Genomic DNA, 143,688 nt, shown 5'->3' with positions numbered 1-143,688 from the left:
TTGAACTGGCCGGTTCATACATGTAATTTTAAATAACCCCACATAGCACATACCACATAGAATTAGAAGATAATGATGATGCACAACTAATAACTAATTTTTTTTATTATTTTTTTTCATACATGTAATATTTTTTATTGCATTATCAGTTTTGGTTCTAATAACTAATTTATTTTATTGTTAACTTGTACGAAAATTGATGTATGAAAAAATGATATTGTTGTAGATAAATTAAATTTAGAAGATGATGATTATGCAATGTGAACCTAGTTGAAGACAACATTAGTCAAGCTTTGGACTTAAATGGTGAAGAAATAGAACCTCAATATGAAACAACTTTGATTCTTTGGTGTTAAAGTTTTAAATATATAATATGTTTTGTGGGCTGAGTTATGAACTTGTACTTGTGGATTACTATTTGTATTTGTAATTTAGATTTTGGATTTATTGAAGTTGTTTGTTTATGAGAATTCTTTTTTTGACTATAAATATGAATTATAAATTTGAGTATCTACATATTAGATAATTTTTGTTACAGGTTTACACATATATATAAGCATGTATGTCCAGTTTAACCAGTTTAATCTCATACAGTTTAATTACTGAATCACTAATTGAACCACTAAACCACTAAACCAGTACCCTCACCGGTTTGATGACCGGTCTGGTTTTAATGACATTGTGTATTTCCCTTTTTAAAAAAACGCCTTACATAAAAAAAAATTGAAAGCTCAAAAGGAAACATGCTTTTCAATTGGAAAATTTGATAATATGGGAGATAATATAAGATATTTTCATTTTCTAGCCTAAAGTTGGTCCTTAAATATCTCTCAAAGATTTGTTTTAATAGTGTAATAATTATGTAGTGTTAGTATAAATATTTATACATTCATTACATTATTCACCATTTGTTTGTATAATTTTTACTTAAGAGACAATAATAATATATAATAAATGATACATGATGTAATGATAATGTAAAAATGTTACACTATCTTGTTTTAATGTATTTGTTACAATGAGTGAATGATATTTATAGTCATTCTAAATCCCATTTCAAATAAAATATCTTAAATACATAAAAAGGATTTGAATGCTAAATGGGACATGAATTGAAAAGGGAAGAAGTAATTAATATCTTAACTAGAAAGGCAAATGAAGATATGATTTCAATCTTTATTTAATTCTTAGTTTTCCCAAGATTATATATTTAAAATATTATTTACCTTGTTTAATTATTATTTGATTATTGTTAAAAACTATTCTACATTATTTTTATAGAATAAATAATTAAATACAAAAGTAAGAAATGTTAGGTATCAGTGACAGAATACACTTAGAATGGGGTTGAATAGGTGTGGCAGAGCTCAAATTCCACTTTTCTGGTTTTACACACTTGCTGAAAAATGCTCAGTTAATCGATTAACGACTGGTCTTAATTGATTAACAAGTAACAGAAACAGAATGACCAGATCAACTTCTTGCATAGTTATTAACCAATGCACAAACAAATATACAACATATATTTTTATGCAAGATTGACAAGAACATAGCAAGGAACAAGCATGCAAAAATATTAGTTTCAAACTCGCATTAAAACATCTTGAAATATAAAAGAGAAAATGATAGAAAAGATTGTGCAGGGATTTTATTTTGGTTCGTTTTGCTGTCCATTGCAAAACTACATCTAGTCCTCCCCTCTGATTTGAGAGATTTTCCTTCTTCACTATAGAACACAACGTACGTTACATACATGCTTCTAATTACAAGACTCAAACGCTCATTTCTTGGAACCCAAAAAACTTTGTCACCTTTGGTTTGACCTTTCCCAAAACCGCCTCCCAAGAAAACCTTTCTTATGTGATTCGACCCCAGCCAAGGTGTCGCCCTTTATCCCAAGACCTCCAAGTCTTTGTGAAGAACACCTTACCTAACCGCAGCTAGGATTTTCCCAATCCTTGAATAACAATGCTTTGAGTTATGAATGAGTACTTAATACTCGGATATTAAAATAAAGATCAAAGCCTAAAACGTAAGCAAGAACTCACAAGACGTCCTAGTCTAATATGAATGTTCATGCATGAGGTTTCTGAAAATATGCAATCATAAAAAATTATCTCTTTTTCTTTTCAAGAAAACACAAGAATGATGCAAGAAAGTTCTTTAAAGAATCATGCAATATGAATATGAAAACTAAAGCCTTAGCATGATCTAATCTTTCTACTAATTCAACATGCAATATTTTCTCCTAGATATAACAGTGAGAGACTCGAAAATATGCAAAGAGAATGATGTAAACGTGTATTGATTCTTGTGCCACATACTGAGATTTCAGTTTAAATAGAAAATTGTTTAAAGTCTCGGTTAATCGATTAAGTATCTATTTAATCGATTAACGGGTTGTTTGAAAATAAATGTTTTCAATTGTTTTCAGTTTTTCAGTTTTCTGTTGAAACTACAATTCTCTGCACTTCTGTTAATTGATTAACGGGTTACCTTAATCGATTAAACAGTGTAAAAATTAGTTTGTTAATGCATGGTAAACTACCTATATGATATATGCTCATGCAATACATGATTTCCAAATATAATACCTCTAATGCACAAAATCAATGTATTCAAATGCATGAACCTACTTATCATATATTTCTAGATGATGTCTCATTTTAGTGGATTAATTACTTTATTAAGTCTTGTGAGACTCACACGTAGGTTTACCTAACCTAGAGTACTCAATATCTATGGCAAGCAACTTAGACTTCTAAAAAGATAATAAAGAATTATGGCTTAAGTCTAATAAGTCACCACTTGAGCCATCGGCATGTTGATTGTTGAGTCATCTTCAAGCTTTAACTAATTCTTGTCTTCATCAAAATATAGGCAAAACATTGCTAATGCAATCATTGACCCTTTGCACTTTCAAGAAAAAGATTAAAATGATAATCAATTCAAGTATTTCACTATAAAAGAAAAGTAAATGGATATAATAATGCATGCATATATTATTTCTGTTGTGTTTATAGAGAAATACAAAGTTAACATATTAATTATTATTAAAATGGACAGTAGAATATAAAAAATGAAATTTAATAAATTATTTCATTATTTATTTAAAAGTAATTATTATTATTATTACAAAACTGGAATTAATAAATTAATTACTATTTAATTACATATAGATAAAAATAAAAATATATATCTAAAATGTCATCTCACAGTGTAGAAGCGATATGTAGTAGCGGCTTGATTGTTGTCGAAAAATATGCGAAAAATTTGAGATTATTGACTTTCTTTCATTGGTGTTTCTCTATATAATTGGTATAATTTATTCAATTAAAAGTTAAATTTTAATATTTTTTCACTTTGGGGTAGACAAAATTAGGTTTTCGTATATGCTATTTTATTTTTTTAATTATTTATTTATTTATTCTCTGAGAAGAATGTAAAATATTTATTTTAATAATAATCAAAAAATAATTAAATAATGACAATAGTGCTTTAAATATAAAATATTGGTGAGGCTAACAATTAAAAGAAATTAAGGCCATATCTTTCTTTGTCCTTCTAGTTAAGATGTTGATTACTTCTTCTCTTTTCAATTCACTTATTTCATTATAATAGAAGATAAAATTATATGATAAGACATGCATGTATTGATTTCTATTGTGTTTATAGAGAGATACAAAGTTAAATACTGACTATTATTATTAAGGTGTACCATAGAATATGAAATTTAATAAATTAATTTATTACTTATTTGAAACATACTTATTATTGTTATTAAAAAACTAAAATAAATAACTTAATTATTATTTAATTGAATATAAATAAAATATATATATCTAAAAAGTCATTTTACTTTCTATAAGTGATATGTGGCAGCAACTTGATGGCTATTAGGGAATAGGCAAAAAATTCAAATTAGTTAAATACATAAAAATCAATTGAAATAAGGTGCGATTATTCACAAAAATAAGTTTAATCACAAACTATCCAAAAGTGAAATTATTCACAAAATTTAGTAAGGTGTGATTTCACATTCTAGAATTGGAATATCATTGGAGGTGCATGAACAACACATTCGACATGTTCTTCTTTGCAATAATGAGTTAATCAATAATCAGTTTGTGAATGACGATAGTATAACTCTATCATCTAAAACCAACAAAATATCAATCCACTATCCGAATTTCTTTTTTTTTTTTGGTGTAAATCCATAGCTTAAATTTGCTCTTATAAACATTTTTTTTAATCTATTTTTCTCTTTTGTTCCCTCATTTTAATTGTTCTTCTCATTTTAACTCCATAACATCCAAAAATAATGATCATGATAATAATTATAATCGTAACTCATATTATAAAAAATTAATTATAAATGTATATACAACATATAGAAAAAAATACTAAGAATGATAAGTGGATAGTAAAAAGAGAGACCACGTTTTTAGGGTTTGGAAGCAAATGTAGCCACTTCAAATGTGTTTGGTAAAACATAACAAAATATTATAAGTATGTCAACGATTTTATTTAACTAGGAATAAGTTGCATGTAATCGTCTTGGTTAGAGAATATTTTTATGGAAGATATTTTTCATCTTCTTATAATTTTCTTTTTTAAGATGTTAGCTTATCAGCATTTGGCCTTTAACATTCTGCTCATATTTTTTTAACTTTTAACTAGCTTTTCAGCCTTCAACTATATATCTTTTCCACCAATTTCGTCAAACATGTTAGCTTTATCATTTTCTGGCTTTCAAACTTCGGCTAAATTCTTTTTATCCTTTTTAGGCTTTAGCCAATTTTTCTTCAATTAATTTTGATAAATATAACTCGAGATGATAATTAAATAAACTCAATGGGTAGCCAAGAAAATTATCCACAATGGATATTTACATTATAAATTGTGTATTTGGATATTCAATGTGACAAATGTAGTACTTCTTGTGTAACATAATGCAAGAAGATGTACAATTTGCAATCGTAGCAGGCCAAAGCTTATTTGAATATGTGTCTATCAATGCCTTTGAAGATATTAATGATTTTTTTACATGTACATGTACTAAAGAAAGATACTATATTACAAAAGAAATAACCAAATCTCAAATTATGATGCACTGGTATTTTAAAATTGATGATATAGTCATATCAATTAATACATGATCAATAATTTAATGGACCTTTCAAGAGTGAAGTATCTAAATTATTTCAACCACCTAATATATTTTATGTAGAGTTGATTATAACAAAGCACATTTGAATTGCTAAGTTCAGCGAACTACATAAACATAGTTTACCATATTATTTTTATTTCTTGTTTGGGACTTCATATTAGCATAATGAACTATAGTGGGGGATTTTTACAACGATATTTGCATATACAGGTGGAGTTGTTATCGCATCTTCCGATAGAATATCTATCTTTTGTAGAGCATTCATTATTGCACTGCTCCATCTTACAGTTGCTTATAGTGATCACAAATTGACATTCACGTTCCGGGATTGGATCCCCATAAGCTACCATTGAAAAATTTGGTTATCATCAATCAACTTTCACTATAATAAAGAAATAAAGGGATGATAATGCATGCATGTATTGATTCTATTGTGTTTATAAAGAATTCCAAAGTTAACATATTCATTATATCGTGATTACTAAAGAGAGAGTTAACATGTTGATTCTAATATATTTTTGTAGAGAGAAGAATATGTGATGTTGAAATAGTGATTGAAAATAGCAAAGTTGTAAAGAAAGATGTTTAATACCTAAGAAAATAAGCAATATGAGAATAAGGGAGATAATATAAGATGTTTTCATTTCTCAACTTCAATTTGATCCTTTAATTTGTCACAGATATTTGTTTCAGTAAGTGTTTTTACAAGAAGTGAATGGTATTTAAAGTTGATGTATTTCCCTTTTCATAAAAAATGTCTTAAAAAAAAATTTGAAAGCTCAAAGGGAAACATGCTTTTTAATTGGAAAAGGACGAAGTAGTACTAATAATCCGAATAATAATTCATCTAGAATATCGAGCAAAGGATCATAAGACCTTAATTACTACCTTATTGTTAACCTCCCAAAGATTAAATATCTAAAGCATTATTTTCATTGTTTAAATATTATTTGAAAATGATTAAAAAATTATTTTCTACGACTATATAAATAAAGAATTAAGGAAGTAAATAAATAAAATAAAGTAGATATATGAACACCCACTTTTTTCTATCTCAAAATGCAAGAAGATGAAAAGTTAATTTCTAAATGAATAAATTCATCTAATTATCGAGAGAAACATCCAATAAAAAGGTATCAAATCTTAATGTTTCATGTATTACCGAAAAATTATAAAGTCGTCATCACATATCACTTCTAGAATGCGACATGACAAATCAAACATATTATTTTATTTTATTTCTTTATATACAAATAAATAATAATAAATTTATTAATTTAAATTTTTAATAAATTTCCATATTTCATACTCTCTACATACATCTTAATAATAAGATGTATGTTACTGTTGACTTTATATTTCTCTAGGAATACAAGAGAATCAATACATGCATGTATTATCACATCTTTTATTTTTCTATTATAGTAAAATACATGAATTAAAAAGGGAAGAAGTAGTCAACATTATGACAACGGTAGATATGGCCTTAATTTGTACTTGGTTGTTAGTCTCGCCAAGATTTTATATTTAAAGCATTATTTTCATTATTTAATTATTATTTGATTAATTAGAACAATTATTTTACATTCTTCTCATAGAATAAATAAATAACGAATTAAGAAAATTAAAAATAAAATAGCATATACGAGCGACTAATTTTTTCTTACAAAGTGAAAGAAGACCAAAACATAACTTTTAATTGAATAAAATATACCAATTATAAAGAGAAACATCGGAAGAAGTCTCTAATCTCAATTTTTTGCCTATTCCCCGACAACCATCAAGTTCTTGCCACATACGGCTTCTAGAAAGTGAGATAACATTTTAGATATATTTTTATTTACATACAATTAAATAATAACTAATTTATAAATTTAGTTTTTTAATAATAATAAATATTTTTAAATAAATAATATATTAATTTATTAAATTTTAACTTTCATACTCTACAATACACCTTAATAATAATCAATTTGTTAACTTTATATTTCTCTAGAGGAAAAAAATAACTACATGCATTATCATATCCCTTTACTTTTCTATTATAGTGAAATACATGAATTGAAAAGTAGTCAATATCTTACAAGAATGACAAAAAAAGGCTATGGCCTTAATTTCTACTCAATTGTTAGCCTCACAAAGATTTTGTACTTATAGCATTATTTTCACTGTTTATTATTATTTTGTAATTATTAAAATAATTATTTTACATTCTTCTCACAAAATAAATAAATTAAGGATTAAGAAAAGAAAAACTAAAATCGGGCAACTAATTTTGTCTGACCCAAAGCGAAAGAAGACCAAAACTTACTTTAAATTAAATAAATTATACCATTATTTTTATTGTGTTTTATTATTTGATTATTACTAAAACAATTATTTTACATTCTTCTAAGAAAATAAATAAATAAAGAACTAAGAAAATAAAATAGCCATATACGAGCACCTAATCTTACGGGCCCAAATCGAAAAAAAAGATGAAAAGTTAACTTTTAATTGAATAAATTATACCAATTATATAGAGAAACACCCGAAAATAGAAATAAAAGTCTCTAATCTCATTTTTTCGTGTATTCCTCATCAACAATCAAGTTAATGTCATATATTGCTTCTAGAAAGTAAGATGACATTTCAGATATATTTTCTTATTTGTTTATTTATATACAATTAGATGATAATTAATTTATTAATTTTACATTTTTATAAATAATATTAATTAATTTTTAAATAAGCGTAAAAATTAATTTATTAAATTTCATATTCTACTATATACCTTAATAAAAATCAATATGTTAACTTTGTATTTTCTAGAAAGGGAACAAAATAATACATGCATGCATTATCATATCCTTTAATTTTCTATTATAGTGAAATACATGAATTAAAAAGGGAAGAAATCTCCAACATCATAAATAGAAGCATAAAGGAATATATAGCCTTAACTTCTATTTAGTTGTTAGCCCCACCAAGCTTTTATATTTAAGAAATTATTTTCATTGTTTAATTATTATTTTATTATTATTAAAACAATTATTTTACATTCTTCTCACACAATAAATAAAGAATTAAGAAAATATTAAAATACATATATGAGCACCTAATTTTGTCTTGCCCGAAGCAAAAGAAGATAAAAACTTAACTTTTAATTGAATAAATTATACCAATTACATATTGGAAAACATTAAAGTATAAAAAAATTCTCTAATTTCAATTTTTTTCCTATTCCCCCCAACAACCATCAACTCACTGCCATAAATAAAAATTAATTTTTTAAATTTCATATTTCATATTCTACTATACACCTCAATAATTATCATGATGTAAACTTTGCATTTTTCTAGAAAGACAACAAAATCAATACATGTATGCATTGTTATTTCCCTTTAATTTTCTATTACAGTAAAATACATGATTTTTTTTTGTACAAAGTGAAATACATGAATTGAAGAGGGAAGAAATAGTCAACATCTTAAATAGAAGGACAAAAGTAGGCATTGTCTTAATTTTTATTTAGTTTTAGTCTCACCAAGATTTTATATTTAAAGCATTGTTTTCATTGTTTAATTAATTTTTTATTATTATTAAAATAATTATTTTACATTCTTGGGAGAGAATAAAAATAACATATAAAGCAAATAAAAAATAAAATAGCATATACGAGCACATAATTTTGTCCCACCAAAAGTGAAAGAAAATTAAAACTTAAATTTTAATTGAATAAATTATCCCAACTACTTAGAGAAACACCTAAAAATAAAATGGAGGGGTCTACTTATTCTAAGAATAAGTTTTTTAAACTTACTCTACATAAAAATTATCAATGCTAGCAAAATCTAATAGTTTGAATAAGTGAATAAATCTAAATTATCATATGTCCCTAAAATTGATAGTTGGGATGAGAATAAGTTTAAAAAAATTTACTCTTAAAATAAATAGAACTTCGCTCAAAATAAAAAAGTCTCTGATATCAGTTTTTTGCTTATTCCCCAATAACAATCAAGTCACTATCCATTTATTATTTATTTTTATTTCTATACAATAAAATAAAAATTAATTTATTATTTTTTTTATCAATAATACATAATTTAAAAATAAATAAATATAAATCAGTCTATTAAATCTCATATTTCATAAGCTACTATACACCTAAATAGTAATCAATGAGAAAAACAATATGTGTTTCAACAGTATAGAAGTTTTTTTATACTGTCATTGTATCATACATCATTTATTTTCAATCATTAATAATTGATTCTTAAATAAAAATAATATAAATGAATAATGAATAATTCACTTGCTATATATAAATCTTTATATTAATAATGATTTGTATTTCTCTAGAAAACATTTTTAGTGAAGCCACGTGATTACAAGCTCTCTAATATGAGAGACCCTTGAAATTAAATAACTTATGTCGTGTTATCCTCTAGATCGATTATAATATACTTTTCATCTTATCATTTTCAATCAATTCGTCAACTAGTTTTAGCAAACATGTTAGCTTATTAACATTCCACCTTTGCTCATGCTTTTTATCTTTTATTTCGATTTTTAGCTTTACTTAACTTTGCAGCATTCAACTAGCTTTTCACCAAAAATTGTGGCACATGTTATCTTTATCACACTTGAGCCTAAACTTTGTGTTTTTTATATATTCTCTTGTTTGTGAGTGAATCTTCATTTTCTAGTATTGAAATCTGAATGTGAAGCAATATCGAAGCTTAACTATCATAAGCAGAAGCATTTCATCTACAGTTTAACCACTTTTTTAATGTTATGTGTTTAATGAGAGATGAGTAAAAAAAAAAGATAATTGGAAGGGGAAAATGATAAAAAAATAAAAATAAAATGTGTTCAATGGAGCTGCACATTTTTATTGCTATCACTGCTTACACTCTGTGATTTAGGTTGAAGTTTTCAAATCTTAAAGCAACCTCCACAATCGAGAACATACAGGGAATGCAACTCATGCTGAAGAATTGGAATCTTCTTGATAGGAGTAGGAATACGAATCATAACGAGTCTTTCTTGAAAAAAATTCAGAGAAGAAGAAAGATCAACTGTATATGAAATATCATGTTGAGTTTGACTTATCATACAACAAGATTTTCGAAGAGGTTCTTTTCTTGGGTTGATAACACTATATAGGCTTCTTGACAATTACCTTTTTAGCATAAGCTATCAAAAAAAAAAATTATGTTTTGATATAATTTAAAACATGACTTTCTATACTTGAAAAGAAATAACTTAAAAGAGGAAAAAGAATTAAACTCTTCGAAAAAAAGAATCAATATTTGAGTATTAAAGAATAACTCAGAATATTTTCATTGATTGTGAATGAATGTCAAAGAGAGAGATATATACAAAATAGAAGAGAAAAATCAACACTCAACAAAACTAATTACCCATACTATTTGTAAACTAAATTTATCCTAACCTACTAAAAGCTACATACAGAAACAGAAGTAAACAAACTAAACAAAGTATACAACTACTTTAACAAGTGATTTAATGTTCATAATTCTGTACATTCTCATATTAATTGCTTCCTATGTTGGTCATTTTTATTCAATTATTCAAGCTGAAATCTTATTTCGAATAAAAACCGCTTTACCCATCTTAACCCCACCACTAAAAAAATCCCATTCCATGCTAACAAATTATAACTATACTTGATCTAGTTATAAATGAAATGATTTCTTCCTTTCTCAATTAAAAAGCATGTGTTTTTAAGCATTCAAATCAAATATTTTTATTTAGAACATTTTATTTAAAAGGGAAATACAACCCCTCAACCCCTTTAAATAACGTTAACATTTAGTAACAAACACTGAAAGATGAAAACATCTTATATTGTCTCTCATATACTCCTATTGCTGCTTATTTTCTCAGGTATTAAACATGTTCCATTTCATTTTATCTTTTTTCTATCATTATATATCAACCTTACATAGTGAAAGATGATTGAATATAACCAAATTTTACTATTCTACTATAGTGAAAGATGATTGAATATAACCAAATTTTGCAATTGAAGCTGGTTTAGATTCTGATTTTGTGCGAGGCCGTGCTTATGGGAAGTTAATCCCAGAACATACATGTCACAAGGTGATTCCTACAAGCGAATGTGTGATACAATGCAATGAAGAATGCTCTAAAGAACCTAGTGGTTCAGGAATATGTCAACACTCCACTTGTTACTGCACATATTATTGTGAAACTCCCCCATAAGTATTATTCTCTTAACTTGTAAGTTCCTCTCGGGATACGTGATTATCTCTCCCGATAAGGATTATTTTCAGAATTCAAATCTTTTACCTCTTAGTCTTTCTGGAGATCGACTATGATCTTACCCCATTAGACCAATAATAATCATGCACGCTTTATGAAAGTTTCATTTTTTGAATACATCATTTAACAAACCCTACCAAGAAATAAAAAAATATATTTTGGTAGACTTTGTTTACTTAGTAGGAACTTAGCAATTCAAATATGCTTTGTGTATAATCAACCTTACATAAAATATATTAGGTCTCTATCTTAATGCATTGAATTAACTTAGAAAAGTAAATTCATGTCCCATGGTACATATTTTTGCATTATATTACACAAGTACCTTCTTCACATTGAATGTCCAGAAGCACCATTGCACAATATTTTATAATACAAAAAAATAGGAGAGAAAACTTTGAATTTAATCTGAGATCTAGTTTGATGAGCTTGGAACCTTGGTTTTTGAGAAAACAAACATAAGAAATTTGATCTACTACTAATCAGTGTTGTAATCTATGTTACGTTCATATGTTTATGTACAAGAAAAAGGAACTTCTGAAGGAAGTTATAAAGATAAATAATTACCAAATGCTACCCAAAATTAACCCTACATGTAAGGAAAGAAATTAAGCTTGGCCATCTTAAGTAAAATGGTGAAGCTTGTGTGCTGTCTATGAAGTGAATAATGAATTATGTTGGTAAAATATATGGATGAATTATAGAAGAGTGTAGTTAGCTTTATTCTTTTAAAACAATTTCTTATTATTTGTTATAATACTCTCATGCTTAATAGAAAATAATACATGACAAAATTTTATCTTTACTATCTTTTTAACATAATATTGGTACATGTTTAATAATAACTCTTCTGAATGCTCATAAGCTCGTGAATCACGTATTTTTAAATCTTAATACTATGTGATACAATTAGATTGACGACCTTGGATATTATAGGATTACTAAATTCAAATTTGATAATGGAATAAGATTTGTACTATTTATTCAATCCTAAAAACCTTCAATAAAATTTAGATTTGTATTATTTCACTTTTTTTAGGAGGGAAGATCCTTCCTCCATAATCCCATTGCTCCTCTGCCACAATGTTTATCCAGTGTTATTAAACTCGGATTAGTCAATGATTCGGGTAGAGCATTAAATCAAAAAGTTATTAATTGAATTAGTGGGTTAATAATTAAATCGATTGACTCGGTTTACATTAAAAAATCTAAAATTATTTTTATTTCTTGGCTCGGACTTGTTAAGTGATAAAATAAAAAATTAACTTTCATAAAACACTCATGATTATTCTTTTTCCTCGTGAGGATTTGGGATACAATATTAGCGTAATGAACTATAGTAGGGGATTTTTACAAAGATATGTGCATATACAAGTGGAATATTTTTTGTTAAGTGATATCTCACAATCGCTTGTAGGAATCCCAAATTGACATTCACCGCCTTGCACAAAATCAGAGTCTAAATCAGCTGCCATTGCAAAATTTGGTTATCATCAATCAACTTTCTGTTGGAGAATTTCTCCATCCAAAATCCATAGATTAAACGCGGAAGTCATTATCAAAAATTCTAACACTTTCAATATAATAAAGAAATAAAGGGATGATAATGCATGTATGTACTAATTTTGTTGTGTTTCTAGAGAATTACAAAGTTAACATATTGGTTATATCGTCATTACTAAAGAGAGAGTTAACATGCTGATTCTAATGTATTTTTGTAGTGACAGAGGAATATGTGATGTTGATATAGTGATAAAAAAAACTAAGGTAAAATGGAAGATGTTTAGTACCTAAGAAAATAAGCAATACTAGAATAAGAGAGATAATATAAGATGTTTTCATTTTCTAATGTTAATTTGATCCATCAATTTGTCTAGGATATTTGTCTCAATGTGTTTGTTACATGGAGTGAATGGTATTTAAAGTGGATTTATTTCCCTTTTCAAAAAAAATGTCATGAAAAAAATGAAAGCTCAAAGTGAAACTTGCTTTTTAATAGGAAAATGACAAAGTAGTAGCAATAACTGCAAGAATAATTCATCTCGAAGATGGAGCAAAAGGTCATAAGACCTTAATTACTAACTTATTGTTGTTAGAGTTTAAAATTTGTGCATATAAAATTTTTTATACTGTCAGCATATCATCTATTATTGATTTGTATTATTTTTATTTGAGAGTCAATGGTGGTTAATAAATCAATGGTGGATGATTGATTGAATCTTTAACCTCCCAAAGATTACATATTATTTTCATTGTTTAAATATTATTTGATTATCATTAAAAAATATTTTACATTATTTTCATAGAATAACTAGCTCAAAGTGAATTCATCTAGTCATCGTCACATACCAGTTCTAGAATGTGACATGACAAATTAAATCAGATACATTATTTCATTTTATTTATTTATATACAATTAGATGATAATTAATTTATTAATTTAAGCTTAATAAATTTATATAATTCATATTCTATTATACACCTTAATAATAATCAATATATTAACTTTATATTTCTCTAGAAATACAAGAGAATCAATACATGCATGCATTATCACATCCTTTACTTTTCTATTATAGTGAAAGACATGAATTAAAAAGGAAAGTATTCAACGTCTTAACTAGAATAACAAAGAAAGATATAGCCTTAATTTCTATTTAATTGTTAGTCTCGCCAAGACTTTATATTTAAAGCATTATTTTTATTTTTTAATTATTATTTTATTATTATTAACACAATTACTTTACATTCTTCTCAAAGGATAAATAAATAAAGAGTTAAGAAAAGAATAGCATATACGAGCATCTAATTTTGAAGGGCCAAAAGCGAAAGAATACCAAAACTTAACTTTTAATTGAATAAAGAATACCAATTATATAGAGAAATACATATAAATATAAATAAAAAAAGTCTCTAATCTCAATTTTTCAACTATTCCCCGATAATAATTATGTCGTTGCCACATATCGCTTCAAGAAAGTGAGATAAAAATTCAGATATATATTTTAATTTTTTTATTTATATACTATTAAATAATAATTAATTTATTGATTTTTAGTTTCTAAAATAATAAAATAAGTAATTTTTAAATAAACAAATCAAATTTAATTTATTAAATTTCATACTCTACTATACACCTTAATAATAATCAATATCTTAACTTTGTATTTCTCTATAAACACAACGGATAATTTATTAAACTGAATCGAACATCAAATTAGAAGATATCTTTATTAAGTTTAATCAATATAAATGGTTAAATCATTCAATCTGATCGGATAATTTTATATATAATTAATAATTTTTGTGTGATGATTATTGTTTTGCCAAATACCATCACTCATTATTTCTTTATTCATATATTTTTGGTCACAAACTAGGTGAGGATTTGGGATACAACCTTAGCATAATGAACTATATGTTGCAAGGATATGTGCATTTACAAACGGAGTCGAGCAAGCATTGTCCTCTAGCACCACGATATCTTGCAGCGCAATCATTATTGCATGTCTTTGCCTCACATCTAACTCTGATTGGCGCCGAACATTTACCATTTTCTTTCACAAATTCAGAGTCTAAACCACCTGCCATTGCAAATTTTGGTTATTATGAATCAACTTTCACTATGATAAAGAAATAAAGGGAAGATAATGCATGTATATATTGTTTCTCTTGTGTTTCTAGAGAATGATTTTAGAGAATGTGCAGTGGTGATCAAAGCTTTCAGGATGAAAGCTCTGATACTATATTACGAAAATGTAAAATAAATATTATGATAAATTTTCATTCATTTGATCAAGACATGAAAAGTCTTATTTAAATTGTATAACAATTCAACACGTGTTATTGAACAATTCAACACATATTAAATGCGTAAATTGTATAAATTAGGGTAGTTTTCTTCTCGGATAAACATATTGACTATATAGTGATTAGTAAAGAGAGATTAATATGCTGATTCTAATGTATGTTTGTAGTGAGAGAGGAAAATATGCATGTGATGTTGATATAGTGATTGAAAATAGATAAGATGAAATGAGAGATGTTTGGTACCAATGAAAGTAAGCAATAAGAGAATAAGGGAGATGATATAAGATGTTTTCATTTCTCAACGTCAATTTGATCCTTTAATTTGTCTGAGATATTTGTTTTAATGTGTTTGTTACAAGGGGTGAATTGTATTTAAAGTGGATGTATTTCTTTTTTTATAAAATGTCTTAAATAAGAAAATTGAAAGATGGAAACATGCATGCTTTTTAATTGGAAAAGGGACGAAATAATACTAATAAATAACTGGAAAATTGTTTAAATATTATTTGATAATGATTAAAAAATAATTTTGCAGTATTTTCTAAGAATAAACAAATAAAGAGAGACATCCAAAAATAAAAAAGTATCACTAATGCAATATTACCCAACAACCATCACATATCCCTTCTAGAATGCGACATGACAAATCATATCTATTATTTTATTTTATGTACAATTAACTATTATAGTGAAATACAGGGAAAAAGTAGTCAACATCTTAACTAAAAGCACAAATGAAGATATGGCCTTAATTTCTATTTAATTGATAGCCTAACCAAGATTTAATATTTAAAGCATTATTTACATTATTTTCATAGAATAAATAAATAAAGAATTAATAAAAATAGCATATACAAACATCTAATATTGTAGGGCCAAAATAAATTATTTTATTAGTTTTCATATTCTACTATATACCTTAATAATAATCAATATGATAACTTTGTATTTCACTATAAGCACAACAGAATCACTAATGCAATATTATATTCCTTTACTTTTATATTATAATGAAATACATGAATTGAAAGGGAAGAGGTAGTCAACACCTTTACTATAAGAACAAAGGAAGATATTTATTAAATATTAAATATTATTTAATTATTTTATTTTATTTTATTTAATAAATATTATTAAATGATAAATATTTATTAAACACAACAGAATCACTAAATATTATTTAATCACTGTACACAATATTTTATTTTATTATTTTTATACAATTAAATAATAATTCATTATTAATTTAAGTTTAATAAAATTCAATATTTCATACTTCTGTAAATCTAAATAATAATCAATATGTTAACTCTATATTTCTCCATAATCACAATAGAATCAATACATGCATGCATTATCATATTCCTTTATTTTTATGTACCAAAAAATATCCCTTTATTTTTCTACTATAGTGAATCGAGAAGGGGAGTAATCAACATTATTATCTGCCAACAAACTTGATTTATTGGAAGATGCTATAACACTTCAACAAAGAAATAGTTGATGAAAATGCACATAAAAACCTCCAAAATGTGTGTTACCACAATAATTTTTAGGTTCGGTTCGCTCCCACCATTTTAAGTATATTGGATGCAAACAGGATGAATAGTGAATCCTCTTTAGGATACTTTGTAAAATCTTATATGTTTTGTCCAAACACAACAAGCATATATTTCCCTAATAGTTTACAAACTTATATTTCCTATACTTCTCTCATGTATTATAGAAATGAAGGATGATTTCTTAGATGAAAAATCTGGATGATACATTATGCCTTCAAGTATCTCTATTCATAGAAAATTTTATATCACTTGAGGGAAAGAAGTACCTTTAAGATTTTATACGCGTTAACGAAATGTTTTGTAGTATAACAGTTCAATAAATGGTCAAACAGGTGTGATACCCTAGCAGCAGGTACACATATATTATCTCATAGTTTGTTCACTCATTGATCAGAAAAATATATTTAAGTTAAAATTTAATTATTAAATATTTTTCTGACGAATCACAAGGTGACACATGGAGTGGCACAAACTATGGACATCAGATGTGCTCCCCCTAGCAGCAGCTACAATACTTGCTAAGCACCGTGTCCTTAGTTCGAATACTCACATGTGTGATTCTTCATTTTTACTTATACGCATTGTAAATAAAAACATGAACAAAAAATCACCAAACTTGGGATCAAACCCACAATCACAAATCCATTACCCACACATACAACCACTATGCTAAATGACACCTTGTTTCATAAACCATCAAAAACTCATATATACTCATTTTTCAATTCAGATATTTCCATCTTTCACATTATCTTAGTGATATAAGTGGTAATAGTGTTAGTTAGAAAACATTTATACTCTAGCCACGAGATTACAAGCTCTCTAATATAAGAGACCCTTGAAAGAACTTATGCATTGTAATCTTCTAGATAGATTATAATACACTTTTCATCTTCTTATTATTTTCAATCAATTCATCAACTAGTTTTAACAAACATGTTAGTTTATTACCATTCCACCTTTGTTCATGCTTTTTAACTTTAAATTCCGATTTTTAGCGTTACTTAACTTTTCAGCCTTCAAACTAGCTTCTCAACAAAAATTGTCAAACATGTTAAGTTTTCACACTTGAGCATAAACTTTGGCTCGATGCTTTTGAAACTTTAAAAAAAAATGAGATTTTAATCAACTTCAAAGCCATAAGTTAATTTTACGAAATATAAGTAGGGATGAGAATTAGGCCTAAACTCAATATACAATAATTAGCCAATAAAACTGTCCGCAAATGATATTTATATACACACAATAAATGGTGCATCTGGGCATTCAATGTTACAAATGCGGTACTACTTATGTAACATAATGTAAAAAGATGTACCATGGGACATGATTTTTTTGCCAGGCCAAAGCGTATTTTTATGGTTTATTTGAGAGTCAATGATAATTAACATAAGAATGATTGATGATTTACTAATAGTGTAAAAAATACTTATACTGTCAGTATATACGTATTAAATTATATTTTTATACACTAAAAATATATAATATACATGTACTAACATAATGGTGCATCTGCACATGAATTATTTCATATACGTGTCAATGAATGCCCTTGCAATGATATTTTTTCACATATACATGTACTAAAAATATATAATATAGAACAAAAAACCAAGCCTCAAATTATGATGCTGTGAAATTGTAAAATTGTTAACATATTCATATCAATTAATTAATACATGATCTGCTAAGCTTTCCATCAACTTGATTAAGATAATTCTGTATTCAGCTAAGCTTTTCATCAATATAAATGGTCAAAATTCACACTCCTAGTTGATGATATCCTAATCTTTTACAAAAGTATTAAGAAGGAGCTTTTGGCCCTTAAGCTGCTTATATCTGATTATGCACAAACATCAAGACACAAAGTAATCCAAACAAGTGTAAGTTCTACACTTGTCATGCTTCAGCTAGGAAAATCTCAAATTCATTCTCTTATTTGAGTTTTTCTGTTGGTTGTCTCTAATTCAACTAGTTGGGTGTTCCTCTTTTTAAAAGGAAGCCTAGAAGGATTCACCCCGATCCAATTGCTACCAGAATTATTTAAAGCTTGCTAGCCGGAAATGATCCTCACTTTCAATCATGGGTAGAGTGGAGCTTATGAAATCAATCATTCAAAATATGTTGGTTACAACTTTCATATATATGCTTGGCCTTCTCAATTGCATAAATATATGGATAATAGCATCAAGAATTTTATTTGGTCTAGTGACACAAGTGTTAGGAAGTTCGTTACTATGGTTTGGCATCAAGTTTGCATAACAACAAAAGAATTTGTGCAAGATTCTAATATCTTCAATGGACATTCGAGTATCACACATATATAGGGAGGAAACAATTGGCAAATTTTGGAATCCTCTTATAAAGTTTACTCTCAGTGAAATTCAATTGCAAACTTCCTTTATGATGACTTCTCTAGAGTAGGTTAGGCTTATCTAACTATAGATTCTGATATAATATATTTGGGGTGCTGATGCACCTTTATGTCTTAATCCAATTAGAGTTATACAAAAAGCATATTTGAATTTCTAAATTCATGGAACTAAGTAAAACACAGTCTACCAAAATTTATTGTCATGTGAGGTTGATTATACACGCATATTTGAATTGCTAAGTTCACTAACTATGTAAAAAAACAGTAAGCCAAAACTTTGTTTTATTTCTTGGCTTGGGTTGTTAAGTAATGTATTAAAAATGTAGATTTTCATAAAGCGTGAACGATTCATATCAAAGTATATGTTATCACACTCAACCAAGTTTCAACACAGAACACTATATAAATCTACGAATAGATAAGATAGAATCGAATAACAAAACATATTCTTGAATTCAAATAAACTTCAAAACTTAAGTCTGACAAATTCAATAAAGTAAAAATATAACAAAAAGCAACTCAAACCAAAACCAAAATAACGAGAAACGAAACCTAAAAACATCGATCTAATAACCTCCCTTAAGATCATTAACAACATCATAAGGAATAGGAGTAACCGTTTCAAGAGAAGCACCTTCAACAATGAAACCAGGTTTAGGTCCTTCAGGCTTTCTCTTAGTACTAATAACTTCACCCTTAGCTTTAGCCTCAGCTTTCAATTGATCATTCTTAACCTTCCTCAAACGAAACTCTTCGTTGCATCTAGAAGGCATAACATGTTCGATACGAACATGAATTCTCTTCCTGATAATTCTGTTACCGACCTGTTTGTTGATTTCGACGCCGATGGCGCGTTTGGTGACGTTCCAGACGCGGCCGGTGCGGCCGTGGTAGAATTTGTGCGGCATACCTTTGTGAACGGCGCCGTTAACTCTGACGTCGACGTAATCGCCGATGTGATAGGTTCGGAGGTAGGTGGTGAGAGGGATTGTACCTTTCTTCCTGAAAGCGCGAGAGAACGAGTCTCTGGTGCGTGATCGTAAACCGTGACCAGCCGGCATTTTTGCTTTGTTTCTTAGGGTTTCAAGATTTCTCTCAAGATCTTATCAACGTTGCATTTTATAGGTGGTGTTTAGGGTTTTATGGGCTTTTCACTTAGTGGGCTTTGCTACCTAATAGATTTGTTTCATTACTTTCTCACTTCACACATATTTCTCTTTATTTTATTTTTCTTACTTTACAATTAATATTTAATAGAACTTTTTATTTTACATACCTTTGTAAAATAACATAAATTTTGTGATATATACTAACAACTAGGGGTGAGCATGGACCTATTTAGAACGGGTTAAGATTTGTCTCTTACTTAGTCCTAAATATTGGTTGGATCATTTTGTTGAACTCAGACTGAGACCTATATTCGAAGCTAACTCGACCCTGAATATCGATTACGCCAACCTTTAAACCTAACTCGACCATATGTCCGATTAAATATAATATATATGTATATATTATTAACCCGACCCTAAATATTGATTAGGTCTAAGTTTGAACTTGATCGTAGAATCGAAGAGACCCGACCCCATTTGGCTCTGATCATAATCGAGCTATACTGAGTAAACGAGTAGGGAGATTTAGACACCACCAAAGAAAATTATAGTATTGTTACTATCATATCATATATCACAATGATCAAAATACTGATATAGTGATTCAACCAATGGTTTATTAACTAAACGCATAGAGATAAAATCATATATTTATATCTATATCTACACTATATATAAAGTCAAAACTATAAATAACTACCATGGCAAAAAAATTCACATTCCAAAATTATCTTTTTGTAATTCCTCCAATAATAATCATCATAAACTTTCGAATATTAATTTTATTATTTCTCATAATAAATTATTATTCTTCAACACATTTTCTTATTTTTATATTTTCTCATTACAAGCTCCATGGCCATATACAACAAGCAAGTTGAATTGCTAATTATTATTACAAGGATCCGAAACTATCATGTTCCAAGGTAATGCCCAAAACCTACAACCTTAACATCACTAGTTGGATGCCCCTGCACAACAAAAAAATACAGTGAGAATTAGGACAGAATATACAATTAGCATAGTTTTTTGGAGTGGCAAATGGGTATTATAAATTATTTCACAATTTATATTTTTCAGATCCAATTCTTCACCACACCCACAAATACGATCAGTTATGTCTGTCTATTTTGTTTCAGAGGAGAATTTTAGCAAGTTAGCAAAATCATAAAGGCATATTCTTGATCAAAATTTTCAGAAAATTATGGTTGAACTTACTAACAAAGTTTCCAAAACAATAAAGCATGCACACCACAAAATGGCCTTTTTGTACCTAAAAGAGGCTAAACTATGAAGACATATGCATGCACTTCAACAGTATTCGATAAGGCAAATTTCATTTCCAAAGTCAGGCATGCATATTTGTTTTCCTATAAGCATTTCGGGTTAAGATTGATATCCAAATCTTGATTTGCTAACACAAGATACCTGATGTTTTAGAAGCAGATAAATCGTCTACAGCGCTGACAGAAGTCCCTGCCTTTGTTTGACCTTTATTTCCAAGCGACATTAACTTGGAAGATGATTTGATTGAAAATATAAAAGGAGAATCTTCATCTTCATCTTCCTCTTCTTGACTCCCCTCCTCCTCATCATGTACATCTTCGTATTCACTGAGGGAGTCCTCGTCGTCACTTGAGCTCTGGTCATCGAAAAGCTTCTTTCCTTCCATGTTTTGTGGCTTACGGGGGTGACCCTTGCGACTTACAGAAGCCCCTTCTATCTCTTCTGAAAAATGAAAAAGAATGTGTTTGTCGTCCTTAGGTTAAATATTCAGTTTTAACATGTTAAGTTCATATCGTGTAGCACACTAAGAAGGGGGAAGAAGATAATTGAAAAACAATTCATGACTATTTTCTATAGCCTGTTTCAGTAAAGAATATATAGTAGTTGGTCGTACGGTAAAACGAATAGGAAAAAAGTAGAATAGACTACCTTGATTGACATCATTGTTTACATATTTTTCAAGTAAGCTAATAAATGTGTGATAGGGACGCCAGCCACTGGGATCTTCCTCTGTATTGACATTTTCTGTTCGCTTTTGAACATCGTCCATGCTGTTCATAAAGAAGCTGCATTAAACTCTGTACAGCTGCAAATGGTAAACGCGGCTGAATGGTGCTAACAATGATAAACTTACATTTCCAACACATCTGATGCAGGGAGTTTTGGAACAAATTGGAGCACAGCTGCTTCCAGAAAAGACAACTGAGTGGGAGCATCTACAAAAGCATATTCGATACCTTCCCTGACAATTTCTAAAATGACTGCCTTATGTTTGACCAGTTCAGCACCAATAAATGTTCCAGAAAGCTCAGCGGCCAGATCTTTACATCCCGATAAAGAGGTGCTATCTGAGGAATCAGTCTCAGGGCCAGAAATATCCACAACTCGGCGATGATATGCCTGGTACCAGAATATATTGGTTAAGAATTCAGAATAGAAGAGAGGACAAGAGGATGAAGCATAAAACATGGAGATCTTCCTCAGGCAAATGGATGGTGGAAAAGCAAACCGACATTTTCCACCAACTCAAATTCAAATTGCTTATCCATAAAACTTGTAAAGAAAGTAGTCCAGTAGCACTATTATTCAAGCAGAAAGGCGAATCTTATGTTGAACTGTGTCTACTTGAGCTTAAACTTGAACTGAAAATAAAGGGTTTGTGGTAGAAACCCAGAACTACAAGATGAAATATGGTAATTTATAGTATATAAATACACAAATACTAGAGATTGCTCTTGTCCCAGAGCAATGCTCCTTCAGATAACTTCTTCTCTGCCCAAACACTAACACAAATCTAGAAATGCCCAATGAATTACTCCCCTTACCCTCATTTCCTAATAATACACAATCTGCACATAACTACCCCGACAATTGATAACCACCCAAGTTACAATACATAACCTACATATACCATCCCCTAAATCTTGGTAAATACCCAAATTAATACACTCATTTGTCTCTAAGAATACAGATGTTTAAATGTTGACAACCCTAGGATTCAGGTTCCTATCAGTTTCGCAAGTTTTCAGGAAATATAAATAGAGAAATCAATATCGAAAGTAGTAGTTACCAACACAAATCTATCTCTGGTACCTACATCTTTTGAAGGGTATTGATACCTCAGTAAGTAGAGGTCAATATTTAGCCACGTCTCGCACTATAAACATAAAACACATGATTTTCTTTTGTGATACACCCCAAAAGTTTTTTTTTGTACTACTAGTGGTATCCCCACACCCTACGAGTAAGGAACCAAAAAGTTTTTTTTGTACTTACATTTCAATTAAATGGAACATGAGGCTAAATATTGACCATTAATTGATTCTAAAAAGGTACTGGTACACCCATAAAAAGAAAACCCAACCTTATTTACCATGCACATATAAGCCTGCATCGATCAAAAGCGACAGTTACCTTTTTCAGTGCTTTGAGTAAAATGGCAGCTAAATCATCATCTTTTTCCTTCAAAAGTGTGATCAAATGCTTTACAATCTCAGCCACACTTGTCCCATGCATTACAAAATGCGAAATAATCTCAGAAGCAAGATACTCCTGCATTAGGAATAGCAAAATTAAGGCATCAAAATAAGTTTCGCTCAAAAGAAAAATATTTTTGCCAAAAGAATGTCAATTGTCCTAAATTTTTAGAAACAGACAAAAAATTACCTTTGGAACAGCATCAAAAGCGACCAGCTTTATAGCAGCAATTATAACAATATATCTATTTGTCTCCTCAAAATACTCTCTGTTAATATATTCATCTTCCTCCTCTTCTGAAAATTGATGGGCAAGTGAAACATACTTTTATTGCGATACAAAATGAGTACACGGTATATATATGAAGGCAAGGATACATCAATGAGGAGATTTAGCAGTATTAACTCAAAGTTACTATGCAAATTAAACTTCCAATGCCAAGACCATCCTAGAGATAGTAGGTATTAAGAATTTTTACATTTTATAGTAAGTTGCTTAAATTTAAATAAGAAACGTAAGACAAATCTTTGCACTACTCCATCGTCTTCAACATGTCTATTTGGGGTTACCTGAAACATTAAGCAGTTGTTCACAGAGTTTCCAGAATTTCCGAAGCACATATTCATTTGGCTCATATAATAATCTTTCCAACGGTGTCTCGAAGAAATTTTCCCTCCTAAATAAGAACCATATTTCTGAAAATATGATGCATACCTTTGGCAATAACATAATTTATCAGACCAAATCTGGACTCAAGACAATATATTTATACTAGAGGCAAAAAAAGGAAAACATCAGAGCTCTCTTACTCTGCAAGCTAATTCACTTCCTTGTTTACCACCTTCCTTGCTGTCAGTACCTAAGTTGCAAAAGTATTCAAGTTCTTGTAACAAGGTATCGCGCTTATACAGAAGAGAAGCTAAGGATGCTTCATAAACAACTTCTTCATTTATAATAGATAGCAGACCCCAAGCCATGTGCAAATACATGCTCAGAAGCAGAAAGCCAACGACCTGAATGATAATAGGCAGAAAATTACTAAGTAGTAACTAATAATCAACACAAATAAGAATGCCAAAGAAAATATAATGCCTGCTGTGAGTAACCATTCACACACCTCATCCTCCATATTCCTAAAACCACGTAGCACCATGACAATGTCATCATATAGGTTATTATCAATAGGCACATATATCAATAAATGGAGCTCATACAACCTCTTAGAGTTTACAAGAAGAGAATATTCATCACCACCATCCTGCAGTACCATTCATAATATGTCAACTTTTTCCTAGGAGATCCACATATAACAGAAAACAACACATTTGAATTTCGTGGGACATACCACTACTACTTTAATTGCAGATTTCAGCTTCAAAATAAATTCATCCTCGAGTTCCTTTACTTTATTATGGGCAATATCTTGCAACTCCCCTTCAGTTTCTTCGCAACAAAAATCAATTGCCTTCACACAAGCTCTCAGGGTGTCCTTGTCACCATGCTTAAAAAATGCTTCTTTAATGAGCTGGAGGATATTTTTGAAACTCTGAAAAGCAAGCAGTAATTAAATTTTCGGAAACAATGAAAAAAGTCAGAAATAAAATGCAAGATCGATTCACTAACCTGCTCCTGTCTCTTCAAAGAATAGAGGTCAAGGTCCATGTATAAAATAATCTCAACCAGTGATGACACCTTTTCTTTATCTGAAATGAACTTCCGCAAGAGTAATGGGTAACTCTTCATCAAGGCAACAGTTATATCCTGTTTATTACTTTCATATGCTTCCTGTCATTTATTGGAGAAAAAGAGATTAAAGTCTGCCACAAGGAATCATAAAACATACTTTCTTTCACGGTGAACAAGAATCAACCACCGGCATAGACACAAACACGACAACAAAGAGTACCCCTAGAAATGTTGCTAGCCAAGTACCCAGTGGACATACTTTTTCTGCAGTCCAAAATAATTTAACTATGAATGTCTGAAGTAATAAGAGACTGATACTTTGAAAATACAACGTAAAAGAACCCAAAAACTCCTATAAGGAATTTTCAAAACATTTATCCATAGTTCTATACTATAATTAAAAGTAGGGCTAGTAATAAACCGAACCAAATTGGTATTCGTTTGGAAATCGACTTGTTATTTAGTTCGACAAACTTGGTTCATGAACCAAATGAGCCAAACTTGAGTTAGAAATTAAGCTCGTGAAATAAACAAGCCGAACTTGAGCTGGATATAGTATGACTCGTTAGGTTCGTGATTTGGCTTGATATATATATATATAGGAGTGACTCAAGGGAGAACAGTTCTCATAAAAACTGTGACAACAATAAATTTGGGTCTTATAACCAATCATAGATGGTTAGGATTGAAAATTGGTTATTGGTCACATGATAGTCACGTGAATGTAACTTTTAATCTTGATTGTTCAAATAAGATCTAATGGTTCATATTAGTTATTCTCATTTCTCAAAATAGCGCATTGTTCTCATATGAGCCGCTCCATATATATATATATATATATATATATATATATATATATATATATATATATATATATATATATATATATATATATATATATATATATATATATATATATATATATATATATATATATATATATAGACACACACACACAAACTAACTTTGTTTATTGTTATTATGCCATGACCTATACATTATTTTTTTATATTTATATATATAACCTTTTGTAGTATTTTTTAAAATGAATTGATTATTTGAGTTATCCAAATAAATCAATTCGAACTGAGCCAAAGAGAGTTTGCGAACTTTAATCGACGAGTTTCTAACTGATCAAATCTTTATCAAGCTGAACCAAGCTGAGCTCTAGTTTAACTCGCTTCGGCTCGTTTCCAACCTATTTAAAAGCATTGATTGCTGAAACATCATATGCAACGCATGTCAAAGACGAGTATAATTAAAAATAAAAACTCATTACTGAGGAAAAAGGCTCACAAAGTGAATCAAATAAGTTAAAAGCCAAGGTGACAAACTTTTTGGGCTCTGTTGTGATATTGTTTTCTGTCATCAGTAACAGGAATGATCCTTTCTCCAACAGCCTTTTTCACAGATGCACACAAGAGTCGCACCAGGTTTGATACATCTCTGTCAGAGAGCTCAATCAATGGGTTTTCATCAAGAAGCATGGATGCAATGCACTTCCAATCCTGTAAGGAACATATTTAATGTCATAAAGAAACCATTAAATATGTGAGTATTATTTTTTCAGTACAACACAAATAAAACTGAACAATTTTAGGTGTAGTTCTTTGGTATAATATCCTGAAGGCAACCATGCTAAACATGCAGATTCAATTGTGCAGTAACTCAGAGAAGTGGGACCAAATACAGTATCCCAGATTTCTAATCAACCTGCTTCTTTGGCTCATTAAAGAATATATCCCACAGACATTCTAGTATAAAAGCCATTGTTGTATAAAACATATATAGAAAATAGAATATCATTAGGTATAGTACAAAGGTAACATGGGCTCCTCATAAAAGGCCACCCTGATTGTTAAACGTTTACCCACCACCAACAATCATGACCAATCCTCCATTATGTTTAACTAGGCCCAGATTGGTCAGACAAGCTAGACTAGGGACAAGTAACTTTCTAGATTCTAGCAAATGCTTCACAACTACAGAGTATTGTTGTGTCTGCATTCTACATCCAGATGATTGGATAACTTTTTAAAATCATGGGGCAAAAATGAAGATTGAAAAAAAGAAGACTAAAAGTTAATATTTTTTTAAAGAAAACAAAAGGTAAATATGGGCATCAGGACACTATATCCCCCTAAAATAAGGCAAAGGGAAATGTCATGGGTTTGAGCCCAACTATTTTGATGAAAAAATTGGAATGAAATTGTTTAAAAAAAGGATAGCTGCTTGCTAAACAAATTTATAACAATGGTTTTGAATCAAATATGCGAGGTTTCCTGCTGAGTCAAGGTCTAGCTAACTGATAACTAGCCATGCCTGGTAGGTAGAAGTAAAAAATAAGATGAACGAAGATGAAGAGTGGACTTAATTTATGTATCTAAACAGACAATGTCTCTTAATGCAATGCAATTTCCACTCCTTTATCTCCATCCTTCATATTTTTCTCCTACCAAGCACATCCTAGAATTGGAATGGAATACTCAGTAAATCCATAGATACATTAGCAGGCAGTTAACTATAAGATGCATTGGTCAAAAGGGGAAGCCGCAACTCTGTTATTCACAAAGGTTATGTAAGCATACCTTTATAGCTTTCATGTAGTCCCAGACATCATCAATAACATAAATACTCAAAATTGGATTTTGCGGGAACTCCTCCAGAATACGCAACATTCTCTTAAGATGGACTTCAGAAGAATTGTCTGTTTCACCCGCAAAGAAATTCCGTCTTCACATGTCAGTCTTAGTACTCAAAATAATGTTATCTATTTTACAGTGACAAATTCATGAACAAACTTGATACCTCTTGATGCTGATTGGGAGCTATTAAATTTTTGAGCAATCAAGTGATCATAAACTAGTGCTCCAATGGCATGCCTGATTTCTGGAGGATCAACAGCCAACAAATCATACAAAGGAGCCAAGTCATCTTCAGGAATAAGTTGATGTCTGCAGCAAACCAAGATACCAATTCTCAATTTACAATCTGCCGCATAAAATTCACCAGGTAACAGGTAATATATCATTGAAAAGGATTTTAAATTTAGACCTTAGTAGTTGTTTAACAAGCCCTACGGCACAAACAGCTACAGAAACGTCAATGTCGTCAGTAATCTCAATCATCCGCCGAGAAAATCTTTCAGTAAATAAACCAAGGCTTGGTACATTATCATCTGCCTCGTAAAGATTTTCCAGTGCCTTTATTGAAGTCTTTCTAACACCAGCATTCTGCAGATTGGAGGGTGGGGAAAAAGATAAAATGAAAAAGCAGAAACAAGTTGTACAGTACATGAACAATTAAATTTGCCTGATAAAAAATTTAAAGCTTAATCATTACTCTGTCATTCAGTGCCCATCCAAGATATTTCAAGTACAAATCCTGCAGAAAAAGTGATGGGTATGACAGAACCCATAAACCAAGTGACTGAATGCATGACTTTCTAATAGTTGGGTCAATGTCTCTGTAGCGATGCACAAATAACCTTCAAAAATAAATTATACAAACATGTCAGTAAGCAGTCACAACAATTACAATTTTGATGATAAGACGTTGATTTCTTTCCCTTATAAGAAAAATAGTTTGGCTGGTTTAACAAACTCCTACCCAGTAAATATTTTGCGCATCATCTCCTCCAACAATGTTATTTTCTCATGAGTATCAGAAAACCTCTTATTCAGTGACTCTAGTAAAGGTCTTTCATTTCTTTTCTTTTTTTCAGCATCCAATTGTCTACGTGTAGTCTCTCTTTGTCCACCAAGCATATTAGCAATAGTTATGTATGATGTGACAAGCTCAAGACCCATCAAGGAAGCAACTTGACGGTAAACTCTTGGAGGGGTGCTACAGGCGTACAGGACCACATGTCATTGTATATACATTTTGCCAAAACCAAAAGCTTTAAGTAGCTATACTAACCATGATAGTGCAGTGATATAGTCCATGCACTTGTCAAATAAAACCTGATCAAACAATGGGCCATGCTGACATTCACAAACCAAATTATGCCAGAATGATTCAAGATTCTCTTTGAAGTTTTTAAACTCCTTTTTGGAATTATGATAGTCTTCAATTTCACCCTACAGTGTCAAAGAGAGAGGATAAATGTCTACATGAAACATTAATTGATAATTACATATGTTTTTTAAAAGAGAGAGAGGAGGGTGAAGTCTTGGCGTTAGCATTTTCGCTACTATGAAATTAGCAATTTTTTAGCGGGGGAATGACAAATAGGAAACAACCCGAAGGGAAATGATATGCATACACTTATAGCGCAGTTGACCAGAGCAACAACAACATCATCAACATCAATCTCGTCCACGAGATCAGCTTTGTTGTAATCCTTGGCTCCGCATGCCTGCACGATTTAAAACTTCATTTTGTCACTTTCAATTGGAGTTCGTAAACCAACAAGGACTTTTTACCCCTTAAAAATCTTGAGCATTGAAGAAATAATAAAGCTTCATAGTGTTTACAAGATCTACTATAGGCCCTTGTTTTTACTTGAAATTAAAAACGCTCAACTCTAAACTCCTTTAAATCCATAACTGCTTAAGAATTTCATATTACCTGAAATAACATTGTCAAGAGTTCATCCATCGCAGGTTTTGGCTCCATTTCATAGCGTTCAACCCAAAGTTTGACGACATGAGGAATAAGCTTGCCATTACCTTTGATCGCCTCTAAAGAAAATCATACAAGAAAAGTTGCATCATTACTAACAAAAATCTACAAACCTAATAAAAAAATATAGTCCTCTATCAAAAATAATGAAATGGTGTATTTTGAAACATTGGAAAAAGTGATCTATGGTAAGCAATTTATACAAATAAAGAAAATTGTGATCATTAGGGGCTCAATGGGACCCCCTCAAATACGTCACAGAACGAGTGGATCCATGCTGAGCTCTTAAGCTTACATTTTGAAGAATCAATTCATCTGTTTACTACGGGGATGAGCCCAATCTGAAAGATCAACCATAAAAGAAAAAACCAATTATACCGATAACAGGAATACCAGTTACAGTACCTATTAACAGAAGAGAAATCGTTCCAGTATTGCAACCATTTATCCCAATTTCCTCCATATTTGAATAAGTAGTCATGCTATAGAGGTATGTTTGGACATTGGGGTTTTCAAGGGAAATGAAAGGGAGGGTTTATTCCTTATTGAGTAAGCATAGTCATAAACACTATATTTGAGGTGTTCGCAAAATGAAGGAATAAAATAAAAAAGTAATGTATAACCTTAGAAGGCTACTTTTATTTACTTATAAACATTTTATAATTAACTCAAGTGAGAAACAAATATAAATATTCCAATTCTGGCCCAACCACGGTCATCTTGGCCCAGTACGACACAGAAGAGCCCAACCAGGATTCCAATATGGCCCTGATAATGTTCGCGACACTATGGCTGAGGTTCTCACCCGACCAAAGAGATAACAAACAGGCACACCATACTAAACACTCACTCCTTATCCAACAAGTAGAACTCTATTCTCTCTACCTGCCATAAATATCCCAGTCCACGGCCTAGGTAAATCATCTTTCACGGCCAACCACCTCTCTAAGTAGTGAATTGTGCGCAATTGTGATGGGCTAGCGGAGGAGAGGTGGTTCCCGACTCCTCCATGCGATGGGACAGCAAATTGTGCAGCGCATGGCTGACACGTCCTATTAGTAGCGAAAATCGCAACCCTGTCGCGGGTGTACCATTCGGTCCACCTTCTGAAAATAGAGCCGTAATTTTTAAAGGGAAGGGGACTCATTTTAAAAGGGCGGAAGTCAATTTTGCCCTTATTTTTAAATTAGAAAATCATGTTTTTCCTTGTTTTTAATACACGACAAGAGTTTCTTTTGCGTATTTGGTAATTTCACCCGCCCCTTCTCTCCCTCATCCTTAAAACACTAAACCCCATGTCCCATTAAAAGTTTGTTCCCTTACACTGAACCGAAACAAGCTCTGCCTTCTGCGATTACTGGTGGTGATTTCTGGGCATGTTCTCCGCTTTCTAGCACACCCACATCTCCTCACTTCTTCCCCTCACTCTGTTCATCAGAATTTCTCAACCGCTATCCATGATTGACTACCTACCCTCCTCTCTTGTTACTCACTCTGACTCGAGTCCTGGAGTATCTTTCGCAACCATATCCCCAATAGAGCCACTACGCGAAAAAGGAGCATAACCACATTGAACTCTCACAACGCCAAATAAACTCGGCAAGATCAATCCCATATTTTCTTTCCCCGAATACCCTCCATCCAGACATACTCAAAAGGAAATAGAATACCACTAGGTTTAACTACCATTTATTATTACATTTTTTCACGAAAAAACATGCGCAACTTATGCGCGATTCATTCATGAATCAATATACTAACTACCATGATGAAAATAAGTAATGTGTAAAACAACAGAGTAAGAGCTACACATAAAGTTAATTAATTTTCAGTTACAGTGTCCTAAACCATAATTAAGCAATAAGGAGAGTGTAGAGTGTTGAATTTAAACCAATCAATGTTAGATCAGAGGCTTGTTGTGCAACACTTGAAGTTCCTTGCTGAAAACGACTTCGTTTTGATTTAGGTCGTTTTGGTGCATCAAGTGAATTCTCTCGATGCTCAGAAACGGTGTCGTTTGGCTTTGGTTTTGGAGGTCTTCCTCTCTTCTGCTTAGTTTTGAAAGCAGAAAATGGAAATTAGGTCGAATTATTAAAAAAAAATAAGTAAAAAATAAAAATAAAAAATGTTGTTAGTGTGAAAACTCACGGAGCGGCGAGTTGAAACTTGAGACGGTGGAGGAAGTGAATCTTCTTCCATAACCTAAGAAAGTTTCAGGAACAGAATGAAGTAATAATTGATGAAATGACAAGTAGAAATGACAAGTAGAAATGACAAGTAGAAAAGTTTTCACTTTTATGACTCCAAAATAAGCAAATCATAAGTAAGAATTCTCCCGCTCCGATGAATATCATCACGATCTATAATTAAATATTTTTCTGATTAATTCGAGTTTACGGACCAACAAGAAGTTGATGGATAATTTAACTTTTAAAAAAGTTTTAAATTTGTTGTCTTGAACTAGTTAAGGTAGGCATTGTTCATGGGTTTTATCAAGAAGACACACAAAGCGTACGAAGGGTCTTATTAAGAAGACACTAAGCGTACGAAGGGTTTTATTGTGAATACTAAACATATGTTATTTTAGATGTCTCTTATGTTAAATCTATAAACGCCACGTGTGTAGGTTATTGTTACGAGAAAATTATATCATTCATTATTAATATTCACTTTTTATTATATTAACTTCTAAATAAAACTAATACAAATAAATAATATATAGTATATTAAATATGTATAAATTTTTACACTACTAATACATACATATTACACTTTTGTTGATATTAGTCTCTACTATTCTCAACCATGTTTCTTCCTGAATGTAATGTACATGTGTAATTGTGTATTTAGCGGGCTAATAAAACATAAGAAAAATTGTCAAAATCTGCTATATCATAAGATACTACTTCATAGCATTTTTCTTAGAGAAAAAGATTTACACACCAATAGTGTAAATTTTTTTATTACTATATTATTCACCATTTATTTTTATTTAATATTGATTTTTTAAAATAAGTAACATAAATAAAGAGAGGATAATACACTAATTATATATAAATGTTTATATTGTCACTGTATGAATATTACTTTTTTTTCTTATTAGTCAGAAAACATATATTTAAAATTTAATAATAAATTATTTTCAAATGATATATAAAGTGACACCACAGAATAAAAATTAGTTAGTCACAAAAAAATCTTGAATTTGTGTGTTTGTTACAAATTTAGATTTATACCATCTCCCTTTATTCTTGATGAATTTATCATATGCAAATTACTTTTACCTACTTTGAGATTAGCTTTTAGCTTACCACCTTATTTACTAGTTCTTGGCCCAATTTTCTATGTGTTGGTTAGGACAATTGATGCATATATATATTTAAGTGAACCATCTTTCTAAAATCTTGACTAAGAGGACAAAAAAGTATACTAACCGAGTTTTATACATTGTCGTTGCATCATCCACCATTCATATTTACTCATATTATTGACTCTTCAAAAAAGTAAATAACACAAATGAACGATGGATGATATATTGATTGTATATAAATCTTTACACTGACAATACACAGATATTACATATACAAACCCCAATTATCATGCTGCACTTAATTCTTCAACAAGGCCTCAATAGTGTTGTTGCATGCCTCACAAACACTCAAGTAGCAACAAAAGTATGAGGTTGTTCAAATCATGAACTTGTATAGCCAATTCTTACATTCACCTATATAAAAACTAGCATCAAAGTATGCTTGTAAAAGCTATCTTCAGTAGCCTTGAACACACATGTAAAACATCGACTTCATATCATAATTTGGAGCATAAACTACTTAAATAGTGAGTACTTTTAAGTATGGGCTATACCCCATTTTAAATAAACACTTAAGCATGTAAAATAAAAATAAGCACATTTTCAGTAACAAAGAAAAGATAGATCCAAGATTACTATAGTGATGCTAGATTAAGAAATGTACAAGGGACCAGCATACACAACCATTCTATGGATGGTGCTATGGAGCAATATATGACTCATATTAGTGAAGGACCTAACAGTGAGTGCATAATTCTCTTGTTGCTGTCCTGAATAGGTTCAATGCATCATGCGGCATCGGCCATGGACTCGATAAGGATTTGATAACCTTCGGGTATAGCGGTCTGTGTCTGCACGCATTCTGTCAATGCAGGAACGTCGGCAGCCAGGTCTAAAAACCTAGCTAATACGAGTAGCAAATGAAAATCAGAAATTCGCTTCACAAATGGAAGACTTTTTGTCCGATCAAGATGATTCTTCAGTGCCCTCATAGTCACTTGAGTATTCCGGTTCTCAATGGGAAATGTAGATGACAGAGGACCCTGCAATTTGGTAACAATGCATTCATAAGTGCCATGATAATTATATTTTACAAAATCTGTAGCTCAGGCTTGCATGACACAGCAAGGTGAAGGAGCTTTAGATAATATATCATCAGTGCTAAAGAATGTTCAATATCTCAGCAATCATGGTCAACAAATTCGGCTAACTCCGGTCGAAGACAGTAAGCTTCCTGTAACTCAGGCTACTAAAAAATAGAGCGGCAGGCCCAGGACAACACACCCGCTAGCAAATCAGACTCGACTCCACTCATTAGAGTCATCACAAATTTACAATAACCAATAGGAATAATTCAAAAGATATTAATGATAGTTTCAATATCCTGGAAAACAAAACCAATAACAAAATAATACATTGCAGGCTTGCAACAACAAATTTAACAATAAAAGAACAACTATAAGTGTTTTTTTAATAAAGAAAAAAATATCATAGCAAACAAAACAAGTACCATAGGACGAAACTAATGCATAAATGCTGAGTGGGAAAATAAGCAGCAGAGCTGAAATGCATAAAACTATTGCACCCATTACATACGACAAACATTCAGGAAAGTTTCTGAATTAATTGCAGCTTGCAGGAAACTAATGAATATGGTTCAGCCGAACACAATATGTTATTGTTTCGGCTGTGTTTCTATTTCTGCTTGGTTTTAATTTGTTGGGTTTTTTCTCGGTGCGAATTGATTTGGTTGACTTTATAATTTGGTAGAACACAATAATAGAGAATGAGAATCACATTCACATGGCATAAAAAATAACAACAAACAAACAATAAACCGTAGCACACAACATAACATCATTACATGCATAAGAACATAACAAACCTGATGATCAAGGATTTTGACAACAACCAAGAAGAAATCATTATCAACCTCCTTAGTATCCTTAACACCAACAACAACATCTTTCTTCATCTTAGACAACTTAGGATCATCCTCCTCCTTAATCTCGGTCTCGAACCACCCTTCCTTAAACAACTTCACACAAACATCACTCATTTGAAAAGCCTCAAAATGCACATCAGCAGCACCACCCATCTCCTCATTCACCTCCAATTTCACCACAGCAGTAACCCACTCTTTCAACCCACTCTCAGCATGAAACTCAACCGCCTGAATAACCTCCCGATTCGACATCGTAAAATCCTTCTTATCCTGACTAACAGTCTGAGTAAAAATAAACCCAACCTTCCTCATCCCTAACCCTAAAGCAATCGCCTCCACAACCTTCTCCTCCTCATGATCCCGGAAAATTACCAAATTCTCCTCCAAACCCTGCTGTGGCGGCTCATATATAAAATCAACCTCTACCCTCCCATCCTCACTAACCCTCCCATACATAAACCCGCCTCTTTTGACCGCGAACGCGAGCGTCTCATTAACATAACGCTGGAACGCATCAGCGCAATCGCGGTCAAAAGAGACGGACTCACAATGCGGGGCCTCCTGTCGGGAGACCCGCATCTGTTTAGCAATAAGGTCATCCATAGTCATCTTTCGGCCGAAAGAGCCGGCGGGACTAAAAGCCGTGGCGGGACCGATAACTCGCCTTTCGCCGTCGTAAATTAGGAAGATGATGGAGCCGTGGGTGAGGTTGAGAGTGGAAAGAGGAGTGTTGGGGTTTGACATGTCGGTGAAACGGTTGAGATCGTTGTGGGTTTTGGATAGGAGGAGGTTTTGGTTCGTGGAGAGGGTTTGGTTTTGGATTGGGATATGGAGTTGGGTTTGGATTATGGTTTGGAGTTGGGAGATAGTGATGTTTGGGTTGTCGATTGTGATTCGTTCGAGACCGTCGCGGCTTCGGATTCTGAGCATCATTGTTGAAGGGTTTGAGGTTGTTGTGGTTCGGAGATCAAAGGTTGTTGTGGTTCGGAGATCAGAGGTTGTTGTGGTTCGGAGATCAAAGGTTGTTGTTTTAGGAAGGAAGAGAGTTTGTGTTTTGGAAGAGTGTAGAACAGTAGAAGGAAGGGATCAGGGGAATGGCTTGTTCAAGAAGAAAAAATAAAGGAACATGTGGAATAGGGTTTTCGATAGGGTTTTTTTAACTACAAAACAATGTTATTTTTTCGACAATATTTTTAATATCTTACCGGTCATACTCGTATAGTTTTTAACCGGTTATTCACTAAGTAAATCACATATTATTAAAGTTAGATTTATATATATATTATATTATATTAATGTTGAAAAATTAATAAAGAAGAAAATGACTATGATATAAACAAATATAATCATTATTTTTTTATTGATTTTTCAACAATAATATTATATTTTCAACAATAGCATAAACAAACATTTTGTTAAAAATGTATATGGTAGACTATGTTTAAGATGTATAAAAATGTAGTAATTGTATGTTTGATCATTCATACCAACATTTTGTTAAAAAAATCATTTTCATTAAAAATAATTTTGAATGAAACCAACTGGTATGACGGTACAGATCAATTGAAAATCAGTTGGTATGATCAGTTTTATCGGTTTTTAGTGGTTTTGACCAATATAATTACATGGTCAATATCAATATTATATTATACCGGTATTAATGTTGGTTTATCGTTTTAGCGGCTGATATGAACCAATTTTGATAACAGTGACCAAGGGTATCTCTCATCCTTTTTTAATAAGGAACTAATTACTTTTGGGGTTCGTGTTTGCCTCTCTCAATAAGTGTCGCTATCAGGAATCAAATCATTGACATTTCAATCTCCTTCTGGATCTAGCGAGACTTTACACTATTGCACTAACATTTTGTTGGTTTTTTAGGCTTGAAAATAACCAAGTTAGTCTAAAGGAAAAAATAAACAAGTTAGTCTAATATTTTAAGGTTATATTAAATCCTGATCAAAAGATTAAGGGTTCAATTGCTCAGAGCACGCTTATTAAGAGAGACTTACACATCTTGATAGTGATTATTTCTTTATTTAATAATGCGTGAGAAATGCTATTTGTAGGGAAAAATTTATTTAATCTAAGTAATAGGTAATTATTTTTTATTTTCTTTTATTTAGTTTTGATTAGATTGATTCTAGTTTGACAACTTGTATGATGGTTAAATATCCATATAACGCCTACAATAAAAGATTATATATGGATTAATACATTGGTTTGGTTTAAAACGAATTTGGAAAAGAAAATTGAAAATCAAACTAACTTTCTTAATTTTTTAAATCAATTTAAACATGCTAAGAGGATGAATAATAAATAATGAACACAAAGTTCAAAGTGAACCTAATGGTAAGTCGAGTTTCTTTATTAAATAAATCAGAGATAATCATATTTTGAATTAGGATATGTTTAGATTGAGGTTATTGGATGAGACACAGTAAAATTAAAATCATACAGGAAAACAACATTCATTTTAAAAATCATAATTTAAGGAAAAAAACTAAATAAAAAATAACATTAGGAAGTCGAGTTAAGCCAAAATGACTTCTCAATAACTATATTTAAAAATAAACTACACTACATATAGATTCTCATGTTACTAGTGTGATTTATTATCATCAAGTTTAGTTGACTATTTTTTTATAACTTAAAAAGTAATATTAACTATGAGAATTCAATTACTCAAAGAATAAGTTCAAAAAACTTATTTCATATATTAGTGAAAATTTAATATTTTGACTTAGTGAATAAATCCAAACTATTTGATTTTTGTAAAATTGATAACTAAGATTTGGAAAAAACTTAATTTTAAAATAGCTAGTTCTCTCTCTAATAAAATTAATTAATCCATAAAAGCATTAGCAAATTAAATAAACTCACCATACTTACTCCTTCACCAAATCATAACCATCTCTTACTTACATATTAATTTTTGACTAGCATCATTTATATCTCATCACACTTTAACTCTCATTTATATAAATTCTATTTATTACCCAATCCACCCAAAATCGCGTTCACGGCACTAGTTACCTACTTCCTCGAAATCCCAACCACCGCTTCTTCTCCGAATCTCACTTCCCACCACCACTCACCACCGCGCCACTCTCCTCCTCCGATCCAATTGAAATCAAATGGGTTGGTATCTATTATTCTGGTTCGCAATTTGTTTCCCTCTTCACATTGCACTTTTAGCCTCTGCTTTCTACCAAGTACTATCACTACTACTCTTTCACTTTCCCCTTTTTCATTATTATTCAAATCTCATTCTTTTGCATAGTAATTTGAGTTTTGATTAATTTTATTTATTTATTTTTTGAAGGTGTTGATGTTATCTGACTTGGAAGCTGATTATATAAATCCATATGATGCATCTTCTAGAATAAATTACTTTGTTCTTCCTGAGTTTATTACTCAGGTTTCGATGTGTGTTCTTTTTCTTGTTACGGGTCATTGGGTCATGTTTCTTATCACACTACCTCTTACTTGTTATCATATCAACTTGTAAGTACTATTTTTACAATTGCATATTGTTTACTCAACTATTTGCTGCATGATTTATATTAACTGCGTTCTGTGTTTTTTTGTTTGTTTTTGTTTTGACTTAACCATGTCTGACACGGTTTTGCGCTTTTTATTACAGAAGTTATGCTAAATTTCGTTAGGATCTGTTTACGAGTTGGGTTTTGGAGGGAAATGAAGATAAATGAACGACTTGAGAGTCATGAAATACACTAGTAGATGACTTGAAGCATTTGATTTCCCTTCCAAAACTCAACTTTCAAATAGACTCTTGCGGTATGTTTACGAGTTGGATTTTGTAGGGGAAGGGAAGAGAAGGCTTCAGAGCCATGAAATACACTTGTGAGATGACTCTGAAGTCTTCCATTTCCCTTCTTTACCCTCCAAAACCTTACTCATAAACATACCCTTAGGTTGTTAGGTTAGGTTTTTGTAAGTGTAATAGTATTAACCAGTGTGATATAAAAGGGAAATTGCTATAGGTTTGAGGTTTATGTTATCACTTACCTCGGGTGAATATTGAAATTATACTAACCTCTTGTGAGGGGAGATGAGTGTAGATTGTGAAGTCAGAGAGTTGTCGGATGTAATTAAGTCCAACCTCACGGGACGGTAATGTAATTTTCCACAAGATAAACCTCGAGGGGTAAGTCTCAACTCAAAAATAAAATGATACCATAAACATTGAGAGGTAATTGTAATGATGTCATGAATCTCAAGGGAGATCAATGTAATTTTTGAAACAAGAGGAGTGGGGAATGTAATTAAACAAAGCATCAATTGGATGCTAGTTTAATTTGCTTTTTGCTTCGATGTGAATTCCATAAATGTGTTAGATTCAAATCTTTTTATAATTATTTGCATAGGTTAACTTGAACGAACAAGTTTTTGGGATTTGTAGTTTATTTCAATTGCATAGGTTACAAGGTTGGATCTACTTTATTTAGGTCATAAAGGGGATGGAGAATTTAGGATATGATAGTAATTGAAGGCTTGAAGCTTATATGCATTCAGATGATAAGTAGTTGATTTAAATAAATTATGTGTTGTTGCAGGTACTTTGCACTTGTTTACCTTTCGTTATTTGTATGGTATAGAAAGTTATTGGCAGAAAAAATCATGTGAGAGTGTTTCTCAAGTCAACTTCATGTATTGCCATAAAATTGTTATTAAAACCATTGCAAGTTTTCAATTTGTAGCAGCTATTTGTATGGTTGATTATCAAAAAAATTCAAACTGAAGATTGACAATGGAATCTCACATAGTGGGAAAAGATTCTACTTTCCTGGCCAGCAATCCAAAATTAACCTTTTTTTTTAACCTCTATTTGCCATCAGAATCTGGATATTTTGACTGAAACGGCATTCTTTCAGACTAAATGTTTTATTTTTTCTTCTTGTGTGCTGTTGGGTTTTTCATCTGGACTTTGTTTAGCTACATTGAGATTTATTCCGTAAGTATTTGCAATTACTATTTCACGCTTTTGAGCTTTTTTTGTTGTTGTTTTATCTTGCTTATTAATTGTGTGAATGAATTTAACTTATGGGTGCATGCATTGTGCCAAATATAGTTTCATTTTAAAAATTTCTGACTTGTGAAATATATTTCGGGGCGATATAAGTATTGAAAGAAAATTAAATGGAGAGAAATAGAGTTTACTAATGTGCTCACTTTTGTTTGGTTCTTCCATATAGGATTTAGCTTATGAACTTTTATGATCTTTAGTCAGTTTATGATTTTTCTCAATTACATGATCCAGGTATGTGAAACGGCAGCATCTTGTTGACGTGACTGAAGTGTTTAGTGTACTTAATGCTGAGAAGAAATTTCGCCTAGCCAAACTTGCATTTTACTTGGTGCTCCTCATTATTACTATCTTCAGGTTTGTCATGCCATTAAAATTGCATATGCTTATCTGCTATGCTTTAGTTTTAGACCCTTACTGCTTAACTTCATGTTTGAATGTTTGATTGTTTGTCTAATCATGTTCTTCCAAGGGAAAGTATTAAGTCAAATTTGTAAACAAAAATAAGTTAGTTTTCAGGATAGTATCAAATAAAATCATGTTTGGGTGTAAAAATACTGATATAGTATAACTTAATGCTTTTTGTTTGCCATAAATATGCATAATCTCATTAAAACCATAAGATTTTATCAAACTGCATTCTTGGAGAAAGCAACAACATGTAACTTATCAGTATCCAGAATGCTTACTAGGGATGTCACTAGTTTTTAAACTGTACCATTTAATCAAGTAATATCTTGTAATCTATCTATGTCATGCATATTGAAATAATTACATAGTTGGATAGACAATGATCAATATAAAAGTGTTGAGTCTTCATGGATGGGTAGACGTTATGATCGTGTTAATGCTCAGTCGCTACCTGTAAGTAACATGATGCTTGGCTTGAGTAACATGTTGATGCTCAGTCGTTATTATTATGGTGTCCAAAATGTATTTTTAGTTATAAGTATGTTAATATTATAATGGAATGGCAAGACCGCATTTTGACATGATCAAAACAAGGAAAGGTATATTTAGATATTTCCACTTTGCTTGTTAGTTTATCCTACTTGTATCCAGTAAGTTTTAGATTTCCTCAACACACAAAAAATATTGAGTTTTTTCTATTTGTGCAAGCACCGTTTATCATATCTAACTATTTATAACTCTCTCAAGGAATCTGAACGTCAACTTCTCTACCAATTTTCCATTTGCAGGCTCGTATTAATTGGCGTGTTCTATTTAGATCTTGATGATGAATGATGTGGAAAACCTTTAAATATCCACTACTTGTGCAATATTGCAACTCATGTGTAAGTTGTTCTCTGTGTTTTTTTAAGATCCTTTTGTTGTGGGGAATTGTGATTCAATCTGTACCATTAGATTTAGAACTTACAAATCACAGCTCACGGTAATAGAAACCTGTCACTAATTTGAATGGGTATAACCTGGTCTATGACATCTATCAAGTATTTTCTAACTGAATATTTCCAACATCCTTGAAATAGTTTTCCCACAAGGATGTCTAAACTTTGTGTGTTCAAGTAAAGCAGTGTGATTCAAATTTAACTTCATGACCAGGTACTCTATCTTAAGGGTATGTTTGGGAGTGGTTTAGTTTAGTCTTTTAGAGCCAAATGGGGAATGAATGGCTTATTCTTTATTTTGAGTAAATGCTTTCTGTATTTGAGCTTTCTTTACATTGAAGGAAGAAAAAGAAAATCAACCTACCTTTACATTCATCCTCTATTCATTTTTATAAATGATTTATAAGTCTTTTACTTTAGAATTAAAATTAGGCATTCCTTCTATTTTCCTCCAAAACCTTTCATCCAAACAAACCACCTTGCTTTGCACCTTCCTTGAGAAATTGTATCCATGCTCCTCAAATTTCAGCCATTGATTAACATGAAAAGTTGATCAATGGTTGGAATTCATCTTTGCAAGAAGGTCCTTCAAGAGAACTTTTTTGTATGCTAGAGCTCATCGTTGTATGTTACTGCAACCGGACGACAACCTCGGCCACCGCACCCCACCCTGATCATGGCTGCTGACTAGTTTGGTGGGTTGAGGATGGGATAGGGTGGTTTTGCCAAATACTTAAAGAATAAACCAATAAAATGAACAATGTCTTCATTAAGGGACAGAATCATATCATGTTCTGTTCTGGAATCTATAATTTTTAAGGCAACATGGGCTAGTGGAGGTGTTAGGAGTCCCATATTGAGTAGAATAATAAACTCAATGTGGTATTTAAGCTATGAGGCTCTCCCAGTTAATAGACTAGTCGTTTGGATTGAATTTTTTTCATGTGCTTAAGTCCTAACAGCAGGTGTTTTTGGTCCTTAACTCCTAAGATAGACCTGCTACAGTAGAGTCCAACACACAATGCTTATAGATTTTCTTGGACTTTGATGAATGGGCTTCATACTCATTGTTGATATTGAAGTTACATTTTGAGGGTTCATTTTAATCCCATCCAATAAATTCCACCCATTTCAATTGTTAAAAATTTAAACTACCCTCCTACACTCCCTCACTTCTTCCTCTTCCAATAAAAATGGGTGGTGACCTTTTCTGTGATGGTGGTAGTTGTCGACCTGGCTGGCAATGGTCTGGAGGAGGTGTGAAGGTGATGAGTATCGGAAGACGAAATGGTTAATGGTGCCGGAATTGCAATTAAGAGTGGTTGGAATTGCATGGGGAAATATATGATGTAGAGGGAACAATAGATGGTGTTGCTAGTTTGGTGCAGTGGGTCACTTATTTGTGAAAAACTAAGACATACATAATTATGGCCCATATGTACAAAAAATTGAATTAAATTATGATACATGACCAAGTTTATGTGTGTGTTTTGAAGATCGTATGTCATACATGATCCAAGCTCACGTATGAGTAAAATGAGAAGGGTATTTTATTTTATTTTCCAGTAAAAATGGGTTAAAATGAACCTTCTACTTTTGTATTCTCCATTACCAAATTATGACTAATAGGGTCCACTTAGATGTAGCTTTGCTCCTGGAAAACCAATTGTTAAGTCAAGCTTAAAAAAATAATATCTTTCCGGATGTGTGATTACTCTTCCAAGAAATTGAACCTTTGTTTTTGGCTTAGTACGATACATAGATATTTAATTAAATCTTATGTCATTAGATTAAATTGAAGTAGGCAATAGAACAAATTGAATAATAGAATCCATTAAAGACTCATAAGTGACTACCCTTCCTTCTAAGGAATTGAACCTTTGTTTTTTGGCATGGTATGACACATAGAAATGTAGGAAAATTTTATATCACTATATCATTATCTTATTGATGTTACTAATAGTCCTATCAATTGAATGTAAAATAGATTAAAATGGAGTAGGCAATAGAACAAACTGAATAATAGAATACATTAAAGACTCATAAGTGACTTCTACATAAAATTGATTTTGAAAAGGGGCATCATTGAAATGCTTTCAGATATCCTTATCCAAAACTCTCAAGAATTTTTTCTTCTTCTTGATGAAGATAGTTTTGTTGAAGTTGTTGATATCCTCATTTTGGAAAGATTCATCATTCACCTAAGGAGAGAGAGAGAGAGAGAGATAAAAAAATGAATTTTATTGAAAGATAGATTGGGAGAGTGATCCATGAAAATGACTAAAGGCAATGAGCATCTTGGCAGACCTGACATACTGTTAGCAGCTTCAAAACAGTATACCTTTCTCTCCCAACATAAGGACACTATAATTTCATTATTGGACCCCATAATTTCATTATTGGACCCCATTTGATGCATTCATCAATGCTTATTACTATTTTCTCTATTCCCACATGAATTTAATATGTATATACTGACAGTGTAACTGTTTTTTATACTGTGCAAATTATCTACCATTGATTTGTTAATCACCATTTACTCTCAAACAAAAGTAATACAAATCAATGATGGATGATGTGCTGACAGTGTGAAAAATTCATAGATTGTAAACTCTTTCCACATATGCACTTGATGTGTTGACCATACACAATTGGTCCTTCATGTTTACCAAAATGTTTAGTCCTTTTCATTCTTGCCTGTTTATGTGGGTCCTGCACCATCAATATCTGATTTGGGCTATTCCAAGCTGCTACCAGTCCTATTCAATTGGACTAGCCAATTTATTTTTCACAACATTTTTACCACTCGTAAAAAAATTGTCAAGTAAAAACATACAATTCATTTTCATACAATTTTCACACTTCAATAATTTTATGTTATAACTTATAAGAACTTATTTGTCAAGCAAAAACACCCTTGGACGCTTTACCACCTTTCTAGTCTAGTTTTTTTGTTATTTTTTTTAAATGAAAAGAAAGCATATCCTTATACTTTTTGCATATTTTTTCATATTTATTACATATCTCAATATTATTTATAAGATGTAAATCTACCAATAAAAATCAACAACATTACTCAAATCAGAAATATGAGTCAATAACCTAAACAAACTCCATCTTGAATCAAATTACATTATGAACAAACACTCTTCAAAATTATTTGTCCATCCTTTTTTTCACTTTAAAAAATTCACAGCAGAAGCAAATCATATCACCTCTCCATTAAACATAGAACTTACACTTTGATTAGATGATTTTGTGGTGTTTTCCAACCCTTCCAGCGGAAGTACATATTCTATCCTAAAATGTGTATTACTTCATGTATCTCTTGTTTTTCATTGCTCAAAAAATATAAAGATGATATATATTTAGTGCATTTTCTAATTTTCCGACCAGTCAGAAACAAGACTTACATAGAGTGCTATAAAGTTTGAAATAGAAGACGTGGTCTCCCAATAACGTAGGGAGCGACCACTAGAGCACATCTCCTGTCTCAAACATCGTACTACTTCATGTACCCTTATTTCTCATTTATCAGAAAATATAAAGTTGATATATTTTTAATTATATTTTAATCTTCTGTTCAATGAAAAATAATGAATACATAAAGTGCTACAATATTTGAAACAGTGGATGTAGCAGCTAGATTAATGTTTGAGCTACATGTGATTTCTTATAAAGTTCAATTAAACTATTAAAAATAAAAACAATAACATGTTTGATTTTATTTTATACAACTAACTAGTTGATTTTGGTGAAGAAAACTTTTGACACAATACACCACTCTGATCTTTAGATTAAATCCATTAAATTTAGTTGCTCAGGTGAACTTTTATTATGTTTAGGGAAAACAGGTTAATAAAATCAAATACCAACTTGCATTATTGTATATATCTTTCGATATATATTTGCTGCATTTTATGAGAACCACACAATTGAGATGGACAATTTGTCTGCATATGTCTAATAAAATAACAAACAAAATTTCAAAATTGGATTCACATTGGATGAAGTTGAAGAATTTAATATGTATACACGGAAAGTGTAATAGTTTTTATACTGTCAGCAATTATTTACCATTAATTTGTTAACAACTATTAACTTTTAAACAAAAGTAATAAAAATCAATAATAAAAAATGAAGTGATAGTATAAAAAACTTTACATTTTTGATACATAAATTTTAAATTATTTATTTAAAGTGGAAACCGCCTTTACTCTCAAGAACAAACGTTTAAGGTCTTATGTCTCACAAAAATCATGTATTCATTTCCCTACCTAATCAAATATTAAAAAGTATGGAATAATATCCTATTATCTTCATTATTCTAGAGAGAAATTTTCTTCTTTTTTTTAGTTACAAAGATAAAAATGTAATCTCATAATAAATAGAAAGGACACAAATATCATTACATATTATGTATTCTTTGCTTTTTAAGAGTATTTATCTCTACATTATTGGAATGAGTCACACTTATATAAAATTGTTACTTTATATTTTTATAACTTTTCTTCCTACTTTCTAATTGTGTAATAACACACGTGATATCCCTTCATACTCTCACTATCCTAGTTTTGCTTTACACAGTTGGAAAGTTCATAAATAACCTTGTGATTTCACTGTTGATAGGAACCACAATACCAAGTACAAAGGAAAAAGTGAAAATGCTAACCCCACTTTCTATGTTTTCTTGTTCCATCTTTCTCTTTTCCAACAAGCCAATTGTCCTCACTCTTTAGCATTACACTTCATTGATAGGAAAATATGAAAAATTCTAGTTACATGCCACTTTTTTATTCACATATTTCATTGTTCTTTTGGAAGAAATATAGTTTAGATGGGAGAAAAATAAAGTGAATCCAAGAACATGAAACTTAAGAAAGGCATAAATAAGATAATGAGACATTTTCTCTTTTAAGTGAATATGTTTCTAAATTCTAATGTGACCCAAGGAATTTTGATGAGAGTATTGAAAGTTGAAACTACAATTTATCTACCCACAATTTTCATTAACCAATTATATAAAACTAAAAACTAAATAGTTATTTGTTAAAAAAAAATACATATTGATAAGTTATTAGAGTGTCAATAAAATCCCTCATATTTGATTTTAGAACATTTAGTAAGATGTTTTATTAGATGAAGATGCAAATTCATTTAACAAATGTTGTAAATTTGTAAATGATATTATGAGAGGGATACACTTACTCCACATCTTAACCATCAATTCTAGGAAAATATAATAGTTTAGATTTACTTACTAATTCAAACCATTGAATTTATCTAAAACTGGTGATTAAGATATAGAATAAGTTTTGTAAACTTACGATTGAAGTAAGTAGACATCATCTGTGATATAGTGAGTAAGTAAAACTATATAAGAGTAAAAGGAATCTCCATAAGAAGAAGATGTGAAAACAAAGATCACTTATGGATAGAGAGCTACACCACAATGTTCTAGGGTCCACAAATAGTTTTAAGCCCTTTGATAGGTACATAAAAATTTAAGGGCTTCACTTGGTTTCAACCTTGCCATAGAACAAGCCCAATTGGTGTTCTCAGGACAAGTCATGTTACTGTTTAGTGGTAAAAATATCCAACAGGAGGGATGCATATCATTTATCTCAAACCCTACCCCGGTTCAATCAGTTTTGAGAAAGTAATATAAAAATATAGCATTTTTTAAATTTACTATTTATTTATCTATATGTCAATTTTTTATTGATAGGGATAGAAAATTGTAAGAGACTTTGGGACAATTGATCCATGTTCTCGGCTATATCATACTTTAGTTATCCACCCAACATCTTTTACATTTCATGCACCCATCAAGTTTCTATAGTTTTCTTTTTCAGGAAAGAAAATGGGGGTCACAAATTTTTTTTTTTGTTGCTATTTCCCACTTTCTTTTCTCAACAAGAATGTTGTCCAAAATTGATGTAAAAAACTTTTAGTATAAAATGTATTTTTATATTTAAAAAATGAGATTTAATGTAATGCATACTAATTTGACATGACTAGTATTATTGTCTAAGTTGATTCGTTAAATAAGATTAATACATACGTTTATACATAGTTAGTATATTATTCATCATTCAATTATATTATTTTTTTAAAAAATCAATAATAATTAATATAAACGATGCATGTTGTAATAATTATATAAAACTTATACATTATTAATACATACATTTTTTCATCTTCTTAAATAATGTAAAGGTACAAGTCAAACAGTGCTTGTCCTAACTGAATTATAACTCTAGGTATACCTTACTTGTATTGTTTAGGGTTTTGAATAATGAGGTCTCTATCTTATAGAGAGAATATATACATACATGCATATACATCTATACATACATACTCTTAATATATATATATACATAGGGAGCTAAGAATGTGATATTATGGAAAATGACAACACTTAATATGGATCATTGAATTTTGACTAAACGGTTAAGATAAAAAGATACATGAACATGACTAACACGTGGCCAGTAACTAACTTTTAATCCAAACTATCCATGATTGATTGTAAGACTCAGATTTATTGTTCTCACCATTTTTATATGAGAACTTTTCTCACATGAATAGCTTCATATATATATATATATATATATATATGTGTTTCATGCATGGATGAGTCATAATGAAGAGGTCTAAAATGAGCAGTTGCTAGTTGCTAGTGAATAGTAGTAAGTGGGTAACCCCTACTCATCTCCCATGAATAATAACATTTAATAAAAATGGACAAAGTTTATGACTTTTTTAAGGGTTAGGACCACATATTACTGAATAGTCTGTTATATATGAATAGTATTCATATAACTATAAGGCTACGTATACCTTTTGCATCTGGAACCACACAATTTTCACTCACTATTCACTCTTTCATTGCTGGCTTAAACCAATGCCACAGATATATATATATATATATATGCAAAGTTATTGAAATGTGTCAGGTCAATCCCTCATAAACTTTCATCTTATAATTATGCATTTCTTGTTGGACCTTTCTACCTTTTTTTCATAATAAGAACAAAACCAATAAGTGTTTCTGCTCTAAACCATAAGATACAAAATTTACTGCTTGCTAGAAAATGGAAACTAATTATTAAGTTACATTTTTATGGTTTAATTTGATAGTCTCTCATAACTTTGGTAGATATAGTTGATATAATTAAGTAAGCTATTTATTATTATTCATCTTTTGATTGGTATTGGTGAATCATACTTTTCTAAATAATTAAGAAGCAATATAATTTTACAAGTCATTGGCATAAATGTAAGTGTATGTTATTTTTTTAACCATGTATGATTGAGACAATTTTGAAGATAATAGAGTTAACTACTTAACTTGAAGTTCGAACAGAGATCACATGTCCTCAAAAATTTTGTATTTTTATGTCTTTATTCGATTAAATTATACCAAATAATATAATTATGTTTTATGATTTTTCTATTTAATTGAGGACACATTTTAATTTATTTGTGGTACAAATATAGATATAAACATAAACAAGATATCTCCATTTGTAGAAGTTGATCTCTACCCAAAGTCAAAACTCTAATGTACTACTTAAATCAAGTATCTAACCAGTTGGTAAATTTGTATTTGATTTTTTAACCATGAATACTTTAAAATGGCGATGTAATCATACCAAGTATATATCTGGTATTTATAGGCGTGAGATACTTGTGAATGTTATATGTACCAATAATTTACTATAATTATAATTTTTAATATGGATACATACACTACATATGACTAGTGGATTGCTCAAAAAATAGGTTATTTTAGGTTCATAAGTTCAATTTTTCCCGAGCTACATATTATTCAATTTTGGGATCAAATCTCAACTTATCATAGGGGTGTTCAAATTAATACCAATCCAAAAATAAAATTCAAAACCGATTCAAAATATACCGAAATCACAAAATCCGAATGTGTTTGGATTCTATTAGATTTTTTTTATTAAAGACTGATCGGTCCGATCCGGTTTTCAGATTCACCTCTTGGATCCAAACTGATTTGGACCGAACTGAAATTGTTTAAATGTGTAATCCTTTTAAGTATCCTTCACACTTAATCCTATGTCCAACTCCTAAATTATTCCTTAATGCCTAAATTGTTGTTGTTTATTTTGTTGTTGTTGTCTTACTCTTTTTTGCTGCTATTTATTTTTAAGGTTGCTCGACACTTTCTAATGTTGTTGAACATTATTTTTTGTTTTTTATGCTTAATATTTAGTAATTTATATGAGTTTTGAGTGTATGCATAATATTAATTTTGTATAAATAAAAAAAACTGATTCAAACCGATCTGAAACCGTATATAATATTTGGATCGGATTGAATTGGACATCTTAATATAAGTAGACCAGACCAGACTGAATCACAAGTTAATTATATGTTTGAATCAAATGATTTTTTACCTAAAAGCTGATTCAAATGAACCGTAGACACCCCTAACTTCTCACATTAAGATCCTCACTATTGAGGATGATCCTATTTATTTGTTTAAAACTTGTATTTTTATGCTCATAATACCTTTAACTTTTTGAAAAATCTCATACCTACTACTCATATTCACATTGGGTATCAATACCATGCTTACATCTATACAAAGTAGGTCAAATTTATTACTAGTATATGAGTTAAAGCAACAAAATTTAAAATTAAATGGCATTCAATCTCATTCACCTCCATAGCCATGAGTGTCTAATAATTTATTGTTTGTTACATTTCATGTGGGTGACTTTTTTTAGTAGCAATTGAAGGGGTGGGGGAATGACACATTGTTCATTGTATTTGGTCGAGTATTTTTTTTATGATTAGAGTCATGATCGAACAAGTCTAAGGTTGTATGTTGGGTCTTCTTTTTTCATGTAACAATCATTTTTATTATTGGTGCAATTGATTGCTAAAGTGTCCTATGAATGAAACCAGCTATATGTACATAGATTGCAATAAATGTCCCACCCAATGACCAAATAGACTGAAATACATTAAAATATCTTCATTCAAGTGATCGAAAGAGATTAGAGTAGATTAGGTATAAGTTTTCAGGTTTGAGTGAAATTTCAAATTTAATTGTCATATTTATTTAAAAATTAAGTGAAACATGGAATGACTAAGTATTTTCAGAGATTTTCAATTTCCTTCTCAGTTGAAATTATATTTAGTTAAGAAATTATAATAAAATAGAAGTTTGTCTAAAAGGAAAAATTAAAGCATGGTATTATTTCGATTGCTCATTTTTCAGCTTTTATATTTAAGCTAGTATTCTAGAACTTAAAATATCTCATGTGGCGGTTCATATTAGTTGAGAGAATTATTACAACTCTACTTTTTCATACTCCGATAGATAATAATTAAGCATTATTTTCATGACAATGAGTTGTGGCCTAGCTAGGTTTTCTTCTATGAAATTGTACCCCAAAAAAATGTCATCATATTAGTTTGAAAATAATAATTTATGTGGCCCTAATTGTCAATATGTATAACAATGAGCCAATAATTAATGTGTATAATAATAACAATAATAATAATAAAATACAAACTAAGACACAATCAATTTCTACCTTATATAAGAACGGCAAATTTACTTGGCTAGTGCACTTTGACCAAAATATTATGGTTTTAGTGTACCTTTTAAAACATTATCAAATTGATGCACTTTTCACAAATTCGGTAATAGTATAGTCGAGTTTTTTTTATTTTTTTCTGGTCCCACATGAAACTTGGCAACTAGGATGTAAGTTTTATATATATATTAATTTTTTAATATAATCGTCAGCAAGGATATAGAGTTTCAATTGTTTTTTTATATCCTATATTGAAATCGGCAATCATGATGCCAACTTTTTTTAAATATTGCATTTTAGTAACTCGGCAACAAAGTTGCCTAGTATTGTTTAATTTTCTTTTTTTAATTAGGTATTGTTTACATTTTAAAAATAACATGTTGCAAGGCATATCCATTTTGCAAAACATGAATATACAATGCAATAACAATAAAAATTATTCTAACAAATATGAATATACATTTTTGCATTTTAATAACAATAACATTCTGAATTAAGTTTTCATATTTTTTGGTACTACTAGAGTATCTCCTCACCCTTTTGGGTAAGAAACTAATCTATTTCAGTGTGTGACTGTCACTATTAACAAATGTCGCTCCCAATAATTGAAATTATGACATTTTGGTCATCCTGAGGTTATTTTTAAAATATAAACAATACCTAATTAAAAAAAGAAAATTAAACAATACTCAGCAACTTTGTTGCCGAGTTACTAAAATGCAATATTTAAAAAAGTTGGCATCATGATTGCCGATTTCAATATAGGATATAAAAAAACAATTGAAACTCTACATCGTTGTTGACGATTATATTAAAAAATTAATATATATAAAACTTGCATCCTAGTTGCCAAGTTTCATGTGGGACCAGAAAAAAATAAAAGAAACTCGACTATGCTATTACCAAGTTTATGAAAAGTGCACCAATTTGATAATTTTTTTAAAAGTTTACTAAAACTATAAGATTTTGGTCAAAGTATATCAACCAAATAAATTTACCATACACATAAAACTGAGAAAAATGTGAATCTCAGATGGTGACTTGATGTAAGGTCAATGACATATACTATAACAAGGAAAAAGTGTTAAGTGTCTATTTTGGCAAAGAGAACTTTTGATGAAACTTTATTCATTTGTGTGACTCGTGACTTCTCTTTACAAATGCTGCACTTCAGCATTGCATGAGTTGATACTGCATCACACATCTTATTTCATGAATTACCCTTACATTCCTGGTAGGGCTACTTCCCATAAAATAAACATAATCATGACTTAATCCAAAAAGTGAACCAATCACTATATCAGTATCTTATAATAATTATATCGGATATATAATTAAATCTATAAATATCAATCAAAATAGGCAAATTATATCGTGTCGTGATCATCAAAACCAATTCGTGAATGAATAAAATTAATATATTTTAAAATGAGATTATGAACAAGACGTTTAATAGTGTAAGACGCCGTTAGATCCACAGAAAAATAAAAAATTCAAGGATTCAATTCCTAAGAATGATATTTGTTAGGAGAGACAGTCATACATATTGAAAGAGGGAATATCCTTAATAGTATAAAAAAAATAAGATTTAAAACTTCAACTCAGTACATAATTATAAGATAAATAATTATTGAACAATTTTAATAATTAAGTTATATGTTATAAATAAAATAAATGTGGTTTAATTAGTAAAATATCAGTATATCACTCAACCAATATATGATAGTAACACTCCAAAATTCAAAGGTTTAATAATAATAAAAGCAGGACTGAATGGAAATAAGAAACAAATAATATGCATTATGTTTATGTGTATTGTATGAGTGGAAGACAATGACGGGTCACCTTCTCCTATTAAAAACTGTGTCGGGTATTACTTGAAATCGGTCCCCACCCTATCTCTGGATTATGGGACTCCAACTTTTAATCTAAGGCCCAACTCTCACATTCCGTAGGGTCGGAGGAAGTGCGTTTTTTCAAATATCACTCGTTATTTAATTCAATAAACTTGATTCATGAATCAAATAAATTAAGTTTGATTTCATTATATAAACTAATTAAACTTGAGTCGAACAATTTTCAATTCTTTTCAATTTATATAAACGAATTAAAAGTTGCATAAATTTAAATTGTTATGAACTTTAATAAATAAAGTCAATCTTGAGTTGAAAAATGTTTTGCACAAAACTTTTAAGTTAAATTTAGTTTAGCTCCATTCAATTCATTTTCACTCATTGTTCTTTATTTCATAATTTCTTTCTTCAATTAGAATTTTTAATTTGATCAATGATAAACTAGTCATGAGCCCATGCCAATGATGGGTTTAAATCTTATTCATACATATATTTTTTATTCAATATTTATTTCTATGAGGGTGATTTAAAGAGGGATTAAAGTGACTTCTTCTAGCATAATTCGTTTTGCCGTTTGATATCATGTTTTTTTTTCTCTTCATAAGATCATATTTTTAGTGCAAAATATATTTCCAAAAACTTATTTCTAGTAGTATATTTTAACCTCGCCCATTTTCCTATCATCAATGTAGTGCTTTAGTATCTTTCACTATTCCCTTCTATTTTCCAATTATTTTTTTAAATCTTGTACTCAATTTTTATCAACAATGTATCAAAGATTAAATAATACCTTATTGGAACGGGTATGATACTTTAAGTATGTATACAAATGATTATAGAGAATCTTGTTTTTGATTACATGAAGGATATTGAATATTTGAATTACACTTAGTGATTATAATTTCCCTTTCTCCCAATTTGGTAATAAAAAGGCACCTCATTATACTATGCTCCCATTTAATGTGAAGAGAGTAGATATAAGTAATCTTAATAACATAAGCAAATAGATTATTCTCAGAATCTGAAATTAAATTTTCTAGTGAATTTCTTTGTCCAACTTGGTTATAAATGACTAAATTAATTTGACACTGAATTGATTTTTTAATGATAAGATGATGATTTATATTGGGGAAATAGCTGAAACTTTCTTCTTTTATTTTATCATAGATACACCTTTTTATGTCTTTCATCATTATTTTAAATTAATATGTTATTTTTAAATTTTCATATATGATTATGTGTTTTCTATATAATTAGTTGTTACATAATTAATTCTAAATATAAATTATATTCTAATTATGGGAGCTTGTAGCGTGTTAGGTGTGAGTTTGTATATATGAATGTAGTTTGAGGTTTGTATTATAGCAGTTGTTTAATCGAATTACATGAAATTTAAAAATAACTAAATGGTTAAAATATAATTTTTCAGCTAAACATTATGACGTTATTTGGTTATAGTCAACTTTACATAATAAGATAAAAGGTCTAATGTGACTTTTAAATGAACATAAAATAAGTTTACCTTCAATTTTTTTTTACCGAACGCCTTAAATATTTTTTGCAATCAGATTTTCAAGAATTACATTATGAACAATTCAAGAACCATGGGGGATTTTCATAAACACTCACTAAATATAATACGATGCGCAATTTAATTCCTAAATTTTAGAATCACCACAAAACATTGGTTAGAGCAATTCATCAGTTCAAATTTTAAAAGTGGACCAAAAAAATATCATAATTAAATCAGATATCATATTAAATTGCATGGGTGTCTGAACTTTTTCTTACAACAAGTAGTAAAGTTTCTAATACTCCTTTACTTCCATGTCAAGTTATCCCAATTAAGTTTTAAAGGAGAAAAAATAAAAGTGAAATTTTTTGGAATCATATCAAATATTTCATTACTTTCAAGATGAAATTCAAATCACAAATCTTAATACAATTAGTTATTTTTTGTACTTCGATATTCACTTATCTTTTTTGGACAAAAAATTCTTTCAGGTATATTGTTTCTAAGAATCGAATAGTTGACATTTTGAGAATCTAATAAAATATTTGTTAATAATTGTAACATTACATTAGTAACGTTGGTTTGGCATTACTTGAAGAGTGAGAGAAAATTGATTTATCAATCTCCATTTTCCACACCAACCCAAATGCTTCACTTGAAAACTCTCACACTTTTGTTGCACTACACTGCTTCAATTTGAACCTTCACCATTCTTCATTTCTCTTCTTCACTCTAATGGATAACCAAACACCTCAACTTTTACTTGGATCCACTCAAAACGACGTCGACTCAATTCAATTCAACCAACACATTCAAGGAATCATGGCTCCGGAAAACGCCACCTCCTTCACCGCGCTTCTCGAACTTCCTCCGACTCAGGCCGTCGAGCTTCTCCACTCGCCGGAATCCTCCGCCGCCGCTGCTAGGAAACCGCCTGTTATTAACCACAAACCCTACCTCGTCCACGGGAATCACTTGACCTTTCCGTCAAACTCTGAGTTGATCGAACGCGCTGCGAAGTTCTCCGTGTTCGCCGGAGAGAACGCGTCGTCGTCGCCGGAGGAGGCGTGTTTGGTGGTTCCAGTTAGTTCTGGTGATAAGGTGAAGAACGAACCACAAGAGACCGATTCGAATCCTTGCTCCACGCAAGGGTGCGTTTCGGAGCATGCTGTTGAGAACAAGAATCAGAGGAATGCGAAGAGGAAGGAACGAGAGAAGAAGGTAACGGTTAACCCCTAATTGTAACGGATTCGAGAATTAGGGTTTCGGTTTTCTATGGAAAATTTCAATTCGGTGCTGGAAACATGAACTGAATAACCGGTTTTATGAAATTCAGGTTAAAGTGTCGTTGAAGAAGAGTAAGAGCGCCGCCGATGAAAACTCCGGTGACGGCGAGAAGCTACCGTACGTTCATGTTCGAGTTCGTCGAGGTCAAGCTACAGATAGCCATAGCTTAGCAGAAAGGGTAACCTCATGATTAAACACTAATTAATTTACTTCATTACGATTTTATTTAATTAGCAAAACTTGAAGGATATTGTTGTAGTACCAAAAAATTTACAATTATTTTCATGTTTTTATTATTAAACTATTATTTTGTTTTTAATTTTTGATTGGATTGTAGGCTAGGAGAGAGAAAATCAATGCTAGGATGAAGCTTTTACAAGAGCTGGTCCCCGGTTGCAACAAGGTGCAATCTTATTCTTAATTAAACCTTAAATCCTTAGTTACTAGAATTAATTAATTGTGCTTTATTAATGTCTAAGGATTATGCTATCATTTTCTGTCTAATTTGTCTCCCAAAAGTGCAATTATGTTTCTCTAGGTTACTGGTTTTAACAACGGTTTTTTGTCATTGTCACCTTTTTCACCCTCCACAGAAGAAAGTGATTGCTTTTGCCCACTGGCACCGTCACACCGAGTGTCAAACGTGGTATTTTTGTAATTCTACCCTTCTCATTGGGTTAAAGTTTTGCTTTTTGGTTGATTTTTTTCTTGTTACACATCTTTTATAGGGTCACTTTTGTCATTGCAAGTTTCCAACCTTTTATGCTCTAGGTAACGGGTTTCGTTACTGTAACGTATTTCTCCAACGTTGGTTTTGGACGTTCTGTTTAGTGAGTCAGTGACAGTGCCCTTTCATATTTTCCTTAAAAATTGACATGAAGAGTATTTCATAAAAATAAAGTAGTGATTTTGGAGATAAAAGTTCGTTGTCGTTTATTGCATAGGAAAGAATAAATATAAGTGAATAAGTCATTGTTTGGACATGACAATTAAGGTAATCACTTTTCTTCCTTTCTTCGGCCTTCTGGCTTATTGAAGAGACAGAGTGGTGGGCTTGTGGGGGCAGAAGAGGATTCGGTCGAGGTAGGGGTTCTAGTTTAACACTTTAGCTTGAAAGTAGTATGGATGTTATATGGGGACCCCTTGGCAAGTGAGATTATTTCATCTTGTGAGTGTGATGGTACCATTATCTCTTGGTATCCACCATTTATGGGATGACGAAAATGGGACGAGTGAAGAAGCCATACCTTTGGAGTGCATCCAACAAAAAGCAAACCTAACTTGCTTGGGACATTTGTACATTATCAAATTAATGTCACCTAAACTTTCCTGTGTAAAAAAGTCATCTAAACATAAGCTAAATACATACCTCAAGATCCTTCAAAAACAGGTTATAATCTTTTGGTAGGTGGGGAAGATGTGTGCATTAATATAGAAAATTCATGTTCAAGTGTTTATATCGCTATCTTACATTTCACAAAATCCAGTTTTAACATCCCATTTACGTACATAAATGTTAAGTTTTTCATAGTATTAAAAGAACATGTATTACAATTATAAACTAGAAAACTGTTGGGAGTTTCATATTTGGTAGCATAATAAATTCAATATAGTATTTAAGTCGTGGTTCTCCCACCTAATAGACTAGTTTTTTGGATTGAGCTCTCCTTATGTGTTTTTAAGTCCTAACAATTGTTGTTTTAATTGAGAATTGTTCCAGGGAAAAGTCTACCTATAGTTTGGTTATGGTATATTAATGAATACTGGTAGGTGAGTAGGTGAGTAAATCTGCCAAAAGAGAAACGACTACTATCGAGTTAGTGTCGATAGACTAAAAGCTGTTGTGGATGTCAGCTCTTAAAGGGAGTGGCAATATTAGAAGTCTCACATTTAGTAGCATAACAAACTCAATATATTTAAGTCATGAGGCTCTTCCACCTAATAGACTAGTCTTTTGGGTTGGGGTCTCCTCACGTGCTTAAGTTCTAACAAAAAGACTTTCCTTTCTATTTATTTATTTATTTTTTATCAAACAAATTCCTTTTTCAAATTCATCTTGCCTTGCATTCTCTAGAGGTTGATTTTGTGACTTGAACCTAAAACCTTTGGATCACATGGCAATAGCTCCAACTGATGTGCCAAGGCTCCTTAAGTAAATAACTGTTTAAAGTAAAAATTTCTACTTGTGCCAACGTAGATCCACCAGGACATATACTACGTTGTTCTTTTTCCTATGATTATGGGTGGGGTATTTGAATCATGGTATTCTAGAGTGTGGTCTTGGAGTCTTCAAGTGTTACTTGTCTATAGTCAGCTAGCATATGGTTTATCCATGGGCAACTCTGATTCACGGGCTTTCACGCAATGCATGAAAGTTTACCACAAACTTTCTCTGATGATACGAAATGCTATTTGATTATAGTCTGCAAATGTTTTGGAATGCAGGATAAGAATAATCTGATTGGATTTTTTTCCTGAGATGAATTCTCTCATTGTGCCATTGCACTTGTTTTTGTTTGATGTAAAAGCCTTAATTACACAGACACTCTTTGGTTTTGGTTGCATTTGAATATTGCTAAATTTTCTAAAGATAGCTAATTTAGGGTCAAAGATATTTGACACGACAAGATTTTTCTATGCAGATATCAGGAACAGCATTGGTTCTCGATGAAATCATCAATCATGTGCAAAATCTACAACGTCAAGTGGAGGTTGGAATCTTACAAGCCAGACATATTACATAAATAGTTTTGCTATGAGCAGTCTAAAGTTGTTGATAATCAACTATTAGGTTTTCAAATATGGCATATGCTTAGAAACTTCGAAGGAAAAAGCTGAGTATGCTTTTTCGGTTTAACCCCCAACTCTGCCAGATCTTCAAAATGATATTTTATCATGTAAAATACTATGTGAATTGGAATATTCCAGGCTTCACTTGGAAGAAATAAAACACTGCTATCTGCTACTTGAAAAACAGTTTTTCCTCACCAAAAAACTTGAAAAATCAGGTTTCACCGCATAATGGGCCTAATTCCTAATTCCCCTTACAAAATATTTGACTTGTAAATTGCTTTGTCTGGTGTATGTGCTTATAACTTGTACTATTCTTGTAATAACATTTGCCAAATATGTTTTCTTTAGCAACTGAACTGAGTCTAATCTGTGAAAATGTCTCAAGATTTGCAAGATGAATGATTTTGTATTGGGATTCGGAAGACAATGCCATGACATCTGAGTTAACTGCCACTGATATGTTTTTGTCCTCATTGATTTATGCTCTGATTGCAGTTCTTATCAATGAAACTAGCAGCAGTTAACCCAAGAATTGATTTCAGCATAGACAGCTTATTGGCTGCTGATGTAAGTATTATAAATTTATCTCACTTCAACAATTTTCTCTTCTTTTTAAAATATACTACATACATACATACATACATATATATATATATATATATATTATTTGTCTATTTATTATTTGGGCTGGGGGTTAAATCTTAATAATTGGAACATATATGGCTTCACTCAAACTATATTTTGAGGGATAATATTACCTCTTTTGGAGCACGTTCTGTTCTGCTGTTATTGGAGTCATTGGTACTGCACATTATGTAGTTCAAAGATGATTGATCATATTGTTAGTACTGTCCAATCTGGTTGTGTTTGGTTAATTTATTTGTCCAAAAACTGAAATGGTGAACTAGAACATGGGGGACGCAGAAAGGAATGGCTTGTAGTCAGTAATTGTGATTTATGCCATTTGTTGGATGTCATCCCAGAACAATTAAGAAACACTCTAAACATTGCACAACAATGTGAGTGCCAGAGAGCATATAAATGCTTATGCTCACACCTGATTGCTTATCCAATCCATCTTAATTGTTAATTTGTTATTTGCAATTTCGTGAGAGGGACACCATCACTTTTTACCAAAAAATAAAAAAAACCATTGCATATGGAATTCAAAATGAGTGGTTGAGCATCTTCAACTAGAGATGGAGTTGGGTGCGTAATTTTGATGAAGTGCAGTGCTTCATATAGCTAGATCAGCCTTTCCAGTCAATGTTGAGAACTGCTGATAATTTCTGCTTTGTAACTTACAGGGTGCATCTCTAATGGACAGCAACTTACCTAGCATGGTTACACCTCTGATGTGGCCCGAAATCCCTGAAAATGGTAACAGACAGCATTATCAGCAGCAGTGGCAATATGATGCATTCCACCAACCACTTTGGGGAAGGGAAGAAGATAACCATAATTTCATGACTCCGGAAAACTCACTTTTGAGTTATGACTCATCGGCAAATTCAGGTACATCAGGATTTAGCTTCTATTGTACATGACTCTCCTCAAAAACAAAATCGCACCTGAATATATCAGTTACGAACTGCCATTGACACTGCCACTTGGCTTCATAAATAGATACAGAATGAAACTGTTTGCTATATGTTGTTGGAACATTTTGATAAGGTAGAAAATCATAAAGCAATCTCAGAAGAATGCTCATAAATAATAAATCGGGCATTCTAGTCACTTATTTGAAACTCCAAATTTCTGGAAAGAAGCATATATGTGTTTTCAACCTTTTTTACTCTTCATCAACAACGTAGGAAGCTTTTTTTTGAAAGCTACAATGTTGAAAGTGTATTTAAGTTGAATTTAAATTGTGTCACAGCATCTCTGCACTCAAATCAATTGAAGATGGAGCTCTAAAATCGTACAGAAGTTGTGGTACCAGTAGCTATTAGCATAGTAGTGTATATATAAAATATAGTGTTAGTAATTAGCAGTGATTTGAGATGTGTCAACATTCAGCAGGGATTCCATGTCTTCTATTTGTCAGAGTCAAATGGTTACCTTGATTTTCTTCAGCCAAAAATGGAAGAAGAATTGGAATGCTATTCTCATATAGTATTTATTATTACTACGTATACTAACTATAGGGGTCTTTCAATCTATCAGATGATTGTTTGATTCAGATTGTAAAATCATAGATAGAACAGACTATTCTATGCTTTCTTCATTCAATGCTACTTTAGATTATTGGAACTTTATGAGGATTGAACAACCTATTTTAATTTTGAATTACAAGCAGATTTTCTTTCTTTTACTTTCTACCGTTTCCCAATTTCAATGAAAGCACTAAGCACTCCTGGGTGCAAATTGGCTGTCTTACATTTAGTGTCATTCCATGAGCCATGATTGGTCAGAAAATTACTGGATTAATAAAATTAGGTTAATATGAAGACAAATGTTTTGAATTTAGTTTTTTATTTTTATTTCTTTATGGCTAAGAAATCTATCAGATTGTTTTTATTTCTTTCTAAATTTAATTGTTTGGGTTTTTTCCTTATGAATTTACTTTGTTAGACTAAAAAATCTACTTGAATAAAGATTTAGTGTTTAATGTTATGCATACATTTCAAGCTTCAATGAAGCAACATACCTCTTGACTCAAATAGAACATTATGTAAAAATCAAAGTAGATTATGTTTCAAAATATATAGTGTCAAATATGAATATAGATTTCTTTAATAACATGAATCTAAATTTTAATATAAAATTATTAATTGAACGATCTCAATTATTCATTATAATTGCATTAGAAAATCCATCATATTATCATGTTGAGAAAAAATGTATAAATTGAAGTAAAAACCTATTTATCCAAACTTAAATATAAATACCAGTGAATGTTGATTCAAGTAGTATATGTTTGATTCCTCTTGGGTTCGAATTTGTGGATGAAAAAAATACTCGTTAAGAGAGTTAGTCTCACGTACTTGTGGATGTTTTCGGCTTAGACATGATTATCGCAAGGATACGTGTAAGAAACAAACAAAAAAACTTAACTATAAATTAATTAGAAGAAAAAATAAGTTACAAGTTAAGATTCACATATCTAACGAGTTACTCTAATGATATAAAACATCATTGATCCCAAAAGGACAACTACAAACTCCCAAATATATTATTTCCTTACATAGCCAAAACCCAAAAGCACTTGTTTATTTGAAAAAAACTCATTCGAATCCTCTCTTTCCTCTGCGTGCCTTTGCTCGGTTGTCCTCCGCCGTGTCGCCGTCAGCTCGAACCCTTGCCGCCCGTTCCTTCCAACTCACAACTAGCTCCGTTCGTTTTCCCTCACTGTGCTCAGGTATTGTTACTTTATTCCGTTTCACTCTTACATTCTTATCTTCCCATCATTTTTTGTGCTTCAAATGTTGGGATTTCTTCCACTGAAGACCTAATATAGCTTTAGGAGGAATGAATAAAAATAGATATTGCTACTATGCCTCTGTTGCAATTTTGATTTTATTTTTAAGTTCAATTCCGCCATGGATACATGTAATTGGTCATACCTATTATCATAGTTACATGGTTCCCTAGTTTAGTCTATTACCGTGTGCAGAATTTCGCTTAGTGTGTACCGTATTCGTCATAAAGGAAGTCTTGTAATAATAATATAAAAACTCGTGAATTGTGTAGAACCGGATACGGTGCAACAGAACCGGAACTGTGTATTACCTAGTGGGATACATAAGGCTTGGTTGCTCTAAGTATGGTTTGTGCATTGATTCGGCCAATAATCAAGTCAATCTTGTGCAGGGACCGAACTGTTGTCTTTACCAAAAGTGTTGATTTCTAATGTTACTTTCTCTAGGAAGTTTAGTTCTCTTGAGTCAATATGAAAGAAGATGCTAATTCGCCCTTATCATTGCTTAGGATTTGAAATATCTGTAATAGGGCTAAGGTTATATTGCAGTATGGACATGATATTTGGTGGTAAATGATCTACGGCTGTCTCAGTTTTGCTTCAAAACATTGTGATCATCATTTTTGGAGATAAATATTGCTTACTACCTGTTCGATTCACATCAGTAACTGACCTATAACTTTTTTGGTACTGTCTGTTTTTTCCTTGCAAGGAATTTTCGAACTTCTATCTTGACCTAAACCTAAATTAAGGTGGATTCTTAGTTGACTCGTCTGTTTATTCACTTGTAAGCCAAAATGTTGCCAAGATGGAAAGGAAAAGACAAAAAAGCTAAAAAGGATGCAGAAGCCGAAGCACTTCGAGAACCCATGTCAAAGATCATATCTCAACTACAGTCTTCTCTGATTCAATCAGAGGCTTGTGGGTTTCTCTCCGATAATAATGTACAGTTGGCAGTGGGAGCAGAACAAATTGATCTCCTTGATAAGGCATGCTTTGGTCAACCTGTGAGAACCGTTGAAAAGGATGTTGTGTGGTTTCAATTAAGCTTGGAAGAAGCATTTTACTTGTGTTATCACTTAAAATGCCTCAAGATTAAAGATGGTGGTAGTGGTATCCAAAGTGATGAAGAGCTATGGACTAAAATAAAGTCTAAGAATAAAACATTCCCGTATTTCTACAAGGCTTATTCCCACCTTCGGATGAAAAACTGGGTAGTGAGGCCAGGAGCTCTGTATGGTGTTGACTTTGTTGTCTATCGTCATCATCCAGCTCGTGTCCATTCCGAGTATGGTGCACTTGTTTTATCACATGATGATGATAAAGATCTAAATGGAAGACTAAATGTATGGTCCGATGTTCACTGCACAACTCGGCTTCTTGGAGGCGTTGCAAAAATCTTATTGGTTTTGTACATCAATAGAAATGGTAACAAGGACGACTCTCCCTTATGTTTGGCAAATTATACTGTTCAAGAGCGCACAATCACTAGATGGATTCCTGAACAATCCCGCGAAAAAGGTAGTTCATGCTAAAGCTGATGACAGAACCAGGTAACAAATACTGTATGGTATATTTACAATATCATTTGATAAGAAATCATTTGGACAGAGTTTTATACAATGCTTTTCACTGAGTCAGGTGTTCACTGAAGTTATTTGTGTTAGACTAATTATTTCAAATAATTTACCCTCCCAAGCTGTTAATGTGATTCTTTGCCTCATAGTTTAGACATGTCTTACTTGGTCATCCCTCCGTATTTTTTGAGCTCTTAAGCGCTTTGTGTCTCGCAAGAATTAATAAATTCATTGAACAACCAAAATAGTAGAAGTAAAAAAGTAAATCTACTGTTACAAAATTACAGATAGTTGGCCATGCAAATGAGTTGATAAAACTAGAACAAATATTGAAGAAGCTACATCATAGCATTGTTGAGTGGCTTGTGAAGAAAATTATCATAATTTCTGGAGAAGTTGTAGATCATCAAATCAGCGAAAGCTAAGTCGAGGAGAGCAAGTTTAGACGTCCACCTAGTTAGGAATGATTTCAAATTCTTCATCTTTGGATGATGAAAACCCAATTAAATTACTTGATCAATCTAAGTTCTCACATAAACCCTGACTTATCTGGAGGAGGGGGCAAGATTACAAGGATCACAACAGATCGGGACCACATCTCCAATCACGTGAAGTGACACATGAAGTGATATACTTTTTGCGACAGGAGATGTGCTCCTCAAACGATCAGCAACCCTACCGAATTTGAATATTTGAATAATATTTGTACCCATCTTTAATTGCCAATTAACAAGGTCAATGGCTCACCACATAGTGCTATAAGATTGAGATCCAAAGGCACCCTGACATTATGAACCTATACACTGGTTCTGGATTCATGTTGACTTTTAAACTACTGGACAAATATATAACTTATTTTGCACACCACATAATAAATCCTCCCTCCTGTATCCTTCAAACAATAGCGTTTTTTTTGTGTCTGCATTTAAAGAGTCCATCGTATAAAATTACAATACTATATCTTTTCAGTAGATGATATTTTGAAGACCTTGTGTCAAGTTAGAATATAGGAGGCCCTTGATGAACCAAGTTCATGCACATTAATCATCTTTTGTATCTTGCAAAATAGCAATAGGGTGGTTACTTGTGTCTGTAAATATGTATCTTCTATTCTAAAACAGACACTTGTGTAATGGGTTAGAAGCTCCTGAACTTTTTTATTAGAGTAAATACTTATTTTAGTCCCTCGTATCTTTCAACCTTATTAGTTTAGTCCTTCAAAAAAGGAAAAACCAAAACGTTCTCCAAAAATTTCAAATGTAGGTCAAATTAGTCCTTTTTGGTGTGAAATTAGTTCCTATCAAGTGTTGTAAAACATGATAAAAAGACTAATTTGACCCACATTTGAAATTTTTTGGACCATTTCGGGTTTTTCTTTTTTCGAAGGACTAAACTAGTAAGTTCGAAAAACGTGAGGGATTAAAATGTGTATTTACTTTTTTTATTATTATTATTATTTACAAATTGCTTTTATTGAACTTACGTGCAATGGATTCTGGCTATTTAGCATCTATATAAGTATAAGGATGTAAAGTGAATCTAGTAAAAAAATGAAGTGTCTGTTGAATTCCTTAAAATATACTGCTAATGTGATCCTACCCATATCATTCATCAACTCAAGTGATATGGCAAACAAAAACCCACCTTAAATTAAAATATGAAGAAGGCAATGGATTCTTTTTATGATTTCATAGGTGCTACATTAGTCTTTTGAGTTGAAACTTGTAACACTGACCTCAGTTTCTTTGAGATTACTATAGTCTATAGTGTATAAAATTATTGTATTATAGAGTAAGATGAGATCTAATCATGCATTATTATAACCACATGTTTATGCTGACCCTTCTCCCAGCACAATATTAATATATTATGTGTTTCATCATGTATATATGCCTGTCGGTGGCACTCAATAGTCACTATCATGTTGCACCTTACATCAAATTGTTATAGTTTAAGCCCACTATGTTTCTTGTTCACTGTTCCTGCTCCCACCACATGTCACATTTCTCACTCAATTATTTAGTATTTAAACTTCCGAATTTTTTTTAATATTTTTAGAGCATCATTCACCTATTAATTATTATAGACTTTTAAATAAAAATATTAAATATTAAATATAAATAGTGGATAATATGTTAACCCTGTAAATATTTTTTTACAGTGTATGAATATTTTGTTATTTACCGGAAGCAAAGCATTTATTCGATGTTGTTTTTTTTTTTTTTACTTTTTGAGCACCAAGACGACACATATAGCCACTTTTAACTTTTAAGAATTAAGTTGCATTTTAACGCGTAAACTAACAACTTTTGACTCACCTCTCACCAAACAATTAACACTTTAATCTATTTTGGAATGAACGAATCCATAGTCTTGTTAATTGATTAGTAGCTCGTATAACCCAAAATAGTTACAATTTCTGGTTTTTATTCAATTATATGTTATCTCTTAGCTTCATATTAGATCTAGCTTAGGTCCACCAAAATTTCTGCCTTAATTGGAAATTGAGTTTAAGAAAAAAAACAAATAACAAATGTGGTGACTTGGAGCTAAAATATGTTTTATTATTATTATTATTATTATTGTGCTTAATGCTGTCCGAGGCTCTAAGCATAATGAAGGAAAGTTAGACACAATCATTACTTATAACGTCTCATGGGGAACTGGAGCACATCTAGTGTCTCATAGTTTGTGTCATAAGCTTGTCATTGGTCAGAAAAATATTTAATAATCAAATTTTAACTTAAATATATTTTTTCTGATCAATCACAAGTCCATAGTACGTGAAGTGACATAAACTGTGGAACAAGATATTTCTACCCATGGGGAACACATATAAGTTTGTCCTTGTAGGTATATAATAAAACCAAAAATCCCATGGGCAACGTCCAATTAATTAGAGCAATTTCCCTTACAAACAAGGTCCAAATTTGATGGAGTATTGCATAATAATCATTAATTACACCCCTTAAAATATCATCTCAAATCAAAAGACACACTAATAGATAAACATATTTGGAAATTGTATATTAGAAATTGTGATTGGGCAATGCGTTAAATTACTGTTTGATTATTGTTTTATTTGTTAATAAATTATAAGCATGTTCTCTTATATATATTTTTAGAATGAGGGAGTAGTATTATCAATATATACTTGGAAGTTTTTAGTGTGAAATTTGGTAAACAATATAGTTTTTTGGATCCCTCTAATGGTTTCATAAAGATTAATGTAGATAGGAGTCGCAAGAGTGAAAATTATAGATGTATTCTATTACTAATCGTTGTCTCTTCTGGTTATTGTTTTTCTTTGTTCTTTTCTTTTAAGTTCCTTTTCTAACCAAATATATATATACTTAGAAGTTAGAGACATGGGAGTAGAGGGTGATTACTGAGCAAAAGATTTGTTTAACATGGATATTTAACTAATCCATTTTTTTTGGAATCATGACACCATTTTTGTTTAAATAAGTTGTAACTAATAATAATCTTATAATCCAGAAAACAGCATTCTACCAATAAGACAAAAATGTCATGACCAAGCAGCATCTGATGTTACAAACTTGTCCCTCATTTCATTCTTCACTTCTGGACTTGATTGAATTTTAATTTTAGTTTCTAATTTTTTTGGGATCAGTTTTAGTCATTAAATATTATAAAATTTGATTTTAGTCTATATTTATTAAAAATAGTAATTAAAATCAAAAGTCAATTAACTATTCAGGGACAAAAATATTTAAGCATATTTAATTTTAGGGTTGTGTTAACAAGTCATGATGACATTGTTTAAGAAATTTTAAAAAATTAGTATTGAAACCAACATTTCTTGATATATTAAAAATCATCTTCCAAAACAAATTTTCTTTATTACTTCCTTAAAACCTATGAAGCACATATACGGATACGTGTATCAGATACGATATGTATTCGATACATCGACACGTATTTTTTCTAAAATGTAGGATATGATACGTTCAGGGATACGCGTATAAATTAATAAAAAATACATAAAATATGATAAAATTATAAGTGTAAATCAAAATATTATCTCCTACCCTCTTTCTCTCTTCTCAGTTAAGAAATAAAGGTAAACCTTTTATTTATCTTCTCTATTAATACTCACACATCCTCTTCTCTTTATAAATATACTAAGCGAAAAGAAACTAAGAAGTAGGGCATTTTTCTGTCTCCTCTTCACAACATACCTATGACGGTAGAGGCAGTAACACTAAGCACCGGTTGGCGATGTTATGGATCGGAAAGTACCAGCTATTCGAGGGTCAATGTGGTGTGATGGTAAGTTGGTACGATGTGACCTTTAAATAAGTGAGTGTTTATTGAAAACAAATCTATCTTATCATAAAAATAAAACTATATATCCTATATTTTATTGAAAACGAATCTATATATCCTATATTTTATTGAAAACGAATCCGATACGTGTCTTGATATTTATTTTTTTATTTTTAGATACTTTATGGACACGTATCCTTCGTGAATCTGAGCGTATCCGCGTTGGATACGTGTCGGACAACGACACGCGAGGGTATTTGACGAATCCGTGCTTCATAGCTTAAAACTATTCGCAAGGTACTTATTAATATTCATATTATTTTTTATAGAGATTCGGTTCAGAAATTAAAAATAATAATTACTTATAAGATAAATATATATCACACAAATAGATATGATACAAGTATTTCAATATTTCCACATTTCAATAAATATATATAAATGGAACCAAATTTATATTTAAAAGTTACTTCAGCAGGTTGTTGGTTATTGAATACTTGAATAACTACTTCTACTAACAATGGGACCCTGTACGCATGTACTGTGTACTTGTTTTTCTTAATTATGACACTTCCCACTCTTCATAATAAAATATGATATTGTTTTGTTTTTTTAATGAGAAAAAAATATATGCATCAACGATATATGAGTTTTATATATTATTATTATATTTTTAATAATTCGTATTTAATTATTATTGATTCTTTAAAAAATTATTTCAAATAAATGATAGATAATGAATTGATTGTTTATAAATTTTTATACAAATAGTGTAATATATAAAATTATTGTCTCCAGAAGAAAAATCATAAGCAAATTTTGGAGTTTTCGAAGAATACAAATATTGTCAGAAAGCCCTTCAAATTTGTATTCTTGTTCTTATTTGTGTACTTTAGGTGGTGGATAGGGAATATTATGGTATGCGCCTAAGGGTGTAAGGAAAGGTGCACCCTACCTCTTTTTTATTTTATTTTTATTTTATCTTTTGTAACTTTAGATATTATACACACATTAACAAATATATTATTTTTTGTTATTTTACATGATTTCATAGTATCTATATTATTCTCTTGAAAATTGTAAAAATTTAACTCTTTAATTACTTTATAGTAAATAAAATATGAAAGTATAACAATTTAAGGACTATATAAAACTGCATTTTTTTCTTCCAAAAGAGCCTTAAAAATCTAAAATTATAAAGTTTCTGAAACAAAATAAAAATCTGAAATTATGAAAGTCAAAGAATGGAGGGAGAAAGAGAAAGATGTTGTCGGTGTGGCTTTTTGTTTTGGTATTTGTCCATGAATTTTGTTTTATATATGCTTCTTTCATTTTTTTCTATTTGTCTTTTACGATTATTGCAAAAAAAAATTAATATGTAATTATGATAATATATAAAACATTTATATTTTATAAAAATGTCCAAAATACTATTGTTTCTTTATTATTACTCCACTTATTAAATTTATGATTTTTCAGAATTTTGTATTAGTATTTTATTTTAGAATGTCAAGATAGTATTAATTATTATTTGTCAATTGTACTCTTATAATAATTATACATTGTCAATGATATCTCTTCACTTTTTGATAAGAAACCAATCTTTTTTCAGAGTTCGTGGATGTCCCTCCCAACAAATGTTACTCTCAAGAATCGAATCATCGATCTTGGGAACCAATAGGACATTACACGATCAATTAGTTTTGGGTATTTTAAAATTATAAAACACTAATTGTAAAACAAAATACTTCATCTATTCTTTATGTTTTGGGTAATTTAATTTGTTTAGAACTTTTTGTTGTTTAGCAATTTTTAAGTTTCATCACAGTTTTCCAATTCTATCATTTTAAAATAATTATATCCATCATCAATTAGTTTTATTTTTTCTCTCTTTTAGAAAATATAAATGAGCATTTTAGTCAAACTATAGATTTTTTTAATGATCTTTGAATCTGTATGCATCAACCTTAATCAATAAATGAGTTACAAATAAATTTTAATGCTTGGGCAAAACCATAAGTTATAAAAATTCTTTCTATTGAGAGGTAGATCCACTTGAAGGGAATGTAGGTCATACTGTCCCACAGAGTTTTAACTTAATGTTAATATTCTAATCTCATATCAGACTTAGCTATTGAGTCATGAGGTAATAACAACTACTTTGAATATTGTTATATTGTAGAACAAGATTTGTCATGTATAAATTATTTAAATTAAACTATAAATTAAAATAATTGCATGTGTTTTTAGATAAGTCTAGTGTGTAACTGAAGAGAAACAATTAATGAAAAATATAAAAATGTTGAGAATGTTTAAAGTAAATGGAATATGATAATATCCGGACATAATAGGCCTTTAACTACAAAGATCACATTACACGCAATGAATGGTGAAAAAAAAGTTGACAATTTAAGTAGGGATATTCGTACTCGGAATATTTTTTGAACTTGAATTTGACTATAAATTTAAAGTTAATTTAAATCTAAATATCAATTGGATTAACATTTAAATCTGAACCTATATTAAATGTAATGCATAAATATTTCAGATAATATATTATTAATTTATTTATTATTATAAATATGTAATTTGATATATGAAATAATATGTGTATATATATTGTTAATCATATATATGAAGAAAAAATTAGAGAAACAATAATATTTTTGATGAAAAGATGTTATTACTTTATACATAATTGAATGAGAAAAGTACATAAAATCCTCATAAACTTTTTGTCTTTTTTAAATAGGTATCATGAACTATTTTTTTTCATGGTTACTCCTTAAACTTTATTAGTTTATAAAATAGATCCTTATATAAATATATTGTTAAGTTACTTAACAAACAATATACCATATAAAGATTAGCACTAGTAGTCTAATAATCACACATTAACTGGTAACTTTTATTTTATTTTTGTATTAAAACTATTAGTAACATTTTTGGCCCCATTGTTTTAGGGGATTATAGCCATTGCTGCAGTGCTTTGGTGGTTTTATGGGGTATGAATGAATGTGTACAATAACAAAAGTAGAAGTGAATGAATAAAAATTTGAATTACACAAGTTTCTAACATAAACCAAAATCTTAAGTAATTTAATACCTCCACACCATCACGGATAAACTTACAAAAATAAACATCCTACAACCTGGCTTATATTCAGAAAAACAAGGAGACTTTTTATTTATAAGGAATTTAATATTATATTTACGCAATGAACAAATTTGTTAATAGTTAAAGTTTAAGGAATAATTATGAAGAAAAATAGTTCATTGTACTATTTTGTAAAAGACACAAAATTTTAAGGTATTTTTATAAACTTTTTCCTAATTAAATAGTGATATATACAAACATAATAAATAAGTGAGTGACCTAAAGTTAAGCTTATCACCTATTTTTTAGTATATCCATATAAATATTTACACCTATTTTTGAATATCCATGTGAATAATGGGTATTGTCATTGCCCAATAAAGTTTTAAGTAAAATTTCATATTTATATAATATACTTTAAAATAATCAATATATAAATAATTATTACTTAAATAATGACATATATGTGATAAATCATATAATAAGAAATAAAAAATTATATCATAGTTTTTAATTGAGAAGTAAATTTATCAAGAGTATAAAATATATATATTATTAATATAAAAATTTATACGTAGACATTATATCATATATTATTCATTTGGATTGCTTTTAAAAAAAATCAACAATAATTAAATATGAATTATAGTAATATATGTATAGAGCTTATAAACCGTGAATGCATACATATTTTTCACATTTATTAATATGTAGAGAGGTATGATGATGTTATCCTACCTATAAGCTATTAACTAATGATGGATGAGTATTCTTGTATACCACGATATGATGCATGTAGTTGAGGAAGAGGTTGACCGGTGATATCCGGTGAGGTCCTGGCACCGACACCCATTTCCCGGTTACCCACTTACCAGTTCCGTTTTAAAATGTGACTCCCACGTTCCCAGAACTGCATTCTGAAATCACTATCATCTTTGCGTACCACTCACTTCAACAATCCTTCTCTCAACCCGTCTTCTCTTCTCAGTTCCAACTTCCAATGCTAAAAAAAAAAAGTGTACGAGTTTTATACAATGTTAATATATTGTTTAATTGATTCTTTAAAAAAATGTAATCCAAATAAAATAAATAGTGAATGATATAGTAACTGTGTAGATTTCTTTAATCATATATAACTATGTTTACTCTTAAAATAATTATGTTTGGTTAAATTTAATTAATTTCACTTTATTAATTATTGTCATTTCTAAAAAATTCCTTATATATTTTAAATTTTATTTATAATGTTAACACACGTTGTTTTTAACTGTTCCCTCTCTTTCTCTGTTCATTATTACAGTTAAAGCTTTTAACTTCACTTCTCTGCTATGCTTCTTCATTCTTCTTCTTCTATATCTCTCTCACCCAAATTTGGATTCTTTCATCACTCTGCTTTCAATATTCCACTAATCTTGTTCGTTTACTACTTTCTATTTTGTCTTATTGCTCGTTCATTTTTGGATCTGTTCTTCTGTTTTGCAGTTATTTTCATTTACAATGTTTTCTTTTTTAATATGAATGAGGAATGAGGATTTTGAAACCTTTGCAATTCATTGTATTGATTTTTGAATCTGGGTTTTTCTCTTCATTGTTGTTGCTGCATGCGTTGTTTTTGTGTATAAATTAAGGAAATGCAGCATTTCATAACCCAAAGACTTGTTTGTTACTATTTAATATTAATAATTAATGACAATGAACCCTAATCTACCTTTTCTATAATGGTTTGGGTTAGACAAAGTTAATTGTTATTAAAAATAACAAAAAGACAACATTTTTAGTCATGTTAGTGATAAACATCTTTTCTACTTAGTTGTTATTCTTTTACTATGTTGTCATTATTTCAATGGTGTCACTATGTCTTTGTCATTCTATTCTAATTCATTCAACTTGGTACAAAGACTAAAACTTTATATGTTTGCTCAATTTTAGTAACTAAACTTAAATTCAATTTTACTAGTGTGTACAAAGATCAAAAGTGGGTATCAAATAGTAGCTCAGATTTCTTCATCATTGATTACTTTCTGTGTTAGATCTTGATTTATTTTGTGAAATTGTTCAATCTGGTGCCCCTTCAAGTACTACTAGTTTTGTAATTTCTACATTTGTCATTTTTATTGTGTTTACACTTTGGACTTGTAATGTTTCTGCTGGTACATTTAGATGGACTACATGTTTTTATGCTCATTGTGATGAATGGTTCAAATGAATTCACTTTCTATCACTTTATTAGATTCCATTCTTTTGTGATTTTTGCCAATTATTCTGTCTTTATTTTTCCTTCTTTGAGAATTTAGCCACTTATTTTATATATACTTTTGCAGGTAGACCACAGTTGTATTTGAGTCTCAAAAGAAACATCCCCACAAGAAGCCCTTGACGTGCTTTTCGGGGGGGTGGAAGCACTATTCAGGGGAGTAGGTATTGTTACTTGCTGCGGAATTTAGGAATCGAGAACTACCTTGCGCTTGCGGATCTCACTAAGGTTAGTTACTGCTATCATTTTTCACTGCCAAGCTTCTTCATTTGATTGATATTTGAGAGCATGAAAGAAATTGAGAAGAGAAAAGTTTCAAGGGATAGTCAGGCAAAGAGTTCAAGAAGAACAGAAAGGAGAGAGAATAAATTGCAGCAAGATAATTCATCAAAAATATTGAATGAAAAAGGAACTGAATCTAAGACACCCGAGACTAGACCAACTTCAAATAAGTTTATAAGCGAGTCAATCACTGCCTCAGCGAATTCAGAAACTTATGAAAATGTGGTTATACATTATCTGGATGATGCCAACAGGTCTGAGGAGGCACTTCTCCAGATGAAAGTTAATGACATGGTTGCTAATGAAAACAAAAATGGAGTACTCGATGACTATTCCAGTGATTTGGAGAAGGAGCAAAAAGAAGGGAATGGAGTAGTTTCCGATACTGACACAGCGAAGGATTCGGTATCATCCCGAGCTGATTCTGCCACAAATGAGGATGACAAAATAGAAAAAGCTTCAAAGGGTCCTAAAAGTAAGGTTAAAGTGAATCCTTCAGAAGGTAATCGTGGATCAAGGGAGAGATCTGATAGAAAAACAAATAAGTTGCAACAGAAGGTACCAAATAACAGTCCAAAGAAACCTATGAACTCAAGTAAAGGGCCTGCTAGAGCTACCAGCAAAAATACTTCCTTGACCAATTCTAAGGCTGTGAAAGTTCCTGTAAAAGTTTCATCTGAATCATCTGATGGAGTTGACGAAAAACCTGTTCCAGAGGTCAAGGAAATCGAAATCCTGGAAGGATCTTCTAATGGTGCTGAGAGTTTCGGGAGTGATGATGAGAGTCATGAAACAGTTATTGTTGAAGAAAATGGTGAACATGAGGACAAGGCAGGCGTAGAATCAAAAATTGAAGAAATGGAATCACGAATTGAAAAGCTAGAAGAGGAATTGAGAGAAGTTGCTGCTCTCGAAGTGTCGCTTTATTCTATTGTACCAGAGCATGGAAGCTCAGCACACAAGGTGCACACACCTGCTCGGCGCCTTTCTAGGCTCTATATACATGCTTGTAAGCTTTGGACCCAAGACAGGCGAGCAACGATTGCCAAGAATACTGTTTCTGGTCTTGTTTTGGTTGCTAAGTCTTGTGGCAATGATGTTTCAAGGTATGTGCATGTGCTTTATCTAAGTTTTGTGATTTACAGATTTTGATCATGAACAATAAGTATTCTAATTTTGATCTGTGTTTTAGGTTAACTTTCTGGTTGTCCAATACCATTGTGCTGAGAGAGATAGTTTCACAATCATTTCATAAGAGAAACGATGAGAAGTCTACCTCACCGAAATGGAAAGGTACCCCCAATGGTAAACGAGGAAATGGTTTTATGCAGCATGTTGAAGATTGGCAAGATACAAGAACCTTTACATCTGCATTAGAAAGTGTAGAATCATGGATCTTTTCTCGGATAGTGGAGTCTGTGTGGTGGCAGGTATAAATGGTGTTTCTTGTTGAGTTATATAATTGATGCTTATAATTAAGATATTGATGCATTCACTGATCTACGAAAATACCCATTCCTACTTAAGTAACCATTTTTACTTATTGCCAACTAAGAGATTGTTTCATTGGTATTGAAAGCTAATTTGTTGAAGTTCCAGCTTATCTATAAACACTAGATAGTGTTTTTGTGCTGTTATGGACAACAAATGATTTATGATAAGAAATTAATCATAGAACTCGATTGATATTCATATTCAAGCTCCTGTGAAAAAAGTAGAATAATTCAAAATTTCAAAGTTTCTTGACATGTGCTCGAATGGGTGCAGAAGTGCACATACCGAGAATATCATGCATATCCAGTGAACTATATTAGCTATTATGATTTGGGATAGTCTCGTGACTCAGTTCTGTAAACTTTTTTAACATACCTGTGTTTACTTCATAGTCCTTACTCATTAGTAAATACTATTAAAAGTTTGATATATTTTCTTTAAGTTCATTAAAATAAAAGTTATTCGTCTATTCAAGAATGCTCTTGCCTTGTTGTTGATCTGTGATCTCATCAATTTTAAAGCATTTGTGATAAGTTGAGAAGCATGTTATTTTTCAGGCTTTGACTCCTTATATGCAGTCTCCTACTGGGGACTCCTCTTCAAACAAATCCCTTGGGAGGCTGCTGGGACCTTCTCTTGGTGATCAGAAGCAAGGAAACTTTTCCATCAATCTCTGGAGAAATGCTTTCCAAGATGCTTTTCAACGACTCTGTCCTGTTCGTGCCGGAGGCCATGACTGTGGTTGTTTGCCTGTGTTGGCTAGAATGGTGTGCTTTAAATTATCACTGACCCACCTTCCTTTCTTGAAGATGATTTTATTTATTTTCCTTTCCTTTGTGCTAAGGATTGATTAGATTTAAATTCTTTCAACAGGTCATGGAACAGTGCATAGCTAGGCTAGATGTGGCCATGTTCAATGCTATTCTTCGGGAGTCAGCTCTCGAGATCCCAACTGATCCTATATCAGATCCTATTGTGGATTCAAAGGTTTTGCCAATTCCAGCAGGAGATTTAAGCTTTGGGTCTGGTGCACAGCTAAAAAATTCCGTATGTATTTTTTCCTCCTGGGGTTCAAGCAGCCCCTACAAGTTCAATCTTGCTTTAGTGAACATTCCTCTTGAATAACTCCAGTTTCTTGATGGTTGTTGATAAAATTTGTGAACAAAATTACGAAAACAGTAAAGCAATTTTGTGTGCTTTGCCTATTTACGTTGTATGACTTGGACAACCTGCTTTGATTGAAACTAAAGCTTATAGATATTGAAGAGAGAGTGTTACATTACTCTGAGCGGTTAACCATTAATTACACAGTAATTCAAAATTATGAGTTTCTGACATGGACTTCTGCAGAACATATGTAGTAAATATGGAGAAATTTATATATCATGAGTTATGTTTTGGTTTTAGCTGTTCAACTGCCTGAATAGCATTATCTAGTTAGGTTTTATGATTTCTTCCAGGGTGCATGGTTATTGTTTATCGAATCTGTCGTGTAATTGAATGCCCCTTATATTCTAAAAAAGCATGGTTACTTTGTTTTGGCTTATGGAAGAGCGACTTTGTATGCAGGTTGGCACGTGGTCTAGATGGCTTACTGACATGTTTGGCATGGATGTCGAAGATTGCTTGCAAGAAAATCAGGAAAACAATGAGAATGGTGATAGTGAACCTAAATCTTTTGTTCTTCTTAACGACTTGAGTGACCTTTTAATGCTTCCAAAAGATATGCTTATGGATGGACAAATCAGACATGAGGTTGATTTCAAGAATTAAATACTGTTTTCTTCTATAGCATTTCGCTTACCCTTTCTCTTTATGTTACTTTGACTTTGCGTTGATTCCATTACCTTTGTTGTCGCATCAGGTGTGTCCATCCATCAGTCTTTCATTGATTATACGTGTCCTTTGCAACTTCACTCCAGATGAGTTCTGTCCCGATGCTGTTCCAGGAACTGTCTTGGAGGCCCTGAACGCAGAGGTATGATCCGCATCTCTTTCATGTTTAAGCTGTTTAAAACAATTGAGTGAAACATCAAAATTTGTGGAACAAGGGGAGAGGATATAAATTATTCAAATTCTGAAATTGACAATGCCTTTCATGCAATGTAAATTTCATTTGCATATTTTGTATCCTTTTTTCATTCTACCATAAGATCAAAGTAACTATCTTATCCTCTATTATTAAAGAAAAAACTAGCTTATTGAATTCTACTACTTCACCTTTAGACTTTTGTGGAGCAAAGATTGTCATCAGAATCCGGAAGAACCTTTCCATATACAGCTGCTTCGGTTGTATATAGGCCTCCCTCCACGGCTAACGTGGCAGAGAAAGTTGCAGAGGCTGGAGGAAGGTCTCACCTGGAGAGGAATGTATCAGCTATTCAGAGGAGAGGATATACCAGTGATGAAGAACTGGAGGAACTTGATTCCCCATTTACTTCCATCATTGATAAGCAGCCATTGTCTCCAACCGTCACTGGTAATCACAAAGAGCAAGGGAGTCGCCCAACCACGAATGCTAGATATCATCTCCTACGCGAAGTTTGGTCCACGGGAACCTTGTAACTTTCACATGTGTAACTGAGTGCTTTTATCAAAGAACAAAATGAACATGTAGGAGATATAGCAGCAGCAAGGAAGTGTGAATTGGTGGAATGAAAAAGAAACTGAATAGAAAGATTCAAGATAGTTTGAGAGTCTTAAGTAATAGTGCAATTTTTGTATATGTAAATAAAGAGGATGAAGTCAGTATAGCATAGCATTAAGAATTTGTTCTGTTTTGTGTTTACAATCTTCATGTTTGTTTGAAAAATATCCTGTTCTTTCTTATATAAATGTGTTTAAGAAATTATGCTTATGTAGTTGTTATTCCCAAGCAATATTTATTATTTCTCTATAAACTGTATCCTTACTTTTATTATTGTGGAGAGAAAAAAATAACACTGAAATAAATTGAACAGATGAATTGAGAAATGTTATAATAGGGAAAACATATGAAATGAGAAATATTTGTGATATTTCCCTGGTATTATCCTATATTTAAGATACTGTGGAGTATTGCCAGATTGATGAGATACTGAAATTTTGTGTTTTTCTCAACACCTTACTAGTACAAAAACTACACTGAATTTGGCATTGACCTTAACCACATAGACCTTGGGCCTAGAACACCATAAGAGAATTATGGTAAATAATGTGTCATGCTCAAACCATTCCTATATCACAAATAATTATAATATAAATGTAAATCTGAAAGTTTACATACAAAGACCCAACAAAAATAAGAAACTTTGAGTTATAACTTAGAAGTTCAGACAGGAATGGAGTGTTCTTCATTTAGATCCTGCGCCCTTGACTCAAAGGACTGAAGACCTCTAACAACTTCTACCAATGTTGGTCTTTTCTCAGGCACCACAGAAGTGCAACTAAGAGCTATATCTAGAGCTCCAACCATTGCTTGGTGACAAGTATGTGATATTGTAGGGTCAAGAACTTGTTGCACCCCATTAGTAAGGTTCACTTTCCTTCTAACCCATTTTACTATGTCAATGGAGTCATCACTTTCTTCTGTTGCCTCTGCTTTCCTTCCACTCACTAGCTCTAGCAATACAACACCAAAGCTGTATACATCCAATTGTTCTGTTGGTTTCTTACTGTAACCATATTCTGCAGTGCAACAATAGCATTAGTTATTATATGTTCATATTTATTGGTTAACAATTATGAATATGTCTTATGCACCAGAATCAGAATTCATAAGGCAATTTATATCAGAAGGAATTTTATGAATACCATTGGCTAATGCAATTTTAGTTATGTTATATCTCTTAAATGTGATTCCAATAACTTCTCATACCTGGTGGATTGTAACATGAGGATGCTCCTTCAGAATCCAGAGTTGAGTGAAAAGCAGCTTCTCCCAAAACTCTATCAAGAGCGAAATCAGTGAGTTTCGGCTCGAAGTTTGCATCCAACAGAATGTTGTTGGACTTGACATTTCTATGAAGCAAGTGTGGGACATAATCCCTGTGAAGATAAGCTAGTCCTTGAGCAACTCCAATAGCAATCCTCAATCTAACTCCCCACGGCAACGGAAAACTCTGACTTGAAATCAAATCCCCTAAGCTTCCTTCATTCAAGTACTCGTAAATGAGAAAAACCGATTCATCAGAATGGCAGAACCCCAGAATTTTAACAATGTTCTTATGCCTAATTTTTGCCAAAGTCTTCACCTCGGCTTTCAAACTCTTCGAAGACTGGTTTCGAAAATTAACTAACTTCTTCACAACTACTAGTTCACCACTAGGCAAACTCACAACATAAACTTTACCGAAAACTCCACCTTTCCCTAATGAGCTTTTCTCATTCATCCCTATAAGCAAATCATTCTCACTAATTCTTAGAGGATAGAAGAACACCGAGCGCCACACACCAACTCCATTATCATTCCCCTTGCAAGATCTCCTATACAATACAAATCCACCAACAACAAAAGCAGTTCCAACAACAAAGGCAAAAGAGATCAACACACATGTTAAGGTTGTAACACCACCATTATGATGTCTTGGCATATCATCATCAGAACATAATTTTGGTAAGCCAGGACCACAAAGACCAGGGTTACCCTCCAAAAATGAGGCAGGTAGACCTGAAATCAAGGAGTATGGTACCTTACCAGAAAGCTCATTGAATGAAACATTGAAAAGTGCAAGTTTCAAGTTTTGAAGCCTTTGAGGGATTGAACCTGTGAGATTGTTATCTGAAAGATCAAGGTAAGTTAGCACTGGTAACTCAGCAAGTGAAGTTGGTATTTCTCCAATTATACTATTATCAGCCAAAGACAATGATACTAGTTTCCTGCATTTTTTCAGCTGTGGAATTTGACCAGAAAGTGAATTGTGAGAGAGGTTCATTATGCTCATAACTGGTGAGTCACAGAAATTTGGAGGAAGTTCACCATAGAAATTATTGAGAGAAGCTGAGAATCTGTATAAGCTCTTGACAAAGCCAAGACCTATAGGGATTTTACCAGAAAAGCTGTTATTGTCAAGCTGAACTTGCTCTAACAAAACAGCTTTTGATATTGACTCAGGTATTTGACCAGAGAATCTATTGTTTTCAGCTCTAATGAGCTTGATTTTAGGCAATGAAAAAAGCTCAATAGGAAAATCTCCATAGAAACCATTGTTCTGAACTTGGAATCTCTCAAGACTCATACATTCACTGATAGTACTGTTTGGTAATGAACCTGTGAAGATATTTGTGTGAAGGCTGAGATTTATAATAAGGCCTTTACAAATGCCATTTGGAAATGGCCCTGAAAGCTTGTTCTGTGAAACATCAAAGGAAACTAGGTTCTTAAGAGAATAAGCTAGTGACTTAGGAACAAAACCAGTAAGATTATTCTCAGAGAGATCCAAATGAGTCAAACTATATAAACCCACCAATGAACCTGGAATCTCACCTTGAAAAGAAGAACTTTGCAACAAAAGTTGCTTTAACCTTCCAAGTTCACCAATATCCTCAGGAATCTCACTCACCAAGTAAGGATTTTGAGACAAATCAAGCACTTCAAGCTTAGTTAAGTTTCCAAAAATAGTAGGTACATTACCTGAAAGCAAGTTACTTCCAATGTTAAGGACTTCAAGATTCTTCAAAGTACCAAAGCTTTCAGGGATGTTTCCTTCAATATGGTTTCTACTTAAGTCAAGTACTCTCAAAGAACCAAACTCAGAAATCTGAGAAGGGATAGTACCCCATATAAGATTGTTACTTAGATTCAAAGTTTCCAAAAAACTACACTTTGAAAGGTGAAGTGGAATAGGTTCATTGAAACTATTATCAGCAAGGTTGAGGTAAGAAAGTTTTGTTAAGTCACATATAGAAGATGATATATCACCAGAAAGGTTTAAACTTTGAAGGCTAATAGAAGTTACTGAGAATGGTTTTGTAGTTGAGCATGAGATTCCATTCCAGTTACAATAGTGGTTTGATGAAGTATTTGACCATGTTGATAATGCATTGTTAGAGTCTTGGATTGAGGCTTTGAATGAGAGAAGAATATCAGTTTGTGATGGTGAAGAAGATGAACTGAGATTGAAGATTGTGAAGGTCAATGAGAGAAGGAAAATGAGGTATATACAGAATGTAGTAGCCATTAGAAGCTAAGTGTGTGTTTGCAAAAAAACCTTGTTTGCTTTGTTTAACTGAGTGCTTTTATCAAAGAACAAAATGAACATGTAGGAGATATAGCAGCAGCAAGGAAGTGTGAATTGGTGGAATGAAAAAGAAACTGAATAGAAAGATTCAAGATAGTTTGAGAGTCTTAAGTAATAGTGCAATTTTTGTATATGTAAATAAAGAGGATGAAGTCAGTATAGCATAGCATTAAGAATTTGTTCTGTTTTGTGTTTACAATCTTCATGTTTGTTTGAAAAATATCCTGTTCTTTCTTATATAAATGTGTTTAAGAAATTATGCTTATGTAGTTGTTATTCCCAAGCAATATTTATTATTTCTCTATAAACTGTATCCTTACTTTTATTATTGTGGAGAGAAAAAAATAACACTGAAATAAATTGAACAGATGAATTGAGAAATGTTATAATAGGGAAAACATATGAAATGAGAAATATTTGTGATATTTCCCTGGTATTATCCTATATTTAAGATACTGTGGAGTATTGCCAGATTGATGAGATACTGAAATTTTGTGTTTTTCTCAACACCTTACTAGTACAAAAACTACACTGAATTTGGCATTGACCTTAACCACATAGACCTTGGGCCTAGAACACCATAAGAGAATTATGGTAAATAATGTGTCATGCTCAAACCATTCCTATATCACAAATAATTATAATATAAATGTAAATCTGAAAGTTTACATACAAAGACCCAACAAAAATAAGAAACTTTGAGTTATAACTTAGAAGTTCAGACAGGAATGGAGTGTTCTTCATTTAGATCCTGCGCCCTTGACTCAAAGGACTGAAGACCTCTAACAACTTCTACCAATGTTGGTCTTTTCTCAGGCACCACAGAAGTGCAACTAAGAGCTATATCTAGAGCTCCAACCATTGCTTGGTGACAAGTATGTGATATTGTAGGGTCAAGAACTTGTTGCACCCCATTAGTAAGGTTCACTTTCCTTCTAACCCATTTTACTATGTCAATGGAGTCATCACTTTCTTCTGTTGCCTCTGCTTTCCTTCCACTCACTAGCTCTAGCAATACAACACCAAAGCTGTATACATCCAATTGTTCTGTTGGTTTCTTACTGTAACCATATTCTGCAGTGCAACAATAGCATTAGTTATTATATGTTCATATTTATTGGTTAACAATTATGAATATGTCTTATGCACCAGAATCAGAATTCATAAGGCAATTTATATCAGAAGGAATTTTATGAATACCATTGGCTAATGCAATTTTAGTTATGTTATATCTCTTAAATGTGATTCCAATAACTTCTCATACCTGGTGGATTGTAACATGAGGATGCTCCTTCAGAATCCAGAGTTGAGTGAAAAGCAGCTTCTCCCAAAACTCTATCAAGAGCGAAATCAGTGAGTTTCGGCTCGAAGTTTGCATCCAACAGAATGTTGTTGGACTTGACATTTCTATGAAGCAAGTGTGGGACATAATCCCTGTGAAGATAAGCTAGTCCTTGAGCAACTCCAATAGCAATCCTCAATCTAACTCCCCACGGCAACGGAAAACTCTGACTTGAAATCAAATCCCCTAAGCTTCCTTCATTCAAGTACTCGTAAATGAGAAAAACCGATTCATCAGAATGGCAGAACCCCAGAATTTTAACAATGTTCTTATGCCTAATTTTTGCCAAAGTCTTCACCTCGGCTTTCAAACTCTTCGAAGACTGGTTTCGAAAATTAACTAACTTCTTCACAACTACTAGTTCACCACTAGGCAAACTCACAACATAAACTTTACCGAAAACTCCACCTTTCCCTAATGAGCTTTTCTCATTCATCCCTATAAGCAAATCATTCTCACTAATTCTTAGAGGATAGAAGAACACCGAGCGCCACACACCAACTCCATTATCATTCCCCTTGCAAGATCTCCTATACAATACAAATCCACCAACAACAAAAGCAGTTCCAACAACAAAGGCAAAAGAGATCAACACACATGTTAAGGTTGTAACACCACCATTATGATGTCTTGGCATATCATCATCAGAACATAATTTTGGTAAGCCAGGACCACAAAGACCAGGGTTACCCTCCAAAAATGAGGCAGGTAGACCTGAAATCAAGGAGTATGGTACCTTACCAGAAAGCTCATTGAATGAAACATTGAAAAGTGCAAGTTTCAAGTTTTGAAGCCTTTGAGGGATTGAACCTGTGAGATTGTTATCTGAAAGATCAAGGTAAGTTAGCACTGGTAACTCAGCAAGTGAAGTTGGTATTTCTCCAATTATACTATTATCAGCCAAAGACAATGATACTAGTTTCCTGCATTTTTTCAGCTGTGGAATTTGACCAGAAAGTGAATTGTGAGAGAGGTTCATTATGCTCATAACTGGTGAGTCACAGAAATTTGGAGGAAGTTCACCATAGAAATTATTGAGAGAAGCTGAGAATCTGTATAAGCTCTTGACAAAGCCAAGACCTATAGGGATTTTACCAGAAAAGCTGTTATTGTCAAGCTGAACTTGCTCTAACAAAACAGCTTTTGATATTGACTCAGGTATTTGACCAGAGAATCTATTGTTTTCAGCTCTAATGAGCTTGATTTTAGGCAATGAAAAAAGCTCAATAGGAAAATCTCCATAGAAACCATTGTTCTGAACTTGGAATCTCTCAAGACTCATACATTCACTGATAGTACTGTTTGGTAATGAACCTGTGAAGATATTTGTGTGAAGGCTGAGATTTATAATAAGGCCTTTACAAATGCCATTTGGAAATGGCCCTGAAAGCTTGTTCTGTGAAACATCAAAGGAAACTAGGTTCTTAAGAGAATAAGCTAGTGACTTAGGAACAAAACCAGTAAGATTATTCTCAGAGAGATCCAAATGAGTCAAACTATATAAACCCACCAATGAACCTGGAATCTCACCTTGAAAAGAAGAACTTTGCAACAAAAGTTGCTTTAACCTTCCAAGTTCACCAATATCCTCAGGAATCTCACTCACCAAGTAAGGATTTTGAGACAAATCAAGCACTTCAAGCTTAGTTAAGTTTCCAAAAATAGTAGGTACATTACCTGAAAGCAAGTTACTTCCAATGTTAAGGACTTCAAGATTCTTCAAAGTACCAAAGCTTTCAGGGATGTTTCCTTCAATATGGTTTCTACTTAAGTCAAGTACTCTCAAAGAACCAAACTCAGAAATCTGAGAAGGGATAGTACCCCATATAAGATTGTTACTTAGATTCAAAGTTTCCAAAAAACTACACTTTGAAAGGTGAAGTGGAATAGGTTCATTGAAACTATTATCAGCAAGGTTGAGGTAAGAAAGTTTTGTTAAGTCACATATAGAAGATGATATATCACCAGAAAGGTTTAAACTTTGAAGGCTAATAGAAGTTACTGAGAATGGTTTTGTAGTTGAGCATGAGATTCCATTCCAGTTACAATAGTGGTTTGATGAAGTATTTGACCATGTTGATAATGCATTGTTAGAGTCTTGGATTGAGGCTTTGAATGAGAGAAGAATATCAGTTTGTGATGGTGAAGAAGATGAACTGAGATTGAAGATTGTGAAGGTCAATGAGAGAAGGAAAATGAGGTATATACAGAATGTAGTAGCCATTAGAAGCTAAGTGTGTGTTTGCAAAAAAACCTTGTTTGCTTTGTTTTGTTTTCAACAACAGCTTTGTATATATCAGTGTTAAGTGTAGGAATGTCTGTGCTTCTCCATTACATACATTAATAATATATCAGATATAAGATATTTTTACATTGTCATAGTATTACTCATTATTTATGTTAAATCATAGTATAAATGAACGATAAATGATTTAAGTGAAATAATAACTCATCATAGCCATTGGGGGCTTTGTTCATAAACAAAAGAAAAAGTGATTTTAAGAATAAATGTAGTTGGTATAGATGATCCATGTTAATACATGTTTGTTTTTTAATCAAAGATTTCAATATTTTAAGTTTTCTTTATAAATAAACTCTATTTAATATTATTAATTAATTAAAGGAACCTCAAAGAATCACATATTTTATAGTAAAATCACATATATCTACCATTCCTCTATAAGAGCTTCATGGGTTGCACCAAAAAGTAATTGGGTGTGTTTTCACCTTTTACAAAAAGGTACAAGTTTTGTTGTTTAGTACAAACTTTCTACTATATTCTCACTTTATTCTTTTCCTTATTTGTTTTAAACTTTAAAGAAAATGCTGACCTATATCATTTATATTTTTAGGAGCTGTTAAAGTTATACTATGATTATATAAAAAAACAAGGAGAGTTAATGTTAATCAAATCATAAAAGTTATAGAAATATAAAGTAACATATATAAGTACATATACATTTAACCATTATTAGTTAATATACTTGTTAGAAAATTACTTCTCCCACATCACCTTTCTTTTAAATTCATATTACTCAGTGGTTGAAACAAAAATGTGCAAATAATTTATAATAAATTTTTGTCAAATGCTACCAATTATACAAATTCTAAGCTATGTGTTGTCAAATATTCGATTTATGGAAGCGACAATTATTGGTAAGACAAACACATACTTCGAAAGAAATTATACTTCAAAAAGTCATGGTTGATCATCTATCCATGATCCATGCACTCATTACATCAAATGAACTTTTTACTTTTCACCCCAAGAAGGAAAGAAATGAGTTTATTTTCAACGTTGAAAATAGAATCCTAAGAAGCCAAAAAAATGTAAAAACAAAGAAAAATAATTAGGCTTGGATTTGACCTTGGAACACCGAAACCTTATTGGGAACAATTTCAACGCAATGTACCTCACAACATTGAAGATGTTTTGACTTATTTAGTATGGTCACGTGGCTCTTGTTGTCAAATTGTGTTCCTATGTAGGGTCTCTAATTGACCCTCTCAGTGGGTGAGGATCATAAGGATTCTTATATCAGGAACTGAATATTTACTCGATAGTCAATAATGATAGAAAATAAATGGTATATGAAATAGTAACACTATATAAAACTTTTATATCTAATCGTACTATCTATCATTCATATTTAATTCATCAGATTTTTTCAATAATAACTTTCTTCAAGACAACCCTTTACAATTATAATAATTATTGTAGTAACTATTTTGAATAACAAAATAACAGTGCACAAGACTCAAGAGTACAAGCTAGCTAGGATTACCAAAATTTTAGTTAGAATGGTTAAAAGGGGAAGGGATAAGTAAAAAGTGTTCTTAATCTGAAAAGAGCATATGAAATTCAAAAAGCTTTTCATTAAAAGTTCAAAAAGTATAAACTATTTAAGAGATTTCCAACCTTTACATGATTTCTATCAACAGACACAAGAGAAGCCCACCAGGTTAATTTCTGTTGTTTTTTTTAATTCTAAGCTACTCATTTTTTCCAATTGGAATAGGATAACTAAATAGATGTGAAATAATTTTTATGTTATTACGAATTTTTAATATTATAAAATTAGAATCTAATATCTATACAATATTAATATAATAATGATTAAATACGAATATTAGCGATATAATAATATAAAACAAATAATTTATATTTTATTCTAAATATCATATGCTCTAGCACTATTATTTTTCTCTCCCAATTTCCCCTAGATATGATAACTATATATTGAATGTCTTTAGCAAATAATTTTGTGTGTGTGGAATACCGTCCTTGATAGGTGAGAATAGCTAAATACTATTTTTACTCGGTCAAAATTTAATAGATTTCAATTTTTTTATAAGAAGTTATATATTTTTGGAGTATTAATTATTTTGTCTCATTATTTGTCATTTGTTTTTGAGAAATAATAAACTATTGAACTTTCCAAATTTTGAAGCAATAAGTGGCAAGTAATTGTCTTATTTATATGTGTTATTCGATTAAAAATACCTCATAATAAATATCACATGATGTATTATATTATATAAAATTGAAATGCTTATATTATATATTTATAAGACTATTGATTAAGAAAAAAAAAAGTGATTGTTATAGTAAAATTGAAAACTAGATTCTAGAGTTATAGTACATTGTTCAAAGTCACCTAAATCATCTCTCACATGAAGTCATCTTCCATTTTATTTCCTTTTATGTTGTGGTTTGAAAATTTATAATTTTCTATCAAGTTCGATTCCTAAGAACAATATTTGTTGGGAGAGTCAGTCATACATATTGAAAATGATAAATTACTTATCTAAAAAAATGAAAAATATTTTTGATAATAAGAAAAAAAATATTTTTTATGACAATACAAAGGTACAAATATGTGACATGGTACAAGAGATTTCATCAGAGTTGACTGATTATAAACCTAGTAGTACCACAATTAAAGATTTTGCTGTGAAATTAAAGTGTTGTAGCCTCTGAGATAAAGGACAACAGCCATTATTGCTAAACGCTGCAGTAATCTAGTAAAAGGGTTGAAAAAATCTATGGAGGGAGTGAAAAGTGATACCCTCCTAGGGAAAATTTAAAATAGAATAAAATAAACTTTAAAAAGTTAAAGTAGTAAAGCACTTTTCTGGAGGAACTTTAAATAGAAACAGTTTGAGAAAAAGAGATGGATCTGGAATATAAGAGAAATAAGGTAAATTTTTCATAGGAGAAATTTCAAAAAAAATTAAGTATATATTTCATTCTCATAATACTTTATGTCTGTAGGGAGAAAATAAATTGTTATATGATTCTGGGTATTGGGACTATAAGTCATCTTTGTTGTGTTAATAAAAGGGTTCAAATTATATCTCATGGAACAAAATAGATATTTAATGGTTAAGTTCATATCGATTTCTCCAAGTGTATTAAAATTATATCACTTATTTATGATTACTTAAAATAAATAATTAAAGTATAAAATACTTCAACATTAATTATAAATGAACTTTAGAAAAGAAGTTAAACAATTAGTATAAATTACTACATTGATATTTAGGTGAAAGTGTCCAATCAACTCCATTGATTTTTCTTTACAAGGTGCCAACCCCAAGCTAATTAGCTATATTATCAAACATTGGTCCAGTGATATAAAAGTCTTATTATATCTCCAAGATCGAGAGTTCAATTTCTTTGAACGACACTTGTTGAGAGAGACAATGATAAAACTCAAGTTTCTTATCCAAAAACGTGAGGAAACTCTTAATAGTACAAAAAAAATTAGGTCATATCCCAGACAAAATTAATCACCTAATAAAGTGTTCAGTTTCAGTATATGTCATAATCAGGGCCACCAAAGAAATTCAAGAGATAAGCATGTAAAAATGATTAAAGAAAGAATATTTCATATTTGTTTATGCATGAAATATTTTTCTTTGGAACATTAATCATGGCAGTCAAAGACATCAAAGCTATGCGTGCATTTGGAATCATGGTTTTCTATGATACAAGTGATATTATTAATTACATCTTATTTTTTTAATAATCAAATTAAATTAATGTTTTTCAGTCTATAGGTAGATGTTAATCTTTTTCAATAAAATGAGTTTTGTTTCTATTAATAAAGTTTGTTATACGATCAAACCCTTCGTATCATGCTTATGCTTAAGAAAGAACTTATATTTATCTCCACCTTTGGATAAAGAATTATGAAATATCAAAGCTTAATTGAGCAACCAAGGAGAAAACATGGTCGTAGATTATATTTTAGGACCTGAAGATTTGGTTTTAGAGATGCAAACAACAAAGAGGGACACGGGTGTTTGTGTTACTCTTTTTGTTTGCTTTTTGTAATATTCTCAAGAGTTCATGTCACAAATCTTAACTAAGGTTTCGCTTACGAATTGAGTTTTGGAGGAGAATGAATGAAAATAAAAGAATTTAAAGTTATTTTATAAGTATATTTCATGACTTTGGAACATTCATTGTCCTTTAAAACTCAATCCGCAAATGTATCATAACGTATGAAGTCTTCAACTTTGTTGAACAAGACATGGGATATGTTAAAGTTTCATCTCAAAACCAATTGGCAATAAAAGGAGTAATCCAACATGTATTTAAACCATTTTCGAGACAATGAGATAAACAATGTATGACTTACTTTTCAACAAGATAGTGGATGAGATGGAAACACAACTTTATTATCAAACTCTACTAATTTCATTGAAGAATGATATGAGAATAATAATACATATTCCCTAGCTTAACCTCTTATAGTACCAATATATGACTTTATATGAATATGATGAAACATGAAATAAATTATAGATATGCCTCTTATTCTTGTCTGCCTTAGAGAGTAAAAGGTTCCTTTTGAATCATAGAATGGGAACAAAAGACAGGCAAAAGGTTCATGCCTTTTACCTTTGGTAGAATTAGAAATATTAGGTATACCAAAAAACAAAATCACTTTCCTTAAACTAAATTAGGCATACACAAAATAATAAGATAAATGACATAACAAATTCATCTTTAGATTTTTCTTTTCTTTCTAAAAAGTTTCACACAATAGGTCTTATGAGCACTTATTTCACACATCTGAACCATTTGATATATATTTTTCCACTCAACCTATGATTGTGATGTTTTGTAAGTCATGCAACCGAAAAAATATCAACAAAACGGATCCTCGGAAAAAACCAAAAGGTTAAAGTTCAATTCTTCAAAGTTCATACATCCCAAAAGAAATGAGTTCTTTATCACTTACTTTATATATCTTTTATCTCTACATGCATCATAAAAAGCATCTAGAAAACAAAGACAAATAACTTCAACATGCAGGGTGCTGCACAAAAACAATGTTTCCCCACACACAAATAACTTTCAACACAAAACAAACTATTAGCACTATAATAATTGTTTTCTAATTAAAATAACAATAAAAGCGCTCTATGTCGGGGTAAGGTCGCATATATTTACCTGAGAGCCTCACACACAGTGCCACCCTATAACCACAAAAGCATCCAAAATTAGTGCACATCTCCAACTAGATGGAATTTTTTTTATCTAAAACATATGTTGTCACACACTGTTAACAAAATCCATTCACCATTGGGAATAACAAGAACCATCCATCATTAATTAAAAATTGGATCAACATAATAATGGCGTGAAGGCAACATGCCATTGATATTCAGATAAAATGAACAAATCTGTCATTGGAGAAAATAAAATAGTTTGAAGGCCAATACAAGGTTGAATCAAACTAAGATCACCTGCTAAATCAACAAATATATGTGAGTCATAAAGATGTAATATTATATCAATAACACTTCATTCATCCAAAATGGCCAATGCATATTTCACATAATCTGCATTCAAATAGATTACTCTGTAGACAATTTGTCTTGTTCTTGTTCATATAGCTTTATCCAATACCAATATTAGACTGAAGGGTGTATCAATAAAACAGTCCTGCCAGCAGCCTAAAACTTACGGCACAAATTTCGCGCATGAGAAGCTAAACAAGCATTATTTAAACAATTCAGTAAAAAGAGCACATAAAAACTAGGCAATAATGCAATTCATGCAATAAGGAAGACGATAAAAAATGCGACCAGACAGGAATCAAATTACAAAAGCAATCCATCAAACCAGCACAAACACTCACACTGGAGCTAACAAGTGAATCTCACCAATCAACAAGGAATGCAGGTTTTCACAAAAAAGACGTCCTTGTTACCATGACATAGACCATTTTAATCGCTATAGGACACCTAAAAAGCCAAGCAGTCTATATATATGATTGAGGAGTTGCTGATAAAAGATGAGGCATCAAGCTTCATACGTTAACCTTCAGTCTAGATCAAGCCTAGATTTTGTCAAGCTTATCTGCCTTAATTACGGGGTTGGCTTTCGCTATAGCATCCTGACCGACAGTCCTATAATCAAATTGGCAATCATGTTTATCAGAATAGCGATGCATTGCACAGAAGAGGTTTCCACATTTGCAGCTGAAGCCAGTTAACCCAACACGCTTCTTGCATGTGGCGCATCTGCTAGGACCTGTTTTGGCTTTGCTTTGCAAACTCTCGCCAGAGGATGAATCGGCAGAAATCCCAGTACAGACTGTCTTGACCTCAACAGTTTCAACTTGTACATCAACGGCAGCTGCAGTCACCACCTGTTTTCCGTTGCCATTGGAAGTTCCATTCACAATATTTTCAACCGATGATGCAGCAAGCTTGTTCTGCTCCTGCTTCAGCAGCGTGTCCTTGTAGCACTTGGAACACATGTTCATGGTAGCAGCCCTTCCGAAGAAGCCACAATTATTAATGCAAAGTATGGGGCGCTCTGGTGTTTGGCATCCTGTCTCATCGTGAGACTCCATTATTTTACAACCACCTGCAAGCAAAGCACCTTAGGGTCTCGGAAGACAAAAACATTATACAACCATATAAAAGATTAAAAAAAAAGTATGAACATCACAAATAAAACTTGCACAATAACGAGTTAACTAAATACAAGCAAATTGTCCTTGCAGAGTCATCAACAAATAGACACCACATAAGCACAAGAGCTACATCAAGAACAAAACGGTCAATACTTATTATTACTAAGCCATTTAATGCATCCACCATGGCGTGCAGCCGTGCACGTCAATATTAACAAGGCTTTTAAGAAGGAAATGGCCTAATTGAGTGAGTAGTCAAATTAGTCCTGAAGTATGATTGGTGTCAGTCATTGTAGTCCCTAAAGGACGAGAATTACTCCTGAAGTCCGTAAAAATGCATTTTGTCCTTCAAAATAGTGCCCGGGTGGTCCACACGTTAATAAGGACTAATTTCAACCACTAAAAATGCACATTCATGGACTTCCAGAGTAAATTTCCATCATTGAGGGGCTAATAATATGACTAAAATCTACAATTTAGGGACAGATTTTCATTGAGGGTGAGCCTCAGCACAAAGGTAAAATTGTTGCCTTATGATCCGGAAATCACAGGTTCAAATCCTAGAAATAGACTCTCCACTTCCGAGGGCAAGGTTGCATAATTCTACCCTCTCCGGACCCCATTAGTGAGTGACTGCTGCACTAGGCTGCCTTACTCAGCAGTGATCCTTCTCCCTCAGACATCCAATACAGTTAACCATAATGGATACAGGGTAGAACACCAAAAGACATTGGATACACACATAAGGACACTAAATTCCAATCAAGTCATAAACAAATAGCCAGAATTCAATAATAATAATAATAATAATTCAAGCATGCAACAGAACCCAACAAAACAAAAGTCCATATAATTGACAACATCAACGAAATCAAAATCAAACAAGGGAAGAATGAAAAATTAAAACTTGTTAAAGCCCCACATATCCACTGATCCATATAACTTAAACACATACCAGAAACACCAACCCCACAAAGAAAAACCAAAATTAAACAATAAAAAACATTTTTTTATATAAATTTAAGAACAGGGGGTGAATAAGAAATTAATAATTAACAACCCAATAGAAAAACCCCTATGAAAATGGAAGGAATTGCATAAAATAGAAACCCTACTCTTTTCTGACCTGAAATCGAAATTAGAACAGGGATTTAATGATAAAATCGAAGATAAAAGTACGATAATAAATAATAAACGCACACAGGAGAGAGAGATAGAGGTTTGGTTGGGTCTTATGGCGGATTTTGTATAACTCTCTCTCTCTCTCTCTCTGTGTGGCTCTTTCAATTTTTTATGAGCCAACTTACGTTTTTACATAGTTGGTTGTTCTTTACAAAAAAACCACTTCACGCATCGTATTTTCTATTTTGCCATTGAACCTATATTTTATTTTAGAGTAAATAAAGGGAACAAACCGATGATTGTTGGTTTAAATAGTATATGTTTGATTCTCCTTAAGTAAAGTTTCAGTTTTAAGTCTTGTGGATAGAAAAATATTGACTAGAAGAATTAGCTCAATTAACTTGAATATGATTGTGGATTAGGGAGATGAGGGTTGCCTAGTAGTAGACACACCACATCAATTTAGTCCTTGGAAGGTGTTTTCTATTTCACACTAGCAAGTTACCCGTGCAAAATTAGGACATAATTTTTTAACACATAATTAAAAAAACACATTACATGTGTATTTATATGAAATAGATTGGTTTTGAGGCATGTTCAAAACAACATAACCATCAATTTATTAAAGATATATATTTGTTACACTGTGTAATAGCTTGATCAAATGAAATGGAATATATAGATATCATCTACAAAAGTATATTTGTTATTTCAATACAGTAAATTGTTACTATGTAAGGGTCAAATTGGCTTTGATGCATGTTCAACACACTTACATATTAATTGTAATTCATAAGACAAATATATAATATTCATAGTGTAAAACATTTGATTATATAACCAACTAATCATTAAAGATAATGTTAACAATTTAATATTGTGTAAAGTATATGACACAAATAGTTAATATGTAAATCCTTTCATGAATGTGAGATAAGGAAAGACTTATAACTCATAAGAGACTCCTTTTTCCCATAAAAACCAATGAATGGTAAGTATAAATGAAGGTAGGAAGAGTCAGAGAAATGAAGGGACAAAAGGAGAGAGACATGAGAGATCACAAAACACAAGCCCTTTTGAGTGTGGTAGGGAGATGAAATTCAAATGACTATTAAATGAGCTTTAATGTGACATTTTATGTTATTATTATTATAATCAGTATGATATATTATCATGTGTGTGATAGTACATGCTAGAACATGGAGGATTTTAAGCGGGAAAAAAATCACTGAGCTTGTGACACGTGGCATGGAGGAACATTTTTTTCGTATATAGTATACAAATTACACTCTTTAATTAAAAATACAATACACAACTTCTTTAAACTTTCAATATATTTTCCCTTTCTTCCTTACTTATCACTCTCATCGACCTTAAAAAATTATGTTATATATATAACCTTATAAATATGTTGACCAACTCACGTTCTAATAGGAAAATTTAGAACCAATTTTCCTTCAGTATCATGTAAGATAAGTATTTGTAAAAGAGACAATTGGATAAATAAAATAGGAAAAAATAAAAATGATACTAAGAATTTTAATGTAAAAACGAGAATTGAGTATGATATATTCCAGATATGTCTATACTATATAAAGTATTATTATTATTTACATCTCTCTTACTATTCTATGAGAATAGTACTTAATCATATATATTAATAATAAATACAAACTTTCTCTAGTCTCTCGCTAAAAATATTAGTCTCACATTATGGTTGATATGAAATCTGAAACTTACTCTCTATGTTACTCTTTTGTTTTGTTTATCTCTTCTTTACAAATTCTCTATATATGATGAAGGAGACGATGTTTCACACTTTCACCATAATGACACAATGAATGATTAATTATTCATACTCTTCAAGAGTGAGGATAATTCAAAGAATTTGGAAAGAATATCATTAAATATATTTAATTTTACCAAGTTTCATTAGTCATGTTTTCTCCTTGTTTGGGAATGATTGCCAACATATCTATCCTTTCCGAATTAATTGAGGGGTATCACCAACCATGCACCTTCATGACTATTTATTAGATTCTTGATTGAAATTGTTTTAGTCAACACGTGAGACGATTTTATCTTGTTATAACTCACCATTAGTCAAAGCATTTTTTATCCAATGATAACAATATAAATGTACTTTGTCCATAAATGAAATGTAAGATCCTTATGTAGGTGGATTGCATCTTGATGGTAGTGTGCAAAACATATATTTCTTGAACATTATCCAATTCATGTAAGATGTTTTTCATATAATTTAAATTTTTTGTCCTCTTCAAATGCTACAACATATTATGTTTCAGTTGTTGATAATATAAACATTTTTGTAATTTGGATTGTCAAGATACAACATCTCGGACAAAGGTATCCTATCAACATATGACTTTCATTACCAAAACATAAATATCTTTTGATAGTTTTCATCAGATATCTCAGTATGTACTTTCAATATTCCACTACTGTTTGTTGGGATTAAGCAATAATTGACTCAACTCCAACTACACAAGTAATATTTGGTCTTATACAAATTATGATATACATTAGACTTCTACATTCGCCTCAATTCTTTCATTTCTTCATCATTGGCTGGACATCACAACTAATTTCACAAGTGTTTTTTTCTATTATGAAATTTTCAAAATTAGTCCCCAATATAAAAATATTTTCACTCTCACTTCATCATTCCATCTTATATACCCACCTCTCTTACTAGTTCATGTATTGTCTTTAACGAGTTAGACTCCTCTCCATTAATGGAGAGACAAGTAGTGAGAAAATACATTAAAAACTCAAAAGACAATGATATTTATAACATTTATTTTTTATTAGAATTACAATTTTGGCCTTAAAAATACACTACAAAATATAACTTGTCTCTCCATTAATGGAGATGAGTCTTACTCGTCTTTGGTATGCCACTTGCTTTGAAAATGAAGTTAGAAAGGGATAAGTATGAAAAAAAGCGAGAGGAAAATAGAAGAATTAAGTGTTAATTTTGGAGTAGGAAGAAGACGAGAGAAAATATTATACAATGAGCATTTATTGTTTTATAGTTAGAAAATGGGCACAAATCTTAAATTGTCTGGGACCAATCCTCTTGAAAACAATTTCATTTCAGGATAAAAAAAGTATTTTTAATACCAATTTTTTATAATCTTATGCATTGCAAATATATTTCTTAACGAGTAATAATAATCTGATGAGAGACTTATATGAGTCCTCACATAAAGGATATTCCTATAAGACTCAAATCGATTTGTTTTGGTCACTTTTATGTTTTTTAAAATAAGTTATTCATGAATATAAGGGTTCTGCTTAGCAACTTAATTATTTTAGATACAAATTTTGTGTAATATTAAAAATATCCTTCATCCTAAAAGTAAAGAACTAATTATTTCTATAGTCTCAATTTTAACAAATATTGGTTTTAAGAATCAAACTCTTAACATTGAATGAAAAAATGAAACTAAAAAAAGTGAAAAAAAATGCTTTGGGCCTGAGAATTGTTAATGTTTACAGCGGGAATAAGAATAGTTGGAACCCATGGCGGGAAGAACCCAAACATTGTTCTCATTTTTCCATTTCTATTTGATTTGAATTTCATTCACAAAAGTTGTATTCACCACAATGGCACCGAAGAAAAGAGCTAGGGTTTCCGACGACGAACAAATTGAAGAAGATACTCAACAACAAAAGAGCCTCTATGAGGTATCTCACCCTAATTTTTATGATGCTCTTGTCCTTTATTAAATCTTACTGAAGTATGTGTTCAAACTTAGTGTTCCATTTGATTGAATTATTTCATTTGTTATGTATATGATGCATATGCTCTTTGCTAACCTGTTATCGCAATTTCAATAAATTAGTGTATTAGTGTATTTGTATATATACTGATTTAAAATGATATGTAAAACTATGATCACTGTGTAAAGAGAGATATGAGAGTGGAAGATCCAGAGTCCATTGATTATTTGGTATTGATACAGAGGAGCTTATGTGTGTGTATATATGCGTGTGTTTTGTAACATAGGGTTAGCCTCATCATATTTTCAGTACAATTATTATTTATTATGACAATGTTTTGATTCATATTTGAAGTTCATTGTCATATTGCATTGGGAGATTGAATGAATCCTCATGTTTTAAGCGTTGGAAATTCAATTGAGCATTGAAGTCCCACATGGGTAAAGATTGAGTTAAGTGAAGAGTATAGGTCGAAGGTTTTTGATCAAGATGTGGTGTTAGACCCACTATTTTGGTTGGATATGGGTCATTTTATGTCATTTTCACATGTGCTCGTGTGGAGGATACAAATTGATTTTATTAGTGAGACTAGTCGAGATTTGTGAAATATCTTTTATAACTTGTGTCGTGTCCATATCTATCTTCCATATGACCACGTTTGAGAAAAATGACATGAGAGAATCCATCCCAATTGTTGTTCCTATTCGTGCCCATAAATGGAGATCATCTGACTTTTAGGCTCCTTTTGTGGTCCAACATTGAGTGCAATTCTGGTTTTAAATCTGTTTGTGGGATGTAACCTGTACAATTTCTTTGGTACTACACATGTTTATTGCATTCTTTATGGTACTCGTGTTTAGAGTCAATGAACTAATGTAGCCTTGTCACATCACGAGATTGTTCCATTAGAATGTAAATATATTTCACCCTGCCATGCCCAAATATCCCCAACATTTGTTCCTCCCTTATCAGTAGCATACATGAAATTATTTAGAAATTATACACTCATAGATATTTTATGTAGCATGGACATTTATGTTTCTGCTTATTTTTAGAAAAGTTGATTCTCTTTGGCATTCAAGGGGACCAGGATAATATAAAGTTTGCTGTGTAGCTCTTACTCAAATGACAAGGGCTAATAGCAGTTAAACTTATTATAGTTTTTTATACTGTTGGCATGCTAAATGTTATGGATGTCTGTCTGTTTTGTGTACTGCTCTTGGTGCTGCACCAATGTCTTATTTCCTTTTCTGACTGTGTTAGATGTTAATTCATTTTTGGCCGTGTCTAGGTTCTTGGTGTGGAGAAAACAGCCTCTCAACAGGAAATAAAGAAGGCATACCACAAGTTGGCATTGCGGCTCCATCCTGATAAGAACCCGGACGATGAGGTGATTATTCACAACTGCTTAATATGCATTAGTATTTTTTTGTTAATTTATGTTGACAGTTATAATTCCTTGTATTCATACAGCAAGCTAAAGAGAAATTCCAGCAACTGCAAAAGGTGATATCGATTCTTGGGGATGAAGAGAAACGAGAACTTTATGACCAGACTGGTTGTGTTGATGACGATGTGAGTTCTTTTTTTCCTGATGCTAATGAATTAATGAAGCCACGTTGGATTCATAATTGTCATTGTCTAAATACAAAGTAATTCCTCATGGTCTTATTGGAGGAAACTAGATGCGTAAATAATTTCATATTTTCATGTATAACAGAATGGAATATTAGCATGTCATGATATTTTATCCATGTACAAGCCATGTACATCTCATTTATCTTTTTTTAATATCAGGACCTTGCTGGAGATGTTGTTCATAATCTTCATAAGTTTTTCAGAACAATGTACAAGAAGGTAATTCCCCTTTCAATATCGTTTCCTGATGCATTGTGGTAAATCTGATTTCCCTTGTGTGATTTTGTAATATATGTGATTCACAGATTACTGAAGCTGATATTGAGGAGTTTGAAGCAAACTATAGAGGATCAGACTCAGAGAAAACTGATTTGATTGATCTTTACAAGAAGTACAAGGGTAACATGGACAGGTTAGGAAGCATTGGAAATCTGTAATGTGCATGATCCATAATTGAAAAGCTTTGTGTTTGACATCAGGGGTAACTTCCTTTCTAGGCTTTTCTGTTCCATGCTTTGTTCAGACTGTAAACTTGACTCGCACCGATTCAAGGATATTCTTGACGAGGCTATAGCTGCTGGTAAGAATATTATTTATTATTTAGATTTTGTTGATATTTAATCTAGACCTAGATTTCTCTAAAGAAAAGATGTATGTCGAATTTGAATTGTGCGACCAGGATTGGAAGTCAATAAGAATGGGAAGCCATGCAGTTATTTTACTGCTTCCAGTGAGAATCAGTATATCAATATGAGCAGTGATGACAAAGTTCATTACATTTTATGGCTCATTTTTCTTGAGTTCAGTACCTTCCTTGATGATTGCTTGTCTACTCTTCATATTCTGTAGGAGAAATAAAGGAAAGAAAAGCCTACAAGAAATGGGCAAAGGAGGTATCTGAAACCAAACCACCAACAAGTCCTTTAAGGAGGAGGAAGCCAAAGTAAGTTTATCAGATAGGGTTTTGCTTATGATATTTACTGTATTTTTGGATTAATACAATGTTTTTATATAGGTCGAACAAGAAGCCAGATACTGATCTGTATGCAATCATTTCACAACGCCGAGATGAGAGGAAAGGCCGGTTTGATTCAATGTTCTCATCTCTAATCTCAAAATATGGTGGAAGTGATATGCCAGAACCCTCTGAGGAGGAATTCGAAGCTGCACAGAGAAAGCTAGAGAGCGGAAGATCCTCCAAAAAATCAAAGAAATCAAAGCATAAGTAACCATCATATAACTATGTCTATAATTTGTTAATTTGTATCGGGGAACATTACCCTAGCTCCTGTTTCCTAGCTATCAAATGTTAAGTGTTGTTGCAGTTCTTCCATGCTGAACTATTGGGGTGTTTATCATGTGTAAGTTAATGAGACTGGTTATTTTCAAGGCTAAAACGGCCAATTAACTTGTGTGTGACAGTTAAGTATTCACCATCTATTTGGCGAGCTCTCATACACATGTTTATCCTATAGCTTATGAAATTTAGTAACAATCTTGCTCCCAATTGATTTTAATCTGAACTATCGGAGTATTATTTGTTGCAATAAATAATAGTTGGGACAACACATAACAGAGCAGCTGTTGTTTTAGAGATAAATGCTTCAACCATGGAGGCATTGTCTATTAGTGTGAGGTCCCATTAGATCTTAAATATCGAACTCGATTTCTGTGAGTGACAATTGTTGGGAGAGATAACCTTGCACTCGAGAATAGATTAGTTTCTTCCTCATTCAGTGATGAGATATTCATGTTTATACAATACAAAAAAGAGTAATGTTTCACAAGTAACTGGTCTAGTGAATAACTGAAGTTTCTCCAGGCAAATTTATTAACATATCCCGTTTCTCCAAGAATGGCATGCTTGCATGAGAAGGAAAGTGTTTAGCTTGAAATGGAAGAAAAGCAATTACTGGAAGCAGAGGACCCCCTTTTACTCTTATCTAAACAAAATTCTTGATTTCTGAAAAGCCATATATGCAGGTCAGGAGGGTCAACAGTATTACCAAATACCAATCAAGTAATTTTCATTAAAACTTTCTTTTCATTTCTTTTGATCTTATTATTATTGAGTTTCTTGTGATAAATTATAGTAAAAAATCCTACAGTGGCATACTTCTACTATCTACTACAATATCATGGTCCCTATTTCTTTGACAGGTTGGTTAAACAAACTTACCAGTTCCTTGATTTGACATCGCAGTCCTCAAATTAACATGTCTGAGTACATGATAAGAAATCATGATTACATTGCTTACAGTTGAATAAAACCCCAATTAACACCTAAACTGCTTGCTATGCAATATAATTACCATAATCTGTTACTCGATTAGCATAAATAAACATGTTTACCATTCAGAATTTAACTAAAGATGATCATATCAATACATTAAAAACATTAAAAAAATAACCTTTTCACCTCTAAGAATGTTTGGGGTCTTAAATTAAACCATAATCATGTCCCTGGTCCAGTCCTGGTTGTTGGCCAGCTCAATACACAAACACAAACCAAAACAACATTTTTAGATTATTAGCTATTAGCTCATGTCTAAGTTTTGATGATTTTGTTTATTAAGGTAGAGGGACCATGACATTACAACTATGTGCTAGGAACATTCCTTATTGTGTAATGATCTTACTATGAAATCTGAAAATACAAGCAACACTTTTCCCTTTTTCTTTTAGTTTCCATACCTGTCACCTTTAAATTCATGTACTCTATGTTCTCTCCCACAACCCCAATCTTCTTTTGATGCATTGGGTGGGTCGTAGTTATGATATCCCATTGCTACACTTACCAATAAAGCATTCAATAATGCAAATCACATTCATTAGTAGTTTTATTATTTGATTGTTAGTCTCATATCATTAATGAACTAGTCTATCCCATTATGATAGTGTTACTTATTTCATACTTTGTGTCATTTCTTATCTTAAAGTATCATGATTTTAAAAAAAGTTGTTTTTTAAATGTCAAATTAATTTTATTTTATTTCAACCAAACTCCACACTTGAACAGAAAAAATGACAAAACAAATGATATTAATCTTTAAAGATATTTCATTTCACTTAAACTAACATACATGTTTTTTTTGTTTCTCATTTCAATTTTTTTTTGTAAAGTGACATTCTAACCTTAACATACAACGCTTTAGGTCTATGAATTTACTAAGCATGTCAACCTTTAAGTTTAATATTTTATTACCTTAAAGAAAACTCCACAACTCAAAACCTTAGATACTTATAATCATTGATTCCATTGAGTTACTATTACTAAGCTGTTCATTCTTACTTTCTAACATATGTTTTTTTACATGGCCAATATTTAATTTTAGATCTAATTTTTACATCACATAGCATATACTATAAATTAATATAAAGTTTATCAATATATGATAGATACACATTTAGTTGATGTTATTAGTATACCCGTGACAATTTATGTGCTTGCTATATAGCTTTTACTTCACTTTCTTGTCCTCATTCATTCTCTCTCTACACTTTCTTTTAGGTAAGTCATAAATCTCAATTCTCTTGTTCCTGCTATATATTCTTCTCTTTTCCTTACTCTATTCTCTCTCTATTTCAGGAGGGTAGTTTATTACCATAACTGTGAAATATAGCTTTACTCACATTTCATGTGAAACCCCTTCAATGGTTGCTGGAACCTATTCAATACAAGTCTTCAAAGTTCAAACCTCTATTCTCATCATAGTATTACTTCCTCTTATTAAAGGCCCCTTTAATTCAATCTAAGTGGTTTTATTCAATTACAGCATTTTGGTGAAAAGGGTTGGTAGTAGAAATCACACTCACACAACTTTTGCCATAAAAATCACTTTTTTATCTTCCTTGAATTGGGTTTCTGTAGCAAATCAACCAGGATCTGCTGCTTCAGTGCTTCACTGTTTTGTTTTCTAGCTTCTGGAACTTTTCATGGAGACAGATAATAATAACAGTGATACAAGGTCCAAAAAGATTGAAGATTATGAAGTGATTGAGCAAATTGGTAGAGGAGCATTTGGTGCTGCATTTTTGGTTCTTCACAAGTCTGAGAAAAAGAGGTAAGACACTGTTAAGATTAATATTTTTAGTGGAAAATTAGATAACCCCATGATGAAAGTTTCAATCTTTTTTAGAACTTGGTGTTTGATTGCTTGAGTTGAAGTCTAGAAAGTTTGATGGTGTTTTGCTTTTCAGCTTCAATTATTTTCATGTAGCTGTTATGTAAACTGTTAAACCATGCAATGTGAAGGATTTGAGATTGATTTTCAGTTAAATAATAGATATTATAGCAAAGGAAGTTCTAATCTTTTGTTTTTGTTTCAATTTAGAGATTTGTGTGTTGAATTGTTGGGATTGGAAAACTCAACCAATTCATTAAGAGTAGTTGGCTTGTCATTTTCAACCTTTTCAATTATTATAAACTTTTTAATGATTTCTTCCATGGTAGGTATGTGTTGAAAAAGATTCGCTTGGCTAAGCAAACAGAGAAGTTCAAAAGGGCAGCACACCAAGAGGTTGGTGTAACAAACACTTGTCATTAAGGCATATATATTGTCTCGGGAACACATCTGTTATCCCACAATTTGTGTCAATGCATGTGCCATCATATGTGATTAGTCGGAAAAATATATTGAAGTTAGAAGTTTAATTATTAAGTATTTTTCTGAACAATCACAACTGATGTCACATAGAGTGACACAAATTGTGGAACAAATTTGATTGGACAAGCAATTCCTTTGCACCATAAAATAAACTTATCTAACTTCTAAGTATGTAGTTTATTTATGTATTTTAAATAAACTACCATGCAATTTTATTTTATTTATGTATTTTAATATATTATATACTTTCCTTTTTGGTCTTTGACCATGGTGGCAAAGGTATCTTCCATAATTTGATTGGACAAGCAATTCCTTTGCACCATAAAATAAACTTATCTAACTTCTAAGTATGTAGTTTATTCAAGAAGCAATATCCATGGTAATTGGTAGAAAACACATGAACAAATAGTACTGATAATTTGATAAACATCCTACTGCTGCACTACACAGAATGACTATACTAAACTCAAACTGAATTAGTTTCATTGATGAAATCTTGTAGGTGACACAATATTCTGCTCATTGTGATTTTTAAAGGGCCCGTAAAATTTCCAGAGAAGAGGATATTTGTTTTTGTGATTATTATTATGGTCATAAAATGCTTTAAATATAAATGATATTATGATTTTCATTTTGAGTCAAGTTTAATCTTAAGATAGGTTTTCTATAATGTAAGGCAGCATCTGTACTGTTAATAAATTTTGAGGATTGATTTCGCAGACATCAATCTTAAGAGGTTGTGTGAAGCTAGTTTTGAATGATTACTTTCCGTCTACTTGCATAAAAATGACCGAGCTTGTCTTTTTGTTACAGATAAACCTGCTTGCAAAACTAAAAAATCCTTACATCGTGGAGTACAAAGATGCTTGGGTGGAGAAAGTAAGGACATGACTTTCATTTTTTATTTTCACGTGTACATTTTTCTAGAGGGTAAATGTATGCACCTTACCCTTGCAAGCGAAGAGGTTATTTCCAAGATTTGAACCTGTGACCTTTTGGTTACTACGAAACAACCTTATCATTGCGCTGATGCTCACGCTCTGATGCAACGGTATGGTTGCTTGAATTGACTTGGAGGTCATGTGTTCAAACCCTGAAAACAGTCTCTCCGCTTGTGCTTGCGAGGGTAAAACAGGGGCGGCCCAGTGCATGAGGCTCTCACCTAAACCCTCCCAGACTCCATTAGGTGAGAGCCTCATGCACTGGGCCGCCCCTGTTTTACATTTTTGTAGAGATTAAAAGTCAAGTTTGACGATTTATATATATATAAGCTTATCCTGATGTTTATCACTCTTCATAGACATGTCTGATATTCCATGTTCTGTAGGAGGACCATATATGCATTATAATCGGCTATTGTGAAGGAGGGGACATGTAAGTAAAGTAATACCTATTATTAAAACTGATTCTTTCTTGAGTCACAGAGCAATGTTTCATAGTGATATCTTAGCAGAAAAATGTTCATTTCATAACATTAGTAATCTCAACCACATTCTAATATTGGAACGATATACACTTAGAGAAGGGATTCTGGATTTCACAAGTGTCATATTACGAAAGATAGCATATATGCATGCATTTATATGCCGCATAGAAGAAATATAAACAGTGACATAAAGTCCTAATCACGGATACTGCATTCTTTGTTGAGCAGGGCAGAGAATATAAAGAAAGCTCGGGGATCATTATTTCCCGAACAGGTAATTGATAAGGTTAATCCACTATTCCTTAATATTTCCTTGTAAGAATATTCCTTACCCACTCTGGATCACCAATTTCTTCTGCAGAAGGTTTGCAAATGGCTGACTCAATTGTTGATAGCTGTGGACTACTTGCACTCTAATCGTGTAATCCACCGAGATCTTAAGGTATTACATATTCCCTCGATCCTTATCCTGATAACGAAGTCCTTTATGTGATGTTTAACATCAACTTCATTCAATTTCAGTGTTCCAACATATTCCTCACCAAAGACAAGAATATTCGGCTTGGTATGATGAATTGTTTAATGAAAGCTCATAACTCGGTTTTCATGTACTATGCTATCTAAAATAAATATATTTATTGCATGGACCATACAGGTGACTTTGGTCTTGCAAAGCGACTGCATACCAAAGACCTTACTTCCTCGGTAATGTATATATGTTTAAGTCTTACCGCTTATCTAATACTTTTTTGAAGATATATTTTATTGCTTCTCGCTTTGAACTTCTTATAACATACTAGAGTTAATGATACTTGAATAAATCCATTTAGTGACACTTGTTTATCATCCGCACAAATCTTATATATTGTCTAGGTTGTTGGAACTCCAAACTACATGTGCCCTGAGCTCCTTGCTGACATACCATATGGTTATAAATCTGATATGTGGTCACTTGGTAAGGATCGCGGAAGTCTTATTCTAATTGACGAATCCGTATAATATCTGACATTGTGTAATATCTCTGTAAAGGTTGCTGCTTGTTTGAGATTGCTGCACATCAACCTGCATTTCGTGCTCCGGTAAGAGCATAAATCATCGGCAAGAGTTCAATTAATATAATGGAAATGTTGTCTACATTCTTCAATATATTTTTAAGGAGCAAATTAATTTGACAAATGCGTGAATGAACAAAACAGGACATGGCTGGACTTATCAATAAAATAAACAGATCCTCCATTTCTCCGCTGCCAATTGTTTATTCTTCCACACTGTAAGTAACTTCTGCAAACCATTCTCAGTGACGCCACTGCCATAATTTTTTCAACCTATTGTTTTGATCAGCGACTTAACTATTTATCTTCACTAAAATATATAATCATGCCTAGAAATTTTTCCCATTTAGTTTTCGCATGATTGCATAGTTTTTTCCTTTTTCCTTTTTATATTTCATTATAATGAAAATACTGAGATTTGGCTTACATGCATCAGTAAACAAATTATCAAGAGCATGCTGAGGAAAAATCCAGAACATAGACCAACAGTGAGTTCAAGTTAGCCTGTCTTGTGTGATTAATTTGGATGGAACCGTCGATTCTAATGCTGCTTCACTTTGTTTACAGGCAGCTGAATTGTTAAGGCATCCTCATTTACAACCCTACGTTCTTCGCTGTCAAAATGCATCATCTAATGTTCTTCCAGTATATCCCTTGGTTAACTCAAAGGATAAAACAAGATCACCTCATAAATCTAGTGGCAGCAACGACCATGAGGATAGAGAAGCTGGATTAGTAAATCGTTCGGATCGGGTTCATCCAATTGAGGGAAATGGAGATGTACAGCCAAGCAATGTTGCTAATGATGGTGAGCTAACAGTTTTAACCAGTGCAGACGACAACCTTGAGACCAAGACCGTTTATCTTAGCAGCTACATAGTGGAATCTACTACGAGTACCAGTGGCTCGAAAGATGGGTCAACAACATCTGAATCTACTATCTGCAGTGTGTGCAAGGACACAGACTTTAAAAGTAGACCTGCGAGGGAAACGGCGGATGACAAGATCACTTCGAATAGTACACAAGATTCTGTGCATGAGGAACAAGGACTTGCTGTTGAACATTTTCAGAAATTAGAAGTGATTGACATAAATGCAGTGACTGCAGAAGTTGAAGATTATTTTTCCAATGTAGGTTTTGATAATGTTGAAGCTCATAAGGAAGAAGCCGAACTCGAGGACTCTGGGAAATCAGCAATGTCCAGTGCAGGCAGTAGCAGCACTGATAAAGATAAGCTCATTGATACCGCCTCCATTGATAAAGATAAGTCCACTGATGAGGAAAGTTCATTACTGATTATGCATCCTAGTAGAGCTGAAAATGAAACTAAATCTGAAAACTGCTTTAAGAAAAGTGAAAATGCCGAAGCGTTCACAGAAGTCTTACATATGAACTGCTTGCCATCGGAAAACAATGACACACTTCCAGTTAAGGATGAAGCCAAAGAAAAAACACACATCACTACTTGCCCCACGCGTGAAAAAGATGATAGTGCCGTTATGGTTGAGCAGAAGCCGAGTGGCGTTTCGTTGAGTACAATTACTACAACCAAGAATGCATTGGATAATCCCTTGCAGCAAAGAGCTGATGCTTTGGAATCTCTGCTTGAGTTATGTGCTCAGCTACTTAAGCAAGATAAACTTGAAGAGCTTGCTGGTGTTCTAAGACCATTTGGAAAAGAAGCTGTCTCTTCCAGAGAAACAGCAATATGGCTGACAAAGAGCCTCTTATCTGCTCAAAAGTTTAATCCTGAAAACTAGTTTACAAAAGGTTCTCGTCATTTATTTATACACTATTTGTAAGAAATGTGTATTTTCAAATGTCACATAAGTTTGTTACTTGAGATAGTTGCTTGATTGAAGATTGGAGAGTGCAAAGTGGAATCCTACATATTTTTTCCACCAAGCTATAGCCATTGATTGCATGAGCCCTTTCCCTTGATATTTATCAATTGTTTTTCTTAAAACTTTGTTATTTCTAACTTCATATATCAAAGTTTGACAATTTTCTTTCTTTTGTGTTACCTTAAAATGTCTTTGTATCCATGAAAGAACATTCATTCAAAACAAAATAATGTTCAAATGAAACTTGAAGAGCTTGCTGGTGTGCTAAGACCATTTGGAAAAGAAGCTGTCTCTTCCAGAGAAACAGCAATATGGCTGACAAAGAGCCTCTTATCTGCTCAAAAGTTTAATCCTGAAAACTAGTTTACAAAAGGTTCTCGTCATTTATTTATACACTATTTGTAAGAAATGTGTATTTTCAAATGTCACATAAGTTTGTTACTTGAGATAGTTGCTTGATTGAAGATTGGAGAGTGCAAAGTGGAATCCTACATATTTTTTCCACCAAGCTATAGCCATTGATTGCATGAGCCCTTTCCCTTGATATTTATCAATTGTTTTTCTTAAAACTTTGTTATTTCTAACTTCATATATCAAAGTTTGACAATTTTCTTTCTTTTGTGTTACCTTAAAATGTCTTTGTATCCATGAAAGAACATTCATTCAAAACAAAATAATGTTCAAATGAGAGAGGCATCCAAGTAACTGTAATGCTTGAAGATTACTACAGAATGAAAGGGTTTTTTTTAATCTTTTATTATTACTTATGAAAATTGATGCATGTGACAGAAAAATGTTAAATTAGTGCAGGTTTCCCTGCATTTGTTTGTGTCTCTTAATCCTTGAGATGCTATGGCTATATTCAAGAACCACAACAAGTTGACTACATATAAAGATGAGAGGAAAATATTTGTACACAAAATATAAAAATGAAACAAATGAATTTTTCATTGAACAATCATAATAACACATACAAAAAATATCAATTTGCCTCATTCCTTTATTCTTATTCTTTTTTTTTATGAATTAGAGAGGGCTTAAAGCCCCAACAACTCTCTTATATTATAATGTCTTATTACATTTTTCCTTTCCCCTTTCACCTTGTCTCACATTTTATCCAAGCTTAGTGGAACAAGGCAAGGAAAGACAACACAGAAGCACCAACCAAGGAGCCAACAAGGGGCAATGTAGCTGAGGCTCCACTACTTGGTCCGGGAGCTGGGGCAGGAACCTCGGTGGCAGCCACGGCTGCGCTCATGGAGGCAGCGGCGATGATGACGGCACATGCAACCTTCTTCATTTCCATGATGATTGAAATATGAGTAGTGTTTTTTATTGGGAGACCCGCTAGTTTTATTATGAAGCAAGAGTAGTGTTTGTTCTTATTTCTCTTTTACTTCCAGGTCTGAGGTAGAATGGGGCATTTTGCATGGAATTTAAAGGGCATGGGTTTGAGTTATTTTTGGAAAAAAAAACCACTTCTTTTGATTGTTATAGAGTTTGTACGTGTGTGGTTTTGCATGGTTCTAGGGTTGTGTGTGGTTTTGCATGGTTCTAGGGTTGTGTGTGGTTTTGCATGGTTCTAGGGTTGTGTGTGGTTTTGCATGGTTCTAGGGTTGTGTGTGGTTTTGCATGGTTCTAGGGTTGTGTGTGGTTTTGCATGGTTCTAGGGTTGTGTGTGGTTTTGCATGGTTCTAGGGTTGTGTGTGGTTTTGCATGGTTCTAGGGTTGTGTGTGGTTTTGCATGGTTCTAGGGTTGTGTGTGGTTTTGCATGGTTCTAGGGTTTTGTGTGGTATATTTGTTAATATCCTAATATGTTTGTGGCACAAAAGGCTTGTGTTGTTATTGCCATACTTAGACCAAGTTGTAATTAAACTTGAACCATTCAAATGACTCCATGAAAAATTGGGATGTTTTTACTTTTTGTTTAACTGTTATTCATGCTCTTCATTAGTCATTACACAATTTGTTAATTTCTTATATATAATTGCTGTTGCTAAATACTTTAACCTTCATATTCCTACTGTTTTTAACTTTAAGGGGTGTCTTTGATAAAACAAATTTTTTTATTAAAAAAATAGTTCCACACTTCTGATGAAAATATCACACACTTCCTTTCATTTTAAATGATAAAGCAAAAAAAAGGAAATTTCTTCATAATTAGCTTTGCAAATTTAGCTTTGGAGAATGGATAAAAGTTTAATGTTGTAGCAAAAGTGAAGAAAAAAAATACAATTCAAATGTCAAACTGATGTCTCTGTTTGATTATCTTATTCAGTTATGTAATTTGCAAAAATAAATTGCCTTGAATTTAAGAAGTTAAGCTTACCTATATGTTACCATTGATTCTGATATATAACACAACAGGTCAAAAATGATCTAGATTTAAAATAGCTACATTATAGTACTCTAGAGGACACAAAAAATAATATTGTTTGTATAAGATAATTCACTACGCCAGAATTATCATTCAATATCGCTTATTTTAGATGTATAATAACACTTTTATATACTTTCTGTTTGTTTGACCGCAGTAGTATATAGCCATCATTAACAACACTTTACAAACGCTGTTGTAATGATTATATACCACAACACAACACACAAAAAACGTTATCATATAGTGTATCAATACAACAACGCCTTGTCCACAAAGTGCTGTTATATAGTCTTAAATAAACAACCTATTTTATAGGTCTTATTAACCGCGCTTGTTGTTGCGCTGCATATATTTAACAACCAATAACAGAAAAACGTTGTAGTATTATTTATAAATTTTCTCAAACAACACCTTAATACAACTGTGCATCACATGCATAACTCTGTTGTATTAATAATGTACCACATCGCGTTGTTGTATTAATAATGTACCACATCGCTTTCTATAAAAAGCATTGTTGTAGTTATCCTTTACAACAGTGCATGTCAAGGTTTCCCCTAAAATTCGCTGTTGATTTGTATAAATTAATACATGTATATACATTTATTAGCAGAACATATATTCTAAACAACACAGACATTTATACATTCTGAATAACACAGACACATTAATACATGCCAGAAGTTTGTTTTATTAAATATCAATACAATACAAAATACAAATAATGAATGTCACCAAAACTAGGATAGTCGTGATCAATTTTTCTCCAATGAGGAGAATCTGTAGGATGCCGAAGCTTGCCATCTTTAATCCTTTCTTCATCATGCCATGTCAACTTCTTTGCATCTTTGATCATTTGATGAGAAAGTATCATACAACGTTTTTGGGAATTTAGTCTTCCTTCTTACTTCGTGATGCATTACATTTAGGAAAAAACTTTAATGAAACATACTCATTAAAAAATAAGATGCAATCATTTTCACAAGTATGTATCCTAGTACAGTCCATGCTTATGGAGCGTAACATTTGTTTTGCATCATTTTCAAGAGCGTCGTTCAAAATTGCGTTATTGAATGAACGCTGTTTATTACGATATCTGGCGTAGTGATTATCAATCATTCTATTCAACCCTCCAAAGTTTCCAAATGAAGCTAGATTGCTAAATTAAGTTCTGTATTGTTCTCTTTAGGAAGCAACAAAGACATCATATTTGCACCATATATAGACTTAGCCTCTCTCAAATCATTCAACACTGTTGCTATGTCAAGGGTGCTTCAGCTGGCATGAGAGTGATTTCCCACCAGCTTCAATTATTTGAAAAAGATAGATTGCCAAGTAATAATGGCTTTCACTTCTCGATGTTATGATTCTCGCATTGAGTAAATAAGAATGATTATTGTGATACTTAAACCATAAAACTGTTCGGGCTAATGATCTAGTTTTTCCCTACACCTTATTTGTATGGAGCAAGTGAGCATTGAACCAAGTTTAACTCAATTGTTTTACTATCTTTCTTGAATTGGAGTGGTGTAATTAAGAAAATAATACGTAATAAAACAACCCTTATATTTCAATACTAATTTCTCTTACCTAATCTTATACACCCCGTTTTACTTTCTATCTTTCTCATTTGGTCACATCATATCTGCAACTCTCGCATCCCTACACCATCTTACACCCCATTCTTGAGTGTAATACAAACATTCTGACACTGAAACCGATGTGAGATTATCATAGTTGAAGATGTTTACAACTCCATTTCATACTAGTCTTAAACTACACCCTTTTTTGCACCTTATATGTATAGGGCAAATGACTCTCATGATTTGAAGTGGTGTAAATAAATGATGTATTTAAACTCACGTGAGATTATTGAAGTTGAAGAGGTTTATAAATTATAACTCCATCTCATACTAGTTGTAAACTATAACCCTATTTACACCTCATTCACACAAAGAATAAAACTGACTTTAACTCAATCATTTGATAAACTTGAGTGCATAATAATTAGCAGCATGGTAGGTACAACATTGTTTCTCTAATTGTAACGTAAGAAACTCTTTGTGGGATCTCAAAAGCCTTAATAAAAAAGGCATAGTAACATAATGCTTAGTGTACAACTTACCAACTTGACAAGCATGACCTTTTAACATACCCTAACAAAGTTCTATATAAACTCAACTCTTGACTATGCCATTCAACAATTCAACTAATCAAACCAATATTTTTGGTCACTTTTATTACAGTAACATAAGATACTAATTCTGTGGTAATGGCATCACTTGTTGGCTCTTCAGTCCAATTCTTTACGGCAATAATGGTTGTGGGCTTGTTTTGCATGGCCAATACTATGGCACAGGGTTCAGAGATTGCACCAACATCTCAATTGCAAGCTGGAGATGGGTTTGCTATGCATATTTCTTGGGCAGCCTTGTGTTCTTCTGTATTGGCTTCTCTTGTGGCATTTATGATGTAGTGAATTCCAAGGCATTAATAGGGTTGAAATTTGTCACTTTCTTTGGGTCATCTTGTTTTTATATTTGGGTTGTTCTTGTTTCTTTACATTATGTTAGTTTCTTGAAAAAATGTATTGTCTTTGTGCCAAAAATAAGATTAGCTTCATGAAACTCTTGGTTTGCTGTGGTTCGGTGTGGATTGTGACAATGAAGTAATCTTTTTAGAGAAAACGGGAGCTATGTGCATCTATTTGATTTAATTCGAACTAGATCTTTTTTGGTTTATTTCTTTTGTGTCAAAAAACTCTTTATCTTTTGTAAATTGGTGTATGAATCCAAAACTTTGTATAACGATAAGTTCTACAAAGTTATCTAATTGATCATTCTTTTATTGGGTGGACACCCTTGTACTCATTTTAATACAATTTTAATAAAAAGTATGTAATTTCATGTGTAGTAAATTAGATATTGGTTTGAGCATTGTGATAAATATAATATAGCAATAATTGTAACTGTAATGATACCATTTCATGCTAATGGTTAGCTTGCATTGGAATGTATTTGATTGACACATTATCCTGAAGGCTTCACCATAGCATCAAAGTGACATGAAAAAGTTAATGGATTTATGAATGGGAATTTGCTTTTCCATTTTACCATAAGTAATGATGAATGTTTATATCCTTATTGTGTCTAAAATGGGATGCAAGGTGGCCCTTGAGTTTCGATTCTAAGACTCCATTCAACTGAGAAATAGACAATGGTGGAACAAAACAAAACAACCAATAGTGGAACATGTCATGATATCATATTACAGATGATAAAAATAATTGAATATGATTATGTTTTGTCTCTTTCATTTTCAGTAAGTTTTGATTTTAGTCATTTTTGTCAATTTTGGATGAAAAATGCTAAGTGGAGGTTGTAAATTAAAAAATATGCAGATTTTAGTTCATGTTTTATTTATTTATTTCAGATCTTTAGTTACTCAACGTTAGCATATTTTAGTAAAATTAATAGTGGGGATTAAATTAAAATGACTAAAAATGCATGGACTAAAAACTTTAAAAAGAAATGACTTAAAATCAAAATAAACTAAAAATGTAGGACCATGTCATATTTAAGACTAATAACAATAAACATAAAATAATAATAATAACCACAATCATAGTAAGTTGCATTTATTTTGATAAGAGGAATAAAGAATAGTGGAACAAGAGAAAGCAACCAATATAATATAAAACATTGATGCATCTACCTCTTAAATTACCAAATCACACATTGCAAGGTAAAATGAAATGAGTTTAACTTTGATACATTGCAAGTGCAAATAATCACACACTATCATATGGATAACTAACTTTGGTTTGTTAATAAACAACTTTTAGCCCTTTTGGGCTTAGAAACCAGGCCCAACTAAGCTATACAATTAAGACATTATTTTTTAATCAGTAATGTCACCATGTCCAATGTTACATTTTTTTTTCTCTATGCATGTAATATAGTGTTACACTCATTAATTGGAATGGGTGATATAACTTAAGTTTCACGTACATTTATTAATCATAGATCTCTGAAATTCTTCACCCTATTGGTCGTTGTCTTAAAAAATGTTAAAATTGGAAATTCCAAATTCAGCTAAAGTGGCCTTCTTGCATCCCACACCCTTCAATTTCAAGTATATGTCCCCTTAAGCTATTGGTTTGTTCCATGTTCATGGATTTAATTGCACTAGTGTTAATTAGAAATGTACTCTATTAAATATGCACATGTGATGTTTTTTTTACAAGAGTGATGATATATCCTCATATCAAATTATTCTACAAATCCTCATACTTATAAGAAAGAGATACATTTCACTAGTAAACAAATCATTAATAAATAAAGTGTATATGTCACTTTCTTGTAAACAAGATGATTAATAGGAAGATTTAGGAGGATAATATATTATTTTTCATTTTAAAAAGGACACTTACATAATCTTGCCCATTGGAAGAATGAAAAAAAATAATGTGAAACATGAGCCAAACATTAATCTAGAAGTGATTTTATATTAGGTTTAATTAGTTTAAACAGTTAAATCGTGCGTCGGATCGGTTAATAATTATATAGATGCAAAAAAATTATATAATTAATAATTATGTATAATATTGAAATAACATTTCTATCTTTTTTTTGGACCATAGTAAAACAAAACATTACAATATTGTTCCATGATTCAGATAAGATAATAAACTAGAGTTTCAAGTCCGATCAACAATAAAAAATTCATAATTATCAAAATGATAATAATTTAAACTTTTGAACCATTGAATCACTTCAATAATTAAGTTACAAATAAAAATATTTATATTTATAAATTTATAATAAAATATCTAATTTAACATATATCTAGTTTAAATAGTATACTATTGACTAAACTACAAACATATCAGTACACCTACCGATATGACATGTATATAACTTTATAAAAAATTATTTCTAATATTTTTTGTAAGACCATTTTAAGATTTTAGTTTTAGTTCTTTTTGTACGATAATTTTCAAAGTTTTATGTATTTTGATCAATTTTGTTGTCAAAATATTTTTACATTAATTGATTGGAAATATAAACCAATAATTAAAGAAGTAGAAAGACAAAATGAATGAGTATCATTAATGAATAATAACGGTAAAAAAAATTAATTATTGATAAATTTAATGATGATCATAATAATACTCAAGAGCATATTTGTTGCTACATTTTTTATACCACTTCATGTACCATCACATCTGATTGATTGAAAAAAATTTATTTAAGTTAAAATTGTAATTATTAAATATTTTTCTCATCAATCGTATCTCTTGACACATGAAATAACACAAAGGAGTGAAACAATAGATACTTACCACACCTTACTCACATGCACATATCTAGGTTTTTGCCATAGTTCATTGCCTTTTAGATATCAAATTGTTTTTGGTACTAACAACATTACTGTAGTATCTTATATCTTATGATTAAGAATTAATTCCTTCTAAGGTTTGTAGCTGTCTCTTCCTATAAGTGTTATTTATATGAATTGAACATTTCATCTTTTAGTCCTGAAAATCTAATAAAGTCTTATATTATTAAATCAACATTTTATTATTATTGTAGATATCAATTGATACAACTGAAACCTCTGAGAGGGTGGTTCTGATATGACCAACAGAAGGAATCCAAGTGCAATGGAGGGTCATACCACAATTCCCCAATGCCAAGCCAATAGAGGCAAGAAATCCACCATTCCCTAAATTTGCATTTATTATTGTAATTAAAGGTGTCACATAAATTCCCTAGACATACCAATAAGAATCAGTTAATGTCAGAGATGGTGATTGAAATAATGTAACTAAAGTAGTATTGTATAAATGCTATCCATACATGATTTCCAAAGAGAATGTTAGTTTAAATGAGTTTGGGATTACAATGCCAAAAATTTGATGCCTAGTAAATATCATAAACTTGTGGAAGTTATTGAAGAGGGACTAAAAAGGAGTATATGTTAAATCCACTTTCCTTTATGAGGGGAATGAAAAGGAGAGGTTTTCATTGGTGCTATAAAGTTCATTGATAAGGGTATGGGAAAGAGGGAGATAAAGACACCTTCAGTTACGGAGCACAAGTGAAAGAAAAAGATAGCTAGGGAAAAAGTTGTTCATCCACTCAATAAGGCTCCAGAACATTGATTAGAGGGGCCAAAATCGTCTCCGGTATTGAAGAGTGAAATGTATGAGAAAACAAAGGAAAAATGGTATGATATGACACTTTTACTATTTAAATATAATGTAATAATACTTTTATCCTTAAATATAAAAGCAAATTAAATAACTTGTCTCTCTAGTACTGAATCGAGATAATTCTTTTCGGTACCTGAGGGGCAAACAAAGACATTGAAGCAAAGTTTTTGTACCTTTGTTATTCTTTGTTATTTTTCTGTTATCGTATCTAGCATGGCAATATCTTGTTAGCAAAAGGAATAGATCCTTGTATAAAGCACTTGCTGTATAAGAGAGGGTGCACATATTTTTGCTACATAATCAATTTGGTGGGGTGCATTTTCTTTGCCATATTTAATGTAATGTAAGGTACTCAAAAATAAAAAATAAAAACTCCTAAGTGGCAGGGTGGCAAAGCTTTATAAGCTTCATCATCATGTTTTGGATTAGATTAAAGTGGTGGGTCCCAATAAAAATATATTATATCCGGCCGCACTTTATATCACTAGATGAATTTTATCTGAAATTTTACGATTTCAAATTCTAAAATCTTAATTTTAAGAGAGCTTATTCCTAAACTATCATAATGGCTAGAGAGTTCATAGTTAGTCTCATAACTATTTATGGAAATACATTGTAAACAAAAATCAATCAAAAGAAAGAAAACTTAGTATATCATCAAATTGCCAATGTCACCTTATTAGGTTTTATAGGAAAGAGAAAGAACTTCCTAGTGTACAAGTACTATGATAAATACTATTAACTAACCATAACAGAAGTGTTAGATTTGAATGCTCAGAAATCACATTAAGAGGGGTATCTGAAAATCACCCGACACAACACTGAACAAGTGAGGAATAACATGAAGAGGATTGATAAGTTGCTAGGTATGGGTTTGGTGCTGAAAATGTTAAGAAAAAATGAGAACCTTTTGCTTCAAACTTTAAATAAAAAGATAAGGGTAGATGTATACTTTGTGAACCAGAATTTCTATGTTGTACTATCGATGGCTGGCTTTTCCTAAAACAATGACATGAATAAGACACAGCACTTTTCGGTTTGGCCATGTTACAACCTCTTTTATCTTCTTGTTTTATGGGGTTCTTCACCATCATCTTTCTAGGGTTATTTCAACAAGGAAAAGGGTTATAGCTTAGAACTACAACATACACAAGGTTATCTATTTTATCTATTGAATAAACATTATAAATTATTGTATACAATCTTTATGTTGCTCCTAAAAATATGTCAATGTTATGCGGTTAAAAAAAATAAAATTAACATATATTTATTCCTTTCCAACACTAATTATGAAATTGTTTATCTTTTTGAACCTCCAAACTTGTAGCATGTTAGTAACGAGTAGGACTCGAACCCTCAACCTTTCTATCACTTCATTTCGCTTCCGAACTTGATAATAGAGCCGGTTCCTTAACTCATGTGGCCAATATAGTTTTAGCTTTGCACAAAGTATATAAGCCCTATTTCTTGTATTTATAGTGCTACTGACCTACTGTACACTTTCTTTAGTTTCTGTTTGAGTCCATTCTTGTATATGGTCAAGTATCTTTTGTGCTTCATTAATAGACCGTATGATTATAAAAAAAGTAATAAGATGTTGTCTCAATTCTTGGTATGTGGGTGGCTTAATCTTTATGAGTTATATTTGTGGTGAATTTTTTGACACAACAAGCCCTAATTTGGAGTGTGACATTGAATTTTATATGCAAACAATAGGTTTGACAAATTATCATTAAATGACTTTCAATATGATTTTGGGTATCTAATCATGATGTCAGAGTAAGTGACATTTAATTTGGGTTCAAACTAAAATTTATAAACTACAATTCAAACATATAGTACTTATTATAAGTCTTCATGGTTATAAGTGTGGTTTTTTTATAAGCAAAGAAATCCAATAAAAGGCACAAAGGGTGCCAACCCAAATACAAACCCACAGTCAATTACAGACGATTACTCGAAGAGATATAAGAAATACAAGACCTAAGATTAATACACCAATAAGCAAAATCATAATAGCAATGACCATTAGAAGAAGAGAACCATGTTCATGATCTGATTTGAATTAGATCCATAACCTGGATAAAGCTAACCTCCTCGGCCGAAAAAAATGGTATCATTTCTCATAAGTCAAATCGACCATAACACAACGAACCATAACATTCTCCATAAGTGTGGTTACCAACCATAAAATGTGAGTTTTCAAAAAAGAGTTTCAATCTTACAATATATCATATAAATTGGACTGCCCCATGTAAAAAAATCAATTTTTTTTTATATTCCTCCGTGTCCTTGCTACAAATTAAATAACCCAAGATCTAGATGACATGAGCAACAAGATACTGTGTTTTTTTTCATAGTGCATACTTTGGTCATCCTGTCCAAATGCACTCTTATACAAATTACCTTTTGATATCAATCATAGATTCCTTTCTTTGATGCATGTACATATTTAAATGAGAATATTTGGCTTTATGATTATAGGTAATTATGATCTCCATTTGAGTTATATATTGTTTCATCCTTAATCTATGCAAAAGCCACTTTATGATCATTTTGAAAGATATTTGATGCGCTAGATATATCATATATGTGTGTGGTTTTACCTAATAGTTTGTTCGTTTATTTTGGGTTTGAAAAAAAATCTCCAGAAACATTTTTAAAACGATGTATATAAAATAAGAAACTAATTTATATTTGGTTACAAGCTTTTGAAACAATTTAAACTTTCAAAGTTCTCAATGCTTGCTTTCCTCTTTTTTCTTATTCACTTGTTGATTGGGTGAGATATCCATTAAATTGTCTCTCACTTTATTAATTTAGAGATTATGTAGATAGGAGTACCACTTTTTCTCCTAATTTCTTTATTTCCTGATTAATAATATTTTCATTGTTGATAAAAAAAAAAGTGATTTTTAATTATTTGGGTAATATTTCCATAACAATTTTCTTTGAATGGAGTAACCAAGTAGGGGAATAAGATGAATAAATTACTAAAAATGGAAATTGGGTCATTAATAATTAGGTAATAGATACCTGAATAATGTGCTAAAACATTAACTTTGGTTCAGTGAAGGAGGAGTTGTGGGATATTGTCCTTTTTACAACTAATAGAAACTTCAAGAAATGGAACCTATGGCCTAGTTTAAACCAGAGGAGAGTTGCACCAAGTAAAATAGCTTTGTTTTTTCTACCCACATTTTACTCTTTTTTTTATGATCCTATGTTTTTGTAGGGTCCTGTTGGCATGTGTTTCTACCCTTTTCTCTATTGCTCCTACATATATCAGAAATCTGTACAATAAATATTCAACAGTTTAGAATAGTATTTTTCATCATCATACATATATATAGATGTCATCTTAATTACATGCATATGTACACTTTGTAATAATAATTTACGGTTCATTCTATATAATAATATATATATTTTTTTATCGTTACCAAGGTGTAATTTCTCTTTTTTAAATGAGAGACTAATTGTCTTTGGAATATTATACTTCCACACCCATTATTAATAAGGTTTTGTTATCAGAAATCGAACATCAATTTTAGATTAGAAGATTATCTAATTACTAAACCAACTCATCGTTAGCTAAAACATATTATATATTAATAGCATGATTTTAAAGAGGTTTATACATAAACGTAATTGCACCAGATTTGCACCAGATTTAATCTTGTGTAAATAAAAGAGATTGTTTCAATCAATTATATTAAACAAAAGATAGTCATAATTTAAAACTAAGTTTGTTAGATGAAGTCATTAATTTTCTTACCAATATTTGATATCTTTCATTTTTTTTCTTAAAGTAAATATCTCAATTTGAGGAAAGGAATTCAAAGTTTTCACTATGCACACAAAATCAGCTGCGGGTGGGGACTACCGGAGTCTGCTTGTGACTGTGACCTTCATTCTTTTTGTCTGCACAATAATGGATAGACTTAATATATGCACCAAATCCAACAAGATTTAGTTACTGTGCAATTTGTGTGTAATATATTTACATTTTATATGAAAATAAATATTTCCTCGTATTAAAAGATAATTTATCATATTCAATCATTTAAAATATGTCTCATATTTCATAACTTTCTACAAAAGTATTTATAAAAACTAAAAAAAAAAAGATACATGTCATTTATATGTGTTGTATTTATAGATTAAAAAGTAAACTTTTAAGTAAATTATCTTTTGTTTGAAATATATTGCATTTCTTTTTTCTTTTTTGGTTGATGAAGAAACATGTAAGTATAGGATCTTCTTGGAAGCATGTGAAAGTGCTCTTTTTAATTTTGCTCCTCTATTTTTATACGAAATATAAAATATATTCTTATACAAATCATCTTATACCATAAAAATAATATGTGTTATAAAATAATATTTTATTTATTAATAATTAATATATATGTTACATATATCACGGAATATGATTTGGAGAAGAATTTTGTAAGATGCTCAAGAAAAATAACATGGTATGATGAGTGAATACTATGGGTGGCCCCTCCATGACTATACATTTATGTTTTTGAAGAGAATGAGAATAACCCACCATGTAGAGCATTCATGCAATAAATAAATGTGATTAATTAATATGATGATGTCCAAAGCCTCAATCATCTCCATTGTTTCTTTCTAATTAATTAAATGTCGTCGGGGGAGTCATAAGGTGGTCTGATGGTGAAAAGGGTGGTCATAAAGAATGAAGTGCAGGAGGTTGTGGGTTCGAGTCCCGCCATCATCTTGAAGATTTTTCTCTATATTCTCCAAACCAAAATGGTCAATACCCACTACTTGGAGATTTTCCAAGCATCAAACCGAAAACAAAATAATGATCAAAGCATATGGTATATGGATAACGATAATTGAGAAAGAAAAACAAAGGAAACTTATAAGTTATCTTGGTTCAATCCAATATATTTCCTTTTGCTTTTATATATTAAGTAAACATGTTTTATATATTTATACATACACGTAAAAAAATATTTAAAGTTATAGTGATTATGGGTCAAATTTTGTTCCCTTTCCCCTTTTTCTTTTATTGATCGGGGCCTCACTAGCAAAGTTGTCTCATTTACTTTGTGGGGGATAAAAGTACCTCAAATTAGCCTTCTTAGAATGGTCCATTTATTTAAAGGATTATATATTTTGTTCCAACCACAAGGCATGGTAATCATTTCAATGGAAAAAAATATAATTCACAAAACATGCAGATATAATATATGTGGGTTATAACGTGCGTTCATGCATTACCTTTTGATCTGATTCTGATTGGTTGCATATCTAAAGGAATCAATAAAGTAAAGTTACTTAATTAATCATCTCCTTTTTATAATAAAATAATGAATTCATTTATTTATTTATTTATTTTTGTAGTGCCATATTTGATTTATATGTTGTTTAGGTATATGCATGGGGTAGTATAGACAGCATGGTCATTTAGCAAAGCTTCAAGTTAATCATTCGTGATGGTCCATAAGTTAAAATAAAGTTGGAATGCATGATAAATTATCATAAATACTCTAATGCGAACCTTTATGTTCTTCATACGATTTAAAACAAAAAAGCATATTGTTCTCTTATGCCTCGAACTTGAATGAAAAATATCTCTGGCTTTGGATGAATATATGCTTAGTACTGACAATACGTTAGTTTAGTAGTATGAGATCCTGTTAGATCCTCAGAAGGACTAATAAATTATTCAAGTGTTTGATTTCTATGAGTGACACTTGTTGAGAGGCACAATCATGCATCCACAAAACATTAGTTCATTTCCAAAATGTAAGAGAATATCATTGATAATAAATACTTAGTAAAATGTTGATTTCTCATTCTTTACCTGCTTCTAAATTAGTCATGAAAAAATGTAGTTTGTTACTGGTAGAGTGATGATTATATTATCCTTAATATATATAGTGTGAAAATTACTTTCATCCAACATTTTCCTTCACGATAGATGACTATTTTGGATTAATCATTTAATTTCACATACTATATATTTGAATACAAATAATTATTCAAAAAAAAATAAGGAAAACATATTAAAGAGCATCTCTTACATAAATTAACAAATAAGATTTAAGCATTTCCTTAATTATTAAATCACGAACACAACCTTAGTCCCATATTACAATTATACTTTCATGGTATAATCATAAAACATCAGCACATATAAATATAATATTAAATCACATTTAATTGTATATCACATTTTCCCTGCATAATCCAGGGTGAATACGACAAGACCCAACCTTCTCAAAAATCAGACTAAATCAATATTTATGATCGAGTATGAGACACACATATTCAATTCGACTCAGTCCATTATCATACATTTATCATATATGTATGTATGTTTATTCAATTATGTATATAGTAATTATATGTCTTTGGTTGAAAGTAGCTTTTGATTTTATAATTTTTTAACATATGTGAACGATTAACAATATGTAAATAAATATATAATTTCAAATGTCAAATTACATATCTATAATAATAAGTAATATTGAGAAGACTTTATCTAAATGAAATATACAAAATATTTAATCGAGTCTATGGTCGTATTCAGGTTCAAAAGTTGTCATCAACATTTAAGTCGGGTAGCTTCAAATCTTGGGTCAAGTTTAATTTATAAAAATAACCTAACTAACATTTAAGGTTGGATAAGAGACAAACCTAATCCAAATCAACCTAGCTAATCTCACCCTTGATATTCCCTTTTATCTATCAATCACATATGTGACAATCTTTCCTTCATGAATCTACAATTATAAGGTTTGTGGTAATATATTTAATTGGAACTATTTGTCTCAATCTTATTTATTTAATGAAAAGGTCCTTCAATTCATATATTTAATAACCTTTTGAGTACTTATTATTGCAAAATCCTTGTCATAAATTTACAGCCGACTTAACTCAAGCTCTAAAATAAAAATAGTAATACAATCACATTTAATTTAAATTAATGTTTTGAAACATAACTTAAATATTATATGAACATAATAAATTCAAACAATCAATATATCAATGGTCTCCTTTGAGCTACACCCACAAAGAACCTTCAAATTTAATGATAGTATCTCAACACACAATAATTTAATAATTGAAATATGTAAAGTAATCTTACTTGCAATATTTGGATATACAAAATAAAACTCCCCTAATATCAATCACTAAAATTCTTAAATCCAACCAAATGGAGCCTAAAGCTTCAATGAGCACAAAGACTTATAGATACTGACATACTTGATCTATGTATACAAGAACCAGCTGCTACACTTTTGGGGAGGCATTTTTAATATATACTACTTATATTTTAAAAGGAAAAATTAGTCTTGCATAGTTTAAAGAACTTAGTATTTAGAATGTAATATTTATACACTATCAATGTAAAGATTTATATATAAAAGTATATCATTCATCATTCATTATTCATTTGTATTTTCTTTTTGAAAAGTTAATGATAATTAAACATGAATGATGAATGACCAAGTGATAGTATATAAAATTCTTACATTATAGGTGCATATATTTTTTTCTCTTTAAAAGATTATGAACTTTAAACATAGAAGTATATTTTTAAAAAATTATTACAAAACGAGCTAGTGATTCGAGCCAAGGGAGACAAAGCTGTCCCTAGTGTATTTAAATATGAATACAAAAGGAGAATATCACATATAACATACATGTTGTGTTGTTTGGTCTCCTTTACATGGGCATGGCACGATATATCATGGACCTTCAAAACTAGTTGCTAACCTTGTTCATATTGAATGAGATATTCACTTTTACTTCTATATTTTATGAGTTTAAAATATGCAAGTTGTTTATATTGTTAGTATATTATTTACTATTGATTTATATTACTTTTATTTGAGAATTAATAGTTGTTAACATATAAATGATGAATGATTTACTAACAGTATAGAGCATTGTTATATTCTCCTACAAAATTCTCCTACTAATCCTTCAACCCACAAAAAAAATGATATGTGTCACTTGTAAACTAATCATTAATAAATAAAGTATCTTATTGTGACACATATCATCTTCTTGTGGATAGGAAGATGTAATAAGAGGATATATCATTTTTCTAAAATATAATATAACTATACTATGAGTGAATACATATTAAATTCATATTTTATAGGTAGAAGTGATATAGTAATTAAGAAAGAGAAGAATCTTGGGAATTAATTAAGGACAATAAAGTCTACTAGTTATCTTAGTTGATTGTTTATATCGAAAATGATGGTGCGTGTACATGCATGGATTTATACATACGTTACGTAGATAAGATATTTTTTGTCCTTTTTGAGTTCACGTTTAAGTTATTGAAAAATGTTATTATTTAAAGAGAGCTTGTTTAAATCATAATTAAATAAAAGTATGTTCATCATTAATTAACTCAAAATATATAATTGTAGGGTACCTTATGTGTGATCACGGTGCAGTGCATATTAGGAAAGAGACTAACCATATAAAAGCATAAATGCCAACAAATATATGATTTTGAGAGACACAAAAGAGGCTCTTAAGAGAGAGAAATAATCATCAATTAGAGGTAAGAGAGTCCCAAGAGAGGTCAATATATTGGTAGGGTTGGTCTACACAACAAAGGGGTAGGATATTGATTGCCAATAAATGCTTTTAGTTACAGTTTGCTTATTCATTCATCCATTCCTTTCTTGGATCCGTTGTCCTCATTCATGTCTTTATTCATATTTTTATTTATGTTTTTATCTAACTAGAAAATAATACTTAAAAATTATAAAAATAAAAACTATTATTTTTATATTATTCATTACAATTCTATTGGCCAGGACATTGAGACACCATCATACATTCCCATTCCCCAATACCCATCAACTAATAATGAACAAATGGGTTGTTTTTGAGAAATTATTTTTTTCACAAAAAAAATATATATGAGTTTTATTATTTTATATATCATCAGTACATCATCGACTATTTATAATTAATTGTTGTTGACTCTTCAAAAAATTATAATACAAATAAATGATAAATAATATAATAAATGAATATTAATCTTTATAATATAGACATGCTATAGTTCTAAGAGAAACCCACTATTCAATGACCAGACATAACATTAGTCGAGTGATTAGTTCTATCTGGATAATAACATGAAGTGAATATATGGAAGGCTTGGAGCCATAAATACATTTGTGAGATGATTTACAAGTTTTCCCTTTCATTTTCCTTCATTTCTCTCCAAAATTAAACTCTCAAACTAACTCTAAGTTGCAGTTGGACCATCATGTTGCGGCTGCAATGCCATTGCATTGCTGCTTTCCCCATGATTCACATTCATCATCACTTTACATCTGGGGCTTGATACCATCATACAAGCATCCATGTTATAACTACAATATTACGACCACATCTAATAATATACACCGCAATTTAAAACATCGAATATAATTAACTACACCCTATATGGACTGAAGGGTGCACCTCAATTCCACAACTGAGAAAGAGGAGAGAGAAGTGGTCAAAATTTGTGAAAGGTCGTTTCAATATACAGATGAGGGGTGTGTATGCACTGTAGGGAGCATCAGTATATGTTACCAATCAACCCAACCAACACAACTTGGACTTGGACTCCTCACTCTTGCAGTTTTCACCTATTTCCTTCACCTTTTTGCTAACCCTTCTCTATCCTGAAAAACGTTTGTGTGTAATAAATTTTGTATTGTGTTAATGAAGTTTTTCATACACAATTGATAGATCAAATCTCTAGTATAATATGTATGGAATCAACTATTGATTGGGTTGGACTTTTTGTGATGTATGTCAAAGATATCTCAATTTGATAGACTAAACTTTTTCAGTTTTAGGGTTATTGAATTGAATTTTATTATTACCAGTAACTTTAGTATATACATAGTAACAATCAAAATATAATGCAATGTTTTAGAATGTCAATGTACCAATTATGTCCATTGATTTTATCTCTTTCTCTCACTATCCAAAGCTGCAAATGAGATCCATTTCATAGCAGCAGCAGTAATAGTAGTACTATGACATTATCCTTCTCCCTCTCATACCCATTATGATATCACCCATTCTACCTATATATCTTTATGATATCCTCCTTTATAGTATAGGTTTTCTCTTAAAAAGTTAATCATTTTGTTTGAATTTTCTAAGCAAGGGTGAATCTTTAATGGTATATGTTGCATCTATCAACAAACACATCTTTCTCCACTATCCAAAGCAAAAGGGTATCATATGCACCTCCAGAACAAAAAGCTGGCGTATATTTCAGTTTTCACAGGATGAAAAGCCTACAATTAACCCTAATATACAAGTACTCTTCATTCGATGTGATAGTAGTGACAAGTAAAAGAGCTTAACTAAGTTTAATTACCCATCACCCATCTACTTATAGTAATTAATAAATTGTGATTGGGTTGTCGTGATTGTGTTAACTTATGATTAAGAAAAATTGCGAGAAAATACAATCATAATTAATTGTGATTGTAACAAATTGTACAAAATTGTGATTATAATTGTGGTTATCAACTATCATTTTATTTGAAGAAATATCTTTGACCCACTTAGAAAATTTTGGATTAATTAGTGAATACGTAATACCATGATGACTCTAGAGAAAAAGAAAGCAAGTTGTTATCAATGCCAAGAAATCCATGAAATGCTGCACATGTATTTGTCCATGCACACACATCATTATCTCCTACTAAAGTTTAGGATTTGAGAGGGAAAGCAAGAAAAAGAAGCTTTTTCTTCCTCTAGCTTGACCCATTTAATTAATTTCATGTTTTGTTGTCCAAGTATAACATACATTTCTGTAAAATACATATAAGGAATTTTATCATTTGAACATCTAAAATACTAGATTTCACTCAAGTATACGTTCTCTATTCATTTCAATTTAGCATATAATATACAACCATATAAATTAAAAGCTTGGGTTCCATAGCTCATAAAGTAAGGTATATATATATAGCTGTTCACGTCTTGATGAACAAACACCATGTATTAAATGGGAAATTAAATACGGAATAAAACTAACTAATCATAGCTTGAGCTACTTTATCATTAGGCATTGTGTACCCAAAAAAATTATCATTAGACATTAATCAATGAGCTTGAGTAGTTATGCTTTTACCAAAGTTAGAAATCAATCAATTATAACACTCATTCATCTGCAATGCTATAAGCAGCTTAATATATATGAGAAGAGGAGGGAAGGTGTCATACAAGAGAACAAAGTCAACTAAGTTGTATTGGTTTTTTGATACTACCAAAAGTATATCTTCACCTTATGGGTAAAGAACTAATCTTTTTTGAGGTACATGAATATTCCTCCCAACAAGTATCGTTTCCATGAACTGAACCATTAACCTTCTATTTATTTTGGAATCTAACAATGCCTTACACGAATAACAACCCATGAAATTGGATTCGTTTACAATAGCTTAAGTGATTTTTCACTTACATATAAATACTCTAGGTGGTTGATCTTATATATTTTATTTTCATTCAATGGTATAAATTAAACAACTGAAACAATTAAAATTAATAAAGTAAATTACACTGACACTCTCTGAGTTCTAACGAAATTATATAAACCATCCTTCATTTTTTTACACCTACACAAACCCCTAATTTTTATACTTTTATTACACTAAGCACCCTTCATGAGAAATAAGTGTATTCTTTTAAACAAAAAATATGATAAATACAATTAAGTTAAACAAAATATGGTATATTGTGGAGACAAATCCAAATAATATACAAATCATTGTATCTTTGTTATTTTTTGTTACAAAATGCATCAACAATTCTAAAGATATATTGTTTAAATCGCTCTTATACTATATCGTAACGAACAAATAATAATAAAGAACTATTGACTCTTATATTACTTGGACTTGTCTCCACAATATATCATGTTTTGTTTAACAAAATTGCATTTATCACATTTTTTGTTTAAAAGATGACACTTATTTCTCTTATAGGGTGGTCAGTGTAATGAAAATATAGAAAGTAGGAGTTTGTGTAACTATAAAAAATTGATGGATAATTTATGTAATTTCGCTAAAACTTGAAGATGTTAGTATAATTTCCTCAAAATAGTATCAACATTTGAGAGCGAGTATAATTAAAAATCAATTATTTCAGTTTAAAGTTTCAACTAAAGGAAAGAAAGGAAGAAAAAAGGGGAAGAAATTTTCCATTGTAACTTGGTGCTTATATATAGTTCTAAAATAGGCAATTATATTCATCTCCAATAATCATTCCACAAAATATTTAACATAATTCACATTTATAATTAACCCAGACCCAAAAATTATTCCTTGAGTTTATATTACTGGGTGGTGGAATCATCATTATCTTGTTCTACTTCAGAAGCAGGTTCATCTTCTTCTTCAAAGCCATCAATCCCATAAGCTGCATGGCCACTTCCAAAAGCTTTTATATGATCTTTAAGTGATCTCTTATGCTTGAAATCAGAGCCACAGATACAATACCAAAGCTTCCCACAATTCTTTTCATGTGTTCTCCAATCTCCCCTCACTGCAAAGGCCTTGCCACATTTTCTACACATGAAGGGCTTAATCCCATGCTTCCTTTTGTAATGTGTTTGAAGTGTTCTAAAATCTTTTAATGGCTTTGCTCTTGGATGATCAATGTTGTTTCTGCAACCTGGTGCACAACAATAACATGGAAGCCTTAACATTCCTGTTGGTTGGGTACCCCTCAGAGATTCAGGCCCTTTTCTGTACTGTGATCCATGCCCCCACATATGCATCTGAAAACCAAAAACAACAAAGTTCATAAGATAGGAAAAAGTAGACAAATAATCAGCAAAATGAACAAAAGTTGTACTAAACTTAGTGAAAAGGATGAAACTAGATGAAAAAATTCATCTAGCTTATGATTAAGAGGTTATTTTTTTCAGATTATTTTTAAGAAATAACCATTCTTGCTGCTCTAAAATCATAATCTTCAAAGGAGAAGGAAAATGTTTGATAACTATTTTTAAACACAACATTTTTAAGTTGGATTTTGGACATTAAAAATATCTGATTATTATCAATTAAAGAAGTCTGAGTCAAACATACCCTAAGTAAATCTTAAGGAATCATACTGAATGTGTAGTGTGATATTAAGAATCACGAAAGTGCTAAGATTTATTTGTGAGTATTGTAAATCTTTTTTTTCTTATGGTTAAATTAACTTATCAATAATCAAGAACTGCAGTTGATGTATGAACATTAGTTATCTCAGCCACTGCATCTTGGGAACAAATTTTATTTTATTTATCTTTGAATTTAATGAAATTTAGGTGACTATTTTTAGATTGTAACTCTCAGCGTAACGATGAAATTGTTTACCTTGTAACATGAAGATTATAAACTTAAATGCCGAATACAATCTCTTCACTTACTTGGATAATAAGGATATATACATCTAACCTTCCTAAATTCAGGTAAAGATTCATTTTTTCTGAGTTGGTTGCAATATCTGCAAAGGAAAAGGGAGGCTAATATGGAAGGTATTACCAAGGGAAAGAGAGAAAGGCTATAATCAATTATGTCCCATGTATGGGTCTTTCAGCCTTTCAGGTATAGAAGATGTTTGGATTCAGAGTCTCAGACCAAAGTGCCACAAAGAGAGCCACTAATTTTTTGTATGACTTTAATAATTATCTGAGTGGATGTTGAAGAAAACACTGCAAAATTTTCAGTTCTATTTGCAGCTACCAAAGCTAGCACAGACTTCAATGTATACTAAAGGCATAAGGAACATTGCTTGTCTTGTTTAATCAATGAAAGGGAAAGGTGCAATGATCCCAGTCTCAGTCTGAATCAGGAAAAAAAAATCAGAATATTATACAAATCATATAATATTAACCTGGTTTTATACCATGCAACAATGATTTTTAAAAAAAATAAAAATAATATACCTCCACTTTAATCATGAAAAAAATCAACATTGGAGGACAAGAAAATAAGTAAATATCTCCAAAGGGTAAGAAATGACTTTTTTAAATGAAAACAAAGAGAAGAGGAAAGAAAAGGAAGAAGAGAAGAAGAGGACAAGTAGTCCCAAAGATTTATAGCCAATCTTTTTCCTCTTTCAATCGAAGCATCAGAGAACCGTTAACAGTTCAAATCAGTGAAAGGAAGATATAGTCAGAAAGGAGGGACCAGAAGCAAAGAGAATCCATTTTTTTACCTTGAATTGGAAAAAAAGTGGAAGAAGAAAACTGATGCTAGAGATATAGAAAACAAAAGAAGAAGGAAAGCTTTTTAGCTTTGGCCATAGTTACCATATTCTCTTGCTAACCTTCTCAACCGCTTACAAGTCGAACAAAATCTTATCTTAGGAATTAGTGAGTTTAATTTATTCATCAGGTCCATCATATTCATATCAAATTACGGTAATTTGTACTTTATACTTTAGAAAAGAATAATAATAATATGAAAATTAGTGAGAAGTGAGAAAGTTGAAACCTGCATGTTATTGTATCTGTTGAAACTTTTGCAGCAAACAGGACAAGAGAACTGAGTAGGACCAATGAGAATTTGAGAAGGGGTAGGGATCCAGTACTGTCCCTTGTTGAGCCTATTGTTAAGCATGAAGATAGAAGAATCCTCACTACCATGGTCTTTATCATTGATCTCTGAAGAAGAAGAATTATTAAAGGAAAGCATAGTTGCCATCTCAGAAGCACTAGGGTTTGGTAAACCTATGTGTAGTGCAACAGTGACAGTGTTATCATCATGTTGTTGTTGTTGTTGTTGTTCTTTGTAAAGGTAGATCCTCTCTTCTACATCCATGGCAGTGCAAGAGAGATGGTTTTCCTCCTCTTGTTGCTCATTAAGAATATTGTTATTCTCTTTTTTCTTTGCTGGGCTAAGAGTTAAGAGAGGAAGTTCTTCTCTAAGAGGAGGTGAAGGAGGGTTAGTAGCTTGAGTTTGGTGGTGGTGGAAGTGGAAAAAGGTGGTGGTGGTGTCATTTTTTGTTGGGTTGATGAAGTTATGAAGATATGGATGATGATGATGGTGGTGGTGGTGGTGTTGAGAAGGGTTTGGAGAAGAAGAAGAGAAATGGTTGAAATGGAAGAAAGGAGAAGAAGAAGAAGAGAGAAAATTAGAGTAAGGATCAGCCATGAGTGTGAAAAGGTGAAGAGAGAGTGGGAACAGTTGAAGACTATGGTTGCTTTGATTTTATAGAGAAAGAGAGAGTAGAAGATGGCTGAAGGAAGTGGACGGTGGACATAGACAGAGAAAGGGTAAAGAGATTGTGGGTTTAGGACAAAATTAAACTTAAACAAATTTAATGTTATTAGTTAATCTTGTATAATAAATTCACTTTAATGAATCTTAATATTAGTAATTGGGTAAAAAAAATTAAAGTGTATTTATTGGGAATCGGAATTATTTACATTACTAAACACAGTTTTTCTAATTTTACTTCTGCTAATACTGAAGAGGAGTCTGACTCGTTTGTTGCATATTAATGATAATATGAGCAATGAGGTGTGAGGGATAGTATTGGATGGTAAATGGAAAATTTACAGATGTGATGCACCTTGACCGAAAAATTACGATTCTGGTGCACCTTTTAGAAAAATTATAAAACTAGTGTAACTTTATAGAAATCGGCAATGAAATTGCCGATTTATGTATTTTTTTCTCTCTCCTTTCCCAAAATTGGCACTAGAGAGGGAGTTTTATTAAAATATAATTTTTTTTAAACTCCCCCCTAAATCGTCAATGGGTACAGAACAATAATGAAAAACACACATAATATACTTTCATTACACACATAATTTTTTCATTACTGTGTTCTGTTATTAGTGTTAGGGTTGACAAAATTTATTATGTTGTGTGTTGTTAGGATTTGTGTTTGAAAAATTAAACCTTAAAACTAGAAAAAAAGAAAGTATAAAACTCCCCCATTGACGATTTAGGGGGAAGTTTAAAAAAAATTATATTTTAATAAAACTCCCTCTCCAGTGCCGATTTTGGGGGAGGAGGGAGAAAAAAAATACATAAAATTGCCAATTTCTATAAAATTACACTAGTTTTATAATTTTTCTAAAAGGTACACCAAAATCATAATCTTTCGGTCAAGGTGCACCATGTAAATTTTCTGAGGGTAAAGTTTGTCCCTCATTAACCCATTATTGGATTAATTTTTGGATTTTGATTAGTATTTAGATTTGAAAAACTCATAAATATATACTTGTTTGATTAACACCATTTAGATATAGGGATGTGTCCTGCTTGATTTTGTATAAAAATCTAATGTCTAAAGTTATAAAAAATAAATTGGGGACAAGAATCACAATGCTAAGAATTACTTTTGGACATTGAGCAAGTACACCATGATCAAGACTATTATGTATTCTATACAAGAATAAAAACTATTTTATGTAAGGATGGATGTGGGCTATCAAATAAAAAATAATTTACATAATGTGAGAGATAGTAGCTTTTTTACAAAAATAATAATAGAGAAAAACAATCATAGCAAATGAGTAATAGTGTATGTTTGGGAAAATATGATGGAGAATGAGAGCATAATCATGGAATGGATTGGGTAAATAAATTTTATCCCTCATCCCATTCTAAATGATATTCAAGTCAACTTTTAAACTCAAATACATTCTCTTTAGAGATAATGGATGTGTATGATTTGAAGTATTTTTTATTAGTACATATGATTATTCAAGTCTGGTTGAATTATAATCTCCCCTAATAACCATTGCATTGCAATACAATATTCAGCAATTCATAGGATATATTTTTTTCTAATTTTTTATTGTTTGCATTGGCATGACATAAGTAAAATAGTGCAAAATATACTAATATAAAATCATAGCAATAAATGATTGGATAGTCCCAAAACATTTGAATGGTGGTGACTTTTGTAATGATGGTGAGTAAAGGTAATGGTAATAATGATAGGAATTAGTGAACCGTATTTATGAAGAAATAAATATAGAGTAAATTAAAATGTATTTATATAGAAGTAATTAATAAAATCTTGAGGATACATTAAAAATTTAATTAAAATTACACTTTAATTCTAAATAATGGTACCAAAAACAAATGAATTTGTCTTTAAATATATAAGCTAGATAAATCTTCAATTAAAATTTTCTCTCATGCCACAATTGCAACGAGGTAAAAAGTAAAAACAATATAGATTTAAGCAGTCAAAATTCACTTGCTCAAATTTTTTTAACATCATCAGTTAGGCTTTCTATATGCCATGAGTGTACCATTCTGAAACCTAATTGATTTGAGTTCCATATGGAGGTAACTTAAAATACAAAATAAATTAATCTCATTTTTAAAGAGAAAAAATATATACACTAATATTGTAAGATTTTTATATATTGTCTATATATCATTTACCATTCATTTTTAATAACGATTGACTCTTCAAAAAATACAGATAATTATATATAAATTTTTATAAATAATATATAGATATTATACTCTTTTAAAACTAACTAAAATGAATATGTCATTTTAAGGATCTTATATGTATAAGTAAATGCATTTATACCTTTTTATCAGAAAAGCTACGTAAATTTTGTTTGTAATGAAAACATTCTGTACTTGGAACAGTACTCAATGCGCTTCACCAATTTAACCTTATTTGTAAAACCTTTTCTGCTACATACATCAATATGGAACTTAAAGAAATCTTCTGAAAACAATATATTAATGTGAAATATGTATTTAACCCAATGTCATAACTAAGTATGTACAAATTTTAACTACAACCTTCTTTACGTGTTCTACTATATTAATTGTATATAAATCTTTACTTTGTTAATATATATATAGATATTAGACTCATAACCTAATATCATATTACATAAGTTTATGGTTTTGCTGGGTAGATAATTAATATTGTTTTTATTATTAAACTTTTTAACGATTATATGTATTTTATTAAAGTTGACTTATTAATATGTATTTTACAAACAATTAATATAAAAGTAATACTAATACTAATACTACTATATTGTTGATGCCTGGCTCAAAAAAATGTGATTTTTCAAGCTCCTGCCTGTGGATAAAAAAAAGAAACTAATTCTATCTACAATAGTTTTAAATGACCTAAACATGTAAATATATCTCATAATATTTTGTATATAAATAAATACTTGAGACGAGAAAAGTAATCTTAATTTTACTTTTAAACAAAAGAATGTGGTTTAGTCATATTAATTATTGGACCTTATTAATAAGTAATCCGAATGTCATTATTTAAGAAATATAAACTTTTTAAAATCACTATATTCTTGATAGCTCCATTTCATCTTTTCATAAACTTTTTTTAGGGTACATATGATAAATAATTTTGTTATCAAAATATCCTCATTTATTCAAGAGTTTGATTTCTAATAGCGACACTTGTTGAATGAAACAATCACGCATTCAAAAAATTAGTTCTTGATCTAAAATATGAAAAATACTCTTAATAATACAAAAAAATCCCATGAAATAAAATAATAGAAGTAGTAGTAATATCACAATCTTGAGAAGATGTAGGGACAAGAAAACAGCCAGTCCCAATATCCTTACAACAATTTCATTGGTGTGCACTTACCTGTCGGCTATGCATTTTATTATAGGGACAACAAGATATTGGTTTAATGGTATAAGGATCTATTGAATCCTTAAGATTGAAAGTTCGATTCCTGGAATTAATATTTATTGGGAGGAGCAGCGACGAACCCTGAAAGAGATTAATTCCTAACTCGAATAGGTGAAAAGATATATTTTTGATTGTACGCAAAAAAAAAACATGTATAAATGGGTTCATAAATATTTTAGTTTAATTCGTGGTTGGAGTATCTGGAAAACAATAGTGTTAGATACTTTTTAGTGGAAAAAGTTATTGTTACTCACAAAGACCTTACCTAACTCAAATAAAACTACCTTATTGTGGAAGATACTAGTGATTAGAACAAATAATCAAATACTTATTTATATACCAGATGGTATTGTTACTTTAGTATATTCATTCTCATAGTTTAAAAGGGATTAAGGTGTGTTGAGGCTCCTGTTATTACTGCCTTTATTTATTTTTAAGTGAGTTTTTGGTATAAAAAAAAATTGTTCTGTACAATATTTATGATTACAAATTCTACTTTAATTAAGATAGATACATAGTACGATTATTATAAGAAGATATTAAATATAAATTAACTAGATGATACAATAACTTAGATATACATTTATTAATTACATTTCTTAAATAATATAAATTTAAATATAAGAAATGTATAAAGAAAGTATATATTGTATATATTGAGTGTGAAAAGAAAGTATATATTGTATTCACATGTAAGAAATGTTCACATATTCAGATGGAGCTTCATATATTGTTTTTGAAAATTGCGTACAAAAAACATCATCAACACATAAAGGTTATAGTTAAGTTATTTATATTTACAACTCCATCGTACGTCACTTTTCCACTCAGATTAATTGAATTATTCACATGGAAGATTTAGTGCAAAAAACGAGAGAACAATACATAAAACATTATAGTACAATAACCTATATTTTTAATTTCAACGTACGACACTCGAGTTGCCTTGTAATAATATTAGAAAATTCCCCCTTCATTATAATATTCAAATACTCACTTATGGTATATATTTTAGAACAAGTGAACATTTTTTTAATCAGAATAATTTTAAAAAATTGTAATTATTTAGTAATCTTATTTCAGTAAATTATTATAGAGGATATGCATTTGAAATGTCATAGTAACATATAGAAAATTGATTTATAGAAACACACGCCTACTGTTCCCGATAGAAGTAACAACCAACCCTCTAAGCAATTAAACTCTTAAAAGCAAAAAAAACTCTAACACTCAATTAGATATTATTTTATTAATATGTTAGTATTTATTATGAATGAGACTCGAAATCTAAACATCTTTCATTTCACATATACTCTAACCATGACAGAGAAGTATAGTTAGTAAGGATTTGACTTGCATCCTAGAAGAATGTGAGAACTTGTGAGCCCCCAAGTTCTACATTATCTAAATTTACTAAAAGAAAAAACCAAGAGAAAAGTCATAATACTCAAATCTCTAAAAAGTTGTGTTCATAACTTGAATTTATTTATTATTTTTAAGGGAATGTTGACAATTGCCATTTGGGATATTATATAAATAAACTAAATTATTTGGTTTTGAAAATGATACATGTTAACATTTTGAAAAATGCTTAAGACAATTGCTTATAGAATATGTTTTAAATGCTAAAACATATAGCAGTAGTGTTTTTATAAAATTCACACATGGATAACATGAAGTGTGGGAAACACTATATGCATAGGTTTGTCATTCAGTAAAAAAACAATGCATAATATTATATTAATATTTATTTTGGATATGTTGGAATATATTTAATAATTTATAGAGTGAAGCGTGGTTTAGCTACATTTAACAAAAAGGTAGAAGTAAATTTGTGGGGTTAAAAGGAGACACAATAAAACAAATTAACCAAAAAAAGAGTGTTTATGTCTACCATAGATCCCATGCTTTTTTTCATTCTTTATATTTCCAAGAGTGTTCGAGTGAGTTTGCATTGTAAGATGAAAATGAATAATTAAATAAACATCATTCTTTGTTCCCATGCTATGTCTTCTGAAAACTTCCAAATATCTTTGCCTGCCAATGCAAATCCCCATAATTCTCATCAAGAATAAATTTCATTCAATGCTTCAAAAATCTCACTTTCTTAATTTCTACATGTTCTTGTAACTGTAAGTCTAGTGGTCCTATAAGAAGAACGAATCTAACCTAACATCTACTCTTTCCAACTTTTTTTAAGAGAAAGAATATGTATTCACTCACACGATAAGAGTTTTATATATATTTTTATTTCATCATTTGCTATTCATTTTTAATTTTATTGGCTCTTCAAAAAAAATAATGCAAATTAATTGTGTATAAATATTTTTACTAACAGTCCATATATATTACATTTTTTATATTTTTTTCAAATAATAAAAATAAAACATAATCTTAAATCTAATAGAGAGAAGGAAATAGTATAATATAAGTTGAGACGAGTGTCTTAAGAATTTTCCTTTAAAAGTAATAGAAAGAGTGTTGTTTTCTTTTTTTCCTTTGCAACCCTTAAACAATTTCTTTAGTATTTATTGTCACAATCCATACAATAAATACATCAATTTTTGGGGAGTGAACATTAAAAGCTTATCCACGTGCAAGAGAAGTAAACATCATTGAATTGACCAAAGTCAACTCCATATTGAGCTGATACTTCAAATCCAGATCTTAAATTGTAGTTTCTCTTCATAAAAGAGATCACAATGGTTTTAATAATTTTTCAATTTGGGCTAGCATGACCCATCGAGTTAGGTGATTATGGGCCACTAGTTTTTGGAGCTGAATAAGGTTGAATCAAATTTATTTCGGGTATGTAATTTCACTAGTCTAGCTCAACCCGTAAATGAAACGAGATAAAAGAGTTTCTATCTTATTTTTACCTCAAATAAATATACTTAAAAATGTAATGTAAATATTTTATTAATAATATCGGTCAACCCATAAACTCGACCCGTAATGGACTAGAATAGTCTATATTAGTTCCTGATATTATTAAGGGATATTTTTTCACCTTTCAGGTAAGGAATTAATACATTTTGACTGCATAATTGTCTCTCCCAACAAGTGTCACTTTAAAGAGACAAATTATTAGATTTTTGGTCATTCCGAAAATTTAATGATATCTTATACTACTAAATCAACACTTTATTTATAGTATATTTTAGTTTCTAAATGCAGCACATGCGTTATAAAATAGCTCTAATCATAAGAGTAAGTATTGCCATGAAATTTTGACATAACTACAAATAAACATAATATAATGGTAATCACAATCATAAGTATAATTTAACTCGTGTCTCCAACCATTGAAGAGAAAAATATTTAACTAACCAAGCTATATCAATAGTACATAAACTATATGTGACAAATATATAATAATGAGTAAAAAATACTAGGAAGAAAGGAAGGTCCAAGTATTAATGTTCTCTGGTAGATCTAAATTTAGTTGGTTGGTGGCACTTAATCTTTCTTGGAAGAGAGTTGGTAATTAAATATAATGGAACCATGATGATTGCAAGAAACTATTCATAAAAGTTGTGACATCATTTTCTCTCTCCATGGTTAATATGTTCACTGTTCATGATAAGAGAAAAAGAGAGAGATTAAAACGTAAAAACATAAACTAATATTTTTATATTCCTTGATAGAATTTGATTGATTAGAAATATGAAGACATGAATTTTTTAGGATATATGATCTTTCTTCCACTCAGCTCGTGATGTTTGGTTAAGGAAACACTGAAAACTAAATTATTATATTCCTTGATAGAATTTGATTGATTAGAGACACAAAGACATGAAGTTTTTGGATGTATGATCCTTCTTCCACTCAGCTCGTGATGTTTGGTTAAGTTGACACTGAAACCAAATTATCATATTCCTTAATAGAATTTGATTGATTACAGACACGAAGATATATGGAGTTTTTGAGATTTACGATTTTTCTTCCTCTCAGTTCGTGATGTTTGCTGAAGTTAACACTGAAAACCAAATTAGTGTTTATTAATTACAGTTTCCACTTTCCACCCCATGAGCTCAACCTATATTATATATAATTAATTTCTAATATTCATTCATAGTTATCTTTCAATTATTAATGGTAAGTGTTTTTTATGCTAATAAATTTAGTTTTTAACATAATGATAAGTGCTTGTTTGATGGTAAACAGTGATAAGTGCTTGATGCTACATATATTAACACTTTCATGTTTCATCTTTATCCAAAATTTTAATAATAACTAAATATGAATGATAAATGATATAGTGATAACACAAAAAACTCTTACACTAACAATGAGGTGTGAAAAAAGTAGTACAAAAAAGTATTAACCCATTAAGAGATTAATAATTGAGATTTTGTCACTTTGTATTGTGTCCTTTAAATACGTTTATCAGCTATAACATGCACACATTTAATTGAATTCATTTTCTTTGCTGATTTGAATATTGATGGGAATGTGTCATCAACTAACTTTTAGAATGATATCAAGCAAGGCATTTCCAACTGAATTAACAGATAGACTAAAATAATAAATACTCAATATCTGTAATCGAGAGACAATCACGCACCCCAAATGAATTAATTCATTACCTATATACTAAGGGGATATCATTAATTATACCAAAAAAATTTACGGCACAAAAAGGAAGTGGGAAAGAGGCTACAAGAAAATAAACTGGGCAGATGCAATTTCTCATTTAGTAATGGCATCAAGTGTCAGCACTTTGGTGCCATAAAAATCAACTAAATATATGTAGCTGCCAATGAAATTTTAATAACTCAGTCTGGGAACAACCCAGGAAAAATAAATGTGTACTAGAGTAATGTCCAATACTCTATAGTAGAATCAAATACACATAACATAGGGTAACTTCCCAAAGCAACAAAAACAATGGATATTTCGTGGGTCCCTAAACACACATAAATGCAAGTTTTTAGTTCACCAAAATATGATTGAAAATGAAGTCCCTACCTATGTATGCAAGATTCTAGTTTAGGCAACAAGTGTTGAAGTCTAATGATGTTTGTCATTACTATCCTCCTATTGTTCAGTCTTTCTTTGCAGGGACAACCTTGGCCGGGGTTGACCGTTCGGACTGTGAAAATCGAATCAAGATTTGCATGAGAGCAGTAACAACTGCCAAACCAAATGATGAAAATGCAACACCTTTCCATGATGATAGTAGTGAAGACCATTGGAGGAACTTTATAAACCCAGCAATAACAAGACAAGCCCAAGATATTGCAACCTGTTCTCAACATGAGATTAGTGGTTTATAGTAAAACATCTATAGACAAAAGGTTAGTGATAGAAAAGGTTGTAGAAGGATTAGACATTGAGAAAACTATCTTACCACGAGAGACTTTATCGGTCGACCGCTATCCTGCGACTCTTGACCACTGAAAGTATCCTCAGCTATATGTTTGTCCAACAATGCATCCTAATGTACCAAGTGGTAAAAGAGTAGATAAAATTAGTAAAAGGGCGGCCCAGTGCACGAGACTCCCACTTAGTGGGGCTCTGAGGATAATAGATGTATGCAATCTTACCCCTGCTAGTGGAGAAGCCATTATTAGCATATTATTATTATTTTACTATACCAAATGGTCCAAGAATATATAAGGACTATTTGTTAAGTTTTTTCTACAAAAATATATTACTGACATATGCTTGATCACTTCTAAAATGTTCTTTAACATCTCACAATAAGATTTCTACAAAATAAAATTTGGAGGATCACTTTGTTGAAAGTCCTAAACAAACCGGCCCATGAAGTCTACAGCACCAGTAGACATTGTGCACGATTTTTCAAAAGAGGAATGCTGAATGTTTCGATAATCATTTTTGTCATTGTATATGAAGCATTTGATAGGCTAGCTGTGTTTTCTAACTACCCCTTTTACCATTGACCCACATGATTTTCATAACTTCCTCTTCCTCTCTCCTTGATTAAAGTTCATCAGTCTCTATTCATTGCAGATCGGTGTCGTACTATCTAGCACTTCTCTTTTCAAAGTCTACCGTGGATTATAGTTTTTTTAACAAAAACTGAACAAGTATACCATTGTTACTTGTATGTCGACCCTGGTTTAAATAAGCGGAAAACATAAAACAGCAAAAGAAGTTCAGTAGGAACCCACCTTGGCCACAAATACATCACGACACCATTGAGCAACAGATTCATCCGTTTCGGGTAATTCCTTCATCAAATGCCGCTTGATATGAACATGCACCTGTGGTAAATTCAGTACATTATTAATTAAAAAACACGTTCTATAAAATAGCATAAGATTTAGGAAGGAAATTAGGAATCTTCTTAATGAACTCAAACAAGTTAAAGCAAAGGCTATTGAAAGAACAACATAAAGGCTTTAGTATTATTCAAACAACAGTACCACCAAGATCCTGAAGTTAAAACAGAAGATTATATGTTTGACCATGGTATTAAGGAAACCCCCCAATCCAAAAATCGCATTCAATTTCCAAAAAATACAACTCTATCCTCGAAAAGGAAGAATTTTCAGTAATGCAAAAGCCTCCTAACCTCTACCTGCTTTTTTCATATCAAGCATTTGCCAAAATCAGTTAGAGAAATACCTTGGTATTAATACCAGTGTCAAAATCAGATAAAATAACATGTACAGAATAACATGCACAGAATAACATGCACTTGTACATACAACTCCTATTGTGAGTCCGACATGGTTTAATGTCTGCAGTTACATACTCTGACATGAATTACTATAATCATATATTGGTGCAACAGAATAAACTTCCTCAAAACAAAAGGATGGAGCTATTGACAATTTCCGAAAGAGAAATTCAACCAAATCACAAATATGTAATTTGTTGATAGAGAAGAATTTCAAATGAAAGTCACAATAACACATTGAATGACACTTGAGTTACATTTTGATTGGCTTACCACTGAAGGTTGCCCCTTTAAGAGTCTCAGCATAGTAGGAGTAGGTGAACTCTTGGGGATGGACATTGTTATATCATATACGGCAGGAACAAATGAGCGCATTTGACTTACTGCAGCAACAAAACCCTGAAAGCAACAAAATTGTGTAAAAAGTTCAGAGAAGGAACAATGAGACCTAATATAATGGACAGCAGCAGCCAATTATGATTCAATAAGTCAGATTGAACGAGTTGTTACTCATGTAAACGTGTGAGAACCAAGAAGTAAGGTAGAGTAATCAAGACAATTTAAGTTATGAACTTGATAGCGAAAGAGAAGCCGGAGAATTCAAAAACATGTTAACTACCTCATACCTAGTAGTTTTATACAATTCTTTTAGGAGGACAATATATCATACATGATACATAAAAACCCAAATACATCAGAGAACATAAAAGCATAGCAATGCACCGACTTTACCCAATTGTTATGCATATTAATAATGGAAACTATATTGAAACCACTGGAAGAACACCAAAGAAAGGCTAAACGGCTATAAACACAATCATATTCCTAACAAGTGTAGGGGTAGATAGACACCTTCAAAGGTACAAGCATGCTGCTCCAACCAAATACACCAAAGGATTGCCGAAGCAGCACATTATACCCTTTTTGTTTTTACCAAGATCTTTGTAATTAACTATCAGAAACTGATCAAAGTAGAGCATTAAACCAATTATGCCCAGAAAAAATGTAGTCCGGCTTAATGCAATTCAAAATACAGCATAAATTGATCAGGGTAAAAGCTGAAATTTTGTGGATTTTCAACTAGTAATGCAAAACACATAAGTTATATCCATATGAATCTAGCATGTTGCTCAAAATGGGTTATCCACAAGAACATCAACTCAATTAACCCTTGAGCTACCCTTTCAAGCAGAATGATGTGAACCTAACTATAAGCAATACAATAGTAACATAATTTCATCAACAAACCTGCTAAGGTTTGCAAGTGAATAAATGCAAACATAGAATAGTTGAGCATGATAGCTAAACCAGATTCATCTCGCACAGATTCCAATATAAAAAAAGAAAAGCTAGTGCAGGAAGAAAACAAATAAGATCAGAAGTTCATATTTCACCTTAGTTCTAGGAATCAAAGTGTTTCTAGGAATAGGCAATCCGGTGGAGGATGCATATTCTTGAGCAGCTAAAAGTTTGGCTTGTGTAAAGCGTGTTCCTTCTACAAATAGAGCCAACCAAAAGGGTAGAGGGTAATCACTCAGTCGCTGGATGCCTGACTGCAGAGATGATAATGAAACATTAAAATGAGGTTCCGAAAGCAATCAAACAGCTTTAAAACACACACACACATAGAGGGAGAGGGAGAAAGAATTTATGGTCATTTTATATATTGATGCATAAGAATGAAAACATCAATAACACACAAAAAAATCTCTTATCATATGATCATAAAGTGCATGATGAAATTATATCTTGATAACTTGTACCTTCAATGTTTTTTCATCCTTAGCCCAACTTCTCTCGAGAAAAAGATACTCAGAAAACCACATTGACCAGCCAATGACCTGCATATGTAGAACTTATCATATAGCATAGACAGTAAATAATTGAGATATCATAAGCAAAAAAATCAAACCTCTAATTCCCTGTTTATGCTAAGTATGAGATAAAACTATTCATAGGTGATAAAAACTTTGAAGCAAGGTGAATTTCACCCAGTAGCTCACTATATTTGAAATGATCTAAAAGAGAAAACCACATCATGAATGACTACTTGAAAGCTTCCCATTATTGTTTTGGAAATATGAAAGAGAGTGAAATATGTGTTACAGTTTTTAAGGATTAAGATCCTCTAAAGTGTGTGTCTTCATAAGAATTGAATAATAAAAGAACCATTCTACTTTATTTTTACAAAACAGTACAAGTCATTATGAAGTATACCGGCAGAAACTTTGATGATTTCTTCATAACAGCAAGACTGCTGCCAAGGCAACCTGAACGCTGTTCAATAATAATGAATAACCAATCAGCAGTTTAAACACAAACCAAATAAAATATATCTCAAAAATAAAAAATGCCATATTTCTCTTATAACAGCACAAACATGCATAAACTTAAAATGTGTCCTACTGCTCTAGCATGGTGATACAAAAAAATTGACACATTTAAATGAATGCTACTTGTGCTACACACAAGTGAATTTGGATTAATTTGCTTGCATTAAAGATGTGGAAATGGTCATACCAAAGAAGATAATCACCTGAACTAAAAGCCATCCAAAAAAGCCAATCAATATTTCTTTATAACAGCGCAAACTTGCATAAGCCTAAAATGT

General features: G+C 31.2%; 14 protein-coding genes and 2 long non-coding RNA genes across 38 annotated transcripts in view; 6 read left to right on the top strand and 10 right to left on the bottom strand.

The window, feature by feature from the left end:
• LOC109347449 lies at positions 14,780-15,596 on the bottom strand. Its single transcript, XR_002107601.1, has 2 exons — positions 15,515-15,596; positions 14,780-15,045 (listed from the first exon to the last, which is right to left on the bottom strand). It is a non-coding gene; the product is annotated as an uncharacterized LOC109347449 (long non-coding RNA).
• LOC109348253 (sister-chromatid cohesion protein 3-like) lies at positions 17,902-32,463 on the bottom strand. 5 transcript variants are annotated; one of them, XM_019588585.1, is made up of 24 exons: positions 32,260-32,463; positions 32,003-32,159; positions 30,058-30,170; positions 29,753-29,845; positions 29,407-29,567; positions 29,095-29,331; positions 28,828-28,972; positions 28,540-28,718; positions 28,294-28,439; positions 28,074-28,201; positions 26,820-26,993; positions 25,423-25,584; positions 25,145-25,345; positions 24,917-25,057; positions 24,767-24,812; positions 24,609-24,658; positions 24,369-24,513; positions 23,989-24,095; positions 23,737-23,874; positions 22,457-22,722; positions 22,252-22,373; positions 21,745-22,044; positions 21,165-21,287; positions 17,902-17,912 (listed from the first exon to the last, which is right to left on the bottom strand). In XM_019588585.1, the coding sequence occupies exons 1-23, from the start codon at positions 32,308-32,310 to the stop codon at positions 21,274-21,276; spliced, it is 3,276 nt and encodes a 1,091-aa protein (XP_019444130.1). In that variant the 5' UTR covers positions 32,311-32,463; the 3' UTR covers positions 17,902-17,912; positions 21,165-21,273. The 5 variants fall into 5 exon arrangements, with proteins under 5 accessions (XP_019444130.1, XP_019444129.1, XP_019444128.1 ...); XM_019588584.1 differs by having other exon boundaries at positions 24,609-24,812; positions 28,074-28,192; positions 32,260-32,452; XM_019588583.1 differs by having other exon boundaries at positions 24,609-24,812; positions 32,260-32,451.
• On the bottom strand, positions 19,639-25,276 carry LOC109348254 (60S ribosomal protein L21-1). Its single transcript, XM_019588589.1, has 2 exons — positions 25,271-25,276; positions 19,639-20,273 (listed from the first exon to the last, which is right to left on the bottom strand). The coding sequence occupies exon 2, from the start codon at positions 20,266-20,268 to the stop codon at positions 19,774-19,776; it is 495 nt and encodes a 164-aa protein (XP_019444134.1). The 5' UTR covers positions 20,269-20,273; positions 25,271-25,276; the 3' UTR covers positions 19,639-19,773.
• On the bottom strand, positions 33,575-36,461 carry LOC109348252 (NPL4-like protein 1). Of its 4 annotated transcripts, none has more exons than XR_002107715.1 (3): positions 35,307-36,365; positions 34,141-34,464; positions 33,575-33,589 (listed from the first exon to the last, which is right to left on the bottom strand). XR_002107715.1 is itself a non-coding variant. In XM_019588582.1 (3 exons), the coding sequence occupies exons 2-3, from the start codon at positions 36,297-36,299 to the stop codon at positions 34,210-34,212; spliced, it is 1,248 nt and encodes a 415-aa protein (XP_019444127.1). In that variant the 5' UTR covers positions 36,300-36,329; positions 36,401-36,461; the 3' UTR covers positions 33,899-34,209. The 4 variants fall into 4 exon arrangements, 1 of the variants encoding a protein (XP_019444127.1); XR_002107714.1 differs by lacking the exon at positions 33,575-33,589 and adding an exon at positions 33,899-34,111 and having other exon boundaries at positions 34,142-34,464; XR_002107716.1 differs by lacking the exon at positions 33,575-33,589 and adding an exon at positions 33,899-34,104 and having other exon boundaries at positions 34,153-34,464.
• Positions 38,385-41,903, top strand: LOC109348251 (protein cornichon homolog 1-like). The gene is made up of 4 exons (XM_019588581.1): positions 38,385-38,581; positions 38,692-38,873; positions 40,651-40,773; positions 41,616-41,903. Exons 1-4 carry the CDS (start codon positions 38,504-38,506, stop codon positions 41,659-41,661), a joined length of 429 nt encoding a protein of 142 aa, XP_019444126.1. The 5' UTR covers positions 38,385-38,503; the 3' UTR covers positions 41,662-41,903.
• Positions 55,325-61,027, top strand: LOC109348250 (transcription factor bHLH48). 2 transcript variants are annotated; one of them, XM_019588580.1, is made up of 7 exons: positions 55,325-55,936; positions 56,052-56,180; positions 56,340-56,405; positions 58,645-58,713; positions 59,291-59,362; positions 60,103-60,310; positions 60,675-61,027. In XM_019588580.1, the coding sequence occupies exons 1-7, from the start codon at positions 55,451-55,453 to the stop codon at positions 60,710-60,712; spliced, it is 1,068 nt and encodes a 355-aa protein (XP_019444125.1). In that variant the 5' UTR covers positions 55,325-55,450; the 3' UTR covers positions 60,713-61,027. The 2 variants fall into 2 exon arrangements, with proteins under 2 accessions (XP_019444125.1, XP_019444124.1); XM_019588579.1 differs by having other exon boundaries at positions 55,325-55,942.
• Positions 62,017-63,946, top strand: LOC109348249 (tRNA-splicing endonuclease subunit Sen2-1). The gene is made up of 2 exons (XM_019588577.1): positions 62,017-62,156; positions 63,009-63,946. The coding sequence occupies exon 2, from the start codon at positions 63,014-63,016 to the stop codon at positions 63,749-63,751; it is 738 nt and encodes a 245-aa protein (XP_019444122.1). The 5' UTR covers positions 62,017-62,156; positions 63,009-63,013; the 3' UTR covers positions 63,752-63,946.
• On the top strand, positions 72,469-78,016 carry LOC109348248. Of its 5 annotated transcripts, none has more exons than XM_019588573.1 (8): positions 72,469-72,594; positions 73,502-74,822; positions 74,909-75,146; positions 75,768-75,977; positions 76,084-76,257; positions 76,780-76,965; positions 77,075-77,188; positions 77,437-78,016. In XM_019588573.1, the coding sequence occupies exons 2-8, from the start codon at positions 73,723-73,725 to the stop codon at positions 77,773-77,775; spliced, it is 2,361 nt and encodes a 786-aa protein (XP_019444118.1). In that variant the 5' UTR covers positions 72,469-72,594; positions 73,502-73,722; the 3' UTR covers positions 77,776-78,016. The 5 variants fall into 5 exon arrangements, with proteins under 5 accessions (XP_019444118.1, XP_019444120.1, XP_019444119.1 ...); XM_019588575.1 differs by lacking the exon at positions 72,469-72,594 and having other exon boundaries at positions 73,189-74,822; positions 77,437-77,777; positions 77,817-78,016; XM_019588574.1 differs by lacking the exon at positions 72,469-72,594 and having other exon boundaries at positions 73,189-74,822; positions 77,437-77,778; positions 77,827-78,016.
• LOC109348246 (probably inactive leucine-rich repeat receptor-like protein kinase At5g06940) lies at positions 78,148-81,400 on the bottom strand. The gene is made up of 2 exons (XM_019588570.1): positions 79,067-81,400; positions 78,148-78,876 (listed from the first exon to the last, which is right to left on the bottom strand). The coding sequence occupies exons 1-2, from the start codon at positions 81,366-81,368 to the stop codon at positions 78,521-78,523; spliced, it is 2,658 nt and encodes an 885-aa protein (XP_019444115.1). The 5' UTR covers positions 81,369-81,400; the 3' UTR covers positions 78,148-78,520.
• LOC109348247 (probably inactive leucine-rich repeat receptor-like protein kinase At5g06940) lies at positions 81,977-85,078 on the bottom strand. Its single transcript, XM_019588571.1, has 2 exons — positions 82,693-85,078; positions 81,977-82,502 (listed from the first exon to the last, which is right to left on the bottom strand). The coding sequence occupies exons 1-2, from the start codon at positions 84,992-84,994 to the stop codon at positions 82,147-82,149; spliced, it is 2,658 nt and encodes an 885-aa protein (XP_019444116.1). The 5' UTR covers positions 84,995-85,078; the 3' UTR covers positions 81,977-82,146.
• Positions 90,805-93,012, bottom strand: LOC109348245 (zinc finger A20 and AN1 domain-containing stress-associated protein 8-like). 2 transcript variants are annotated; one of them, XM_019588567.1, is made up of 2 exons: positions 92,836-93,012; positions 90,805-91,660 (listed from the first exon to the last, which is right to left on the bottom strand). In XM_019588567.1, exon 2 carries the CDS (start codon positions 91,644-91,646, stop codon positions 91,128-91,130), a length of 519 nt encoding a protein of 172 aa, XP_019444112.1. In that variant the 5' UTR covers positions 91,647-91,660; positions 92,836-93,012; the 3' UTR covers positions 90,805-91,127. The 2 variants fall into 2 exon arrangements, with proteins under 2 accessions (XP_019444112.1, XP_019444113.1); XM_019588568.1 differs by having other exon boundaries at positions 92,825-93,002.
• LOC109348243 (chaperone protein dnaJ 6-like) lies at positions 96,387-99,707 on the top strand. Of its 3 annotated transcripts, none has more exons than XM_019588565.1 (9): positions 96,387-96,542; positions 97,870-97,968; positions 98,052-98,153; positions 98,376-98,435; positions 98,522-98,628; positions 98,714-98,796; positions 99,066-99,159; positions 99,232-99,451; positions 99,499-99,707. In XM_019588565.1, the coding sequence occupies exons 1-8, from the start codon at positions 96,462-96,464 to the stop codon at positions 99,443-99,445; spliced, it is 840 nt and encodes a 279-aa protein (XP_019444110.1). In that variant the 5' UTR covers positions 96,387-96,461; the 3' UTR covers positions 99,446-99,451; positions 99,499-99,707. The 3 variants fall into 3 exon arrangements, with proteins under 3 accessions (XP_019444110.1, XP_019444111.1, XP_019444109.1); XM_019588566.1 differs by having other exon boundaries at positions 99,232-99,468; positions 99,508-99,707; XM_019588564.1 differs by having other exon boundaries at positions 99,232-99,707.
• Positions 101,710-107,768, top strand: LOC109348242 (serine/threonine-protein kinase Nek6-like). Of its 8 annotated transcripts, XM_019588562.1 has the most exons (15): positions 101,756-102,280; positions 102,670-102,736; positions 103,637-103,702; positions 104,151-104,197; positions 104,478-104,523; positions 104,611-104,691; positions 104,772-104,814; positions 104,905-104,954; positions 105,123-105,204; positions 105,279-105,328; positions 105,446-105,519; positions 105,738-105,789; positions 105,869-106,958; positions 107,406-107,514; positions 107,550-107,768. In XM_019588562.1, exons 1-14 carry the CDS (start codon positions 102,153-102,155, stop codon positions 107,507-107,509), a joined length of 1,980 nt encoding a protein of 659 aa, XP_019444107.1. In that variant the 5' UTR covers positions 101,756-102,152; the 3' UTR covers positions 107,510-107,514; positions 107,550-107,768. The 8 variants fall into 8 exon arrangements, with proteins under 8 accessions (XP_019444104.1, XP_019444101.1, XP_019444107.1 ...); XM_019588559.1 differs by lacking the exons at positions 107,406-107,514; positions 107,550-107,768 and adding an exon at positions 101,710-101,727 and having other exon boundaries at positions 102,088-102,280; positions 105,869-107,321; XM_019588556.1 differs by lacking the exons at positions 107,406-107,514; positions 107,550-107,768 and adding an exon at positions 101,713-101,727 and having other exon boundaries at positions 101,806-102,280; positions 105,869-107,321.
• LOC109347220 lies at positions 111,759-112,495 on the bottom strand. Its single transcript, XR_002107584.1, has 2 exons — positions 112,407-112,495; positions 111,759-112,154 (listed from the first exon to the last, which is right to left on the bottom strand). It is a non-coding gene; the product is annotated as an uncharacterized LOC109347220 (long non-coding RNA).
• Positions 127,971-131,022, bottom strand: LOC109348241 (zinc finger protein WIP2-like). The gene is made up of 2 exons (XM_019588554.1): positions 130,255-131,022; positions 127,971-128,546 (listed from the first exon to the last, which is right to left on the bottom strand). The coding sequence occupies exons 1-2, from the start codon at positions 130,912-130,914 to the stop codon at positions 128,103-128,105; spliced, it is 1,104 nt and encodes a 367-aa protein (XP_019444099.1). The 5' UTR covers positions 130,915-131,022; the 3' UTR covers positions 127,971-128,102.
• The window catches only part of LOC109348240 (1-acyl-sn-glycerol-3-phosphate acyltransferase 2-like), a 7,753-nt gene continuing 3,241 nt past the window's right edge, over positions 139,177-143,688 (bottom strand). The window contains exons 5-11 of the mRNA XM_019588553.1: positions 143,295-143,354; positions 142,841-142,918; positions 142,472-142,630; positions 141,351-141,476; positions 140,566-140,658; positions 139,779-139,865; positions 139,177-139,673 (exon numbers count right to left, since the gene is read on the bottom strand). Coding sequence (XP_019444098.1) covers positions 139,473-139,673; positions 139,779-139,865; positions 140,566-140,658; positions 141,351-141,476; positions 142,472-142,630; positions 142,841-142,918; positions 143,295-143,354 — 804 coding nt within the window. The 3' untranslated portion in view covers positions 139,177-139,472. The remainder of the gene's footprint in view (positions 139,674-139,778; positions 139,866-140,565; positions 140,659-141,350; positions 141,477-142,471; positions 142,631-142,840; positions 142,919-143,294; positions 143,355-143,688) is intronic.

The sequence above is a fragment of the Lupinus angustifolius genome, chromosome LG05 (genome assembly GCF_001865875.1).
Source record: "Lupinus angustifolius cultivar Tanjil chromosome LG05, LupAngTanjil_v1.0, whole genome shotgun sequence".
Taxonomy (NCBI): domain Eukaryota; kingdom Viridiplantae; phylum Streptophyta; class Magnoliopsida; order Fabales; family Fabaceae; genus Lupinus; species Lupinus angustifolius.
Note: the sequence above shows the minus strand (reverse complement) of the source record. Positions and strands in the feature narration are given on the sequence as shown.

What these genes read in the sequence shown, in the direction of transcription:
- LOC109348254 (XM_019588589.1), bottom strand. Translation starts at nt 20,268, where the DNA reads ATGCCGGCTGGTCACGGTTTACGATCACGCACCAGAGACTCGTTCTCT.
- LOC109348253 (XM_019588583.1), bottom strand. Translation starts at nt 32,310, where the DNA reads ATGGAAGAAGATTCACTTCCTCCACCGTCTCAAGTTTCAACTCGCCGC. An exon ending in CTCCCAATCAGCATCAAGAG is followed by an intron (nt 28,202 to 28,293) that starts GTATCAAGTTTG and finishes ATTTCTTTGCGG; the next exon opens with GTGAAACAGACAATTCTTCT. An exon ending in ACAACTGCTTAATGTTTCAG is followed by an intron (nt 24,096 to 24,368) that starts GTAACCCCAAAT and finishes ATCAATTTTCAG; the next exon opens with AAGAGGAGGAAGATGAATAT.
- LOC109348252 (XM_019588582.1), bottom strand. Translation starts at nt 36,299, where the DNA reads ATGATGCTCAGAATCCGAAGCCGCGACGGTCTCGAACGAATCACAATC. An exon ending in TCAAAATCCTTGATCATCAG is followed by an intron (nt 34,465 to 35,306) that starts GTTTGTTATGTT and finishes ACCAAATTGCAG; the next exon opens with GGTCCTCTGTCATCTACATT.
- LOC109348251 (XM_019588581.1), top strand. Translation starts at nt 38,504, where the DNA reads ATGGGTTGGTATCTATTATTCTGGTTCGCAATTTGTTTCCCTCTTCAC. An exon ending in ACTTGTTATCATATCAACTT is followed by an intron (nt 38,874 to 40,650) that starts GTAAGTACTATT and finishes TACATGATCCAG; the next exon opens with GTATGTGAAACGGCAGCATC. An exon ending in CTCATTATTACTATCTTCAG is followed by an intron (nt 40,774 to 41,615) that starts GTTTGTCATGCC and finishes TTCCATTTGCAG; the next exon opens with GCTCGTATTAATTGGCGTGT.
- LOC109348250 (XM_019588579.1), top strand. Translation starts at nt 55,451, where the DNA reads ATGGATAACCAAACACCTCAACTTTTACTTGGATCCACTCAAAACGAC. An exon ending in TGGTCCCCGGTTGCAACAAG is followed by an intron (nt 56,406 to 58,644) that starts GTGCAATCTTAT and finishes TTTTCTATGCAG; the next exon opens with ATATCAGGAACAGCATTGGT. An exon ending in ATCTACAACGTCAAGTGGAG is followed by an intron (nt 58,714 to 59,290) that starts GTTGGAATCTTA and finishes CTCTGATTGCAG; the next exon opens with TTCTTATCAATGAAACTAGC.
- LOC109348249 (XM_019588577.1), top strand. Translation starts at nt 63,014, where the DNA reads ATGTTGCCAAGATGGAAAGGAAAAGACAAAAAAGCTAAAAAGGATGCA.
- LOC109348248 (XM_019588573.1), top strand. Translation starts at nt 73,723, where the DNA reads ATGAAAGAAATTGAGAAGAGAAAAGTTTCAAGGGATAGTCAGGCAAAG. An exon ending in ATGGACAAATCAGACATGAG is followed by an intron (nt 76,966 to 77,074) that starts GTTGATTTCAAG and finishes TTGTCGCATCAG; the next exon opens with GTGTGTCCATCCATCAGTCT. An exon ending in TGGAGGCCCTGAACGCAGAG is followed by an intron (nt 77,189 to 77,436) that starts GTATGATCCGCA and finishes CTTCACCTTTAG; the next exon opens with ACTTTTGTGGAGCAAAGATT.
- LOC109348246 (XM_019588570.1), bottom strand. Translation starts at nt 81,368, where the DNA reads ATGGCTACTACATTCTGTATATACCTCATTTTCCTTCTCTCATTGACC. An exon ending in CTCATGTTACAATCCACCAG is followed by an intron (nt 78,877 to 79,066) that starts GTATGAGAAGTT and finishes GTTGCACTGCAG; the next exon opens with AATATGGTTACAGTAAGAAA.
- LOC109348247 (XM_019588571.1), bottom strand. Translation starts at nt 84,994, where the DNA reads ATGGCTACTACATTCTGTATATACCTCATTTTCCTTCTCTCATTGACC. An exon ending in CTCATGTTACAATCCACCAG is followed by an intron (nt 82,503 to 82,692) that starts GTATGAGAAGTT and finishes GTTGCACTGCAG; the next exon opens with AATATGGTTACAGTAAGAAA.
- LOC109348245 (XM_019588567.1), bottom strand. Translation starts at nt 91,646, where the DNA reads ATGGAGTCTCACGATGAGACAGGATGCCAAACACCAGAGCGCCCCATA.
- LOC109348243 (XM_019588565.1), top strand. Translation starts at nt 96,462, where the DNA reads ATGGCACCGAAGAAAAGAGCTAGGGTTTCCGACGACGAACAAATTGAA. An exon ending in TCAGAACAATGTACAAGAAG is followed by an intron (nt 98,436 to 98,521) that starts GTAATTCCCCTT and finishes TGTGATTCACAG; the next exon opens with ATTACTGAAGCTGATATTGA. An exon ending in TTAAGGAGGAGGAAGCCAAA is followed by an intron (nt 99,160 to 99,231) that starts GTAAGTTTATCA and finishes GTTTTTATATAG; the next exon opens with GTCGAACAAGAAGCCAGATA.
- LOC109348242 (XM_019588562.1), top strand. Translation starts at nt 102,153, where the DNA reads ATGGAGACAGATAATAATAACAGTGATACAAGGTCCAAAAAGATTGAA. An exon ending in CACAAGTCTGAGAAAAAGAG is followed by an intron (nt 102,281 to 102,669) that starts GTAAGACACTGT and finishes CTTCCATGGTAG; the next exon opens with GTATGTGTTGAAAAAGATTC. An exon ending in ATTGTTTATTCTTCCACACT is followed by an intron (nt 105,520 to 105,737) that starts GTAAGTAACTTC and finishes TACATGCATCAG; the next exon opens with TAAACAAATTATCAAGAGCA.
- LOC109348241 (XM_019588554.1), bottom strand. Translation starts at nt 130,914, where the DNA reads ATGGCTGATCCTTACTCTAATTTTCTCTCTTCTTCTTCTTCTCCTTTC. An exon ending in ACAGATACAATAACATGCAG is followed by an intron (nt 128,547 to 130,254) that starts GTTTCAACTTTC and finishes TTTGGTTTTCAG; the next exon opens with ATGCATATGTGGGGGCATGG.